Source organism: Hevea brasiliensis, chromosome 6, assembly GCF_030052815.1.
Source record: "Hevea brasiliensis isolate MT/VB/25A 57/8 chromosome 6, ASM3005281v1, whole genome shotgun sequence".
Lineage (NCBI taxonomy): Eukaryota > Viridiplantae > Streptophyta > Magnoliopsida > Malpighiales > Euphorbiaceae > Hevea > Hevea brasiliensis.
In genome coordinates this window covers 104,579,795-104,701,690 of record NC_079498.1, presented here as the reverse complement: position 1 = coordinate 104,701,690, position 121,896 = coordinate 104,579,795, and the positions used below count along the sequence as shown (strand labels likewise).

The window sequence follows — 121,896 nt, the reverse complement described above, 5'->3', positions numbered from 1 at the left end:
TTCATCAACTCAACAACTACCACAACAAACTTCAACATTATTTCTCAAACTCCAAAATTCAAATCAATAATTCACAACTCAATATTTCTATTCATTTTTCATTAAAGTAAAAACAAATTACATTTATCAACTCTTTACATTAGCAAATCTAAAATGATATTATTACAACTTTATACAACTGCTCATGATCAGTTTTTACATATACATATAGTTACATACACAAATATAAAAATTGCATTTAGGGTATAAATTTATACCCGAGAAAACTTCAGGAAAGGTGGCTCCAAGATCCTCAGTAGCTCACTCTGCTGCTCCTCTAGTCTCTATATCTATGACAGCAATAACAGTCATCGCTGAGTACTATGACTCAGTGGTGCACAACATACTAAAATAACATTTATGCATAATTCAAATCATACTTATTCAAACACATTGCTGAAAATGGAAGACATATGCAAAACATGATTTATAAACTTTTAGTCCAACAATTTCATTTAGGAATTCTCAAATCAATTTCATAAAAACACACAGTTATATCATGTCATTCGAAACATATTCATCTCAATAGCCACAAGCTTATGAAAAATCACAAGGCTAGCTAGCTCAAATATATGGATATCCATTCAAATTTCTTCTTCTACTGGCACACACCTCAACACTTCAGTCAGAGAAGGAATCAAAATTCAAAACTAATTTCCCTCACTAGTCATGCTAGTGAGGCATTCAAATATATGGTCATGACACTATGGTTTCAAAACTGTACATTTATTGCCATTTCAAATATATACAAGTAACAATAATGACACAAAAATTGAAAAGAAATCACAGCTTCGATCGAAATAAGAGCGAGAAAGTAAAATAAGGAAGATGACAAATTGAAAAGAAATCGGTATTTGGATTCAAATAGGAGCAAGAAGATAATACAGTGAAGGACTGCGTAAACGATTGAGTAGAGATAATTCAGTCAAAAAATAAAAAAATATATAGAGTAATTCTAAACAACTCCTATTTCAGAGCTAATAAAATCTACAGTTAATAGTTATCCTATCACCTTTCTTTCAGTTATCAGCTAATTTTTTGGAGTTTTACAAAACATTTTAGTTTTATAGATACCCATCAGCTATTAGCTGCATCTAACGGCTGAGCCAAACACTCCCTTATTATATTCGGGTCATTTCACGTTTAAAATGCCAAACCCTTTATTCTTTTTTTTTTAATTAATTTATAACTTAATCCTCAATTTTTGATAAAATATATAATTTAATTTTTATATTTTTACAATCAAATAATTTAGTCCTTAATTTTTTAATTAATTAATAAGATATCTTTTAATTTATCGTTAACTCACTGTTAGTAAGATATAATTAAATAAAATGAAATAATTAAATCTGTCGAATTCAATAATTTAATTTCTGCACTTTTAAAATTTAATAAGTTAATCGCTCAATTTTTAAATTTTATATTTAAATAGTTAATATATTTTAATTTAGATAATTAAATATTATATTTAAATTTTAAATATAATATACAAGTATATTTTTCGTAAATATAATAACATAATTTTTATTAAAATGTCTTTTATATATCATGTCTTAAATTATTAAGAATAATTTTATTAAAATATATGTATTCATACTAATGATTTATAAACCTATTAAATATCTGGTGTAATAAAATAAATTTATAATTTTATAAATAAATAATAAATTAATTAAATTAATAAATATCATTTTTTTTATTCACACATTGCACAACATTAACGAAATACAATAAAATTCATGATATAAATAAAATTTTATTAATTTGACTTTTAACCATTATTTTATCATACTCACATATATATCAATATGTATACACATGTTTTAACACAATTATTTATAGCATTTTAGGCATAATGCAAAGAAGACATTTTAATAAAAGTTATATTTATTGTTTTTGAAATAATATATATTAAATTTAAATATAATATATATAATTATTTAAATTAAAATATATTAATATAAAATTTAAAAAATAATAACTAATTTATTTTAAAAATATAGGGATTAAATTATATATTTCACCAAAAGTAAAGGATTAAATTATATACTACTTTATAAAAGAAAAAAAAAAAAAAAGAAGAAAGAAAGAAATGGACAATACATATCAGCGAAGCAAATTATCAATACACAAGAAACTGGCCAGATAATGAAAATATCCAATAAATTAATCAAGAAACTGCACTTACAGCATCAGTAACATCATCCAATTCATCAACTATAGTCTCATTTTTGAAAAGCAATTTAAGGTAAGGAAGTACTCTAGGAAGCACAGGCAAGTCTGCCATGTTAACACTCATCATGTCAAAAGCAATGCAAGTTTTGTGCATGTGAGTTTCATCAAAAACAGGTATTTTTGGGTATCTCTGGCTGAAGTGGGTGAGGATGATACGGTACGCAGCCGCAGAGTTTCCTACTTCTATGGCTTCCTTTGTTGTGCTGTGGTTTCTGGCTACAGCTTCCTCCACCAAGTCATCCTCAAAAGTTGCCTGCAAAACACCCAAAACCGTTCAGTCGCACCATATTATTTTCTTTCCCTCAAAACCAAACAATATTCGGAGTTCAGAATGACCATTAGTGACTAGTGAGCTCAGCACACAGCCAAGATAGATGGGCCAACTAGACCGTTGAATCAAATACAGACCTTTACATTTCTTAATGTGTATGCAAGCAGGGCTATGTCAGAGGGAAAAGGAAACCCGCGTAACGAAAGCTTTATTGTCATCATTTACCAGTTACAGATCAATGTCCAACCCATAGAATTTTAAGATATTGCATAAGCTTTCTTGGAAAGATGACCAATTAAATACAATAGAATTTTGTTACTTGCCTCGTGTATAAGGACTGTTGCTCCATTAGATGCCTCTACCAGTTCTGGACAGGGCCTAGTGTCACCTGAGTACACAATCTTCCACCCTGGTATCATTTTCCCAATAGAATTGATTCTCTCTGCTGCCTTCAGCACAATGCCAAATGCCTGTGGACAATGTACAACAGGGAAACTAATCAATGCCTCCAATCCTGCTTCACCGAGCACTTTCTTCAAACTCTTCAGAACTGGGAAAATCATCGCATTGTCAACTGGACTGCCTGGTCTCTTCCAGTAGCTCTGCATACGGCTACATCTAGCAAACAGGGTTGACTCATTATTCACTGTAGGTTTGTTTACATCCTCAAGATTATTTGGACTTCCTGTAGTTGAGCAATACTTATACTCACTATTGCCCTCATAAGCTTCCCAAGAGGCTAAATTGGTGCTCCTACAATCAAGGAACTGCATATCTAGGTCCTCCAGTCTTTGATATGCATCTAGAAATCTCTTAAGCTGACTTGGCCCAACAACAAGTAATGGCTCATGGGCCAAGCCCTTCAACAAGTCACGTCGCAGAGCAAGTATTCTTGCTAATCCTGTATGGTGATCGGCATGAATATGAGAAATCCAAATACACCTCAGATTTCTTACAACAATATCAGCACCCTCCACACCATATCTGTTGTCAAAGGCCACCAATCATAACATGTTTAAAGAAAGAAAAATAATGAGAATAGCATTTTAATCATAAGTTTGAAATATACAACCTTCTTTTCAGTTGTCCAAGGGTTCCTTCCCCACAGTCTAAGAGCAAACCTCCTTTAGAGAAGAGATTAATATAGACAGAACTAACATTTCGGTACTTAGAAGGTTGGGATGAACCAGTCCCCAGAAGCACAATCTCTAGGTCGTCTCTCCTTATGTTTTCCAAACAACTAGGCAGAGCATTCTCTCCTGGCCAAGGCTCTTCAATCATTAATTTATTGTCTTGCGCAAGGGTCACGTCTCCTTTCGTTTCTCCGGACCCAAGCCAGAACTGGCGAACATGTTGAGCAGCATCAACAATTTCTGGAATCTCTGTCACCAACTCCTCAATGACTTCTGTGGGAGACATCAAACTTGGAATATTGGATTTGTCCATTCCAAGATGAGCATGAGGACGCAAATTGAACTGTTCAAAATTAAGGTAAGAAAAACGTTTGTTATTTAAAGGAAGTGGACATGCACATTTTAACAATTATGATATTCTCAAAGTAATTGCAAATCATGCCATGATGATGAACAGCCAAATGATAGGCCAGGCAATAGCACAGTAACCAAGATTTTATGGCATTGGAAATGCTAAGGAAAAAAAAGTAACTAATTAATATCCCCTCAATAATTGATAAACCAAAAGGACTAACAATTAGGAAAGGAGGATAATATATCATTGAATTCCAACGACTTTGTAAGCTAAATAATAAGTTGCACTGGCAGTCTGCGCAATACCCCAAGATGGAACATCATTTTCATTACAAAATAACAGACAATGATATTTAAACACTCAACTAAGCTAGATAAGGAAGGAAAATAACATATATCAAATTAGTAACATCAAATAGAAAACAAAAATTGGTTGTGACATAAAATTTAACCACTTGATTAGACACTTTAATAAATATTTTATCATAAAGATTCATACTGGAAAAGTCACATGAAGCAGGCTGAGAAGAAAATATTTTATCATAGCAAGGCACTGAATATGGTAAAAAGGGAAAAAAAATTGCATACCTTAAGAAGATTTTCAGCCAATATGCTTTCAGGGAACTTTGAGACACAATCCTGGTTCAAGGAAACAAAATCAAAACTTTATTTCCCTGAACATTCAAAATTTAACCATAAAATCTAAAGAATCCAGAAATGTCCTCTGAGGATGTTCAACAAACCTCGCCTGAAAATATAGAATCTATCTTTGAGCTGTTAAGCTGCTTAAGTGACCAAAAACCAGGAGCTGGAAAGAACTGAGGACATAGGTAATTAAGCCTTGCAGCAATTCTAGCACTGGATCTAAGAATAGGAATTTCCACATTCTTCCTGCAAAGAAGATGAGTATCCAAGAAGAACCATCAAGTAAGAGAAATTCCATCATTCCTTTGGAAAAAAGAACAATTAAGAAAAGGGGCTCACATTTCATGTCCAGCCATAATGTGCTGGGCTGAACCAAATTTCTTCATCCACTTCTGGTAACTAGGGCAGCTTATTACAGAAGCAGGACTTAAATGAATGATACAAGTGACAGTTTTCACATTCTCTGGTGAGCTACCTGAGTAATCTGCATGGTAACTATTAAGGGATTGTATGGACAATAATTCTTGTACATGAGATTCTGTTGGGCAGTCAACAAGAAATACAATAGGACCAGGAATTGAAGGACCCATCACATCACTTGGATGAACCTACAAATTACAATAAAAGAATGTCAACAATCAGAGCAGGTAACATTACAAGTACAAAAACAAAGGTGCTTATTGACTTCAGAACCCACCATGATATCCTGGAGGTCTGACTTCACTGATTTCCCTGATTGCAGCTCGCCAAATTTTGGCCCACGTTTCAAACCAAGAGCTTTTGCTTTTTCGGGGTCAAATTTCCCCATAATTTCAGGCAGTTCACAAAGATATATCACAGACATATCACCAGGCTTTACTGCAGCTCCTTCTGAGCAGCTTGGACGTAGGAGAATAGCTGAAATTTTGACAACCTCATTGTTAATAATGTCAATTGGATCCGTAAAGTTACTTGCACCAAACTGAGCCTTAGAATCAGAACCAAAGCTCATTGTATGAACCATGGCAGCATGAGGAATGAAAGACTTCATTGCATCAACCAAATACTGAAGATCTGAAGGGCCCCATACGTTGACCTTCATAACAGCAAGAACAAAACTTTTTAATTGACCAGTGGCACCAAAGTTTATCAAATTTAATTAGGCAAAAACTTATTAGGTAATAGGATGCAAAATAAATTCGAGACTCACTGACATTCCTTCTTCTCCCATGCCAGCCAAAGTCAACAACAAACCTGTCAAGTAAAGTGAATATCCAGCAATTTAGGGGTTCCCAAACTTATTGCACAACAATCCAAATATCAGTAAATAGTGATGCTTAAAGACAATAGTATGGTTAATAGAAAAAAAAAAAAAAAGTATGACATCCTAGCTAATCTATAAAGATACAAACCTGGAATTCCACCTGCTGTTTCTGAGCACACACGAGAGAGAAATATGTGATCTATCTGAAAAATATTCATGAAGACCATATTTTTGCTCCATATTAGAAAGTGTCATTAGCATCTGAATGGGGATGCATGAATATGGGTGCGTGCGCGAGCGCATGCATGTGTGTGTGTGTGTCTTTTAAAAAAATATTTCATACCTTCGATAGCTTAATCTTATGTTCTGTGCAGAAGCGCTGCAATCCCTGCATGGTGATTGTAGATTAATGAAACAAAACAGATTTAGGTGTCTGATTGACCATATGGGATATATGGCAGATTTAAGCACTGAATTACTGGCAAGAACATCTTCTATCACAAATCCCCACCATATCCTCTTTAAACAGTAGAGTTAACAAGGATGCTTGTATCTTCATTTGATTGCTTAAAGCATATATCTTCATTTGATTGGTTAAAGCATACATGCATCACTATTATGCATGTTATAGAATTACCTGAAAAGGCTCATCAATGGTTTTGAAATTATGTTTACACAATTTTTAGAGGATGTTTTTCCAAAGATAATGGAAGAAAGTGAGAATTATTAAATGTGGATGGTTTGGAACATTGAGCAAGAGCAGATATACCAATCATCTATGGTTTTTGGTAAACAGTTGCATCATGCAAGCATGTGTCAAAGAAAGACTCCACAAAGCTTCTCAAATATCAGCAAGAAGTGTAAAACAAGCTGAAGCTTGGTTTATGTAATTTCTTCTTCTAGTGTAGGCTAAAATCAAACCTTCCTCATTTGGCAGAATGTGTGAATTAGTTTCATTTATCAGTTTGACCAAATATAGAGAGTCTATGGGCTACAAAGACAATAATGTTGAGAAACAAATGAGAAACAAAGGTATACCAGCTAAAACCAGAATGAAAATAACACTTTTAACCAACTCCTGTAAACTGTAAATCACATATAGAAAGACAAGAATCCTAAGCATAGGAGCTAGAGCTCCTTATTAACTATAATTTAAACATACATGATATAGATAAAATAAGTACAGTTTATAATAAACAATGCTTTAAAAATAAGAATCCTGAACGACAACAGGATTATTTACATTACAGCCACATTATGATTACCTCACCAGCATTAAAAATGAATCTTTGCTTGTCAAAGAAGAGCAAAACTGAAGGTGAAGTATCCTGAGTATCCATTCCAGTCCCCAGAATCTGAAACACATAGGAATACAGCCAATATCACTAACTAGAGAGATATAACTAGCAAAATGAAATGGAAATCCAACAAACAACTTCAAGCAATCTCAGATAAAATCCATTGCAGTTCAGTGAAGGTGAACTAATGAAATATATCCTGGAAAACTCTTTATATCAAATCCCATGAACTGCAAAAGAGATCTCCATCTGTAATACAACTTAAAAAAAAAAAAGGCTTAAAAGTAAAGTACTTTTTTAAGAAAAATGAAGACTTTTTTAACTCAATTCTTCAATTACATTTCAAATGCAATTTAAAAAACAAAAGGTTAAAATAAATAGTATAATTCAAATGCCCTATGCACCTAAAGTATGACTCTTGCTTCAATTCAATTCGTCTCTCTCACACTTCTGCCATAAAAAAAATAAGGGATGTCAGATTACCTGCACGTAAGAGATTGTATTGGTAGGATTAAGCTTGCGAGTTTTCAACTGGAGATTTCTTTTGGGCTTATCACTCTTATCTCTGCCCTCAGCCCTTCTTTTATTAAACCCAAAAGTCTCATTATTATTAGCTTCCATAGGGACACCTTTGTCCCTTTCTCTGCTCTTGCTATTAGTCTCTCTGCTAAAAGTGCTCTTACTTCTGCTTCTAAAACGGAGAGACTGGTGATTAGGCGTGGTACGGTGTCGTCTCGAAGAAGAACAGAGGACAGTGAACAGAGAATGAGGCTTGGGTTTAGAGAAAGGGAATGGCAGAGAGGGCTTTATAGGCGAGAAGAGGAAGCGCAGATTTGAGATTTGGGGCATTTGCGTTATTATTTCTCTCTAGGTAGAGAGGTTTTGCAAGGGTTTTAGAAGAGTGACGGGAAGATGCAGGCAAGGCAATTAATTTTATTTTATTTTATTTTATTTTTCTAATTAATAATAATAATAATAATAATAATAATAATAATAAAATAAGTGCCCAATTGGGCTTGGCATTTTGAATGAAAAATATGACCACAGCCCAAGTTTCCAATACTCTTGGGAGGCAACCCAAGATCATGAATACTCTATAGTTTTGGATAAGATAAGCAAATTTGATGAGAGGCGCCAAACGGACATTGCTAAAACACTTGCAAGCAAATATCCAACGAAACTTCCAATCCTGAAATATCAGAAAATGGGCACTCTCCAACTCAACTCTTATGGTTTAGCTTCCCTGAAAGTTCCCCAAAACTTGAAGCAAACTACCAACACTCTCAAAAACCTTAAGCCCCCCACCCATATTAGTTTCTCCAGGCTGAAAATCAGGGCCGTAGGAACGGTACCGGAGAGTAAATCCGATGCCAAGGAGCCTGAAGATCCACCTTCCATCAATTTTGCATTTGTTCATGTAAGTGAAAAATGATTAGTTTTACAATAAAATACAATGGCGACACCATATATGTATTTATTTTTTGGTTTTAGTCTGTGTTACTACCAGATGGAACACCTGATGTGCATTTTCGTACAGCCTGTGGTGGGCAGAAGCTTAGAGATGTAATGTTGGATTCAAATATTGAATTGTATGGACCATATGTAAGTTAATACATATTAATGTTTCTCATTAAATGCCTTTTTTTGTATTATCATAATTAAATAATATGTAGGATGTTTTAATTATGAACCTGATTTGTTGAATTATCAGGCAAGACCTTTGCTAAATTGTGCTGGAACAGGAACCTGTGGGACTTGCATGGTAGAGGTGAGTTATATATCTGCTACCACATGAGCTCCGACGAAATTAACCAATTCTGATAAAGTCTTGTTAAACCTTTTCTAACCTGTAACAAAAGTTTAATGATAATGTCAGGTTATAATGGGGAAGGAGTTGCTTAACCCTCGTGCAGACACAGAGAAGGAAATACTCAAGAAGGTATGTATATATATCCTTGTCATTGTCATTTATCATCATTCCTCAAGTTGCAATTCCTATTGCTTTTATTGCTATTTTCTCAAATGCTGAAATTTTCTTCTTTTTTTCAGAAACCCAAAAACTGGAGACTTGCTTGCCAAACCACAGTTGGTAAAACAGATTCTAGAGGACTGGTTTGTAATCCAAATTTCTTAATAACTAGTTCTATGGCCCATTGACCATCTTTTCCTTTAACTATAAACATACATATGAAGCAATTCTTTTCTTTTTTTGCTTATGCCCTCAATCTAATGCAGGTTGTCATCCAACAACTGCCTGAGTGGAAAGCTCATGAATGGAAATATGAGAAACTATTGCCTCCTGAATTATCACAATAAAGACTTTTTTTTTTTGTACTGGCCATATTGTTAGTTCCAATTATTACAAGGTCGTGGAAAAAAATCATCTTCTTTATGTCATTAAAAAAAATCACATTGCCAAAAAAAAAAAACCATGAACATGATAGAAAAGTTGCTGCACATCATCATCATCATCGTAAAGCAAAAGATAACCACAACAACAAAGACAAAATGATGAACTAAAAAGGACCACAAAAAAAAAAAAAGCAAAGAAAAGAAAGAAGGGAATAATCTCCTTTTTCTTTTATTACAGAGGCAAATGGATTTGAAGCACAAGCTTAGAACTCATTGGACAAGGGTGCATGATCACTAGGGATATACAAGTTTCCATAGACGAGACCAGCTAGCCCTCCTCCAATAAGGGGGCCAACCCAGTAGATCCAATTGTCATGAAAGTCACCGCTAGCGACCGCAGGCCCAAAAGACCGGGCTGGGTTCATGGATCCACCGGAGAATGGGCCTGCAGCCAGGATATTGGCACCAACGATGAAACCAATGGCAATGGGAGCAATGATGCCTAAGGATCCTTTCTTGGGGTCAGCTGCAGTAGCATACACTGTGTACACCAAAGCAAATGTGATTACAATCTCCATAACCACTCCTTCGATGGCTCCAACTCCGGCGGCAACGCTGTGGGTGGGGATAGGCTGAAAAGAAGGAAAAAAAAAAGTTTACAACTTTACATAGTCAATTAATGATAATTACATACAAGTGTTTGAATATCAAATAATGATCCTAGGGTAATTAATTAATCTTGTTTAACCCCTAGTTGATTGCACAAAAAAAGTAGTGATATGATTTAAAAATATATTAACTTTATTCTTTTTCTAAGTATTAGGGAAAATAGTACTATGGGGCAATTTTTATGTATTTTATTAAGCATTCATCATTCATATTTAAAAAAAAAAAATTAAAAATAAAGTATGATGTCAAAATTAATTTTTTTTATTTGTCGGATATTTTTTTTGTCTATTTTATGATCTAAACTAAATTCTTTGGGATTCATGGCTGTCTCTCCCACTTTATGGAACATGAGTTCTCCCTTTAATATTAAAAATCCGATTAAAAAATTTTGTGTCTTTTTTGTCCAACTTTAATATTAAATCTCTGATTAAAAAAATTGGGGAATGGAAAAAGACTGACTCGCCTCATTAAGCTAAGCATATTATAAAATGTTAAAAGCATTGTCAACCCATGGCAGAAATTATTGTATTATCATGTTTGCGGTCGAATTAGGAAAGAAAATGTTAAAACTTAAAACTACCCTTGGTTTTACTTGCACAAGAATCTTGATATTACGAGAATATAGAAGTCATGGATTACTTGTATAAACGATGGCGTTCATGGACATGGAACTTACCAAGTCTCCAGTGACAACTTTGAGAAGGAAGCAGGCAACAATGGAGCCAAGAAGCTGGGCAATCCAGTAGAAGATGCCAGTGAGAATGGTGATTTGTCCACCAAGAGCCAAGCCAAAGGTAACAGCAGGGTTAACATGGCCACCGGAGATGTTGGCTCCAACGGAAACTGCAACAAAGAGAGCAAATCCATGGCAAATAGCAATGGCTACTAGACCAGCGGGATCAAGAGCTGCATTGTTTGTCAATTTATCTGTAACAAAGAGAAGAAAAACCCTATATAATTACACGTTGCAAGACTAATAACATCAAGAATTAGTAACTAAAAAATGGGTAATTAATTAGATAATGCAAATAGGTAGATTAGTTAGAGATATAGAACTGACTGTAAGCAATAGCTGAACCAACACCAGCAAAAACAAAAAGCAAGGTTGAGATAAATTCAGCAAGATAGGCTTTAAAAGAGCCTAAACTAAAAGAATCATCAAAGCGACCAAAGGCAATCCTGGCCATCTTTGAAACACGATTAGCTTAGCTAGAGGGAAGTGAACTCTTCAGTGGAGGAGAAGGCCAGGCAAGGGTAGGTAAAAAAGAGTTCGGAAATAGCACAAATGTGCCTTTCTCATGTCATGTGTATATATATATACACACACAACTATGAATTGACACATAAAAATATATATGAGTATAATATAAGGTTTTATTATTAAATGAAGTCATGAGTTGTTTAAGGGTATTATTGTTTTAATTATGTATTTGATATATATGTGAGGATAGATAAAAAGATTATGGGGATGCATACATGCACATCCAATCAAATTTCTTCTGCTATCCTAGCTGTCATTAACTTTCTTTATTAGAAATGTCTGGATGCATATCAATGATTCATCCATGTTACCATCCTCCACAGAAGGATAGAGGCAAGTGTGAAGGATATAGTGATAAAAAAAAAAGGAGGTGATTGGTGCGTGACTAGCTTTGGTCCACTAATGGCACCGACCATGTTAAAAAAAAATGGAAATTTTGTGGGATTTGAAAAATGAATGGATAGGTTTGATCATTGATGGGATTTTATTTATATATGAATAAAATTTGATTATTTGAGGGTTTTGAAGGTAATATAATTAACTGTGGTTGGTTCAAGATTAGGTTAAGGAGAGGCCGGCTTAATGGACATTGATGGAAAGGAATCTCTATGACATTCCTGAAAAGTAAAATGAATTTTTTTTGTTTGCTTCCTTATTATTCTTAATGGAATAATTTATAATTAAGTTTAAAGTGTAGCAAATTAATATGTAAGGTTTACTATACTTTAGGGACTTAATTGTAAATTACCCTTGTTAATGATAACCTTTCTAGTTATGTATTGATATCAACGTGATTAATCCTCTTGTTTTGCCTTTCTCTTTTTGAAATTTTCTGTCTGCTTTTTCTTTTGCCTCTTTTCACCCCTTGGAAAAAGGGATATCCATTAGGTGATTCTACTGCTCCAAACTGGGGCTGGGATTTGTGGTTGTGAATTGGCCAATTTTATGTGATGCCATTGCCGACCCACGACCTTTTTAAAGGTTGAAATTGACAGTTCACCATACCACCACTGATTACTGTTTTGAATCATTATACGGGGCAGAGCCAAATCACCACATCTTTTATTTCGAGTCACAGGGAAATACATTCAAACATCACATGTTCTGTGTCTCAATTCAAAGAGGCCAAAGAATCCAAAGACGAGTGCACTTCTGATGCTTTTGATAATACTATGCGCACAGGAATTCAAGTATGATCAATCAGAACTCAACGGAAAGCTACAAATTTGGAAGCTGAAATTTCAAAACAACCACATGCAACACAAACATTAATAAATTCCATTTATGTAATCTTGCCAGCTTCCCATTCAAGAATAAGTTAGATTACAAATTTCATGTTGTAAATCAATCCACCTGCATGCCTTCGGGAAAAGGTATTGAAGCACAACAATGATAATATCCATTCTCATCATACACAAAACGTTGTGAAAGATGAGCTTCACGTATGAGATACTCCCCCCATTCCTCAGATCCAAACTTCTTGAAAATACCTCGAGCATCAAAGTAATCGTTTTTTCTTCTCTTCTCCCTGAAAATTTTGAGCTCCACATATTAGCCATGCAGACAGTGAAGGCAAATGAAATCATTAAGAACCAGTAGCGGAAGGTTTAGGTAAAGAAATAAAGGGAAAAGAAAACGCATTATTACCCTCTCCTATGGCTTGTCTTCATCACTGTGGCATGCAACTGCAACACAGCAGATATGCAACATTAGTACTTCTGAGACCGAGACCAAAGTAGATAAAATAAGGACACATGGCAACATGAAATGCTCCATCTACATCATTATCAAATCAATCATTGTTTAAGCTGATAAAATTCTAGTTCATGGTTTGTTCCAGGATTAAATAATCTCTCTCTGAAGGTCTAAGGATCCTTCACCCCACCCCCAATTTTCACTTCTTTTGGGGTGGGTGAGTGGGGTGTGAAGACAAATTTTATTTCATAGCCTACCTTTCAAATGATGAAAGTCAAACTACCACACAATATTTTAACACAACTGCATTTGAGAGAGGAATACAACATATACTTGATAAAAATATCCAGTGCATTAAGTTGTGTTACTTTCACAACCACATAATAGCTTAAACCAGTGCATTGACAATTTCAAATTAATATCAGACTTTCAGAGCTTAAGTTGCTCAATATGTATGCATTTACGACAACTCCAAAGTATTTACTGCATAAAAATATCCAGTGCATTAAATTCTGTTACTTTCAGAGCCACTTAATAGCTTAAACCAGTGCATTGACAATTTCAAATTAATATCGGACTTTCAGAGCTTAAGTTGCTCAATATGTATGCATTTACGATAATTCTAAAGTATTTACTGCATGTTTCTGTCCATTTTACTCATTTTTCTAGCATTATAGATTGCCAAATAAGTAAGCCAGCAGCACGACCTGGACTTGGCAACTGTGGAGTTGAAAGAATGACCCAGAAGAACCAAAACTTTCTTTTACATTACTAGGAAATGAACATTTCATAATGCAACAGTCATGGAAAACATGCACATAAATGCTATGAGTATTTTAAAATTAAAGATGGCTTGCACAATCTCCACACACAAATAATTCCCTTAATGAAACTAGGTTTGCATGATACTCTGAAACCCTGATAGGCATTAGCAATGCCATGCATTCCTATTCCAAGATCTATTCTAAATCGTACAATTAAAAGGTTTTAGGTAACTTCCACATTTGTCCAGTCCCAGAACATTATAAGATCAGGCCTTAAATATAGTACAGGTGGAGAAGGAAGGAAATGACAGTATGGATAAAGATTCAAGACAAGCAACTTATACAACTGAAAAGAAGTACAGAATATTATAAGAAGAAGAGGCTAAAACCTTCATTTTTATTGGTAACATAGAGCAAAGCAAGTATGCAATGGTTGTTGCAAAGAAAATACCTATATTTTAAATCTGTATTCAGAGAATGAGGGAGCAATTATTGCATATGGTGGCAACATTTGAATAACCCCAAATGTAATATCAGCATATCAAGTATAATCATATAATGATGAACAAGGGATAACTGAAGGGTCACATATTGCACCTTTAACTTATGTTTAGCGTCCCTTCTCTAGGACAAGTCCAGCCTCAACAAATGCATCAATAATGACCTCTAAGAAAGCTAAGGAAATCCAAAAGAGTCCAACTCAACTGACAGAAAAACCTCAAATCCATTTGTACTAGGCAGCATTGTCCTCCTTTCCGGTTGTTTCCAAATGCAGCTATAAGAAAATAGATATGTATAAGACATTAGACAATTGACACTTCGATAATTAGGATACGACAGGCACGTAAAAGGCGGTCCTCATTTCCAACTTCTTCTACAGTTGCATAGAGAACACGGGCTTTTGCCATAGAACCTCTCAAGCAATCCTACACAGGGATAACAGCATAAGAGTTCAGGTCCTCAATAAGACAAAATTTAAAAACTATACTGTCACCATGAAACGAGTACATGTAAACAGTTCCACCCTGACAACATTGTTCCTAAATGTAGTCATTTTTAGAAGTTACACCACTAAAAATTAAGAAGCATTCAAACCTAATTTACTGAGGACAAAGTTCAAGGTTGAAAAGGCCACTTTATTTTACTGCAGATAACACAAACAAGAGAATGAATTTCTGTTCTACTTACCAGCCCCTTAAGTCTGATAGAGAGTGGTCGATTATCCAACGCATCCATCACTTTTGATGATATACTCTAAAAAAAGGTATATAGCATTTCATCATCAAATAGTGCTACCAGCAGCCAAAACCTATCTTATTCAAAGACAATATACCTTCAAAACCTCAGTAGCTGCATCAATTCGCTCCTTATTCCAGAGCTTCAACATAAGCACAGTTAAGTGAAATGCTGTAGGTTTGATAAATATAGATTTGTCTATTCCCAAGTCTGTAAAGTGCAACATAAATCAGTAAGATTTTATCAAAGTAAAGAGAGAATGTAAAATAGGAAGAAAATAAATGGATTGATTCTCAAACAAAAGCACAAAACAGAAGCAAATTAGTTAGCTTCAGTAAGTTTGGCGAGTAGTAACAAAATTTTCCCCAAAATAAGCAAGAAAAAGCAAAATAGGAACCAGGATTTCACTGGTAAAAATGGATGGATTGAGACAAATATTATACTTCTGTGAAACTATATCCTGCTATCAGGCATCCATAATCTCTTCATTTAAAATTGGTAATTTTTTTAAATCCTACCAGATAAAGTAGATGGCTTTGATGCTTTAGGTGCGTAACTAACAAGAGGCACGCTAGTTAGATCCACTTTAACATTTTTGTCATCTTCAACTTTAAGTTCAACTGCAACATCAGATCCTCTACTGAACTCTTGGTCCTTATCTTCATTATCAGAAGTACCTTCATTGGGATCACTCTCCACGGTCTCATCCAGGAAAGCATCACTAATTTCCAATATCGAGTTCTGAAAATTCACTAACTTATCAACCAATTCTGGGTGAATAGCTAGTGGAAGAGATATGAAGTGGGAATAATTGAGACCTGGGCTGTTAACTGCCTGTGTTTCAAACCCCAAGAAAGACAGCAAAAAAAAAAGAAGGTTAGTACCATGTCTAGAAAAGGATAAATGATCAAGTGTATATTTGACATCCGCTATGAACAAGTAAACAACTATTCCCTAACATGTATCAAATCACTTTTATTAATTGGAGTCGTTTGTACAGAATATTTTAGATAGAACACAAGGAAAAAAAGCAACTTATGAAAGATTGCTAACTTAACAAAAAGAACACCCATGTTTGCTCACAGCTCTACCACTTGATGTTAAAAGTCAGTTCCATTGCCATCATGAAACCTTTCTGCGTATAATTTTCCTCTTGATGGTAATGAATGCATTGATAGGGTTACTTCATCTAACCTTAGATAAATTCACCATTCCACAGAGATGACACAAGTCATGAACTAATAGAATTCATAAAAAATGCCACACAACAAAACTAGCTCCCAAAAATATATAAGATGACAATGAAATAACATACACAAATGAGCAAACCTCATCTATAATAGCTTGTATCTTTTCTGAAGCACTAGTTACACTATCAATTGAACTTCCTTCAATGACTGCAATAGTTAACCACATAAGAGTCAGAAAAAAGGGCTAATCAACATTGTAGCAAATCAATTTAAACACAAAAGATAATGAAAATGTTGAAATTAGAGTTGTCTTAACTTATTAGGATTGGTCATGTTGAAATTAGAAATCAAAGTAACCATGAGCATTCAATATGATAATTTGATGACAATTACATAGTGAGATGCAAATTCACAAAAATCCTTTAAACTTACTAATAGATTCCTCCTCCTTTGATGATGGAATGAAAATCTTAACTCCCATCTCCTCTTCAATTTTTTGCTGTGTAGATCCTCTGAGGCAGGAAACTTAGAAGTGTAAGAAAACACAGATTTAACTTTTGTTCAAGAAAATTCATATGCTGAATCTCATACCCTTTTCCTTTGATAAACCGAATTAGAGAGGCACCTACCTACAAATCAAGCAGAGTAAATGAGCCCAAAGACTTAAAAGAGATTTAAAAATTGAAAAAACAAAAAGAAAAGGAACAGAAAGAATCAAGGGAACACAACAAAAAAACAGCAAGAAAGCCACAAGTGAAGAGGACTTTTAAATAACATTGCATTAGAAAGGTTGAGATATTTTTGGTGTCTTACCGTATTTATTTAGGAAATAATGCATAAAATTAGTTCTGAAGAAAGCAATGCGCAACAATAGAAATCATGAGTAATAAAATCTCATAGATAAGGTAATTCTGTAGAAGAAATCATAACAAAACATTACATAAACTGGACAGGAAATCACGATATCAGAAATGCACATGAAAAATGCGACAGTGGTGCAACATGACAAAGGCCTAACCACTAAAACACATGCAGATCCATGGCAAGGCATTTCCCTTTAGTAGTACAAGAAAAGCAGCATATATAATGCGATCTGATACCAACACAGTTACACAACTCATTTTGGTTGTCAGCTTTCATTTCCACTAAGGAAGCAACATCCCAAATAATCAGAGAGAGAGAGAGAGAGAGAGCATAATAGTGACAGAAAGAGTCAGCTGAAAATTGTATTTTCTTAGATACCATGTGACTCAGACAAAACCCATCTCATGAATAGGCCTGAATATATACATATATGTATGTTTGTGTGTGTGTGTGTGTGTGTGTGACAAGTAAAATATTAACATACCTCAATGGAAAGTGAATGCTTCTCCATAGAAAGCACAGACCCTCCTTCTAAAACTTTATTTTCGGTATTATTGTCCAGGAGCTAGAACTGACAGTTGACTGAGTTACTTCAGTTACAGTCACTTGTTTAGTATTTGAAAAGGAGCCAGATGAAAAGTGTACTTCTTGAAGTTGATCTTCATTTTCTGACTCAACAGTCACATCTTTTATCAGGGATTCTGCAGATAAGCATCCAAACAGCAAATATTTAAATGATTAGTTGAAGTAAAACACAATAGAACACTCAAAAGGTAAACACAATAGAACACTCAAAAGGGGATGATAATGATTCTCAAAATCAATAATAATCATAATAAACTCTACCAAAATACCTAGAAGACATAGGTATTTATAATAGTATTAGTAATTCAACCAGTATTAAGATCTGGAAACCCAAAGTCCCAAACAAGAAAATACTTAAACAAATACTAATTAGGAATCACAAACCAACTCAAACTTCCTATATAAAATAAAATACTACTTCCTAAAAATAATAGAATTCTTAAACTTCCTAATGCTTAAAAATTAAACTAAAGATCTTAATTTTACAATTAAACATTATATCAAATAATTACTAAATTGAATCTTCCTTGACTGCATCAATAGTATAATGATATTGTTCCAAGACTGACTACTTGTTGACAAGGTCAATTGAAAGTAGTATATAATCTTGAACCAAAAGGCAGGAAAAAATATCTTTCACGTGAGTCTGCATACTGAATATAAATTTGCTATGAGCAAAATCTTCATAGCTTTTTGAAATTCGAATTATATATAAATATAATCTGACAGGATGGCAGAAGTATAATTCGATCACTAATTGCAGTTATACATACTACTGGATTAACCAAAATGATAACCCAGAGAAAAAAATGATAGCAAAAAATTCCATGATGAGAAAGGCAAGATATATAAGAAAACTAACCATCAACAGAACTGGCTTCAGTAGATATTGGTCTCCATTGACGAGTAACTGTCTTTTGCTTTTTGTTCCTGTCCATGCTACCTAACCTAATTTTTGGCCCTGTTGTCTTCCTATTAAAGCTCAAACTATAATAAGAACATTGTTCCTGCCACATCAGTTATTGCAATAAAACTAAGCCAGCTGCAGACTCCATTAAATACCACACTACACCTTTTACACATCTAGAATCTCCAAATTATATTGAGCAGCAACAAGAAAAAAATTTTAACACTTATTTTTGACAGAAGAAACTGAAAATTAGTGTACTAAACTAAGAATCTTATGATATAATGCATCAGAAGATCATTTGTTCCACCTTTACGCTTTTACCCCTTTCAATCCAGTTAACAAAATTGCAAAGGAAAAAAAAGAATCAGAACATAATTAAATCACAAAGTGGACTGGAAAGCCAACATAACTTCAGATACAATGTTGAACACTTCAGTTCCTGGAGAAGAATTATTAGTTCTTCAAAGTGCATAAGTATCCTCCTCCCTTTTCTGTAAGCATTTTTAGTAGGCTTCCTTCTAAGTTTGGTTTTTTTTTTTTTTTTCCTCCCCTCAATCCTCCTAAGAAATTACCAGAATAAGAAAAGAAAAATAGTGAAATAATAAAGCTGCTTTTGTTGTTGATGTTTTCGTTCAAATTGTATAAATAAAAGCATGGGTAGAAAAAAAATTTTTGAGTTTATCCAAAACTGCATCTCCTTTTATACATACTTCAAACTCATCCTCAAATAAATTTGCCTTCTCATTCATGAACCTAATCACCATCTGAGAATCTAATATTAGAAAGGAATACGAAAAAGGGGTGGGAAGCTACAATTACACCAAAACTTAAAAAAAAATTAAAAAAATAAAAAAGTTGACATCGTGCAGAATTGAACATAAAAAGAAGTAACAAGATTCCTACCTGAAAGTAATTATCTGGCTTCGACTTCACATATGAATTCCCAAGTTTGAGCACACTATCCGCTCTGCAACTATAACAAAACAAAATCAAACAACTCAACTCAACCATGAATGAGAAAGAAATTTGCAGCTAATAACAGGAATAATTATTTCTACTGATTTAATTAATCAACAATCCATAAGTAAGGAGTACTCATTAAACACCAGGAATACGAGTAGCTCAGCTTCAAGATTAAATTAACTCAACAATTTAGCTTAAAGCTGAACCTAGTACAAGAATCAAATTCGTATAATAGCATTACAAGCAAGTGAAAAGCGTAATTTTTTTTATTAAGTTCATATCATTAACAGTATTTTTTTTTCTTTTTCTATTTTAATGAATAATGAGAAACATAAGGTGGAAAATGTCTGGCATGTTTTTCTCTAGACAATAATTTCTCGAGAAGCAAACAGAAACAGCGTACCTCAAGAGGAAGATTGACCTACGAGCAAACATCCGTATCTTTCTTCTTTCTATACTGCCGTGGAAGAGGAACGGTTTCTATACTTTCACACGTGCGAACCCTAACAAAGCAGAGCGCAATTATCTATTTTTTTATTCCTTTTCATTTATTTACGGTGTAATAATTTATTTTTTAATTTTTTTCATTTATTTATCTATTATATTTTAGGGATATAGTTTCAAATATTTATTATATATATTTAAATTATTTTTAAATAAATATCGATATAAATACTTAATCTAAAAATTATAATTTTTTTTTAATTTATATTATATATATATATATATATATATATATTTTTGAAGAATTCGAATTAAAATTTTATAATTTTTGAAATAATTTTAATATTGCTGAATTAAATATAAATAATGTAAAAAAAAATTAAGAAAAAAATAATGAAATTGGGTATTATCCGATAAATAGCAGGAGGTAATTAATTAAATGTTTTCAAAGAAAAGCATGCATATAAATCAATCAATGCAAAAAAGGCAGGATGGAATTCCTGCTTTGCTCAAGGAGGAGAGATTCTTCTTTCTTTTTTTTTTCTCTCTCTTTAGTTGGCTCTCTACAGATTCTTGTTTTCTTCTTATCTTTACAGTAACCGCAGTGATAATGATACCAAACTTGAAAGAGGAGAGCAAACAATTTCAACTCAAGGCAAGAATACACCAGGAAAACCATATACAGAGTTCATCATCTGCAGTTTAGAATCTAATCAAGGAAAGGAAAGAACCCAAATAATTTGGTGTTGTATTCTGATATCCTTCAAGAACATATCCAAGAGCGCTAGTAAGTAACAAATGTTTTAGCCATGGTGTGTCTAGTTCTTTTTGGGTGCAAAAACAAACGTTCCATCGCAGACTATGTCCTATCAGCTCTGGTGATCATAGCCATTCTCACTTGCTTGAGAATCTTTTGTTATACCATTTATCGGTTGTTGAAGAAGGAAAATCCGCGTGATCATGGCATGGAAATGCAGCAGGAGAGGATAAGATATGCACATTGACATTGGCATTTCCCTGCCAGAGAGAGCAAGTTTGAGATCATGCGTCTCTGGTTGTTCATCAGTCCAGCCTATTATCATTATTGGCAAGTCTCAGTCTGCTTGCTGTCAATTCTCTTGTTTATGAAATTTCTTGTTATAATTGTACTTGTTTGGCTAGAGATCCACTTAAATGAAATTTTTTATTTGTTTTTTTTTCCTGGCAAATGCAAGATTGTTTCTTTTCTCTTCATTTTCCATTCCTATGAGATGATCATATTACAGCAAACCTTGAGGGCAAAAACCAATAAAAAAGAGAAGTCAGTGTCATTCCCTAGCAGATAGGAATGGACTATAGATAAAGCAGAGATATCCAAGATAAGATTTCCTATGAATCGCAAAAGGTTCTCTATTAAGCAATTCATTTACACCAAAAAAGGTTCATCCACAGGCAGAGCAACTTAATAAGCTGTAGACCTCAAATGAAAATAGACAGCCACAAATTTGGAAGCTGAAATTTCAAAACAACCACATGCAACACAAACATTAATAAATTCCATTTATGTAATCTTGCCAGCTTCCCATTCAAGAATAAGTTAGATTACAAATTTCATGTTGTAAATCAATCCACCTGCATGCCTTCGGGAAAAGGTATTGAAGCACAACAATGATAATATCCATTCTCATCATACACAAAACGTTGTGAAAGATGAGCTTCACGTATGAGATACTCCCCCCATTCCTCAGATCCAAACTTCTTGAAAATACCTCGAGCATCAAAGTAATCGTTTTTTCTTCTCTTCTCCCTGAAAATTTTGAGCTCCACATATTAGCCATGCAGACAGTGAAGGCAAATGAAATCATTAAGAACCAGTAGCGGAAGGTTTAGGTAAAGAAATAAAGGGAAAAGAAAACGCATTATTACCCTCTCCTATGGCTTGTCTTCATCACTGTGGCATGCAACTGCAACACAGCAGATATGCAACATTAGTACTTCTGAGACCGAGACCAAAGTAGATAAAATAAGGACACATGGCAACATGAAATGCTCCATCTACATCATTATCAAATCAATCATTGTTTAAGCTGATAAAATTCTAGTTCATGGTTTGTTCCAGGATTAAATAATCTCTCTCTGAAGGTCTAAGGATCCTTCACCCCACCCCAATTTTCACTTCTTTTGGGGTGGGTGAGGTGTGAAGACAAATTTTATTTCATAGCCTACCTTTCAAATGATGAAAGTCAAACTACCACACAATATTTTAACACAACTGCATTTGAGAGAGGAATACAACATATACTTGATAAAAATATCCAGTGCATTAAGTTGTGTTACTTTCACAACCACATAATAGCTTAAACCAGTGCATTGACAATTTCAAATTAATATCAGACTTTCAGAGCTTAAGTTGCTCAATATGTATGCATTTACGACAACTCCAAAGTATTTACTGCATAAAAATATCCAGTGCATTAAATTCTGTTACTTTCAGAGCCACTTAATAGCTTAAACCAGTGCATTGACAATTTCAAATTAATATCGGACTTTCAGAGCTTAAGTTGCTCAATATGTATGCATTTACGATAATTCTAAAGTATTTACTGCATGTTTCTGTCCATTTTACTCATTTTTCTAGCATTATAGATTGCCAAATAAGTAAGCCAGCAGCACGACCTGGACTTGGCAACTGTGGAGTTGAAAGAATGACCCAGAAGAACCAAAACTTTCTTTTACATTACTAGGAAATGAACATTTCATAATGCAACAGTCATGGAAAACATGCACATAAATGCTATGAGTATTTTAAAATTAAAGATGGCTTGCACAATCTCCACACACAAATAATTCCCTTAATGAAACTAGGTTTGCATGATACTCTGAAACCCTGATAGGCATTAGCAATGCCATGCATTCCTATTCCAAGATCTATTCTAAATCGTACAATTAAAAGGTTTTAGGGTAACTTCCACATTTGTCCAGTCCCAGAACATTATAAGATCAGGCCTTAAATATAGTACAGGTGGAGAAGGAAGGAAATGACAGTATGGATAAAGATTCAAGACAAGCAACTTATACAACTGAAAAGAAGTACAGAATATTATAAGAAGAAGAGGCTAAAAACCTTCATTTTTATTGGTAACATAGAGCAAAGCAAGTATGCAATGGTTGTTGCAAAGAAAATACCTATATTTTAAATCTGTATTCAGAGAATGAGGGAGCAATTATTGCATATGGTGGCAACATTTGAATAACCCCAAATGTAATATCAGCATATCAAGTATAATCATATAATGATGAACAAGGGATAACTGAAGGGTCACATATTGCACCTTTAACTTATGTTTAGCGTCCTTCTCTAGGACAAGTCCAGCCTCAACAAATGCATCAATAATGACCTCTAAGAAAGCTAAGGAAATCCAAAAGAGTCCAACTCAACTGACAGAAAAACCTCAAATCCATTTGTACTAGGCAGCATTGTCCTCCTTTCCGGTTGTTTCCAAATGCAGCTATAAGAAAATAGATATGTATAAGACATTAGACAATTGACACTTCGATAATTAGGATACGACAGGCACGTAAAAGGCGGTCCTCATTTCCAACTTCTTCTACAGTTGCATAGAGAACACGGGCTTTTGCCATAGAACCTCTCAAGCAATCCTACACAGGGATAACAGCATAAGAGTTCAGGTCCTCAATAAGACAAAATTTAAAAACTATACTGTCACCATGAAACGAGTACATGTAAACAGTTCCACCCTGACAACATTGTTCCTAAATGTAGTCATTTTTAGAAGTTACACCACTAAAAATTAAGAAGCATTCAAACCTAATTTACTGAGGACAAAGTTCAAGGTTGAAAAGGCCACTTTATTTTACTGCAGATAACACAAACAAGAGAATGAATTTCTGTTCTACTTACCAGCCCCTTAAGTCTGATAGAGAGTGGTCGATTATCCAACGCATCCATCACTTTTGATGATATACTCTAAAAAAAGGTATATAGCATTTCATCATCAAATAGTGCTACCAGCAGCCAAAACCTATCTTATTCAAAGACAATATACCTTCAAAACCTCAGTAGCTGCATCAATTCGCTCCTTATTCCAGAGCTTCAACATAAGCACAGTTAAGTGAAATGCTGTAGGTTTGATAAATATAGATTTGTCTATTCCCAAGTCTGTAAAGTGCAACATAAATCAGTAAGATTTTATCAAAGTAAAGAGAGAATGTAAAATAGGAAGAAAATAAATGGATTGATTCTCAAACAAAAGCACAAAACAGAAGCAAATTAGTTAGCTTCAGTAAGTTTGGCGAGTAGTAACAAAATTTTCCCCAAAATAAGCAAGAAAAAGCAAAATAGGAACCAGGATTTCACTGGTAAAAATGGATGGATTGAGACAAATATTATACTTCTGTGAAACTATATCCTGCTATCAGGCATCCATAATCTCTTCATTTAAAATTGGTAATTTTTTTAAATCCTACCAGATAAAGTAGATGGCTTTGATGCTTTAGGTGCGTAACTAACAAGAGGCACGCTAGTTAGATCCACTTTAACATTTTTGTCATCTTCAACTTTAAGTTCAACTGCAACATCAGATCCTCTACTGAACTCTTGGTCCTTATCTTCATTATCAGAAGTACCTTCATTGGGATCACTCTCCACGGTCTCATCCAGGAAAGCATCACTAATTTCCAATATCGAGTTCTGAAAATTCACTAACTTATCAACCAATTCTGGGTGAATAGCTAGTGGAAGAGATATGAAGTGGGAATAATTGAGACCTGGGCTGTTAACTGCCTGTGTTTCAAACCCCAAGAAAGACAGCAAAAAAAAAAGAAGGTTAGTACCATGTCTAGAAAAGGATAAATGATCAAGTGTATATTTGACATCCGCTATGAACAAGTAAACAACTATTCCCTAACATGTATCAAATCACTTTTATTAATTGGAGTCGTTTGTACAGAATATTTTAGATAGAACACAAGGAAAAAAAGCAACTTATGAAAGATTGCTAACTTAACAAAAAGAACACCCATGTTTGCTCACAGCTCTACCACTTGATGTTAAAAGTCAGTTCCATTGCCATCATGAAACCTTTCTGCGTATAATTTTCCTCTTGATGGTAATGAATGCATTTTTTGGGTTACTTCATCTAACCTTAGATAAATTCACCATTCCACAGAGATGACACAAGTCATGAACTAATAGAATTCATAAAAAATGCCACACAACAAAACTAGCTCCCAAAAATATATAAGATGACAATGAAATAACATACACAAATGAGCAAACCTCATCTATAATAGCTTGTATCTTTTCTGAAGCACTAGTTACACTATCAATTGAACTTCCTTCAATGACTGCAATAGTTAACCACATAAGAGTCAGAAAAAAGGGCTAATCAACATTGTAGCAAATCAATTTAAACACAAAAGATAATGAAAATGTTGAAATTAGAGTTGTCTTAACTTATTAGGATTGGTCATGTTGAAATTAGAAATCAAAGTAACCATGAGCATTCAATATGATAATTTGATGACAATTACATAGTGAGATGCAAATTCACAAAAATCCTTTAAACTTACTAATAGATTCCTCCTCCTTTGATGATGGAATGAAAATCTTAACTCCCATCTCCTCTTCAATTTTTTGCTGTGTAGATCCTCTGAGGCAGGAAACTTAGAAGTGTAAGAAAACACAGATTTAACTTTTGTTCAAGAAAATTCATATGCTGAATCTCATACCCTTTTCCTTTGATAAACCGAATTAGAGAGGCACCTACCTACAAATCAAGCAGAGTAAATGAGCCCAAAGACTTAAAAGAGATTTAAAAATTGAAAAAACAAAAAGAAAAGGAACAGAAAGAATCAAGGGAACACAACAAAAAAACAGCAAGAAAGCCACAAGTGAAGAGGACTTTTAAATAACATTGCATTAGAAAGGTTGAGATATTTTTGGTGTCTTACCGTATTTATTTAGGAAATAATGCATAAAATTAGTTCTGAAGAAAGCAATGCGCAACAATAGAAATCATGAGTAATAAAATCTCATAGATAAGGTAATTCTGTAGAAGAAATCATAACAAAACATTACATAAACTGGACAGGAAATCACGATATCAGAAATGCACATGAAAAATGCGACAGTGGTGCAACATGACAAAGGCCTAACCACTAAAACACATGCAGATCCATGGCAAGGCATTTCCCTTTAGTAGTACAAGAAAAGCAGCATATATAATGCGATCTGATACCAACACAGTTACACAACTCATTTTGGTTGTCAGCTTTCATTTCCACTAAGGAAGCAACATCCCAAATAATCAGAGAGAGAGAGAGAGAGAGAGAGCATAATAGTGACAGAAAGAGTCAGCTGAAAATTGTATTTTCTTAGATACCATGTGACTCAGACAAAACCCATCTCATGAATAGGCCTGAATATATACATATATGTATGTTTGTGTGTGTGTGTGTGTGTGTGTGACAAGTAAAATATTAACATACCTCAATGGAAAGTGAATGCTTCTCCATAGAAAGCACAGACCCTCCTTCTAAAACTTTATTTTCGGTATTATTGTCCAGGGAGCTAGAACTGACAGTTGACTGAGTTACTTCAGTTACAGTCACTTGTTTAGTATTTGAAAAGGAGCCAGATGAAAAGTGTACTTCTTGAAGTTGATCTTCATTTTCTGACTCAACAGTCACATCTTTTATCAGGGATTCTGCAGATAAGCATCCAAACAGCAAATATTTAAATGATTAGTTGAAGTAAAACACAATAGAACACTCAAAAAGGTAAACACAATAGAACACTCAAAAAGGGGATGATAATGATTCTCAAAATCAATAATAATCATAATAAACTCTACCAAAATACCTAGAAGACATAGGTATTTATAATAGTATTAGTAATTCAACCAGTATTAAGATCTGGAAACCCAAAGTCCCAAACAAGAAAATACTTAAACAAATACTAATTAGGAATCACAAACCAACTCAAACTTCCTATATAAAATAAAATACTACTTCCTAAAAAATAATAGAATTCTTAAACTTCCTAATGCTTAAAAAATTAAACTAAAGATCTTAATTTTACAATTAAACATTATATCAAATAATTACTAAATTGAATCTTCCTTGACTGCATCAATAGTATAATGATATTGTTCCAAGACTGACTACTTGTTGACAAGGTCAATTGAAAGTAGTATATAATCTTGAACCAAAAGGCAGGAAAAAATATCTTTCACGTGAGTCTGCATACTGAATATAAATTTGCTATGAGCAAAATCTTCATAGCATTTTGAAATTCGAATTATATATAAATATAATCTGACAGGATGGCAGAAGTATAATTCGATCACTAATTGCAGTTATACATACTACTGGATTAACCAAAATGATAACCCAGAGAAAAAAATGATAGCAAAAAATTCCATGATGAGAAAGGCAAGATATATAAGAAAACTAACCATCAACAGAACTGGCTTCAGTAGATATTGGTCTCCATTGACGAGTAACTGTCTTTTGCTTTTTGTTCCTGTCCATGCTACCTAACCTAATTTTTGGCCCTGTTGTCTTCCTATTAAAGCTCAAACTATAATAAGAACATTGTTCCTGCCACATCAGTTATTGCAATAAAACTAAGCCAGCTGCAGACTCCATTAAATACCACACTACACCTTTTACACATCTAGAATCTCCAAATTATATTGAGCAGCAACAAGAAAAAAATTTTAACACTTATTTTTGACAGAAGAAACTGAAAATTAGTGTACTAAACTAAGAATCTTATGATATAATGCATCAGAAGATCATTTGTTCCACCTTTACGCTTTTACCCCTTTCAATCCAGTTAACAAAATTGCAAAGGAAAAAAAAGAATCAGAACATAATTAAATCACAAAGTGGACTGGAAAGCCAACATAACTTCAGATACAATGTTGAACACTTCAGTTCCTGGAGAAGAATTATTAGTTCTTCAAAGTGCATAAGTATCCTCCTCCCTTTTCTGTAAGCATTTTTAGTAGGCTTCCTTCTAAGTTTGGTTTTTTTTTTTTTTTTGCTGCCCTAAATCCTGGTAGGAAATTACAAGAAGAAGAAAAGAAAAATCTTGAAATAAAAAAGCTGCTTTTGTTGTTGATTTTTTCTTTCAAATTGTTAAATAAAAGCATGGGTAGAAAAAATTTTTGAGTTTATCCAAAACTGCATCTCCTTTTATACATACTTCAAACTCATCCTCAAATAAATTTGCCTTCTCATTCATGAACCTAATCACCATCTGAGAATCTAATATTAGAAAGGAATACGAAAAAAAGGGGTGGGAAGCTACAATTACACCAAAACTTAAAAAAAAAAATTAAAAAAAATAAAAAAAGTTGACATCGTGCAGAATTGAACATAAAAAAAGAAGTAACAAGATTAATACCTGAAAGTAATTAGCTGGCTTCGACTTCACATATGAATTCCCAAGTTTGAGCACACTATCCGCTCTGCAACTATAACAAAACAAAATCAAACAACTCAACTCAACCATGAATGAGAAAGAAATTTGCAGCTAATAACAGGAATAATTATTTCTACTGATTTAATTAATCAACAATCCATAAGTATGGAGTACTCATTAAACACCAGGAATACGAGTAGCTCAGCTTCAAGATTAAATTAACTCAACAATTTAGCTTAAAGCTGAACCTAGTACAAGAATCAAATTCGTATAATAGCATTACAAGCAAGTGAAAAGCGTAATTTTTTTTATTAAGTTCATATCATTAACAGTATTTTTTTTTTCTTTTTCTATTTTAATGAATAATGAGAAACATAAGGTGGAAAATGTCTGGCATGTTTTTCTCTAGACAATAATTTCTCGAGAAGCAAACAGAAACAGCGTACCTCAAGAGGAAGATTGACCTACGAGCAAACATCCGTATCTTTCTTCTTTCTATACTGCCGTGGAAGAGGAACGGTTTCTATACTTTCACACGTGCGAACCCTAACAAAGCAGAGCGCAATTATCTATTTTTTTATTCCTTTTCATTTATTTACGGTGTAATAATTTATTTTTTAATTTTTTTCATTTATTTATCTATTATATTTTAGGGATATAGTTTCAAATATTTATTATATATATTTAAATTATTTTTAAATAAATATCGATATAAATACTTAATCTAAAAATTATAATTTTTTTTTAATTTATATTATATATATATATATATATATATATATATTTTTGAAGAATTCGAATTAAAATTTTATAATTTTTGAAATAATTTTAATATTGCTGAATTAAATATAAATAATGTAAAAAAAAATTAAGAAAAAAATAATGAAATTGGGTATTATCCGATAAATAGCAGGAGGTAATTAATTAAATGTTTTCAAAGAAAAGCATGCATATAAATCAATCAATGCAAAAAAGGCAGGATGGAATTCCTGCTTTGCTCAAGGAGGAGAGATTCTTCTTTCTTTTTTTTTTCTCTCTCTTTAGTTGGCTCTCTACAGATTCTTGTTTTCTTCTTATCTTTACAGTAACCGCAGTGATAATGATACCAAACTTGAAAGAGGAGAGCAAACAATTTCAACTCAAGGCAAGAATACACCAGGAAAACCATATACAGAGTTCATCATCTGCAGTTTAGAATCTAATCAAGGAAAGGAAAGAACCCAAATAATTTGGTGTTGTATTCTGATATCCTTCAAGAACATATCCAAGAGCGCTAGTAAGTAACAAATGTTTTAGCCATGGTGTGTCTAGTTCTTTTTGGGTGCAAAAACAAACGTTCCATCGCAGACTATGTCCTATCAGCTCTGGTGATCATAGCCATTCTCACTTGCTTGAGAATCTTTTGTTATACCATTTATCGGTTGTTGAAGAAGGAAAATCCGCGTGATCATGGCATGGAAATGCAGCAGGAGAGGATAAGATATGCACATTGACATTGGCATTTCCCTGCCAGAGAGAGCAAGTTTGAGATCATGCGTCTCTGGTTGTTCATCAGTCCAGCCTATTATCATTATTGGCAAGTCTCAGTCTGCTTGCTGTCAATTCTCTTGTTTATGAAATTTCTTGTTATAATTGTACTTGTTTGGCTAGAGATCCACTTAAATGAAATTTTTTATTTGTTTTTTTTTCCTGGCAAATGCAAGATTGTTTCTTTTCTCTTCATTTTCCATTCCTATGAGATGATCATATTACAGCAAACCTTGAGGGCAAAAACCAATAAAAAAGAGAAGTCAGTGTCATTCCCTAGCAGATAGGAATGGACTATAGATAAAGCAGAGATATCCAAGATAAGATTTCCTATGAATCGCAAAAGGTTCTCTATTAAGCAATTCATTTACACCAAAAAAAGGTTCATCCACAGGCAGAGCAACTTAATAAGCTGTAGACCTCAAATGAAAATAGACAGCCACAAATTTGGAAGCTGAAATTTCAAAACAACCACATGCAACACAAACATTAATAAATTCCATTTATGTAATCTTGCCAGCTTCCCATTCAAGAATAAGTTAGATTACAAATTTCATGTTGTAAATCAATCCACCTGCATGCCTTCGGGAAAAGGTATTGAAGCACAACAATGATAATATCCATTCTCATCATACACAAAACGTTGTGAAAGATGAGCTTCACGTATGAGATACTCCCCCCATTCCTCAGATCCAAACTTCTTGAAAATACCTCGAGCATCAAAGTAATCGTTTTTCTTCTCTTCTCCCTGAAAATTTTGAGCTCCACATATTAGCCATGCAGACAGTGAAGGCAAATGAAATCATTAAGAACCAGTAGCGGAAGGTTTAGGTAAAGAAATAAAGGGAAAAGAAAACGCATTATTACCCTCTCCTATGGCTTGTCTTCATCACTGTGGCATGCAACTGCAACACAGCAGATATGCAACATTAGTACTTCTGAGACCGAGACCAAAGTAGATAAAATAAGGACACATGGCAACATGAAATGCTCCATCTACATCATTATCAAATCAATCATTGTTTAAGCTGATAAAATTCTAGTTCATGGTTTGTTCCAGGATTAAATAATCTCTCTCTGAAGGTCTAAGGATCCTTCACCCCACCCCCAATTTTCACTTCTTTTGGGGTGGGTGAGTGGAATGTGAAGACAAATTTTATTTCATAGCCTACCTTTCAAATGATGAAAGTCAAACTACCACACAATATTTTAACACAACTGCATTTGAGAGAGGAATACAACATATACTTGATAAAAATATCCAGTGCATTAAGTTGTGTTACTTTCACAACCACATAATAGCTTAAACCAGTGCATTGACAATTTCAAATTAATATCAGACTTTCAGAGCTTAAGTTGCTCAATATGTATGCATTTACGACAACTCCAAAGTATTTACTGCATAAAAATATCCAGTGCATTAAATTCTGTTACTTTCAGAGCCACTTAATAGCTTAAACCAGTGCATTGACAATTTCAAATTAATATCGGACTTTCAGAGCTTAAGTTGCTCAATATGTATGCATTTACGATAATTCTAAAGTATTTACTGCATGTTTCTGTCCATTTTACTCATTTTTCTAGCATTATAGATTGCCAAATAAGTAAGCCAGCAGCACGACCTGGACTTGGCAACTGTGGAGTTGAAAGAATGACCCAGAAGAACCAAAACTTTCTTTTACATTACTAGGAAATGAACATTTCATAATGCAACAGTCATGGAAAACATGCACATAAATGCTATGAGTATTTTAAAATTAAAGATGGCTTGCACAATCTCCACACACAAATAATTCCCTTAATGAAACTAGGTTTGCATGATACTCTGAAACCCTGATAGGCATTAGCAATGCCATGCATTCCTATTCCAAGATCTATTCTAAATCGTACAATTAAAAGGTTTTAGGGTAACTTCCACATTTGTCCAGTCCCAGAACATTATAAGATCAGGCCTTAAATATAGTACAGGTGGAGAAGGAAGGAAATGACAGTATGGATAAAGATTCAAGACAAGCAACTTATACAACTGAAAAGAAGTACAGAATATTATAAGAAGAAGAGGCTAAAAACCTTCATTTTTATTGGTAACATAGAGCAAAGCAAGTATGCAATGGTTGTTGCAAAGAAAATACCTATATTTTAAATCTGTATTCAGAGAATGATGGAGCAATTATTGCATATGGTGGCAACATTTGAATAACCCCAAATGTAATATCAGCATATCAAGTATAATCATATAATGATGAACAAGGGATAACTGAAGGGTCACATATTGCACCTTTAACTTATGTTTAGCGTCCTTCTCTAGGACAAGTCCAGCCTCAACAAATGCATCAATAATGACCTCTAAGAAAGCTAAGGAAATCCAAAAGAGTCCAACTCAACTGACAGAAAAACCTCAAATCCATTTGTACTAGGCAGCATTGTCCTCCTTTCCGGTTGTTTCCAAATGCAGCTATAAGAAAATAGATATGTATAAGACATTAGACAATTGACACTTCGATAATTAGGATCGACAGGCACGTAAAGGCGGTCCTCATTTCCAACTTCTTCTACAGTTGCATAGAGAACACGGGCTTTTGCCATAGAACCTCTCAAGCAATCCTACACAGGGATAACAGCATAAGAGTTCAGGTCCTCAATAAGACAAAATTTAAAAACTATACTGTCACCATGAAACGAGTACATGTAAACAGTTCCACCCTGACAACATTGTTCCTAAATGTAGTCATTTTTAGAAGTTACACCACTAAAAATTAAGAAGCATTCAAACCTAATTTACTGAGGACAAAGTTCAAGGTTGAAAAGGCCACTTTATTTTACTGCAGATAACACAAACAAGAGAATGAATTTCTGTTCTACTTACCAGCCCCTTAAGTCTGATAGAGAGTGGTCGATTATCCAACGCATCCATCACTTTTGATGATATACTCTAAAAAAAGGTATATAGCATTTCATCATCAAATAGTGCTACCAGCAGCCAAAACCTATCTTATTCAAAGACAATATACCTTCAAAACCTCAGTAGCTGCATCAATTCGCTCCTTATTCCAGAGCTTCAACATAAGCACAGTTAAGTGAAATGCTGTAGGTTTGATAAATATAGATTTGTCTATTCCCAAGTCTGTAAAGTGCAACATAAATCAGTAAGATTTTATCAAAGTAAAGAGAGAATGTAAAATAGGAAGAAAATAAATGGATTGATTCTCAAACAAAAGCACAAAACAGAAGCAAATTAGTTAGCTTCAGTAAGTTTGGCGAGTAGTAACAAAATTTTCCCCAAAATAAGCAAGAAAAAGCAAAATAGGAACCAGGATTTCACTGGTAAAAATGGATGGATTGAGACAAATATTATACTTCTGTGAAACTATATCCTGCTATCAGGCATCCATAATCTCTTCATTTAAAATTGGTAATTTTTTTAAATCCTACCAGATAAAGTAGATGGCTTTGATGCTTTAGGTGCGTAACTAACAAGAGGCACGCTAGTTAGATCCACTTTAACATTTTTGTCATCTTCAACTTTAAGTTCAACTGCAACATCAGATCCTCTACTGAACTCTTGGTCCTTATCTTCATTATCAGAAGTACCTTCATTGGGATCACTCTCCACGGTCTCATCCAGGAAAGCATCACTAATTTCCAATATCGAGTTCTGAAAATTCACTAACTTATCAACCAATTCTGGGTGAATAGCTAGTGGAAGAGATATGAAGTGGGAATAATTGAGACCTGGGCTGTTAACTGCCTGTGTTTCAAACCCCAAGAAAGACAGCAAAAAAAAAGAAGGTTAGTACCATGTCTAGAAAAGGATAAATGATCAAGTGTATATTTGACATCCGCTATGAACAAGTAAACAACTATTCCCTAACATGTATCAAATCACTTTTATTAATTGGAGTCGTTTGTACAGAATATTTTAGATAGAACACAAGGAAAAAAAGCAACTTATGAAAGATTGCTAACTTAACAAAAAGAACACCCATGTTTGCTCACAGCTCTACCACTTGATGTTAAAAGTCAGTTCCATTGCCATCATGAAACCTTTCTGCGTATAATTTTCCTCTTGATGGTAATGAATGCATTTTTTGGGTTACTTCATCTAACCTTAGATAAATTCACCATTCCACAGAGATGACACAAGTCATGAACTAATAGAATTCATAAAAAATGCCACACAACAAAACTAGCTCCCAAAAATATATAAGATGACAATGAAATAACATACACAAATGAGCAAACCTCATCTATAATAGCTTGTATCTTTTCTGAAGCACTAGTTACACTATCAATTGAACTTCCTTCAATGACTGCAATAGTTAACCACATAAGAGTCAGAAAAAAGGGCTAATCAACATTGTAGCAAATCAATTTAAACACAAAAGATAATGAAAATGTTGAAATTAGAGTTGTCTTAACTTATTAGGATTGGTCATGTTGAAATTAGAAATCAAAGTAACCATGAGCATTCAATATGATAATTTGATGACAATTACATAGTGAGATGCAAATTCACAAAAATCCTTTAAACTTACTAATAGATTCCTCCTCCTTTGATGATGGAATGAAAATCTTAACTCCCATCTCCTCTTCAATTTTTGCTGTGTAGATCCTCTGAGGCAGGAAACTTAGAAGTGTAAGAAAACACAGATTTAACTTTTGTTCAAGAAAATTCATATGCTGAATCTCATACCCTTTTCCTTTGATAAACCGAATTAGAGAGGCACCTACCTACAAATCAAGCAGAGTAAATGAGCCCAAAGACTTAAAAGAGATTTAAAAATTGAAAAAACAAAAAGAAAAGGAACAGAAAGAATCAAGGGAACACAACAAAAAAACAGCAAGAAAGCCACAAGTGAAGAGGACTTTTAAATAACATTGCATTAGAAAGGTTGAGATATTTTTGGTGTCTTACCGTATTTATTTAGGAAATAATGCATAAAATTAGTTCTGAAGAAAGCAATGCGCAACAATAGAAATCATGAGTAATAAAATCTCATAGATAAGGTAATTCTGTAGAAGAAATCATAACAAAACATTACATAAACTGGACAGGAAATCACGATATCAGAAATGCACATGAAAAATGCGACAGTGGTGCAACATGACAAAGGCCTAACCACTAAAACACATGCAGATCCATGGCAAGGCATTTCCCTTTAGTAGTACAAGAAAAGCAGCATATATAATGCGATCTGATACCAACACAGTTACACAACTCATTTTGGTTGTCAGCTTTCATTTCCACTAAGGAAGCAACATCCCAAATAATCAGAGAGAGAGAGAGAGAGAGAGAGCATAATAGTGACAGAAAGAGTCAGCTGAAAATTGTATTTTCTTAGATACCATGTGACTCAGACAAAACCCATCTCATGAATAGGCCTGAATATATACATATATGTATGTTTGTGTGTGTGTGTGTGTGTGTGACAAGTAAAATATTAACATACCTCAATGGAAAGTGAATGCTTCTCCATAGAAAGCACAGACCCTCCTTCTAAAACTTTATTTTCGGTATTATTGTCCAGGGAGCTAGAACTGACAGTTGACTGAGTTACTTCAGTTACAGTCACTTGTTTAGTATTTGAAAAGGAGCCAGATGAAAAGTGTACTTCTTGAAGTTGATCTTCATTTTCTGACTCAACAGTCACATCTTTTATCAGGGATTCTGCAGATAAGCATCCAAACAGCAAATATTTAAATGATTAGTTGAAGTAAAACACAATAGAACACTCAAAAAGGTAAACACAATAGAACACTCAAAAGGGGATGATAATGATTCTCAAAATCAATAATAATCATAATAAACTCTACCAAAATACCTAGAAGACATAGGTATTTATAATAGTATTAGTAATTCAACCAGTATTAAGATCTGGAAACCCAAAGTCCCAAACAAGAAAATACTTAAACAAATACTAATTAGGAATCACAAACCAACTCAAACTTCCTATATAAAATAAAATACTACTTCCTAAAAAATAATAGAATTCTTAAACTTCCTAATGCTTAAAAAATTAAACTAAAGATCTTAATTTTACAATTAAACATTATATCAAATAATTACTAAATTGAATCTTCCTTGACTGCATCAATAGTATAATGATATTGTTCCAAGACTGACTACTTGTTGACAAGGTCAATTGAAAGTAGTATATAATCTTGAACCAAAAGGCAGGAAAAAATATCTTTCACGTGAGTCTGCATACTGAATATAAATTTGCTATGAGCAAAATCTTCATAGCTTTTGAAATTCGAATTATATATAAATATAATCTGACAGGATGGCAGAAGTATAATTCGATCACTAATTGCAGTTATACATACTACTGGATTAACCAAAATGATAACCCAGAGAAAAAAATGATAGCAAAAAATTCCATGATGAGAAAGGCAAGATATATAAGAAAACTAACCATCAACAGAACTGGCTTCAGTAGATATTGGTCTCCATTGACGAGTAACTGTCTTTTGCTTTTGTTCCTGTCCATGCTACCTAACCTAATTTTTGGCCCTGTTGTCTTCCTATTAAAGCTCAAACTATAATAAGAACATTGTTCCTGCCACATCAGTTATTGCAATAAAACTAAGCCAGCTGCAGACTCCATTAAATACCACACTACACCTTTTACACATCTAGAATCTCCAAATTATATTGAGCAGCAACAAGAAAAAAATTTTAACACTTATTTTTGACAGAAGAAACTGAAAATTAGTGTACTAAACTAAGAATCTTATGATATAATGCATCAGAAGATCATTTGTTCCACCTTTACGCTTTTACCCCTTTCAATCCAGTTAACAAAATTGCAAAGGAAAAAAAAGAATCAGAACATAATTAAATCACAAAGTGGACTGGAAAGCCAACATAACTTCAGATACAATGTTGAACACTTCAGTTCCTGGAGAAGAATTATTAGTTCTTCAAAGTGCATAAGTATCCTCCTCCCTTTTCTGTAAGCATTTTTAGTAGGCTTCCTTCTAAGTTTGGTTTTTTTTTTTTTTTTCCTCCCCTCAATCCTCCTAAGAAATTACCAGAATAAGAAAAGAAAAATAGTGAAATAATAAAGCTGCTTTTGTTGTTGATGTTTTCGTTCAAATTGTATAAATAAAAGCATGGGTAGAAAAAAAATTTTTGAGTTTATCCAAAACTGCATCTCCTTTTATACATACTTCAAACTCATCCTCAAATAAATTTGCCTTCTCATTCATGAACCTAATCACCATCTGAGAATCTAATATTAGAAAGGAATACGAAAAAAAGGGGTGGGAAGCTACAATTACACCAAAACTTAAAAAAAAAAATTAAAAAAAATAAAAAAAGTTGACATCGTGCAGAATTGAACATAAAAAAAGAAGTAACAAGATTAATACCTGAAAGTAATTAGCTGGCTTCGACTTCACATATGAATTCCCAAGTTTGAGCACACTATCCGCTCTGCAACTATAACAAAACAAAATCAAACAACTCAACTCAACCATGAATGAGAAAGAAATTTGCAGCTAATAACAGGAATAATTATTTCTACTGATTTAATTAATCAACAATCCATAAGTATGGAGTACTCATTAAACACCAGGAATACGAGTAGCTCAGCTTCAAGATTAAATTAACTCAACAATTTAGCTTAAAGCTGAACCTAGTACAAGAATCAAATTCGTATAATAGCATTACAAGCAAGTGAAAAGCGTAATTTTTTTTATTAAGTTCATATCATTAACAGTATTTTTTTTTTCTTTTTCTATTTTAATGAATAATGAGAAACATAAGGTGGAAAATGTCTGGCATGTTTTTCTCTAGACAATAATTTCTCGAGAAGCAAACAGAAACAGCGTACCTCAAGAGGAAGATTGACCTACGAGCAAACATCCGTATCTTTCTTCTTTCTATACTGCCGTGGAAGAGGAACGGTTTCTATACTTTCACACGTGCGAACCCTAACAAAGCAGAGCGCAATTATCTATTTTTTTATTCCTTTTCATTTATTTACGGTGTAATAATTTATTTTTTAATTTTTTTCATTTATTTATCTATTATATTTTAGGGATATAGTTTCAAATATTTATTATATATATTTAAATTATTTTTAAATAAATATCGATATAAATACTTAATCTAAAAATTATAATTTTTTTTTAATTTATATTATATATATATATATATATATATATTTTTGAAGAATTCGAATTAAAATTTTATAATTTTTGAAATAATTTTAATATTGCTGAATTAAATATAAATAATGTAAAAAAAAATTAAGAAAAAAATAATGAAATTGGGTATTATCCGATAAATAGCAGGAGGTAATTAATTAAATGTTTTCAAAGAAAAGCATGCATATAAATCAATCAATGCAAAAAAGGCAGGATGGAATTCCTGCTTTGCTCAAGGAGGAGAGATTCTTCTTTCTTTTTTTTTTCTCTCTCTTTAGTTGGCTCTCTACAGATTCTTGTTTTCTTCTTATCTTTACAGTAACCGCAGTGATAATGATACCAAACTTGAAAGAGGAGAGCAAACAATTTCAACTCAAGGCAAGAATACACCAGGAAAACCATATACAGAGTTCATCATCTGCAGTTTAGAATCTAATCAAGGAAAGGAAAGAACCCAAATAATTTGGTGTTGTATTCTGATATCCTTCAAGAACATATCCAAGAGCGCTAGTAAGTAACAAATGTTTTAGCCATGGTGTGTCTAGTTCTCTTTGGGTGCAAAAACAAACGTTCCATCGCAGACTATGTCCTATCAGCTCTGGTGATCATAGCCATTCTCACTTGCTTGAGAATCTTTTGTTATACCATTTATCGGTTGTTGAAGAAGGAAAATCCGCGTGATCATGGCATGGAAATGCAGCAGGAGAGGATAAGATATGCACATTGACATTGGCATTTCCTGCCAGAGAGAGCAAGTTTGAGATCATGCGTCTCTGGTTGTTCATCAGTCCAGCCTATTATCATTATTGGCAAGTCTCAGTCTGCTTGCTGTCAATTCTCTTGTTTATGAAATTTCTTGTTATAATTGTACTTGTTTGGCTAGAGATCCACTTAAATGAAATTTTTTATTTGTTTTTTTTTCCTGGCAAATGCAAGATTGTTTCTTTTCTCTTCATTTTCCATTCCTATGAGATGATCATATTACAGCAAACCTTGAGGGCAAAACCAATAAAAAGAGAAGTCAGTGTCATTCCCTAGCAGATAGGAATGGACTATAGATAAAGCAGAGATATCCAAGATAAGATTTCCTATGAATCGCAAAAGGTTCTCTATTAAGCAATTCATTTACACCAAAAAGGTTCATCCACAGGCAGAGCAACTTAATAAGCTGTAGACCTCAAATGAAAATAGACAGCCACAAATTTGGAAGCTGAAATTTCAAAACAACCACATGCAACACAAACATTAATAAATTCCATTTATGTAATCTTGCCAGCTTCCCATTCAAGAATAAGTTAGATTACAAATTTCATGTTGTAAATCAATCCACCTGCATGCCTTCGGGAAAAGGTATTGAAGCACAACAATGATAATATCCATTCTCATCATACACAAAACGTTGTGAAAGATGAGCTTCACGTATGAGATACTCCCCCCATTCCTCAGATCCAAACTTCTTGAAAATACCTCGAGCATCAAAGTAATCGTTTTTCTTCTCTTCTCCTGAAAATTTTGAGCTCCACAAATTAGCCAAGCAGACAGTGAAGGCAAATGAAAACATTAAGAACCAGTAGCGGAAGGTTTAGGTAAAGAAATAAAGGGAAAAGAAAACGCATTATTACCCTCTCTCCTATGGCTTGTCTTCATCACTGTGGCATGCAACTGCAACACAGCAGATATGCAACATTAGTACTTCTGAGACCGAGACCAAAGTAGATAAAATAAGGACACATGGCAACATGAAATGCTCCATCTACATCATTATCAAATCAATCATTGTTTAAGCTGATAAAATTCTAGTTCATGGTTTGTTCCAGGATTAAATAATCTCTCTCTGAAGGTCTAAGGATCCTTCACCCCACCCCAATTTTCACTTCTTTTGGGGTGGGTGAGTGGGTGTGAAGACAAATTTTATTTCATAGCCTACCTTTCAAATGATGAAAGTCAAACTACCACACAATATTTTAACACAACTGCATTTGAGAGAGGAATACAACATATACTTGATAAAAATATCCAGTGCATTAAGTTGTGTTACTTTCACAACCACATAATAGCTTAAACCAGTGCATTGACAATTTCAAATTAATATCAGACTTTCAGAGCTTAAGTTGCTCAATATGTATGCATTTACGACAACTCCAAAGTATTTACTGCATAAAAATATCCAGTGCATTAAATTCTGTTACTTTCAGAGCCACTTAATAGCTTAAACCAGTGCATTGACAATTTCAAATTAATATCGGACTTTCAGAGCTTAAGTTGCTCAATATGTATGCATTTACGATAATTCTAAAGTATTTACTGCATGTTTCTGTCCATTTTACTCATTTTTCTAGCATTATAGATTGCCAAATAAGTAAGCCAGCAGCACGACCTGGACTTGGCAACTGTGGAGTTGAAAGAATGACCCAGAAGAACCAAAACTTTCTTTTACATTACTAGGAAATGAACATTTCATAATGCAACAGTCATGGAAAACATGCACATAAATGCTATGAGTATTTTAAAATTAAAGATGGCTTGCACAATCTCCACACACAAATAATTCCCTTAATGAAACTAGGTTTGCATGATACTCTGAAACCCTGATAGGCATTAGCAATGCCATGCATTCCTATTCCAAGATCTATTCTAAATCGTACAATTAAAAGGTTTTAGGGTAACTTCCACATTTGTCCAGTCCCAGAACATTATAAGATCAGGCCTTAAATATAGTACAGGTGGAGAAGGAAGGAAATGACAGTATGGATAAAGATTCAAGACAAGCAACTTATACAACTGAAAAGAAGTACAGAATATTATAAGAAGAAGAGGCTAAAAACCTTCATTTTTATTGGTAACATAGAGCAAAGCAAGTATGCAATGGTTGTTGCAAAGAAAATACCTATATTTTAAATCTGTATTCAGAGAATGAGGGAGCAATTATTGCATATGGTGGCAACATTTGAATAACCCCAAATGTAATATCAGCATATCAAGTATAATCATATAATGATGAACAAGGGATAACTGAAGGGTCACATATTGCACCTTTAACTTATGTTTAGCGTCCTTCTCTAGGACAAGTCCAGCCTCAACAAATGCATCAATAATGACCTCTAAGAAAGCTAAGGAAATCCAAAAGAGTCCAACTCAACTGACAGAAAACCTCAAATCCATTTGTACTAGGCAGCATTGTCCTCCTTTCCGGTTGTTTCCAAATGCAGCTATAAGAAAATAGATATGTATAAGACATTAGACAATTGACACTTCGATAATTAGGATACGACAGGCACGTAAAAGGCGGTCCTCATTTCCAACTTCTTCTACAGTTGCATAGAGAACACGGGCTTTTGCCATAGAACCTCTCAAGCAATCCTACACAGGGATAACAGCATAAGAGTTCAGGTCCTCAATAAGACAAAATTTAAAAACTATACTGTCACCATGAAACGAGTACATGTAAACAGTTCCACCCTGACAACATTGTTCCTAAATGTAGTCATTTTTAGAAGTTACACCACTAAAAATTAAGAAGCATTCAAACCTAATTTACTGAGGACAAAGTTCAAGGTTGAAAAGGCCACTTTATTTTACTGCAGATAACACAAACAAGAGAATGAATTTCTGTTCTACTTACCAGCCCCTTAAGTCTGATAGAGAGTGGTCGATTATCCAACGCATCCATCACTTTTGATGATATACTCTAAAAAAAGGTATATAGCATTTCATCATCAAATAGTGCTACCAGCAGCCAAAACCTATCTTATTCAAAGACAATATACCTTCAAAACCTCAGTAGCTGCATCAATTCGCTCCTTATTCCAGAGCTTCAACATAAGCACAGTTAAGTGAAATGCTGTAGGTTTGATAAATATAGATTTGTCTATTCCCAAGTCTGTAAAGTGCAACATAAATCAGTAAGATTTTATCAAAGTAAAGAGAGAATGTAAAATAGGAAGAAAATAAATGGATTGATTCTCAAACAAAAGCACAAAACAGAAGCAAATTAGTTAGCTTCAGTAAGTTTGGCGAGTAGTAACAAAATTTTCCCCAAAATAAGCAAGAAAAAGCAAAATAGGAACCAGGATTTCACTGGTAAAAATGGATGGATTGAGACAAATATTATACTTCTGTGAAACTATATCCTGCTATCAGGCATCCATAATCTCTTCATTTAAAATTGGTAATTTTTTTAAATCCTACCAGATAAAGTAGATGGCTTTGATGCTTTAGGTGCGTAACTAACAAGAGGCACGCTAGTTAGATCCACTTTAACATTTTTGTCATCTTCAACTTTAAGTTCAACTGCAACATCAGATCCTCTACTGAACTCTTGGTCCTTATCTTCATTATCAGAAGTACCTTCATTGGGATCACTCTCCACGGTCTCATCCAGGAAAGCATCACTAATTTCCAATATCGAGTTCTGAAAATTCACTAACTTATCAACCAATTCTGGGTGAATAGCTAGTGGAAGAGATATGAAGTGGGAATAATTGAGACCTGGGCTGTTAACTGCCTGTGTTTCAAACCCCAAGAAAGACAGCAAAAAAAAAAGAAGGTTAGTACCATGTCTAGAAAAGGATAAATGATCAAGTGTATATTTGACATCCGCTATGAACAAGTAAACAACTATTCCCTAACATGTATCAAATCACTTTTATTAATTGGAGTCGTTTGTACAGAATATTTTAGATAGAACACAAGGAAAAAAAGCAACTTATGAAAGATTGCTAACTTAACAAAAAGAACACCCATGTTTGCTCACAGCTCTACCACTTGATGTTAAAAGTCAGTTCCATTGCCATCATGAAACCTTTCATGATAATTTTCCTCTTGATGGTAATGAATGCATTTTGGGTTACTTCATCTAACCTTAGATAAATTCACCATTCCACAGAGATGACACAAGTCATGAACTAATAGAATTCATAAAAAATGCCACACAACAAAACTAGCTCCCAAAAATATATAAGATGACAATGAAATAACATACACAAATGAGCAAACCTCATCTATAATAGCTTGTATCTTTTCTGAAGCACTAGTTACACTATCAATTGAACTTCCTTCAATGACTGCAATAGTTAACCACATAAGAGTCAGAAAAAAGGGCTAATCAACATTGTAGCAAATCAATTTAAACACAAAAGATAATGAAAATGTTGAAATTAGAGTTGTCTTAACTTATTAGGATTGGTCATGTTGAAATTAGAAATCAAAGTAACCATGAGCATTCAATATGATAATTTGATGACAATTACATAGTGAGATGCAAATTCACAAAAATCCTTTAAACTTACTAATAGATTCCTCCTCCTTTGATGATGGAATGAAAATCTTAACTCCCATCTCCTCTTCAATTTTTTGCTGTGTAGATCCTCTGAGGCAGGAAACTTAGAAGTGTAAGAAAACACAGATTTAACTTTTGTTCAAGAAAATTCATATGCTGAATCTCATACCCTTTTCCTTTGATAAACCGAATTAGAGAGGCACCTACCTACAAATCAAGCAGAGTAAATGAGCCCAAAGACTTAAAAGAGATTTAAAAATTGAAAAACAAAAGAAAAGGAACAGAAAGAATCAAGGGAACACAACAAAAAAACAGCAAGAAAGCCACAAGTGAAGAGGACTTTTAAATAACATTGCATTAGAAAGGTTGAGATATTTTTGGTGTCTTACCGTATTTATTTAGGAAATAATGCATAAAATTAGTTCTGAAGAAAGCAATGCGCAACAATAGAAATCATGAGTAATAAAATCTCATAGATAAGGTAATTCTGTAGAAGAAATCATAACAAAACATTACATAAACTGGACAGGAAATCACGATATCAGAAATGCACATGAAAAATGCGACAGTGGTGCAACATGACAAAGGCCTAACCACTAAAACACATGCAGATCCATGGCAAGGCATTTCCCTTTAGTAGTACAAGAAAAGCAGCATATATAATGCGATCTGATACCAACACAGTTACACAACTCATTTTGGTTGTCAGCTTTCATTTCCACTAAGGAAGCAACATCCCAAATAATCAGAGAGAGAGAGAGAGAGAGAGAGAGAGCATAATAGTGACAGAAAGAGTCAGCTGAAAATTGTATTTTCTTAGATACCATGTGACTCAGACAAAACCCATCTCATGAATAGGCCTGAATATATACATATATGTATGTGTGTGTGTGTGTGTGTGTGTGTGACAAGTAAAATATTAACATACCTCAATGGAAAGTGAATGCTTCTCCATAGAAAGCACAGACCCTCCTTCTAAAACTTTATTTTCGGTATTATTGTCCAGGGAGCTAGAACTGACAGTTGACTGAGTTACTTCAGTTACAGTCACTTGTTTAGTATTTGAAAAGGAGCCAGATGAAAAGTGTACTTCTTGAAGTTGATCTTCATTTTCTGACTCAACAGTCACATCTTTTATCAGGGATTCTGCAGATAAGCATCCAAACAGCAAATATTTAAATGATTAGTTGAAGTAAAACACAATAGAACACTCAAAAAGGTAAACACAATAGAACACTCAAAAAGGGGATGATAATGATTCTCAAAATCAATAATAATCATAATAAACTCTACCAAAATACCTAGAAGACATAGGTATTTATAATAGTATTAGTAATTCAACCAGTATTAAGATCTGGAAACCCAAAGTCCCAAACAAGAAAATACTTAAACAAATACTAATTAGGAATCACAAACCAACTCAAACTTCCTATATAAAATAAAATACTACTTCCTAAAAAATAATAGAATTCTTAAACTTCCTAATGCTTAAAAAATTAAACTAAAGATCTTAATTTTACAATTAAACATTATATCAAATAATTACTAAATTGAATCTTCCTTGACTGCATCAATAGTATAATGATATTGTTCCAAGACTGACTACTTGTTGACAAGGTCAATTGAAAGTAGTATATAATCTTGAACCAAAAGGCAGGAAAAAATATCTTTCACGTGAGTCTGCATACTGAATATAAATTTGCTATGAGCAAAATCTTCATAGCTTTTTGAAATTCGAATTATATATAAATATAATCTGACAGGATGGCAGAAGTATAATTCGATCACTAATTGCAGTTATACATACTACTGGATTAACCAAAATGATAACCCAGAGAAAAAAATGATAGCAAAAAATTCCATGATGAGAAAGGCAAGATATATAAGAAAACTAACCATCAACAGAACTGGCTTCAGTAGATATTGGTCTCCATTGACGAGTAACTGTCTTTTGCTTTTTGTTCCTGTCCATGCTACCTAACCTAATTTTTGGCCCTGTTGTCTTCCTATTAAAGCTCAAACTATAATAAGAACATTGTTCCTGCCACATCAGTTATTGCAATAAAACTAAGCCAGCTGCAGACTCCATTAAATACCACACTACACCTTTTACACATCTAGAATCTCCAAATTATATTGAGCAGCAACAAGAAAAAAATTTTAACACTTATTTTTGACAGAAGAAACTGAAAATTAGTGTACTAAACTAAGAATCTTATGATATAATGCATCAGAAGATCATTTGTTCCACCTTTACGCTTTTACCCCTTTCAATCCAGTTAACAAAATTGCAAAGGAAAAAAAAGAATCAGAACATAATTAAATCACAAAGTGGACTGGAAAGCCAACATAACTTCAGATACAATGTTGAACACTTCAGTTCCTGGAGAAGAATTATTAGTTCTTCAAAGTGCATAAGTATCCTCCTCCCTTTTCTGTAAGCATTTTTAGTAGGCTTCCTTCTAAGTTTGGTTTTTTTTTTTCCTCCTCAATCCTCCTAAGAAATTACCAGAATAAGAAAAGAAAAATAGTGAAATAATAAAGCTGCTTTTGTTGTTGATGTTTTCGTTCAAATTGTATAAATAAAAGCATGGGTAGAAAAAAAATTTTTGAGTTTATCCAAAACTGCATCTCCTTTTATACATACTTCAAACTCATCCTCAAATAAATTTGCCTTCTCATTCATGAACCTAATCACCATCTGAGAATCTAATATTAGAAAGGAATACGAAAAAAAGGGGTGGGAAGCTACAATTACACCAAAACTTAAAAAAAAAAATTAAAAAAAATAAAAAAAGTTGACATCGTGCAGAATTGAACATAAAAAAAGAAGTAACAAGATTAATACCTGAAAGTAATTAGCTGGCTTCGACTTCACATATGAATTCCCAAGTTTGAGCACACTATCCGCTCTGCAACTATAACAAAACAAAATCAAACAACTCAACTCAACCATGAATGAGAAAGAAATTTGCAGCTAATAACAGGAATAATTATTTCTACTGATTTAATTAATCAACAATCCATAAGTATGGAGTACTCATTAAACACCAGGAATACGAGTAGCTCAGCTTCAAGATTAAATTAACTCAACAATTTAGCTTAAAGCTGAACCTAGTACAAGAATCAAATTCGTATAATAGCATTACAAGCAAGTGAAAAGCGTAATTTTTTTTATTAAGTTCATATCATTAACAGTATTTTTTTTTTCTTTTTCTATTTTAATGAATAATGAGAAACATAAGGTGGAAAATGTCTGGCATGTTTTTCTCTAGACAATAATTTCTCGAGAAGCAAACAGAAACAGCGTACCTCAAGAGGAAGATTGACCTACGAGCAAACATCCGTATCTTTCTTCTTTCTATACTGCCGTGGAAGAGGAACGGTTTCTATACTTTCACACGTGCGAACCCTAACAAAGCAGAGCGCAATTATCTATTTTTTTATTCCTTTTCATTTATTTACGGTGTAATAATTTATTTTTTAATTTTTTTCATTTATTTATCTATTATATTTTAGGGATATAGTTTCAAATATTTATTATATATATTTAAATTATTTTTAAATAAATATCGATATAAATACTTAATCTAAAAATTATAATTTTTTTTTAATTTATATTATATATATATATATATATATATATATATATATTTTTGAAGAATTCGAATTAAAATTTTATAATTTTTGAAATAATTTTAATATTGCTGAATTAAATATAAATAATGTAAAAAAAAATTAAGAAAAAAATAATGAAATTGGGTATTATCCGATAAATAGCAGGAGGTAATTAATTAAATGTTTTCAAAGAAAAGCATGCATATAAATCAATCAATGCAAAAAAGGCAGGATGGAATTCCTGCTTTGCTCAAGGAGGAGAGATTCTTCTTTCTTTTTTTTTTCTCTCTCTTTAGTTGGCTCTCTACAGATTCTTGTTTTCTTCTTATCTTTACAGTAACCGCAGTGATAATGATACCAAACTTGAAAGAGGAGAGCAAACAATTTCAACTCAAGGCAAGAATACACCAGGAAAACCATATACAGAGTTCATCATCTGCAGTTTAGAATATAATCAAGGAAAGGAAAGAACCCAAATAATTTGGTGTTGTATTCTGATATCCTTCAAGAACATATCCAAGAGCGCTAGTAAGTAACAAATGTTTTAGCCATGGTGTGTCTAGTTCTTTTTGGGTGCAAAACAAACGTTCCATCGCAGACTATGTCCTATCAGCTCTGGTGATCATAGCCATTCTCACTTGCTTGAGAATCTTTTGTTATACCATTTATCGGTTGTTGAAGAAGGAAAATCCGCGTGATCATGGCATGGAAATGCAGCAGGAGAGGATAAGATATGCACATTGACATTGGCATTTCCCTGCCAGAGAGAGCAAGTTTGAGATCATGCGTCTCTGGTTGTTCATCAGTCCAGCCTATTATCATTATTGGCAAGTCTCAGTCTGCTTGCTGTCAATTCTCTTGTTTATGAAATTTCTTGTTATAATTGTACTTGTTTGGCTAGAGATCCACTTAAATGAAATTTTTTATTTGTTTTTTTTTCCTGGCAAATGCAAGATTGTTTCTTTTCTCTTCATTTTCCATTCCTATGAGATGATCATATTACAGCAAACCTTGAGGGCAAAACCAATAAAAAAGAGAAGTCAGTGTCATTCCCTAGCAGATAGGAATGGACTATAGATAAAGCAGAGATATCCAAGATAAGATTTCCTATGAATCGCAAAAGGTTCTCTATTAAGCAATTCATTTACACCAAAAAAAGGTTCATCCACAGGCAGAGCAACTTAATAAGCTGTAGACCTCAAATGAAAATAGACAGCCACAAATTTGGAAGCTGAAATTTCAAAACAACCACATGCAACACAAACATTAATAAATTCCATTTATGTAATCTTGCCAGCTTCCCATTCAAGAATAAGTTAGATTACAAATTTCATGTTGTAAATCAATCCACCTGCATGCCTTCGGGAAAAGGTATTGAAGCACAACAATGATAATATCCATTCTCATCATACACAAAACGTTGTGAAAGATGAGCTTCACGTATGAGATACTCCCCCCATTCCTCAGATCCAAACTTCTTGAAAATACCTCGAGCATCAAAGTAATCGTTTTTTCTTCTCTTCTCCCTGAAAATTTTGAGCTCCACATATTAGCCATGCAGACAGTGAAGGCAAATGAAATCATTAAGAACCAGTAGCGGAAGGTTTAGGTAAAGAAATAAAGGGAAAAGAAAACGCATTATTACCCTCTCCTATGGCTTGTCTTCATCACTGTGGCATGCAACTGCAACACAGCAGATATGCAACATTAGTACTTCTGAGACCGAGACCAAAGTAGATAAAATAAGGACACATGGCAACATGAAATGCTCCATCTACATCATTATCAAATCAATCATTGTTTAAGCTGATAAAATTCTAGTTCATGGTTTGTTCCAGGATTAAATAATCTCTCTCTGAAGGTCTAAGGATCCTTCACCCCACCCCCAATTTTCACTTCTTTTGGGGTGGGTGAGTGGGGTGTGAAGACAAATTTTATTTCATAGCCTACCTTTCAAATGATGAAAGTCAAACTACCACACAATATTTTAACACAACTGCATTTGAGAGAGGAATACAACATATACTTGATAAAAATATCCAGTGCATTAAGTTGTGTTACTTTCACAACCACATAATAGCTTAAACCAGTGCATTGACAATTTCAAATTAATATCAGACTTTCAGAGCTTAAGTTGCTCAATATGTATGCATTTACGACAACTCCAAAGTATTTACTGCATAAAAATATCCAGTGCATTAAATTCTGTTACTTTCAGAGCCACTTAATAGCTTAAACCAGTGCATTGACAATTTCAAATTAATATCGGACTTTCAGAGCTTAAGTTGCTCAATATGTATGCATTTACGATAATTCTAAAGTATTTACTGCATGTTTCTGTCCATTTTACTCATTTTTCTAGCATTATAGATTGCCAAATAAGTAAGCCAGCAGCACGACCTGGACTTGGCAACTGTGGAGTTGAAAGAATGACCCAGAAGAACCAAAACTTTCTTTTACATTACTAGGAAATGAACATTTCATAATGCAACAGTCATGGAAAACATGCACATAAATGCTATGAGTATTTTAAAATTAAAGATGGCTTGCACAATCTCCACACACAAATAATTCCCTTAATGAAACTAGGTTTGCATGATACTCTGAAACCCTGATAGGCATTAGCAATGCCATGCATTCCTATTCCAAGATCTATTCTAAATCGTACAATTAAAAGGTTTTAGGGTAACTTCCACATTTGTCCAGTCCCAGAACATTATAAGATCAGGCCTTAAATATAGTACAGGTGGAGAAGGAAGGAAATGACAGTATGGATAAAGATTCAAGACAAGCAACTTATACAACTGAAAAGAAGTACAGAATATTATAAGAAGAAGAGGCTAAAAACCTTCATTTTTATTGGTAACATAGAGCAAAGCAAGTATGCAATGGTTGTTGCAAAGAAAATACCTATATTTTAAATCTGTATTCAGAGAATGAGGGAGCAATTATTGCATATGGTGGCAACATTTGAATAACCCCAAATGTAATATCAGCATATCAAGTATAATCATATAATGATGAACAAGGGATAACTGAAGGGTCACATATTGCACCTTTAACTTATGTTTAGCGTCCTTCTCTAGGACAAGTCCAGCCTCAACAAATGCATCAATAATGACCTCTAAGAAAGCTAAGGAAATCCAAAAGAGTCCAACTCAACTGACAGAAAAACCTCAAATCCATTTGTACTAGGCAGCATTGTCCTCCTTTCCGGTTGTTTCCAAATGCAGCTATAAGAAAATAGATATGTATAAGACATTAGACAATTGACACTTCGATAATTAGGATACGACAGGCACGTAAAAGGCGGTCCTCATTTCCAACTTCTTCTACAGTTGCATAGAGAACACGGGCTTTTGCCATAGAACCTCTCAAGCAATCCTACACAGGGATAACAGCATAAGAGTTCAGGTCCTCAATAAGACAAAATTTAAAAACTATACTGTCACCATGAAACGAGTACATGTAAACAGTTCCACCCTGACAACATTGTTCCTAAATGTAGTCATTTTTAGAAGTTACACCACTAAAAATTAAGAAGCATTCAAACCTAATTTACTGAGGACAAAGTTCAAGGTTGAAAAGGCCACTTTATTTTACTGCAGATAACACAAACAAGAGAATGAATTTCTGTTCTACTTACCAGCCCCTTAAGTCTGATAGAGAGTGGTCGATTATCCAACGCATCCATCACTTTTGATGATATACTCTAAAAAAAGGTATATAGCATTTCATCATCAAATAGTGCTACCAGCAGCCAAAACCTATCTTATTCAAAGACAATATACCTTCAAAACCTCAGTAGCTGCATCAATTCGCTCCTTATTCCAGAGCTTCAACATAAGCACAGTTAAGTGAAATGCTGTAGGTTTGATAAATATAGATTTGTCTATTCCCAAGTCTGTAAAGTGCAACATAAATCAGTAAGATTTTATCAAAGTAAAGAGAGAATGTAAAATAGGAAGAAAATAAATGGATTGATTCTCAAACAAAAGCACAAAACAGAAGCAAATTAGTTAGCTTCAGTAAGTTTGGCGAGTAGTAACAAAATTTTCCCCAAAATAAGCAAGAAAAAGCAAAATAGGAACCAGGATTTCACTGGTAAAAATGGATGGATTGAGACAAATATTATACTTCTGTGAAACTATATCCTGCTATCAGGCATCCATAATCTCTTCATTTAAAATTGGTAATTTTTTTAAATCCTACCAGATAAAGTAGATGGCTTTGATGCTTTAGGTGCGTAACTAACAAGAGGCACGCTAGTTAGATCCACTTTAACATTTTTGTCATCTTCAACTTTAAGTTCAACTGCAACATCAGATCCTCTACTGAACTCTTGGTCCTTATCTTCATTATCAGAAGTACCTTCATTGGGATCACTCTCCACGGTCTCATCCAGGAAAGCATCACTAATTTCCAATATCGAGTTCTGAAAATTCACTAACTTATCAACCAATTCTGGGTGAATAGCTAGTGGAAGAGATATGAAGTGGGAATAATTGAGACCTGGGCTGTTAACTGCCTGTGTTTCAAACCCCAAGAAAGACAGCAAAAAAAGAAGGTTAGTACCATGTCTAGAAAAGGATAAATGATCAAGTGTATATTTGACATCCGCTATGAACAAGTAAACAACTATTCCCTAACATGTATCAAATCACTTTTATTAATTGGAGTCGTTTGTACAGAATATTTTAGATAGAACACAAGGAAAAAAAGCAACTTATGAAAGATTGCTAACTTAACAAAAAGAACACCCATGTTTGCTCACAGCTCTACCACTTGATGTTAAAAGTCAGTTCCATTGCCATCATGAAACCTTTCTGCGTATAATTTTCCTCTTGATGGTAATGAATGCATTTTGGGTTACTTCATCTAACCTTAGATAAATTCACCATTCCACAGAGATGACACAAGTCATGAACTAATAGAATTCATAAAAAATGCCACACAACAAAACTAGCTCCCAAAAATATATAAGATGACAATGAAATAACATACACAAATGAGCAAACCTCATCTATAATAGCTTGTATCTTTTCTGAAGCACTAGTTACACTATCAATTGAACTTCCTTCAATGACTGCAATAGTTAACCACATAAGAGTCAGAAAAAAGGGCTAATCAACATTGTAGCAAATCAATTTAAACACAAAAGATAATGAAAATGTTGAAATTAGAGTTGTCTTAACTTATTAGGATTGGTCATGTTGAAATTAGAAATCAAAGTAACCATGAGCATTCAATATGATAATTTGATGACAATTACATAGTGAGATGCAAATTCACAAAAATCCTTTAAACTTACTAATAGATTCCTCCTCCTTTGATGATGGAATGAAAATCTTAACTCCCATCTCCTCTTCAATTTTTGCTGTGTAGATCCTCTGAGGCAGGAAACTTAGAAGTGTAAGAAAACACAGATTTAACTTTTGTTCAAGAAAATTCATATGCTGAATCTCATACCCTTTTCCTTTGATAAACCGAATTAGAGAGGCACCTACCTACAAATCAAGCAGAGTAAATGAGCCCAAAGACTTAAAAGAGATTTAAAAATTGAAAAACAAAAGAAAAGGAACAGAAAGAATCAAGGGAACACAACAAAAACAGCAAGAAAGCCACAAGTGAAGAGGACTTTTAAATAACATTGCATTAGAAAGGTTGAGATATTTTTGGTGTCTTACCGTATTTATTTAGGAAATAATGCATAAAATTAGTTCTGAAGAAAGCAATGCGCAACAATAGAAATCATGAGTAATAAAATCTCATAGATAAGGTAATTCTGTAGAAGAAATCATAACAAAACATTACATAAACTGGACAGGAAATCACGATATCAGAAATGCACATGAAAAATGCGACAGTGGTGCAACATGACAAAGGCCTAACCACTAAAACACATGCAGATCCATGGCAAGGCATTTCCTTTAGTAGTACAAGAAAAGCAGCATATATAATGCGATCTGATACCAACACAGTTACACAACTCATTTTGGTTGTCAGCTTTCATTTCCACTAAGGAAGCAACATCCCAAATAATCAGAGAGAGAGAGAGAGAGAGAGAGCATAATAGTGACAGAAAGAGTCAGCTGAAAATTGTATTTTCTTAGATACCATGTGACTCAGACAAAACCCATCTCATGAATAGGCCTGAATATATACATATATGTATGTTTGTGTGTGTGTGTGTGTGTGTGTGACAAGTAAAATATTAACATACCTCAATGGAAAGTGAATGCTTCTCCATAGAAAGCACAGACCCTCCTTCTAAAACTTTATTTTCGGTATTATTGTCCAGGAGCTAGAACTGACAGTTGACTGAGTTACTTCAGTTACAGTCACTTGTTTAGTATTTGAAAAGGAGCCAGATGAAAAGTGTACTTCTTGAAGTTGATCTTCATTTTCTGACTCAACAGTCACATCTTTTATCAGGGATTCTGCAGATAAGCATCCAAACAGCAAATATTTAAATGATTAGTTGAAGTAAAACACAATAGAACACTCAAAAAGGTAAACACAATAGAACACTCAAAAGGGGATGATAATGATTCTCAAAATCAATAATAATCATAATAAACTCTACCAAAATACCTAGAAGACATAGGTATTTATAATAGTATTAGTAATTCAACCAGTATTAAGATCTGGAAACCCAAAGTCCCAAACAAGAAAATACTTAAACAAATACTAATTAGGAATCACAAACCAACTCAAACTTCCTATATAAAATAAAATACTACTTCCTAAAAATAATAGAATTCTTAAACTTCCTAATGCTTAAAAAATTAAACTAAAGATCTTAATTTTACAATTAAACATTATATCAAATAATTACTAAATTGAATCTTCCTTGACTGCATCAATAGTATAATGATATTGTTCCAAGACTGACTACTTGTTGACAAGGTCAATTGAAAGTAGTATATAATCTTGAACCAAAAGGCAGGAAAAAATATCTTTCACGTGAGTCTGCATACTGAATATAAATTTGCTATGAGCAAAATCTTCATAGCTTTTGAAATTCGAATTATATATAAATATAATCTGACAGGATGGCAGAAGTATAATTCGATCACTAATTGCAGTTATACATACTACTGGATTAACCAAAATGATAACCCAGAGAAAAAAATGATAGCAAAAAATTCCATGATGAGAAAGGCAAGATATATAAGAAAACTAACCATCAACAGAACTGGCTTCAGTAGATATTGGTCTCCATTGACGAGTAACTGTCTTTTGCTTTTTGTTCCTGTCCATGCTACCTAACCTAATTTTTGGCCCTGTTGTCTTCCTATTAAAGCTCAAACTATAATAAGAACATTGTTCCTGCCACATCAGTTATTGCAATAAAACTAAGCCAGCTGCAGACTCCATTAAATACCACACTACACCTTTTACACATCTAGAATCTCCAAATTATATTGAGCAGCAACAAGAAAAAAATTTTAACACTTATTTTTGACAGAAGAAACTGAAAATTAGTGTACTAAACTAAGAATCTTATGATATAATGCATCAGAAGATCATTTGTTCCACCTTTACGCTTTTACCCCTTTCAATCCAGTTAACAAAATTGCAAAGGAAAAAAAAGAATCAGAACATAATTAAATCACAAAGTGGACTGGAAAGCCAACATAACTTCAGATACAATGTTGAACACTTCAGTTCCTGGAGAAGAATTATTAGTTCTTCAAAATGCATAAGTATCCTCCTCCCTTTTCTGTAAGCATTTTTAGTAGGCTTCCTTCTAAGTTTGGTTTTTTTTTTTTTTTTTCCTCCCCTCAATCCTCCTAAGAAATTACCAGAATAAGAAAAGAAAAATAGTGAAATAATAAAGCTGCTTTTGTTGTTGATGTTTTCGTTCAAATTGTATAAATAAAAGCATGGGTAGAAAAAAAATTTTTGAGTTTATCCAAAACTGCATCTCCTTTTATACATACTTCAAACTCATCCTCAAATAAATTTGCCTTCTCATTCATGAACCTAATCACCATCTGAGAATCTAATATTAGAAAGGAATACGAAAAAAAGGGGTGGGAAGCTACAATTACACCAAAACTTTAAAAAAAAAAATTAAAAAAAATAAAAAAAGTTGACATCGTGCAGAATTGAACATAAAAAAAGAAGTAACAAGATTAATACCTGAAAGTAATTAGCTGGCTTCGACTTCACATATGAATTCCCAAGTTTGAGCACACTATCCGCTCTGCAACTATAACAAAACAAAATCAAACAACTCAACTCAACCATGAATGAGAAAGAAATTTGCAGCTAATAACAGGAATAATTATTTCTACTGATTTAATTAATCAACAATCCATAAGTAAGGAGTACTCATTAAACACCAGGAATACGAGTAGCTCAGCTTCAAGATTAAATTAACTCAACAATTTAGCTTAAAGCTGAACCTAGTACAAGAATCAAATTCGCATAATAGCATTACAAGCAAGTGAAAAGCGTAATTTTTTTAATTAAGTTCATATCATTAACAGTATTTTTTTTTCTTTTTCTATTTTAATGAATAATGAGAAACATAAGGTGGAAAATGTCTGGCATGTTTTTCTCTAGACAATAATTTCTCGAGAAGCAAACAGAAACAGCGTACCTCAAGAGGAAGATTGACCTACGAGCAAACATCCGTATCTTTCTTCTTTCTATACTGCTGTGGAAGAGGAACGGTTTCTATACTTTCACACGTGCGAACCCTAACAAAGCAGAGCGCAATTATCTATTTTTTTATTCCTTTTCATTTATTTACGGTGTAATAATTTATTTTTTAATTTTTTCCATGTATTTATCTATTATATTTTAGGGATATAGTTTCAAATATTTATTATATATATTTAAATTAATTTTAAATAAATATCGATAAAAATATTTAATCTAAAAATTATAAAAAAAAATTTAATTTATATTAGATATATTTTTTTTAAGAATTCGAATTAAAATTTTATAATTTTTGAATAATTTTAATATTGCTGAATTAAATATAAATAATGTAAAAAAAATTAAGAAAAAAATAATGAAGTTGGGTATTATCCAATAAATAGCAGGAGGTAATTAATTAAATGTTTTCAGAGAAAAGCATGCATGTAAATCAATCAATGCAAAAAAGGCAGGATGGAATTCCTGCTTTGCTTAAGGAGGAGAGATTCTTCTTTCTTTTTCTTTTTTTTTCTCTCTTTAGTTGGCTCTCTACAGATTCCTGTTTTCTTTTTCTCTTTACAGTAACCGCAGTGATAATGATACCAAACTTGAAAGAGGAGAGCAAACAATTTCAACTCAAGGCAAGAATACACCAGGAAAACCATATACAGAGTTCATCATCTGCAGTTTAGAATCCAATCAAGGAAAGGAAAGAACCCAAATAATTTGGTGTTGTATTCTGATATCCTTCAAGAACATATCCAAGAGCGCTAGTAAGTAACAAATGTTTTAGCCATGGTGTGTCTAGTTCTTTTTGGGTGCAAAAACAAACGTTCCATCGCAGACTATTTCCTATCAGCTCTGGTGATCATAGCCATTCTCACTTGCTTGAGAATCTTTTGTTATACCATTTATCGGTTGTTGAAGAAGGAAAATCCGCGTGATCATGGCATGGAAATGCAGCAGGAGAGGATAAGATATGCACATTGACATTGGCATTTCCCTGCCAGAGAGAGCAAGTTTGAGATCATGCGTCTCTGGTTGTTCATCAGTCCAGCCTATTATCATTATTGGCAAGTCTCAGTCTGCTTGCTGTCAATTCTCTTGTTTATGAAATTTCTTGTTATAATTGTACTTGTTTGGCTAGAGATCCACTTAAATGAAATTTTTTATTTGTTTTTTTTTCCTGGCAAATGCAAGATTGTTTCTTTTCTCTTCATTTTCCATTCCTATGAGATGATCATATTACAGCAAACCTTGAGGGCAAAAACCAATAAAAAAGAGAAGTCAGTGTCATTCCCTAGCAGATAGGAATGGACTATAGATAAAGCAGAGATATCCAAGATAAGATTTCCTATGAATCGCAAAAGGTTCTCTATTAAGCAATTCATTTACACCAAAAAAGGTTCATCCACAGGCAGAGCAACTTAATAAGCTGTAGACCTCAAATGAAAATAGACAAAAATATTTACATTACAACTCAACCAAAAACGAAGGCTCCAGTGCATAATAGAAAAAACAATGCCGAGCTGAGAGCACTCTCGTTCCTATATACTATTGCTATTTACTTTATAATAATAATAGGGTGGATGTAAGAATCCACGGCCGATTGTGTTCTTCAAGTCGCACATTGCGTAGGGGAGTGAAAGAGCCCTTACTCTTTTAACAATTAGTTAATCATTATTGTGTATATTTACCATTGTGCATTAAAACTGAAACAAGACTACAATAATCAATTAATACAGAAGAGCTTGATCTCTTATATACGGTTCTCAAATGACTATACTGTATGTTTGAAACACATTAAAGTACATAACTCCCTATTGCAGCTCAAAATACTCATAACCACTGGATGATAAGGGCCCCTGTCCTTGTTGGCGCGCGTTACTCGCTACAGTTTTATGACTCCATCAAGATTACCTGTGCAAATTGTTCATTCTTCTCCATTATCCTCCCCTATTCGCCCCAAAAATGCTGAAAACACACCCAACAGGTTCTGTGTGACCCACTAAAACTGCTAGGCATGTGTGTTGCCTGTATGATTCTCACAGCCAAACCATGCTAGCTGAATCAGTTGACCCTCTGATCACATAGCTATCCACATTGCTTATGCACATAACTTCATGTGTGTGACCTGGAGTGCACCACCGTATTGTAATTGGCCTGAGACTCTAAGCCAGTAATGAATGTACCCATCAGTGCATCCACCATACAGTACCCTGTTATCTGTGGTCATGGTCAAGGTCTTTACAGCTGAGAATCTGGCAGGCAGGGTTGTGATGAGAGAATATGGCCAGTCTCCAATGCAAAAGTTGCGACGCCAGACTCTGACGGCGGCATCTGATATATGTACCACATTCTTTTACTTCATTATTATCAGTGAAGTTCTTACTGAGTTAGAAAAGCACTTTCAATTTACCATATGCAGAGACAGGGACAACCTAACAGAGTATAAAAAACAAGTTCGATATGTTCTAGATACATTTTATGATGAAGGGCAACTTTCATTAAGTACCGGGTCCAAAATGGAGGAGGATATTAGTTGCGGTGCAATATTGCAGCAACAACTTTCAGATGAAATTAATCATCCACGCACGACCTCTAGCCCAGTTCATTGCACAGAGTTATGTGCAGAGGCAACTCGAAGTCCGTGCATAATATAAATAGGAGTGGTTGTGTGCTACCATTGTAGGGCTCAATATTTCATGTGTAACAAATAACCTCTAGGCCTTTTTTTTTTCTTTTTCCTTTTGTTTTTTTTTGGTATTGCTTCCCAGTAGCATCATAAATCAGCTTTCACACTGTTGAGTCCATCAAAGAGATACCATGCTTAGCATACAAATAAGGGCTTAGCATTTCTACTTCTTCTAACATTAGAGAAATTTCACAGAAGCATACAAATCAAACAATAAGGCATTTTTATACCGGAAAGCTTCTGTTATGCAATTATATATGGTCTTAAAAGAGCTACTGGCAAATGTGTTCACATATTAGGTCGGAAAGTTGTGAAGGCTCAAGACCATGAACCATCTAATACATGTTGGAGTTGTGATATTCATTTAAGACTACTAGCGGCCTCAAGTCATATATATTGTAATGAATTGGTATTTGAGACAAAGCTAAGGATTAATTAGCCAAGGACTTTTCTCTCCATTTCTCCCAATCCAAACAAAGGGTTATTCTTCTGGTAAGGAAAGAAAATGTTCTTAAACATTTTTTTTGTAAAATTATAAGCGAAATGGCCTCCCATGAAGCATCCATTGATGTAAATTCATGAACTAATCTAGGAAAAGAAACAAACTAAGTTCCAAACAAAATAAGAAGTTAAAGACTAGCTTCAATGTAAAAGATTTACTGTGAAACCCCACATGACAAACAATAAACAAAAGCCACATTGAAGATAACCATCTTATCTTTTCCGGCAACGTAGCTACAGGCATAACCTCCGGTCTTCGGTATGGTCGCCAAATGAAAGTATTTGAAAGCTCCATCCCATGATCTTCGCCAAACTCGATCGAGTCTTGCCATCACCGTGGGCAGCATAAACTCTATCATGTGAAACCTCCAATGCCATCTCCATACATTCCTTATTCTTGAGCTGCCCACATTCGTTGAACTCTGGCAATTTCCATATTCGTATCAAATTGGTATTAGAAACCGTAAAAATGAGGCCATTTGAGATACCGTTGATAGTATCTGGCCATCCTTCTTGACGATGGAAGATAGGCAAGCATATGTTGTTCTAGAGCTAGAAACAAGGTTAAATATTTTACAAGAAATAAAATTTTGAATTTAAATATTAATTTTTTAATCATTGAATTGAATTATTCCCTCATGATTTGAAATTCTCTATTTGTATGTCTATTATTGTATTATATCAATTATTTGAATTAATTAAATATATTCTGTTATTTTATCGCACATAAATTATTATTAATTAGAAAATCAAAGTGATGTTGAAAACTTCGCTATTAATAAAGTTAAACCTGATTGCTCATTATTTTTTATTTTTAATTTTTAATTTAAAATTACTTCTGCAACACTCAAATGGAATGGAATGTTACAAAACAATTAGGGTTTGTTTGTTTGATGAAAATGTAATTTTTTTTTATATTTTTTTTATATGTTGAGATCCTTAAATTTGAGATACTCAAAAAATAGTAAATAGGAAATTTTTTTATCATTTAAAAAAAATAATTTTTTTTAGAGAAAAAATTATTTTTGTTAATGATCTTATTAAAATATAATTATTTTAATGAAAAATATAATTTTTATATAAATTATTTTTAGTGAAATAAATTATTAAATTATTTTGTTTTACTAATTTTCAATATGATTGATCAATCAAATTATAAATAGCAAAATAACAAACAGTTTCATTTTTTTTAAAACAACAAACGATTTCAATTAAACACAGTTTTTTAACTGACATAATTAATAATTTAAAAATATATTCCAAAAATTCAGAAAAAAAAAACATAATAAAAAAAATAAAAAAAGAAGCTCATGACTTGATCTTCATTTCCATGATTTCACACGCGTAATGTGGCTGTCTTCAGTACTGAAACTTGAAGAAAAGTTTAAAACTTTAACGTTCACACTCTAAATCACACACACAGTCCTAACGCCTCCACTACTGCCTCCAGTCCACCAAGATGCTGGAGCGAGTCCTCTCGTTCCGTGGTGCTTCTCCTCACCCCGACGACGCCGTTTCCGACTCCGACACTTTAGCCATCTCCGGCGACGAGTCCAAGACCAAGAAACAGAGCCTTTACTTATTGGCTGCCAATTACATGTCCCGCTTGTCGCACGTCTGTCCTTGTCCTACCCCGTGTCTAATCCTCTGCCTCCTTGTTGTTTTTGTGTCCATTGCTTCTCTGCTATTTCATTCGCGGAACTTCGTCTGCGTTTCTCCTTTCGATCCTAAGACCCGGGTCGGATTTTTCGGGTTCGATGGTCTCGAGTCGGATTTTGGAGTCCTTGGTGTTCCTTGGTGTAAGTCTCTTTTTCCTCATCAATACATAGGTGTTCGTGGGTTTGATTCAGATCTGGGTTTGGATCTTTATGTTTGATCGTGCTCTTATTGGTTTTGCCGGGGCAAATGTAGGCAAAGCAAAGGAATTTTAGTTTTGAATTGTAGTGAGATATCCTTTTAACTTGGTAATTTTATGGATGGAACCGTAACTAGCGTCCTTTGGCATTCTTAGGTGTTGCTTATTAAAATCAAGTTTCCAGTTTCGCAATACTTCCCATTTTGTGATGGCTTATTCCTGCAATTATTTTCAATGGGAACTTATGTCAATGTAAAAGTGAATTTTCCCCTAATTAGAAAAAGGAATAGTAGTTGTGTGTGTGTGTGTGTGAGAGAGAGAGAGAGAGAGAGAGAGAGCATGGGGTATTGGGGAGATGTGGGGATGGTGCTTTTGTTCCCAGATTGATGAATTAAGTGAAAACTACTCTCTAACTACCATTTGAGCAGATGGTTGAAAATTTTGTAATAATTTTGAAGAATTGCTTAATACTTCTAAACACTTTATTATAATTTATGGACTGTTTGATCCTCAAACATTTGTGTATTTGGTGGAAATCACCTTGTTCAATCTGCAAAATTTATTGGTTCCCTAAACTTATTTCATTCCTTATGTTCTTCTTAAAAATATAAGTTGGTGTAGAGTTCATGTCTATGATCTTCCTCGCAGACTTGTGATATTTTCATTCTCTTTATTTAGAAAAAAAAAAAGTGATTTATAATATCTTGGCTGATTTTTTTTTTCAATGATCAGCATCTTGATTTATTTGAAATTTGAGTTTGAGCTCTTATAATCTACTCCCTTTTAATTCTTGTTTTTGGTAAAAGGCAGATCGAAACATGGAAAAACAGTGGAGTGGACATCCAAGGATTTAATCAAGGGCTTGGAAGAGTTTGTACCAATATATGAAACTAGGCCAATCAAAAACAACGTGTATGGAATGGGTTTTGACCATAGCTTTGGGCTTTGGTTTATTGCAAGGCGGCTGAAGCCTGATCTGATGATTGAGAGCGGTGCTTTCAAGGGGCATTCCACTTGGGTACTGCGACAAGCAATGCCAGACACTCCAATTATTTCGCTTTCACCCAGACATCCTGAGAAATACCTAAAAAAGGGTCCTGCTTATGTTGATGGAAACTGCACATACTTTGCTGGAAAAGATTTCGTAGATTTTGGAAGTGTTGAGTGGAAGAGTGTGATGAAGAAACATGGGATTACTGATCTCAGTCGAGTCCTTATATTCTTTGATGACCATCAAAATGAACTAAAAAGGTGTTCACATTATCTAATTAGTAATAATTATTCTCCATACATAGTTAGCTCTATTAAATTTTTCTTGCTGATTTTTTTGTTTAATGTTTTTTGTGGCAGAGTAAAGCAGGCACTGAATGCTGGCTTTAAACATCTTGTTTTTGAAGATAACTATGATACTGGAACAGGAGATCATTATTCCTTAAGGCAGATATGTGATCAGTCCTATGTAAGAGGTGCACTCTCTTCCCCTTCTGTTAATATAAATTTCATGGTTGCTTTTCATCTACAATATGAACTGTGTTTTGAAAACTGAACAACATCAAGAAGGGAGAGGGCCTAGGGTTGAGAGAGTCTTTGAAGTTCTAGAAAGTTAACTGATGGTCAACTTAGTGATGTTGGCAAGATGTAATGAACATAAATTAGGTAATCATGGTATGATAATGATAGCTTGGTCAGAATGTAGGTAGCTTTGCATCCTTCTGATACTCCCAAAATAATTTTAGATGAAACAGATTGCCACAGAAACCTACATGCCAACATTAAGCAGCCTCAATTGCCATAACTCACATGAAATCAGCTGATGTCAGTTAAACTGATCAGGTCAACCAACTAATGATTCAGTTTGAATAATCTACATTTTTATTTGTACCTCATTAGTGAGTAGGCTACTTGCTTGTTATCCTGGTTTTTTTTTTTTGGCATTCTGGTCCAGTTTTCAAAACACAGATATGAACATTATTCTTTTCTTTCCTCTAAATGAAAAGTTTTTTTTTTTTTTTTTAATTTTTATGCATGAGAAACTTTCAATTCTATTAAAAAAGGAAATAGTGATGAATTGGATTTTGACAAGAAGAAAATATTTATATTTATGGAGTTGAGGGCAATCCATGTATTGCAACGGATATTTTAATTGGTTCATTAGCTAGATTTAGGATCTGGCAATAATAGATAGGCAATATTTGGGGCCATTTTATGGTCTTACCATTTGTTAGTTGTCTACTTTATATGACATTAACTCACTCCTTGACATTTGGATGTGAAGCATGCATCTTTTTCTTTCACTTTACTTTTTTTGGGACCCTTGTCTATTTTTACAGTGCATCGTATGTCTTAACTGTAAAGCCTATGGGCTCTGGGCCTTTCCCTTTTGTGAACTCCTTAAAAGAAATCTAGCTATTTTTTCCCTTATGATTTAATGATTTGAGTTTCTTTTGCAATCTTATTCTCAATTCATTAGCATCTTTATCTTTCATATAATAGGGTTGTAGTTCTTGTCTTGTGCCATCAACCAGTGAACTCACAAATTTGGTTTTGTCAGCTATACCCTCACTTCTCATCTCTGAACATCAGAATGATAGTGGTCATTGATTTATTACCAACACAAGAAGATAAGGGCCCCAATTTGATTCATGTTATGTTCCTTGTCTGATTCATTTTCTCCCATTCTTTAATTGCCCTGGGGACAGTTGCAAAAATTACTCGTTTCCTATAAATGTACACAAGTCTGCTCTTTATTTTTTCTTCCCAAACAAGAGAGAGTGAATAGAATAAAAATAAATAAAGGTTAGCTTTTTCAATTGTCAGAAGAGGAATAGATAATGAAAGCTTTCCCTTTTGTCCATTCTTCCCGAAGGGTGCAAGATGTATTATAACTATGAAGAAGGAATAAAGGGAAAAGGAAGATATAATCTTGACTAGTGCAACAAAAGTTATGTCATATTTTAAATATTTTGTGATGTAAGTTTTTTTTTTTCCCTTTAAATTTTTTCCAGATTCAGCTGTGACGTTTTCACTGGAGAAATTTCCTCCATTATCTCTAGTTTATTGCAGTACTATAGGCATCTGATTCTAGATCAGAAATCGATTCTGATATTTTGAATATTTACTTCATTTTATAAGGCCTTCTTTCTTTTCTTGTTTTTTTTTTACTTTAACCTAGGTGGTGGTCACAGCTGCTTTAGGGATAGCGATGAAAGCAGGATTAGATCAAAAAGAAAGAAATTCTGGGAGAAGGCAGTTGACATAGATGAACTGTGTGGTCCAAATGAAGTGTGGTGGGGTGTTAGAGGCTGGATGCGGGATAACTTTAATCACAGTAACAAGCCAATTTCCTTTGAGGAACATTTTCAGAGCAGCCGGTTTATTGAATCAATCCTCGATGTTTATTGGGAGCTTCCCCCAGTAGCTGGTCCTTCCCTCACTCATCAAACACGGTATGATCCTGCTCGAACTACACCACCTATTGTTGAAGATGGTCGCTATGGCCTGTTCCAGCGGCTTGGTCTAGGTAGACTAGAGACATCTGTATTTAATGGCTATACCCAGATGGTATACCTTCAAATCTCTGAACAAGAAAATTAAAGCTGTCCAGAGTGGATGACAGAGCTATTAGGTTTCAGTAGATTGAAACACAAAGGTTGTTAATGTTCATGCCTTTTTCACAGGCTTTCAGAATGTTACCTTTCTTCTAACATGTTTGGGCAATATCCTGTTAATATTTATTCCTTTATTTGTCGTCTTCAAATCTCAAATCTTCTTAATTGACTTTGTAATCTTGTGATGAAAATGGGCAAGCACTCAAAATCCATGAGGTGACTATACTATTTCTAACTTAATTGAGCAGAATTGGGCACAGTAGCTACTGTATCCTCTTAAAACGTGATTATTCAAGTCTTACCTGTTTTAATGGCCTATTTTCCACAATCAATGGAGGTAACTGTGGTGGTACTAGTTAATAGCAGCCGTCGAGTTTTAGAAATAGAGGTCCTGCAGATGTGCAGGAAAGTTGGAGACAACACAGTAACAGATTGCAGTGGTGCCTCCTGGCATTAATCCTGAACGAAATAACTAACGAAGCTGTGATACAGATACTTGTATGTAACCCTACAACAGTATGTTCTTGTGAGTGAATCTTCTCATAGGACCACATTGCATACCAAATGATAATCATTTAGGAACAAATTTTAGTAATTGAGCATTGTATTGATCAGAGCTAATAAAACTCTTCTTTATTTAAAGAGGGAGATAGAAGATGGTTTATAAACAATCCATTCATTTACATAACTTGAAATACACATGAAAAGAGTAGAGCTAAGAGAATAATTAAACTAAGCAAACCCTAAATATTTGTCTTCAATGACATTCTGTCTACTAGAAAGTTTTTTCTTCCCCAGTTCACTAAAAAAAGCAAACTTATGACATTTCCAAACATATACTGCTCATGAGCAAAGTACTCAACTTTTACACACTCTTCAGGCTTCTTGGAATTTCAGAAAACTTGTTTTTGAGCCTCCTTGAATAATGATGCTTGTACACTAATTACGATTCTTGCATTTCTCCATGGCCCTTGGAGCTGCAAAAGCACAAGGATCAAAACCCATTTTCTCAGAGGATATACAAATGTTAAAATTTGTCCATGGAAACAAATTAATAGGACCTACCAAGTCCAATTGCCTCTGAACCTTTCATGATCCTCAGCCTCCTGCATGAGTCGGTAAACATCCTGTATTAACATAGAACAACAAAGTTTTACCAATATCTCAGTTTTCTCAAGGCACAAATTATGCAAATTCAGCGCACTAAAAATTATTCATAAGCTTCAAAATTGAATGTTAAAAGTGAATGCACTTACTCCCAGGGTACATCACCAACAAGCATCCAATCACCATCCTTGTCTTCATATGTGAGAACATATTCAGAGCCATGGAGCAGATCCTTTAAACAAGTCTCGCTCAGGCCATCTCGCCCTGGAAATCCATGGGAACCGCATTGTCCTGAATCATAGCCAACACAAGTCAATGACCTTTCATGACATCTAAGAACACCCAAGTTAGAAAATATGCAGATAACATGAAATCCAGAATCTTGCTAGCCCCCATTGAGAAGAGCAGATTTGAAATGATATGTCCCTAGAAACAAAACATTCTTCTTCACTTTGGTCAACCATAAGATCCCAAATTTCCAGTGGTGGAGATGGTCAATATTAACAACAGAACATGTCCAAACCCACTATCTCTTGCTAGTCTTTTTTAGTAGGCAGTTTAAAAAAAAATTCTACATTGACAAAAATTCCAATGGCAGAATGTCTCATTTTAAATATTTTATTTGTACAAAAGTTCAATTCTTCCCATGATTTTGTAATAAAGTTCAATTAAATATAAAATTCAAAAGTTAGATCAATTAGACTCTAAAATTGACAAAATAAATCAATTAAAATTTTACAAAAATTACAAATTGATGATTTTTTATTTTAATTTTCAAATGAATTTTGTTTTCTACCATTGTTTTTTGGGAGGGAACATAGAGAGATGGACGAAGGTAGAAAGAGTAGAGATATAAAGAGCATAAAGAGACAGACCAATTTGTAGCTTTTTACAAGTTTTAGAGAGAAAATTGTAAAATGTTAAAATACCACTTTACTGCGTTTTTTACACAGACCTGAATTTAGAGTAAATTAATTTAATTTACCAATTTCACAATTTAATTAACCCAACTTTTATGTTTTGTTTTTAATTAAATTTTACTGTCAAGATGAGGAGCAAATTGACATTTTATCCCATTTTATTTTAAGCATCCAAGCAGAAACTTAGCTGAAAAAATTGTACAGCATAAACATTCAAGAATAAGATATTCAATTCAACAATACAGGAAATAGATGTAAGCAATCACTTCAGATATTTTGCATAACTATGTTTTAGCTGGGGTTGTTTATGCGCTTTATGATTCAACTGTGTGTGTTGGGGGTTAAATTCTTGTTTGTGTGAGAGGGAGAGAGGGCATACCAATGGTAAAGCAACTGAACATCTTCTCAAGTGCAGATGAAAGTTCCACATAGTTGGTGTAGGTTTTGAGGTCGACCTTCCTGAGGTATGGTGCACCATCCATGCTAACCTTTACGTAAAGGCAACCAAATCCAGATTTTCCTTCAGCTTCTTCATTGTTCTTTGTCAAATTAGAGGCCATAGTGTTCTTCCTGAACGAACGAATAGGTGGCCATCCTACCACTTGTGCCCTGTTGCATAAAATTTTGGATCAGCATTCACCAAAATTGCCATAATCTTGAAATGGAAATGACAAGAAAACATGCATCATTAATTTTTAAGAAATTTTCATGGAACACATAGGAACTCTGCAAGTTCTTCAAAGCAAATCATTTAACATAATCCGGAGATTGCATGAGTGAGAAGCATAAAAATTTAGATTCTATCACAAAAAGAAGTGACAACTAAACAGAGTTAAATGTCCAGCAGAAAACAATCATAAACCAAACAAGATTATGGAGGCTAACTAGAGATTAATTAAACCAAATACAAGAAAGAAAAAGCAAAAATTATAAAGAAAATAAATGAACATGATTAGAAAAGGAAGAGAAATTGAAAACTGAAGGTTCTTTTCCAATTTCTATGTTCCGGGTCCCAAACCCCCTTTAAGAACACCCTCCTGCGCTAAGTGTAACACTCGTGGCTAGACCAGAGGTTAGTTATTCCATTTATCTTCCAAACCAGAGCAGATGGTTTGATTTGTTCACTGTTTCATTTTTCTGGGAACTTAATAGTTTGCTTGTCTTCCCTTTTCCACAATTTTCACTGTAATTAAAGATTAGTCAAGGCAACAGACAGAGTAACAAACCTTAACGGCCCAAACAAAGAAACCAACTCTATATAGTAGGTTAGGTGAGCTTACTTTGAAGCAGGAGCATTATTGTTCTCATTTGCACCAGATACTTGACTGTTCTTCTCTTGAACCGGCTTTGGAGATTGAGTAATAACACCGACAACCTCTTTCTTAGCTGGTCCGCATACAGAAGATTTCTGTGTATTACCATTATCACCTCTGGGAGAAAATAACACAGCCCCCTTATTCAAACCAGCATCAGATCCATTATTCACAGAGAAAACCCATTTCCCAGAAGACCCATCAATGGCATCTGAGAAACCTCTTTTAGCCCCTGAGACTAAATTCTTTAATGGGCTAAGAGAATACCCATTAGTGTTGGTATCAATATCTTTACCAAAAAGAGACACTCCAGGCAAGGGTTTTCTCTCAGGGGACTGAGACCCAGGCAAACCAAGCCTGAGCTCAGTTTCTTTCAGGTTGAGAGAATTCTTGTTTATGTTGCTGTTCTCTTCTGTTGAGAGAGTAGAGGAGGAAGAAGAGGAAGAGGAAAGCTTGTCAGAGATTCTTTCCATGGGAGAATTCTCTGATAAGCCTATGTAATCATGTTCTTTTGGAATAGACATCAAAGTTGTTCACGATGAAAGAACTTGAAAAATACAGACCAGCAAAAGGTTGAGGAGCAAGAACGAGACCAGGAGAATGGCTAGAGAGAGAGAGATAGATATGCAGTCTGGTTAGCTCTGCAAGGGCTGGTTTTTGTTGATGCAGAAAAGAAGCTTCTTTAGCCTTTCTGTAGCTACTTTGCTTTTCATTTATATATAAATATTTGATTTTTGCTAAAAAATTTTAACTTTCTTTTTTTTTTTTTTTGGGGGGGGATTCAAAACCTTTTCAATACCATAAAGTAAAGGCATGATTTCTTTCCTATGTATTATAAAAAAAAAATAAAAAATAAATAAAAAAAGAATAAAAAAGTAAAGCATGATGACTTTAGGATGGGATCAAGAATGCTATTCGCTATACCCAGTCTAGTTCTACAGTTTCTTACTTCGAAAACGAACTCTGATAAACATATTTATCATAATCACATTCACCATTATCTTGTTGATGAGATGTGCATGCTGCTGCTAAATTAAAATAAAAAAAAATGTAATCTTTATCAATTAAAAAAAAAAAAAAAAGAAGAAGAAGAAGAAGAAATGTTCCAACAGCCTGACTCTTAGTAACCAAACACATATCACTCACTGCAGACCCACTCTCTTAATTTTCTACTCAAGAAGGGTTCCACCGACAGGCCACTGAGTATCCCCCGGCAACATTTTACACTGTGCGTTGTGTCACAAGGTTTTTACTCGAGTACGGTCATTATTATTTCACCTATAACGCAAGCTAAGGCTGTATAAGAAAAAAGAAAAAAAAGTGCAGAAACAGAGCAGAAAGTGACGGAACGAAATGAACATCTGTGTGTCGTATGCTTGGTAATATCAAATGCTGTGACAAAAATTCAGATCTGCGATCATAACTCTTCCTTTTTCACCCCATTTTATATATATATATATATATATATATATATATAATATATATATTTTCTTCTTTTCCTTTTCATGATTACGTGCATACATATATATTTATGTTTACTTCCTCTGTGTGCATGTATGTGTATTGTGGGAAATGGCTGGAAAGCTGACATCGAACAATCAGAGCAACATGGGATCAAAAATCTCGGGTTTCAAAACTCCTATATTCGAATAAGACAAACCTGCCAAATAATAATAATAATAATAATTATCAAACTAAATAAAATTTATTTTTAGTTTCTCTTAATTTTGTAAATGGTAATATACAAAAGTGAGAGACGTGATTTTTCTGATTGATTTTCGCTTTACTGTTAGGGTCAGTGAACTGTCGGGTGAATTTCTTGCTGCAAGGTTGATTGTGTCGGTGAATCTTTTCTTCCCATGGGATAGGCTTGGCCGCTGGCGGAGAGAGCAATGTGCTAGATTTTTATGAGTTTTTAATTTAATAAATTTTAATAAAATAAATTTAAATAATATATAATTAAATTAAAATATATTTAAATTTAAAAATTAATATTTATAATGTGTTTGGTTCAATTTTATATAATTATTATTTGTTATTTAAATTTATTTATATAAATATTTAATTAAATATAAAATATATATATATTATAATAATATTTATAAAATTTTATATATTTATTTTATATAAAAATAAAATTAAAATATTTTATAAATTTATTAAAATTTTAAAGTATAAATTATTAATAAAATAATTCTTTATATAAAATTTAATTAAAATATATAAAATTAAATGGGTTCAGATATTTTTTGAATAATAATAATCAAATTTGAGATGAATTAAGATAGTTGAAAATAAATTTTAATTAGGTTTGAAATGAATTCGGGTTCAGATACATTGATTTTTACATATACCTTATCAATTGTTATGTTTAACCATTGATTTAGTTTGGATCTATTTTTAGTAATAATCAACAGATTCTGAGAGAGTGAATTAAAATCAGACAAGATTAGTCTAGTTTTAATTAATTTCTATTCTTAATCAATTCTTATTTAATTTTAATTTTATTCAAAAGGGCTATAATTTTTCTTTTTTTTTGCAATTTTAGTTTCGATTTGAAAATAATTTAATTCACATAGCACTATCAAAAGTTGCTATCAAATTTGTTTTAGAAAAAATAAAAATACGATTTGAACCAACCAAAGCCAATGGTTCAAATTTTCGATTTCTATTTAAGGTTTCAAGAAGAGACTCTAACCGATCCTCTACGGTCTGACTTAGAATCAATGCAATTCATTGAATTATTAATACGGTTTGATTTCGAGTTTAATTGGACTTGATCTCAATCAAATTCAAAGATTTAATAATAAAATATAAATAAATTAAATTAAAAAAAATAAAATAATTATAGAAAATGCTCACACCTAGAAAATAAAAATATTTTTTTTAATTTTAGAAAATAGGCCCTATGTATTTTTATAAGGGGGAACATAAATAGCAGTGCAGCCAATAATTCCTCTCCACGCGTGTGCCTTATCCCACGCTCATTGTGCAACAAATCCAAAAGCAGAAATCATGCGCAACAAATCCAACGCTCAGTAACCAAGCATGAAAATGGAACGCTTCAGATTCTCCCACGTCGCCACTTGCGGTCTTAAGGGCGCCTAACGGCCTTTTGTTGCTGGAGTTGACGGAAGTAAACCCGTCATGATTGGGTCATTGACCCTTTGGCGCACCGTAGTAAACGGTCAAGTAAAGCGGCAACTTGACCATTCCGGTTAAACCTTCCGTCTGACGCCACTTTGCCCCTTTCCTGCAACACTGCACTATTTTTCAATTTTTTTTAATAATTTTTTTTAAAAATAATAATAACCTTATATTTAAAATTTGATAAAATTTATAATTTAATTTTATATTTTTAAATTAAATAATTTAATTTTAAAAATTTTACAATCCTTATAATTTAGTACTGACATTAGAATTTTGTTAATCTTAGCAAAACAGCTAAAACATTATTATCTTTATTTTTAATTTGGATATAATATAGTCTCTAAAATTATACTTTATTAATAATTTAGTATTATATTTTTAAATTCCAAATTCTATTAAATTAAAAAAATTTTAATTTAAATTATTAAAATATAAATTAATTACTTTTAAATTCCTTAAAAATTTTCATTAGTTACAAATTATCCATATATTTTATAAATTGATCTTTAAATATTATATTTATAAATAAACACTTATTGTCACGACGCAACCTATGAGCCGGACCGGCACTAGGACCTGGGCCAGCCTAAAGCCCCCGAGGCCCGTAGGAAGCCTAACTGTTCATTAACCCAACTCTAAGGCCCATTTGGGCCCAATTTCAAGAAAATAAACGGACAGAGTCCGGCCATAAAATGGACTTACCAACGGGGAGTTTTCGACTCACCCGACCTGTAAACACAATATATAGTCAATTGGGGAGCTCAGCTCACCCTCCACATACTCATCAACATAATAATAAATGGGAGCTCAGCTCCCTCATCCAATCCATTAAACATGCATAGCATATTAAGTTTACAGGTCCCAAAATAATAATTTAGTTTACAGACCCAAATCAAATAAACATTTCTAACACATGAGGAAATTCTAAGATTTAACAAGTTTATACAAACAGTAATAATTGACCTGCGAGGGAGAAAAGCAGGTTAACCAAAATAAAATCCTCCTGTAGCCTGAAAAAATATTGAACAGGAGTGAGCGTTCGACTCAGAGAGTAAAATATCAATTTTAACCATAATCTCTATAACTATCTAGAACTAATGCACCCTGTAGAGTGAAATGCAACATCAACAACATTTTCACATCATAACATCAAAAAGGTAATTTGGAGCACTCACGCACCCTGTAGCATCAATCATAACATATGGGAGCTGATCCCTATCTGACTCTCTTAAATCCAACCTGGTGCCAGCGAAGAACTCAAGCCGGACTTTCGCTTAATAAGCCAAATCGAGGGTCCCAGCGAAGAACTCAAGCCGTGACTACCCCTCGAAGGATCGGGTCCCAGCGAAGAACTCAAGCCGTGACTACCCGTCCTATCCATAGTCCACACCACATCACACGCACGCCAACGCACGCACACTGCTCCAAATTACCACAACAACATCATGGCACTTTAACATTTATCAATGCATCATAAATCGTGCCTAGAGTTTAACTACATAAATATATACATATAAGTGATGCATGGGCATGCTGAACATATAATAATACCGAAATTACAATTAAAATTAATATTTTACTCACAGACTTGACGACAATCACTGTGGCGGCTGGGCGGAGGAGGAAGGCTGTCCCGGCTCACCTGACAATTATATTACAATTATTTAATCCAATCTGACTCAATACAAACAAAGAAAAAGACCAATTACGTCCTAAGTCGTGCCGAAAATCCGGCAGAGTCTCCCCTATACCTAGGACCTACCCAACCTGCTAACCTGTTAAAAACACACTTCTATACTCACAATCCATATATCCACAGTTCAATCATATCACACAGCCCCTCCTGGGCCCATCAAATCAGTTATCCATCACAATACGCAAAATTTCAATTTAGTCCTTATTATTTATCATTTTTGCAAAAACTACCCAACAAGCTCTAAAAATTATAAAACTTTGCCCCGCGGTCCTTAGCAATATTACTAAGCTATTGCAAAAAGAATCGTAATTTTCTAAGCTACCACGAATATTTTATGGATTTTTAATCCTATTTAAGCACTAGAAAATTACGAAAAAGCAAGGTTCGGGTTTACCTTTGCCGATTCCGACTTCGGGAACGCGCTCGGGACGTCTGACAATGGGGGGCTAGCCAAAACCTCGGTCCAATTCGGAGACTTTTCCGTGCAGTGCATGTCGGCGAAATTTGCGAACTTGGTCAATCGCCGAATTTCCGCGAATCGAGGATACCTACACGAAGCCCATAACACGGGGGTTAGTACATAAATTTTTCAGAATTTTCTAAGCTCTTTAAATGCTCGGAAAAACACTACGAAGTTCCGTGGGACCCACCGAAAAACGGTGTCGGAAAAATTTGAAATTTATGTCGTTGCGAAGCTCTCGACGAATGGAGCGTGCTGGTGGCCTCGGTTTTCTCGTGGGATTCACGGTTTTCGAGAAATCTAGCCCAAAAGTCGAAATGGGCTAAAATCTTCCCGAGCAAAAATCGGACAAACCGCTCCATGGATTTCGGCGTTCTTGGTGTCTATGGAAAGCTCTCGCCGAGTAGATGATTTTAGACACAAGACCCGGTCCAATTGGTTGCCGGATCGGCCGGATTTGGCCAGAGAAGCCGAACGCGCGCTGCAAGATCGCGTCCCTTCCAAGGTCGTTTCCTGCGTTCAGCGCGCGGCCGTGGGGAAGGGCCGAGGTGGGGCGCCGGCGAGGTGGGGACGCAGGGGAGGTGGCAGCGCGGCAAGGGGAGGAGGGAGGAGAGAGAAAAGAGAGAGAGAAGGGGAGAGGGTCGTCGCGCGCGGGAGGGAGGAGAAAAAGAGAAGAAGACCGGTCCGATTCGACCGGTCCGATCCGGTCCGGTTCGATTCGGCCGGTTCGATTCGAAATACAAAATTTTGAATTTTTACTCTGCCTCGGGACCGAAAATGAGGTCCAAAAATTCCGAAAAAATTCGGAAAACTTCGAGAAAAATACGTAGACTCCAAATATATTTTTAGTTTTGCCACGTGGTCTTTAAATTAATTTTTAAAAATCATCAAAGTTTATATTTTCGGAAAATCGAACCCGATTTTTAAAATCCGAAAAATCTAAAAAAATTCCTAAAATTTAAATAAAATTAAAATACCAAAAATGCTCATAAAATTTAAAATTTTGGGGTGTTACATTCTTCCCCCCTTACAGAAAATTCATCCTCGAATTTTACACAAGGCAGAATAAAGCACATGATTATACATTGAACAGATAAGGGTACTTGCTACGCATGTCCCGTTCTGACTCCCAAGTGCACTCTTCCACTGACTGACTCCTCCACAAAACCTTAACCATAGGGATCTGTTTTGATCTCAGCTGTCTCACTTGGTAGTCCACTATGGCTACAGGCTGCTCCTCAAATGTCAAGTTCTCTTTTAGCTCTATCACATCCATTGCGATAGACATGAGAAGGATCGGGAATGTATTTCCTGAGCATGGAGATGTGAAACACGGGATGAACGTGAGAGAGGTTGGGTGGTAGCTCCAACCGGTAGGCAACTGCTCCAACTCTATGAGTAACCTCAAAAGGTCCTATATACCGAGGTGCCAACTTGCCCTTCTTTCCAAATCTCATGACTCCCTTCATTGGAGAAACCTTCAGGAATACATAGTCGCCCACTGCAAACTCCACATCCCTCCGTCTGGGGTCTGCATAACTCTTACATCTCATCGAAAGTGTCCTCGATCGTTCCACGATTAAAGGAACTACCTCAAGTGTCTTGCACTAGGTCTACATCATGCACCTTCGCTTCCCCATTTCTGTCCAACACGGAGAGACCTACACTTTCTTCCATATAATGCCTCATAGGGTGCCATCCCTATCTTTGGAGTAATGCTTGTTGTTGTAGGCAAACTCCACCAAAGCTAGTTGCTCATCCCATTGACCTCCAAAATCCAAGACACTCATGCGAAGCATGTCTTCGATGTTTGGATTGTCCTTTCAATTTGTCCGTGCATGCGAGGGTGGAAATTGCATCGAAGTTCAACTGTGTGCCAAGTGCTTCCTGCAACTTTCTCCAAAATCGAGAAGTGAACTGGGGCCCTCTGTCAGATATTATGGAAGCCGAAACTCCATGCAATCTGACTATTTCTCGAATGTAGAGCCGGCATCTTGTGCCACGAGTATGTAGTCTTCTGAGCAAGAAGTGAGCTGATTTGGTTATACGGTCTACAATTACCCATATCGAGTCATATCCTCACGAGGTACGAGGCAACCCAGTCACAAAATCCATAGTGATCATTTCCCACTTCCATTCTGGGATAGGGAGCTCTTGCAGCTTCCCTGACGGTCTCTTGTGTTCAAACTTCACCTTCTGACACGTCAAGTACTTGGACACAAAGTCTGCTATCTCTCTCGTCATGCCATTCCACCAGTAGCTATGTTTCACATCATGGTACATTTTGGTAGAACACAGGTGGGCCATGTCTGATGTCTGATGTGCCTCTCGCATGATTTCATTCTGAGGTTGTCCACATCGGGCACACATATCCTAGAACCTTGCACTAGGCGCCATCATTGGCAAATCCAAACTCACCACCTTCACCTTCTGTACTCTTTCTATAATCTTCATCGGTTGTTGGTCTCTGTCTTTGGGAAACTCTAACTCTGTCCCTCAAGTCGGCCTCACCTTTGAAAAGTGAGCCAACAATACCCCTCATCTGAAAGATCTAGGATTAAACCTTGATCCATCAACTCATGTACCTCTGAATCAATGGTCTCTTCTCTCTTGAAATATGCGTAAGCGCGGAAGATTTTACGCTCAAGGCATCTGCCACAACATTGGCCTTTCGGGGTGGTGCTGGATGGTGCAATCATAGTCTTTGAAGCTCCATCCATCTCCTCTGTCTCAAGTTTAAATCCCTCTGTTGGAAGATGTACTTCAAGCTCTTGTGGTCGGTGTATATCTCGCACACTTCACCATACTGAGATAGTGTCTCGGATCTTTAGTGCAAAGATTACACCGCCATTTCCAAATCATGGGTGGGGTAGTTCTGCTCATGCCTCTTGGTGCCTTGAAGCATAAGCCACTACCTTTCCATTACGCATCAAGACACACCCTAGGCCAACTCTGGGCGTCACAATACACGGTGTATCCTTCACCACTCACGGTGTAGTGTCAACACGAGCGGTGGTTAGACACTCCTTAAGCACGGAAACTCACCTCACGATCATCTGTCCAAATGAATGGAACATTCTTCTGGTCAACTTAGTTAGGGAGCCGCTATCTGGAGAAATCTTGTACAAAACGCCTATAGTAGCGGCTAAACCAGAAAACTTCGCACCTCGGTGGTATTTGTAGGCCTAAGCCAATCGATTCTGACTTCAATTTTCTTGGGATCCACTTGAATGCCGTCACTAGAAACCACGTGTCCCAAGAATGAGATGCTTTCTAGCCAAAATTCACATTTTGAAAATTTGGCATATAGCTGGGGCTCCCTCAACGTCTGCAACACCATCCTCAAGTGCCACATGTGTTCTTCCTCGGTCCGAGAGTATACCAGAATGTCATCTATGAATACGATGACAAAACGGTCCAAAAATGACTTAAACACCCTGTTCATCAAGTCCATGAAATTTCTTTGGTGCATTAGTGAGTCAAAAGACATCACCAATAACTCATAATGACCATATCTTGTCATGAAATCCGTTTAGGACACGTCATCAATCCTGATTCTCAAGCGATGGTAGCACGATCGCAAGTCTATCTTGGAAAGAATCTAGCTCCTTGGGTGATCAAACAAATCATCGATCCGAGGAAGTGGATACTTGTTCTTCACAGTCACCTTGTTCAGCTGTCTGTAGTCGATACACAACCTCAATGACCCATCCTTCTTTCTCACAAATAGAATAGGAGCGCCCCAAGGTGAAGTGCTCGAATGTATAAAACCCTTGTCCAAAAGCTCTGTAGTTGCTCCTTCAGCTCTTTCAATTCTGCTGGTGCCATCCTGTAAGGTGGCATCGATATGGGGTTTGTACCCAGCACAACATCAATGCAAAACTCTATTTCCCTTCTTGGTGGCAATCCTGGAAGCTCCTCTGGGAAGACATCCATAAATTCTCTGACAACAGGAACATTTTCCATGCTAACACCTTCTACAGATGTATCTCTCACCAATGCCAAATACCCTTGGCATCCACGCCTCAACATTTTTCTAGCACTAATTGCTGACACTAAGTTATATGGAGCCACGCTCCTGTCACCGTCAAAGCTAAACTCTTCCACACCAGGTATGTGGAAATACACCTTTTTGTTCCTGCAGTCTAAAGTGGCATAATGAGTTGCCAACCAATCCATCCCCAAAATTACATCAAAATCCATTACTGGTAGAGGAACCAAGTTTGCTGGGAGAATCTTTCCATCCACTACTACTGGGCTATCCGGAAAAACCATATCTACATCTATGTTGTCACTAAGTGGGGTAGCTACTGACAAAGGGCACTCTAAAGTTGTAGGGTTTCTAACCAACCTCATGGCAAACACAGGGGAGACAAATGAGTGCGTAGCACCCGGATCTATCAAAACACGAGCCTCATAAGAACAGACCAGAAGAATACCTGCCACAACTGCATTGGAAGCCTGAGCATCCTGGTGGGTCAGGGTGAAAACCCGAGCTTGACCCCTACCCTGAGTGGCGTAACCACGATCTCGACTTCTACCTCTGACCGCCTTCAAATCCACGTCCCCCTTTTCCTCGGCCATCGAATCGATCACTGCCATGTTGGAAGTACCCGGATACAACTGGCGAGGAACATTTGCAACAGAACCCTGTGACCCCATCTGTGGCTCACTGAAAACGGGGCATTCTCTAGCAAAGTGACCGGGTTGGCCACACCTGAAGCATACTCCTGATCCCATCAAACAAGGTCCTGAATGTCCTCTTCCACACTGTGCACAAGGTGCCAAGGAGGATCCTGAACTGGACCAGGCTGTTGTACCTGAGCGTGACCCTTCTTTGGATCCGTACCACAGTGCGAATCCTCGAGGTTTGTGTCTAAAACCACTCTTCTTGTTCCAACTTCTTCCTCTGTAATTATTCTGGCCACCACTATCTGGTGTACCCAAGGAAGGGACACCTGAGGAACCCTCTGCTCTGTTTTTCTTGGCTCTCCATTGTCATCATGACATAGCTGATCTCTATCTGTCTAGCTCGATCAACTACCACGTCAAAAGACTGATCAGACATCATGGCTAGGTTCGCATACCTCCTGTCAAGCCCCCTTAGGAATCTCTTCACCTTCATAGTTTCTGTAGCTACTGCTGCAGGGGCATATCTGCTCAATTCCAGAAATTCTGTAGCATATTCGTCTACAGACCTGCCATTCTGTCTTAAGGCCTCAAAGGCCCACTGCTTCTGATCTCTAAAGCTTTCTGGCACAAACCAATTGATAAAAAGTTCCACAAACTGAGCCCATGTCAAACCCTCCATCCGGGGTAACACGTAGTCATTCATCCATTGTCTAGGCATAGGCCCCATGACATGCTGCATACACTCTATCAATCTTCTATCAGTCAACTGTAATTCTGTTCCTGCCTGTCTGCAGGAATCCAAAAACCGATATGCATCGTCTGACACATCATAGGTACCAGGCACCAACTTCTTGAAATTTATGATCTGTTTGTAAGATTCCTCTCTTGGTGCGGTGGACTGCTGCTGCTGTGGAGGGTGGACCATATACTGCGCCATCATGTCGATGGTTCTCTGCAGACCAGCTAGAGTAGCTGCCATGGGGTCCATGGGACCCTGTGCCATAAAGGACTGATCCTGTACTGGGGGTGGCTGCTCCTCTACTTGAGCAGCTCTAGGCCTCCTACCCCGCCTCCTCGGGGCAGGCGCCTCATCCTGTGCCGACACCTCGTCGGGCACATCTGGTTCTGGTGCGATGGCGGCTCTCACCTTCTACGCATTTTCCTGAAATTCAGCAGCATTAGCCCACAAAATTCAAAACTGCACATTACACAGCTCTATAGACTCATATTTACACACAATATATGAAGCAGAAACTAGAAGCAAAGATGACAATGCAAGACGAATGTGGACTCTAATTTTCTGCATGTGACTCCTAGTAGACTCTTCCCAACACTTTAGACAATTGTTCCCTATGAATCTGGAGCCTAAGCTCTGATACCACATTTGTCACGACGCAACCTATGGGCCGGATCGGCACTAGGACCTGGGCCAGCCTAAAGCCCTTGAGGCCCGTAGTAAGCCTAACTGTTCATTAACCCAACTCTAAGGCCCATTTGGGCCCAATTTCAAGAAAACAAATGGACAGAGTCCGGCCATAAAATGGACTTACCAACGGGGAGTTTTCGACTCACCCCACCTGTAAACACAATATATAGTCAATTGGGGAGCTCAGCTCACCCTCCACATACTCATCAACATAATAATAAATGGGAGCTCAGCTCCCTCATCCAATCCATCAAACATGCATAGCATATTAAGTTTACAGGTCCCAAAATAATAATTTAGTTTACAGACCCAAATCAAATAAACATTTCTAACACATGCGGAAATTCTAAGATTTAACAAGTTTATACAAATAGTAATAATTGATCTGCGAGGGAGAAAAGCAGGTTAACCAAAATAAAATCCTCCTGTGCTTTGAAAAATATTGAGCAGAGTGAGCGTTCGACTCAGAGAGTAAAATATCAATTTTAACCATAATCTCTATAACTATCTAGAACTAATGCACCCTGTAGAGTGAAATGCAACATCAACAACATTTTCACATCATAACATCAAAAAGGTAATTTGGAGCACTCACGCACCCTGTAGCATCAATCATAACATATGGGGTGATCCCTATCTGACTCTCTTAAATCCAACTTTGGTGCAGTGAAGAACTCAAGCGGACTTTCGCTTAATAAGCCAAATCGAGGTCCCAGTGAAGAACTCAAGCCGTGACTACCCCTCGAAGGATCGGGTCCTGAAGAACTCAAGCCGTGACTACCCGTCCTATCCATAGTCCACACCACATCACACGCACGCCAACGCACGCACACTGCTCCAAATTACCACAACAACATCATGGCACTTTAACATTTATCAATGCATCATAAATCGTGCCTAGAGTTTAACTACATAAATATATGCATATAAGTGATGCATGGGCATGCTGAACATATAATAATACCGAAATTACAATTAAAATTAATATTTTACTCACAAACTTGACGACAATCATTGTGGCGGTGGGCGGAGGAGGAAGGTCATCGGCTCACGACAATTATATTACAATTATTTAATACAATCGACTCAATACAAACAAAGAAAAGACCAATTACGTCCTAAGTCGTGCGAAAATCCAGTGAGTCTCCCTATACCTAGGACCTACCCAACCTGCAAAAGGGTTCAAAACACACTTCTATACTCACAATCCATATATCCACAGTTCAATCATATCACACAGCCCCTCCTGGGCCCATCAAATCAGTTATCCATCACAATACGCAAAATTTCAATTTAGTCCTTATTATTTATCATTTTTGCAAAAACTGCCCAACAAGCTCTAAAAATTATAAAACTTTGCCCGCGGTCCTTAGCACTATTACTAAGCGATTGCCAAAAGAATCGTAATTTTCTAAGCTACCACGAATATTTTATGGATTTTTAATCCTATTTAAGCACTAGAAAATTCCGACAAAGCAAGGGTCGGGGTTACCTTTGCGATTCCGACTTGAGGCAGCGCTGGGGCGTCGACAATGGGGACTAGCCAAAACCTCGGTCCAATTCGGAGACTTTTCCGTGCAGTGCATGCGGCCCGAAATTTGCGAACCGGTCAATCGCCGAATTTCCGCGAATCGAGGATACGTACACGAAGCCCATAACACGGGGGTTAGTACATAAATTTTTCAGAATTTTCTAAGCTCATTAAATGCTCGGAAAAACACTACGAAGTTCCGTGGGACCCACCGAAAAACGGTGTCGGAAAAATTCGAAATTTATGTCGTTGCGAAGCTCTCGACGAATGGAGCGTGCTGGTGGCCTCGGTTTTCTTGTGGGATTCACGGTTTTCGAGAAATCTAGCCCAAAATTCGAAATGGGCTAAAATCTTCCCGAGCAAAAATCGGACAAACCGCTCGATGGATTTCGGCGTTCTTGGTGTCTATGGAAAGCTCTCGCCAAGTAAATGATTTTAGACACAAGACCCGGTCCAATTGGTGGCCGGATCGGCCGGATTTGGCCGGAGAAGCCGAAACGGCGCGCGCGCGCTGCGCGTCCCTTCCAAGGCCGTTTTCCGGCGTTCCAGGCGGCGGCCGGCCGTGGGGAAGGGCCGAGGTGGGGCGCTGGCGAGGTGGGGACGCAGGGGAGGCGGCGGCGCGGCAAGGGGAGGAGGGAGGAGAGAGAAAAGAGAGAGAGAAGGGGAGAGGGTCGTCGCGCGCGGGATGGGAGGAGAAAAAGAGACGAAGACCGATCCGATTCGATCGGTCCGATTCAAAATACAAAATTTTGAATTTTTACTCTGCCTCGGGACCGAAAACGAGGTCCAAAAATTCTGAAAAATTTCCAGAAAACTCAGAAAAATACGTAGACTCCAAATATATTTTTAGTTTTGTCACGTGGTTTTTAAATTAATTTTTAAAAATCATCAAAGTTTATATTTTCGGAAAATCGAACTCGATTTTTAAAATCCGAAAAATCTAAAAAAAATTCCTAAAATTTAAATAAAATTAAAATACCAAAAATGCTCATAAAATTTAAAATTTTGGGGTGTTACACTTATAATTTTATTAAATTCTGTTTATGCCATTTTTATTTTAATAATATATAAATAATTATATATATATTTAAAAAATAAAAAAAAAAGAATAAACTTCAATAATTAAATTATTTTTAGATTAAAAATAAAATTAAAAGTATTTTAATATTTTTACCAAATTTAATGGAGAATTAAAAGTAATTCTAATGGTAAGGATTAATTTGTAAGTTTATTAAAATATTATGAACTAAATTGTTTATTTTAAAATTGCAATGAGTAATTTATAAGTTTAACCAAATGTCAAAAATTAAATTATCAATAAAATAAAATCTCATAAATTAAATTATTTTCTAATTGAAAATATAGCTAAAAGTATTTTAGTTATTTTTACTAAAATTAATGGTAACTTAATTAAAATTCCAATAACAAGAATAAAGTTATAAGTTTTTCAAATTTCAATTACTAAATTATTTAATTTTAAAAATACATAAATTAAATTAAAAATTTTATTAAATTTGAATAACTAAATTATACTTTATCCAAAATTTTATATAACCAATCCTTTTTTCATATATCATTAAGGGATGATTATTGAAATGTATTTTGTATTATATTTAACTTTTGGTTTTGATAAAAATAATTTAAGAGTCATAATTTATATATTATATATAAAATAAATTATATATTTTGAAATTAATTTTTTTTAAAATTAATAAATTTTAGTTTAACTAATAATATTATAACTATTTTTAAAATTATAAAATTTAGAATTTAAATCTTAATAAAAATTTATTGTAAATTTATTCAGTACATTGCATCACTGGAGATTGGAGAAGCAGCCAAGAGGTGGCATTTTAGAACAGAAATTGGTAGCTACACATCATCATTATTATTATTTAATTATATAAATTAGGCTGCTCCTTTAGTAACATGATCTCATTGTTGAACACAAAAACTATAAAATTATGGAAAAAAAATCAACCTTTTAAGATTTAATGAGAATTAAATAAAGAGTGCAGAGTATGCATAATCTGCATACCCAAGATGCTGTCTCATCCACCCAAAAAAGTGTCATCTGAAACATCCAATCAACTTTAGAGAAAATGTCTAATGTGTAAGCATGCTACTTGTAAAGAACCTTGTTATATCTTTCTCCTTTTAGTCCAAATTAACCCACTTCTGCCAGGTCCTTAATCCTTCATTAGCAATTTAATTGACTTAATTATTTCAAATATTATGCCACTTTGACCATGGGTTAATTCCATTAACTAACATGGATAGTCATTAAGCCAATATTATATCTTTAATTGACTCAAAAAAGTTAATTTAATGTAATATTTGAATGAGTTTAATATGAAGCACAAATTTTGACTTATAATAAAAACTTTATATTATAAAATTTAATATTTTCAATTAAAATAATTTATAAATCATAAATTAATTTAAAATTATTTTATATAGAGCGATTCGATAAATAATTTGAATTAATGGATTTTAATTCAAATTGTTTTTGCACGTTTAAATAGAGATATTTATTTAATATTTATTCCTCCATGTTTCTTGATCTTTCAATTCGTGTGCCAAGTATATGATTCTTTTGCATGTTCATAAAAAGGAAAAAAAGATGCCTGGACTTGAACATGAGAATTAATGGAAGGTTTGATTGACGACTTGTGCTACCTTTCAAAGGTTACATTTTTTACAGGACCAAAGAATCCTTTTTGAATCTCTTTCGGTGTATTAAGTTAATAAAGTCATTGACTATTGTGCACCCTTTATTCTTCTTCCCAACACACACACACACTCCTATCCTTGCAATTCTTTAACCTTCACCTCCAAATATATATATACATTACCTAAATTCATTTGATCGCGAACTCAAAATATAAATATATAAAATTTATGTATTTAATAAGTGTTACCTAAATTCAGTTGATTATAAACTCAAAATATAAATATATAAAATTTATATATTTAATAGGTAGATCTTATCATACATCTTATATCTTAGATTCATTATAGACTAAATTTAAATAAGAAAAATTATATATATATATAATGAGATACAATATATTATTTATACAGCTTAAATTTTGAGTACGTTTTGATGAATTTAAATTATGACTCGGTCCAAAAAATTTCATGTTGCGATCCAAATGAAGTATTTTTTTAGGTATGTAATGGTAACAAATAGCGCAATAGAATTAAGCTTGTGATTCTTGTATGATTGTATCTTATCATTTTTTTTTTATAAATAGAATTTTTATCTCGTGTTTTGTCTATAAATGTAAGTTTTACAATCAAATCACGTAAATTTTGTGTATATTTTAATCTGTTTCCCATATTATTTTTGTGTAATCGATCATATACTTATGCCTCAAATTTATGTAATTATTTATTATAACAAAGTATCTCTTTTTCTAAGCTCAAGGCTAATGAAAGAATTGACTTTTAATTAAAAAAAAAAATAGGGGTAAAGTAATGCTAAATTGTTACTTTTATAATTAATGTTGCAATATGAGAAAAAATGGCATGAAATTAATTAGATGGAGAATATTTGAGAGCAAGTACGACACATTGGTAATAAATAATGAATGCAATCAACTTGAATGAGAATGGTGACCCATTTGTTCCCCACGCCAATATAAAGGTACAAGTTGGAGATGAACTTTAATTAATAAGAATGAAATTTGGTCCCTCCATGTGGATAACTACATGCTGGCTACTATATAACTATATATATAGTGCATTTCCTACGCACTACCTATATCATCTTATATTAACCTTTTTGCTAGCTAGTAGATAAACATTCAAACATTAAACCCCCATGTCATTATCCCACTATACATTGATGTATTGTCTTGTTTTTTTCCCTCCCCATGCATTTCCATACAAAAAATAAACCATAAAGACAATAACATCTATCTAATAAAAATGACTTGGCACTAAAATGAACCTACTTTTTTTAATATATAATAAAGAGATATTCCCGTCACAAATTTAAAAACAACTTACATATCACTGAAAATTTATAATAGCACTTATATATTATTTGTTCACGAAATTTTTTAATAGCGTTATGTGAAATTTGAAATCGAGATTGAGTGCATTAAGAATTGAATCATTAATCAACAAATCAATTCTTTTTGGCAAAATTTTTTCTTTCTTTTTAATCGAATAATTTTTATTAAAGTTATTCATATCACAACCACTAAAATAATATTTGAGAGCGAGTAATGAATAATCAAATAATGGATAATGATATTTAGTTTAAATCTGAATTATTACGTGTTATTTAGATGTTTACCCTATATACTCGAATAGGTTAGGAAGTTAATATGGTTGAGAGTAATTTCATCAATTATACTAGCTTGTTAGTGGATTAATATAGTTGAGAGTCTATTATGTCCAACTATTCTTTATATATTCATTAATAGTCATTAATAAAAGTTTCATATTATTGGTGGGCTCTCAAAAAATCAATTATTACTATTGAAATTAATTTAAGTGTATATTTTATGAAAAAAATAAAAAACCTAAAATTTCATTTGCATTCGATACATAAAAAAAAATAATTGCATGTAAAAAATATTGATTTTTTTTTTAAAGGCATGGTGTTCCAAATAATTTTTATATGGCACGTGTTTTTAGTATCTAATGCTTTTTTTTTTCCTTGTAAGAGACTCAATTGATCACGTTTTCATTATTGCAAAAAATGTTGATAATTATCCACAAATTTGTGGTTTATAATTAATATAATTAATTTTCACCGTAATTTAAATTCAATATCTGATCATATAAATAATAAGGAAAAAAAAAAATCAGAGATAGTGTTTGGCTGTAATGGGGAATTTAAGAGAATCGTGTAATCGCCGTTTTGTTTGACTAAGGGCAACGAGAAGGATAGGTGGGGTCCATTATATAAGAAGTAGGTCCCATGGGAAAGAATGTGCTTGCCACTAAAATGGTGGGTCCAATCCAACTATAGTATTCTTACAATACAGTACTTGATCAAATCTCTTTATTCCCAAATGAAATCTTTCACATTTAATTTATATTTTTTTTTTGAACTTTTTTGGGAAAGAATGGGACCTACTTGCCGCGCACCATAGCTACAGTGAGCACTAGTTGCCAAGCTGATAAGCTAAGGCTAACCCAAAAAGAAAAGAGATTGAACTTTGTTCCTTTCAAAAGAAAAAAAATTTCTGTTTGTTGGATTCAACATTATATTTCTCACTTCATTGAAAATGATTTCCTCTGTTTTTTGGGTTTTCATTTTTAACTTTTCACCGTCCACTAAAAGCTTCTTCCAATCCCTGCCTGCTCAAGGGAAGGTGGTGATGTGAGTGTGCATGAAAATGAACCATATGTAAATGGGTATTTTGAGTAAAAAAGAAAACCAAATAATTAACTGAACATCAATTTTAAGTAGATCTTGCCTATATTGAAAACATATATTTGCAGGCCCACAAGGTTTTGAGATGGTGAGGAAGAATGTTCACCTTCAACTCCAACTGATATAAACTCGTTGGAAACATTGTCAATTGTGGCTCTCAAAGTCTTAAAGCCATCGTAGATCACTTTCCAAACTGCGCACTATATATTGCTTTCCTCTGAATTGGCTTTATCAATGAACAATGAAACCATATTTTCCCCTATGCATATGAAACTTATTTGAAATTCGCAGCTACTGCATTTCAAGGGCTGCTTGCATATGTTTAATATGTACGTGTGATCTTTTTAATCCTCTATAGTTATTTTATGAACGGTTGAGATGGTGCAATGGGGATGAGAGTGAGTGCACCTACCATTTGCTTTTCTAGCCCACGCAATTGAAGCAATGATGCAATGACTCCATTCATGAAAGAAAAAAGAAAAAGAAGAAGAAGAAAACATGGAATTTTTCTGATATGATTGGGACTATTGAGGGTGGCCACACTTGCTATAATATTCACATCTATAGTCATCAAAAAACACCCCATTATCAATCCAAAGTTTCAGGAATTAATTCTAACTATTTCTTTGATTATATATGCAGTCCTAGACCAATATGACAAAGAAACCCTGACGCATCGTGTTTCTCTAACCGAGGTTTTCATTTTTATTTTTATTTGATTTTGATTTTAAGTTTTAGATATTAATGTGATCTTGGTGTCTATAATAGAGTTGAATAGCAAAAAATGATTCATTTAGCTGACCCTAACTTCTTGTTGATTTTGATTTCAATCATTGTTTATTGAATTTCAAATAGCAAGTGTTGCTAATAAAATACGAAATCAAGTTCAATTACATTCTACTGAGCATGCACTATATAAGAGCGTATTTTGGTAGACTGTAACAGTAGTATAACTGTTGGGAATATGCAAGTGTAAAAGAGACATATAAGTGAGAAGGACTCATGAATCGGTTTTGGATTGGATGTAGTGTCAAGTACTTGTGTTCTTTCATAAGACCTATCAGGAAGAATTCTGATACTTTGGCTTCCTTAAATCTCTAACAAGTGATATTAGAGCCGATGATTTGGTAAGGGACGAGTATAGATACAATAGTCAATGATTTTCATGATACTATGATGCATGGATGGAATAGCCGGAGGACTCCTAGTAGACCCAATGAAGTAGGAAAGTACTCTTTGGAGAAAAGTAGACTGATGGAGTAGAAACTCTCGGTTCACATAATGATACTAGCGTGGCTCTCAGATGTGCATGCTCAAGTGGGTTTGGTGGAGTAATTTGGGCTCTTGGTGACATCATAATAAATCCAATATAGAAGAAATTCACACTTGAGGGAATTGTTGAAAACATATAAGTGTGAAATTTCTACATTAAAAAAAAAACAAAAAAAGATAAAGATGAAATGAATAAAATACATATAAGTGAAAAAGACCCCAAATCTATATCGATAACTTAGCATTTCATTCCCATTTATCAATTATGCTTCTTTAACAGACACAAGGAGAAATCAAGGCCACATCCTTAACCAACTAAGATTAGAAATTCTTGGAAATTCTAGGTTAATATGGTTCCCTAAGAGTCCGCATCCTCTGAACCAACAGGATAGGTTATCTCCATGTGCATTTGGTCTATGTATATAAATTGGTAGGGCAATATTAGAGATAAAATGCATTATTGGTGAGGTCCAATTGCACATTCCATAGATATCATTCAATTAAGGTTGCATGCATTGGGGTCACTATTGATCACTATAGTGAGAAACGTCACTCTGACAGCGATAATGGTAGGTCCCTTAAGATACCTGCAAAGGTAGATTTCAGAGTATTTCTAGTATTATCCAAATATAACCTATAAATGCTAAGCTTTCATGCCTCTAACTGAAACATTTTTAGTCAAAGTTCCATCAACTTATCATAGAGGGAAGTGGTAGCTTCATCAAAGAGTTATCGCAGAGGCTTGGCTAGCTAGCTAGCCAGCTTTTATGAAACAAGTGGTTAATTTAGTCTTTTTATTCTGGTTTATAAGTGATTAACAGGAAAAAGATTTCGTCAAGCACAAGTTATAGTTTGAAAAAGTGAATTGAATTAATATGTTTGGTCATTAATGTTCAAAGAAAATGATGGGAACCTAATAATGCTGCACTAGTTACTGATCTCATAATGGCATGCATTATCTTTTTCTGTTTAGACCAAAGAATGTCTAGCGGCAGTGCCAAAAGTTAGATACTGTATTAAACTGATATAGCCCTGCACATTAATTAAAGCACAAAAGTCTGGTGCTTTGACATTGATGCTAGATATATGATATTATGTTCTAATTAACTATCATTGCTTTCCAAGATTGCTTTACAGGCACCCCAACTTAATTTTTCTGATTCAGTTGTGTATTCTAATAAGATTCTAGCAGGAGGAGGCAAGTTCTTGCAATTTGGATCAATAATATTTGCCACAGTTAATGCTCCATCTAGGCATATCTAAATATGACCAAGAAGCAATTTTGGCCTCCTATTGTGATGCCATATGTAGGTTCATAGAGTTTTTGCTTTTTCTTGGTGGGAACAATCCAGGCTTTTTGTAGATTAGGGAATCTGGGTGCATTATTTCTCTCCACTCATCAATATATTGCCCATTGAACCCATACTATACTTGACTAGCAGTAGCTAGGTTACTCAAAGAACTAACTTGAGTTATTTATCAAGAAAATGTGAGAATTCTAGTGATAGTGGGACGTCGTTATTCCTGGAATCTTTTAATCTGCTAAAAGTTCAAAAGGTGAAATGATATCAGAAGCCTATATTTTCAAGAATATCAAATTTGTCATGATATTATAGACTGAAAGTCAATCAAGCAGTGTTGGGAATTGAGCTGCAGATCACTTTGAAGATGTTGGTTTTCCAACGTTGATTTTAAGTGCTATTAATATTGGAGAGCATGGTGGGAATTGACTAGCTAGTTCGTGTGCAAAACATAGTCAATATGTAGCACTCAAGTTGTAACCTAGAGCAACTCTTGCAAAATGCAGAGATGAGCAAAATCTTGTATGCAAATTTAGCAGATTAAGAGAAAGAAAGAGCAAAGAAGTACTGGCAGGTACTGGGAATTCAAGATCCTGCTTTGAAGTAGTTTTGAGTCCTATGGCCATACCCACAGGTCAAATCAATCATCATCAGAAAGGCTCACCAAAGAATTTTAATATGTGTAGTAGTTCAAAATTTTAATGAGAAGTTTCATACTATACATTTATCCCTCAAAAAGCTTTTACTGATAATGACATAAACCTAATCATAGCAGAATAAGAATAGAAATTATGGCATGTACGTACTGGGTAAACCAAGCCACAAAAATCCTGATTACACTTTCAAATCATTGTATTATCTATATCCAATAAGTGTTTAGCATGTTAGTGATCCATAATTATAATACAAGAAAAAGAATCATATATCATTCTGAATAGTTGAATTCATTAAGTGTTTGTGTTTATTAATGGTCCAAATCCACCAGCCTCTGGGCATCTAATAAGTTGCAGACACATTTTTAATTTTCTGTGCAGATTTGATAGGAGATAAAAGGGTGATGGTACTTGAATGGCATTGCTTTGCCACAATTGTTAAATAAACAATCATTTTAGGGATGAATTTATGTTTCCACTGTTTTAATTTAATAATTACATCTTCAACTTAGCTATAGGTCTCCAGAGGTGTATGCCTCATCCTGTGACATAACATGGATGAATTAATTGATATTAACACTAATATTTCAAGTTGAATTGCAAATAAAATCCTCTAATAATATACGACATTGGTAATGACGAGAATCAAAATGTGGGTTTGATATGGTGCAAAGTAATAGTCATGAAGAGGTACAATTTTCTGGTGGAAATGGAACCATTGTATGCACAATTGTTTGGTTAGTTTTCTGCCCAAACACATTGCCAAAGTAGGCCTAAGGCCGAGACATAGTTCAGGAATGCTTTGCCAATGATGGGCGTGGCTAGTATCCCTCTCCATCAGAGAGTGAAAGCAGTTTTTGTCCCTATAAATACACTTAAAAACTGAATAGAAAGAAACAAGTAGTAAAGTCGATATGTCCGAGTGGTTAAGGAGACAGACTCGAAATCTGTTGGGCTATGCCTGCGCAGGTTCGAATCCTGCTGTCGACGGCTTGCACTGTTATTTTTGCATTGTGTTGGGTCGAAATTCCTATATTTTCCGAAGGGTAAATAGGTCTTTAAAGTAATTCAAGTTAATACTATGACATTACTTTTGATTATTTATAATATTATAAATTTTAATGCCATAAAATAAAATTAGATTAAAAATAAAAATTTAAATAAAAATAATATAAAAGAAAAATTACTTGAAAAACTACATTTTTCTAGAAAATTATAATCTCATTTAAATGATAATCGTTACCATTAAATCACAATAATGATTCGTAGTAAAATAAATTCAGAATAATTAACTTAATTTAAAAAAAAAGAAAAATTAATTTTTATCATAAAAAAATGAGAGGGTACATAAATTTTTTTTTTTATAATTTTTTCTTAATTATTACATAAAAAAAAAATTATTCTTGTAATTTTTTCTTAGTTATTCACTTCCCCCTCATTATCTCTCCAAACATTGGGTAGAGAAAAAGAGTAACAGACCCAGACCTGCACATTTTCTTCGAAAACACAAAACACTTGTCATATGACCAAAATACCCTTCTAATCTATCATCAATAACTTACATCTCCTTTTACACAGCCACAGTACTGTGTCTGTGAATAGTAATTAGCACAGCATCTCTCTCTCTGCTTCTAACCCTAGCAATCCCAGAATCATCATATCATCATGGATTAATTACAGCTTCTTCAAAATGGGTAGTAGCAGTACATTGTGTCCTCCAGAAGATGCGTGGATTCTTGCTCACCAAAAATTGCTTCCTCAATGGCAATCTCTCACCCTCTCGTCTAACCAGGTATTATTTCCTTTAATTTTTCCTTCCAACCATTAATTATGGATTTTCTTTATCTTCTGTCTCAATTTTTGTGGTTTTCTTTTACAAATTCTTTGCGAAATCAATCCCAATAAAAAGTTATGAACTTAACGCGACTAGAACTAAGTTTGTTATTGCTGAATTACTTTAGATGGCTAAATTTTTTCCTATTTCCACCAAAAAATGTTTATGGTTATGGAAGTATTATAGGGTTAAAAAAAACCTCGGAGAAAGATTATCCTGGAAACCATTTATTGCCAAAATGCTGAACAAATTATATTACACGCAAGTGTCCAATTTTCTGTAGTTCTAAACATGTTTTATTGTTTATTTTCTGCTCCAATTTGTAGAGCAAATTTAAAAAATTTCTATCTGGTCAAGTCTAGGTGACGATTTTTGAGCTGGGCCTATGTGCAAGTAAACAGCTTTCTTAACCGTATCCGTGTGGATTGTTTCTAATGTTTGGTTTCTGTGGCAGTCAACAATACCAATTTCAATATCTAGAGTTAATCAATTTGATGCTGCAAGATTAGACATTGAAATGTCAGCTATGTTAAAAGAGCAATTGGTCCAGGTCTTCTCTTTAATGAAGGTATTTCTTTGTCTCTTCTGGTTTATAACATTCATATTTTAATTATTTGGTCATATATGTTGATCTAAGGTTGCATGAGGCAATTTTTAATTGGTTTCTTCCATTTATTTGGATTAGCCAGGAATGTTATTTCAATATGAGCCAGAACTTGATGCTTTCCTTGAGTTTCTTATTTGGAGGTTCTCTATTTGGGTAGATAAGCCTACACCAGGAAATGCTCTGATGAATCTGAGGTATAGAGATGATCGTGCAGTAGAACCAAGAGAAAAAGGTTAGCACATTTACCCTTTTCCTGCGTATGCTGTTCCTTTATGAGGCTGGCTCTAATGTTATGTGTTAATTTTAGATTATTGTGTTTAGATTGAATGCCTTTGCAATTGATAAGTGATCGTCTAGCAAATTCAGTGGTTTTAGACGGCTTCCATTGCTCTCATGGACACGTTTAAATAGTTTTTCTACATGCTTATCAATATGTTCTTCGTCTCAGCTTTGATTGCCCTTTTTGGTAACATATGGGACTTTTAAATACAAGTTCTATATACTTTGATATGATTTTTTTTTTCTGTGATTTCACAAATGGGCCTTGTGTTCGCAACATGTTTAAATCAAAGATTCATGTCATTCTAACATTTGAATTCTAGTTGAGAAAATTTGTATATGAGATTATGAGTTTAAAGTGTGCAAGTTCTTTGATAATTTACAATTACAATGATGCTTAGCACTTGTCATCTGTTACCAGCTTGAACAAGTTGTCTCATAACTTTTGCTTGGCGTGTTGTGTTTCCTACAGTCAGAACAGGTTTGGAACAACCTGGACTTACTGTGGCTCAGAAAATTTGGTATTGCATTGCCACTGTTGGTGGTCAATATATCTGGGCTCACTTGCAGTCATTCTCTGCCTTTCGTAGATGGGGTGATTCTGAGCAGGTAATATGTTGTTTTTTCTTTTTTTAAACTTCATGTTCTTTTCGCCCTGGAAAAATTGGTGATGGATTGAACCAGGTTCTCATTTGCCTTTTGTGTTCTTCAGAGGCCACTAGCACGGCGAGCATGGATTTTGATACAACGAATTGAGGGACTCTATAAGGCTGCTTCATTTGGCAACCTACTCTTTTTTCTTTACATGGGAAGGTATGATTTTGAGCATGGTTTGTGAATCTAATTTTCCAAAAAAATAACTAGTACAAAATTTCAGCCTTGAAAGTTAGTTAAAATTGGTTTATATAAGGTGTAATATGCACATTGCTGGGGAAAAAATGTTAGTTAAAATTAGTTATATATCATTCTTCTGTATGGATTAATTTGGGCATATTATTGATCTTCGGAAATCTAATGAATGCCTTTGTTGTGATAATAGTGATTTCTGACAGGATTTAAGAATTGTTCTAGCTGAAGTTTACTAGTAGATATCTTTTACGGATGCATTTGCATGGATGACTCCATATATGAACATATTTCGGAAACACAAGTCTTTTTTCAGTTATTTAAATTAAAAATGTGCTCTTTTTTGTCAGATTATTTGATTGATAGATTTTATAATTATATTATATAATTTTATTGTTTGAAAAAAATACATAAATGTGAAAAGATTGTTCAGTTGATGACCTCGTTGGAGTTAATGAATCTTCATTTTCTGTCTTGTTTTGATGCAGATTTAGGAACCTCATTGAAAGAGTCTTAAGAGCAAGGCTTATCTATGGAGGCCCTAATATGAACCGAGCTGTTAGCTTTGAGTACATGAATCGCCAATTAGTGTGGAATGAATTTTCGGTAATCGATTATTAATTCCCAGTATTTATGAGCATTTGATCTTTAAGATTTACAAGTTATCTAGTCTATGTTGTCTCAAAGTTTCAACTACAAGGGAAATGCCTTTAATGACACGTTTTATCTGTATCTTTGTGCTACTATGAAGGTCTCTTTCTGTCCTTCTCAACTTTTTTCTTTTGATTCCTGAATTATCTAACGTCCTTTTCTTTTTGGTATTTAATCATACTCTTCGTTGTTCAGAATTGCCAAAGTGATTGCTTTTAATTAATAAATTGGCATAAGTTGTAGATAAGGTGAAGGGGTGAGACTAGATAATCTGCTTATGTAGAGGTCAAAAAGGAAAAAAAAGAAAAGAAAAAGAAAGACAGCACAAAAAAGTACCAACTCATAGGTGTGGAGAGAGAGGAAAATGGAATTGCAAATGAGATATGGGGTCACTTATCTCTTTTTTTTTTCTTTCCTTTTTTTTTTTTTTTGCTGCTCTTACATGATATAAAATATATTTTTTTAACCTAATATTCAAACTTATGGCTGTATTCTGGATTTCAGTTCTTCTAATCTTTTATTGTTGCCTTCAATTTTAACATATAAGTTCTATACCAAATAAACCCTGCAAAGTAAAACATTTAAAATGCTTTGTTGGGATACTCAAGCATTACCTGAAACTGAAATGCATCTTGCATACTACCTCTCAGAAGTTTTATGCATTGGTATGATGCCTGTTCAGTCATTTAGTTTGTTCACTTACCTGGGTTTCCTTGTGATAATCTTAGACAACTCATACAAACTGTTCTAGTCATTGCTATAAAGTTAAGAACAATGTATTGGAGGAAATTGAGGGCCTGGAAATGAGTATACAGTTGATGAGACAGTTTTTAATTTTATGTACAAGTTAATGTTTGAAGTAGTTTTGATGTCTAACAAAGCTGAATGCTGAAAGAGGATCCATATGGTCGACTCCAACTAGTTTGAGATTAAGGCTTAGTTGTTGTTATTGTTGTTAATGTTTTGAAGTAGGTTCTAGTAAATTGCTATTAAGTTGGATATTATTATTAAAACTCCTTAAGTTTAACTTGAAATTGACTAGAATAATTCTTCTTTTAGATGGCCTGCTGCTGAAGCCTCCAGTTAAATCTTATTACAGAGGTCATTGACTTTGAGGTTGTGTGCCTCCACCATATATTATATCACTAGCTGTGGACAATTTATATTAGTCGCTTGATTTTGGTTTCCTCTTTTGGGGTTTTATGTCTTTTGGCTGCTGCTTGAAATGCCTAAGTGTCAGCCTAAATTTGATCTGGAACTTACTTCTTTTAGTGATTTGCAGGAGATGTTGTTGTTGCTTCTTCCTCTTCTTAACTCATCATCTGTTAAAAACTTACTTAGCCCATTTCCAAAGGACAAATCCTCTAGTTCCACAGGAGACAATGGTACTTGTCCTGTTTGCCAGGCGATTCCAACTATTCCATTCCTGGCTCTCCCCTGTCAACACAGGTAAATAAATTATTTTTCCCTTGTCCTCGATTATTTGAAATTTTAGGAAGCTAATTTCAACTTAAGACATTGTCAGTAACGTTTTCTATGTGCATAGAATGGTGATAGGGCCTAATTACACATTCCTAATCCTTGAAGCGTATTGCCTTTTTTTTTTAATATATATATATATATATATATATATATATATATATATATATATATATTTTTTTTTTTTTTTTTTTTTTTTTGAGGCTCACTGGGTTGTAAATAGCAGTAGCAAAATCCTATCCCCTGTAATTGCTTTTTCTCTTCTATTTGCCTGAAGTTTGTTCCATAAACACAAACTAACACTGGTTTTAAGTTATTTCATGGTCTAACATATCCCATAACAACCTTTCCATTCTTTAAATACTTTTCAAATCTGGCTTTAGCATAATCTTTTGCTTCAAGTATGACTTTTCCTGTTGGCAGGTACTGCTACTACTGCCTTAGAACACAATGTGCTGCATCTCCATCTTTCCGTTGTCCTAAATGCAGTGAGCCAGTGATAGCTATGCAGCGGCATGGTTTTTTAGCCAGTGATACAAAATCCTAATCCTAGTCCACGAGTGATAGAGCAGTAGGAAGAAGATCAATATAAAGTGCTGTAAAAAAAAAACCAGAAAAAAAAAAAGAAAAAAGAATGCCTGCATTAGGCATATAAATTTAATCAAGTGATAAACCCTTTTTTCTTTTTAGAAGAAATTGTTAATCCAGTTGAGTTGGGAATCATTCTTTGTCATCATTCTGCAATTAAGAAATTCTTTTCTCAATTCATAAATTCGTCAAAAGCTCTGCACAGCTGCTTTCTTCTTGATTTACAGCTCCATTCTGCAACATTTTGACACCTTGTTCAATTGGTGGAGTCGTATCATCATTATTGGGTTCTAGGTCTTTTGGTTTCCGTAATTTAGTGGTTCAGGTAAGAACAAATAAAATCCCATATCAGTGGCTGCCATCGCTATGAAGTGATAACAATTGTGGGGTGTTCGTGTGGATGCTTTTGTAAGAAATGCCATGTGGTTCATGTCTCCAGCCTCACTTTTTGAGTGGAAGCGTGTGCAAAGTGATGTAATTTATGCCTTTATAGGAACAAACCACTAGATTGAAGAGAAGATCAGAAAACGTTGATGCCTTGGCCCGAAATAGGTAGCTTTTGTTGGAGCATTTCTTTGCTCATGCTGTTTCTTCCTCCTACTTGGCAGGGTGGTTTTATAATATCAACAGCTCCATGAATGGCAGAAAGTAGCTCTCTCGGAATCATGAATGAGTTTCTAGCTGCTCTGTTATGTCGGTCTGATTCAGGTGATTGAGAGAAGAAGCTAGTGTGGATGCAGCTCTGACTAGCATAGTCTTGCAAATCATAAGCATTGATGACAGGGATGTAAATTTTCGAACTTGTAACTGTTTGGGAGTGGTTCATTGATGAACTACGTGACAAAATCTTCTCATGATTTTCCTTAAATGTTTTTCTGCTACGTGGCTCAAGAAAGGGGAGCGTGCAAGGATTTTATTATTAGTTTTCCATTATTATGAGATAAACATTTAATTATTAGACTTTTAAGCAAATGATAAAATCATAAATTTTATTCCACTCTTTTATTTATATACCCTTATAAAAGAGTGAAAAATTCTTATTTAAATTTAATTTCTTATAAATTTAAGATATTTACTTAAAATTTAAAAATTTATATATATTTAATAAATAAAATTTATTACATATATTATATCTTAAATTTTTTAAAAAAATTTCAATAAAAGAGACTTCATTTCAGCTACATTAGCATATCAAAACAATTAGCATATCAAAACAATATTCTTATTATATATATATATATATATATATATATATATATATATATATATATATATATAATTTAAGATATTTACTTAAGATTTACATATTTATATATATTTAATAAATAAAATTTATTACACATATTGTATCTTAAATTTTTTAAAAAAATTTCAATAAAAGAGACTTCATTTCAGCTACATTAGCATATCAAAACAATATTCTTATTATATATATATATATATATATATATATATATATATATATATATATATATATATATATATTTCATTCAATTTGTGGGCCTACTAACGTTGGATGCATTATATCTCAGTCAAAAGATTGTCAAATATCCTACGATTTTCACTGTTTGATATATTATCTTGAACTTATTGCCTATACGTAGCTCTAAACTCTTCAAGAATTGCTTCACCCTATAAAACAACAAATCAAAATGATCCAAAATCACATCTTTGATGTTTATATGAAAGCATCTGATTGATCATATTCAGTTTGTTTTTATCATGTTGAGTATCTGTGGAGGTACCACAGAAAAAAAAAAATTAACTCAAAATTCAAAATATGTGTACATAGTAGGCTAAAATGGACAATCATTATATTTTGTCCCTCAGTATGAAGTCCAAATTAAATGAAAACCATCAAATGGCTTATCCTGCCATTTTGCTTGGAAGCATGTGCACTTAGTGCAAAATTAGCAGCCTGCAACCACATATATATATATATATATATATATATATATATATATATATATATATATATATATATATATATATATATATATATATATATATATATATATAATAAGATTGAAATAGTGCATATATAATTGGTGTGAGGGTATGGGAGTTTTCTTTTGCTAATTATAAAATCTTTTCTATTACTCAGAAATTTTAGGGCTAAAACCTACATAGATTCAGTATTTCTGTTTGCTAAGTTGAATTATTGCACTAGAAAAGAGAAAGCATGATAATGTGAAATAGACAAATTAATACTGTATATAAATTATACCTTAAATCCTACCCTAACCCTAATTCTTAATTCAAAAACAATCCCGATATACCACCTCAAATCAAGGAAACAAGTTATATAAGCTTCCATATAACCATTAGTTTATGGACTGAAAACATTGCCCACCAGCTTTTTTCTTACCCCACTTTATAATAAAGCAAAAGCAAAGTATAAAAAAGACTACTAAATAAATGAGAAGAAGGAAAGAGAAGGAAACATATGCAAAGTTCATTTAACCCCACATCTCTATAAAAATCCTTTGAGCAAATGGACTCAAAGTTTCTTCAACCTCATCTGGGAAAGCAAATAGGACTTTGATAGCTTTATCAAAGGGCTTGTAAGGGTGCATAAACAAGGACATATGTCGAAGTGAAAGAAAGTGAAGGGAAAAAAGAAACTGTATTTTTTTATATGCTTCTTTTGTGAAGGCAGGAATTGGAGTGTGTGTATGAGTGTTTTTTTTTTTTTTTTAATTTTTTATTTTTGCAGAGAGCTTGCCCATCAGTGCCAAGCTAATGATGGCAGGAAACCCTAGCCGGTGGAGCATGCATCCACCATCACAGCAGCCTTCTGCTTTGTTATCTTCATCTCCTTCTCCAGCTCTCTTCCCTTCCCAATATGTCCTCGGATCTTCTTCTTCACTTCCTTTCAATTCTTTGACTGATAACCAAGAGCTTCCTCAGTCATGGAGCCAACTACTTTTGTATATATCCCTCTCTCAAGTTCACTTCTTATTATATGTATTTAACATGCTGTACTTTTTTTTTTTTTATAAGCTAACATGCTGTACTTGATTCACAGAGTTTGTTTAGTTACTGATCTACAGATCATATTTTAATTTATTTTCTAACAGTCGCACTATCCACCACATATATATCTTCTTTTATTCAGTAAATACTTCAATTTATTTTCTCCCTTCTTTCCATCAAAATTCAAAGCTATGGCAAATTGTATGAGCTTTATTGTTTCCCTCTCTCTGAATATCCACTATGTATCTTGCGTAATACCCCATATATATATATATATATATATATATATATATATATATTAGGACTTGGGTTTTCAACTTTTGCAATTAACAAAAATGTTGGCGGGGCTTATTGTTAACTTGGAGGTTTTTTTTTTTTTTTTTTTTTCAGGGGTGGTTTGTCAGGAGAAGAAGAAGGCAGGTTTGGCCTGAGTCACTTTCAACCCAAAAAGTTAGAGAATTGGGAAGACCAAATCTTGAATCCATATTCAAGGGTTCCTGTAGTTGCTGATGTAAAACAAGAAATTCCTCAAAATAGCAATTTGTACGGTCATGGAGACGAAGAATTTCAGCCGCCCAGGCCTACTTGGTCACAAGTCATGCCAGTATCTTCTCCTAAGTCTTGTGTTACAACTCTAAGTAGTAATATACTGGACTTCTCTTATAACAAACCTGATGTGAGGAATCAACATCCAGATCAATCATCTATGGTAAGTGAGAGAGAGAGAGAGAGAGAGAGCAATTCTCCATTCTTTTCTGTGTTCAATGAGAAATTTCATGACATGAATTGTCAAGCGAGTTTGTTCATCGGGGGTTTCTCATATTCTTTCCTTTTTGCTTTCTTTGATGTATAGTGCAATAGTACAGTCACAGGTGGAATGTGCAAGAAGCCTAGGGTTCAGCAGTCTTCAACCCAACCACCTCTAAAGGTAATAGCAGCTTCTCTCTCTCTCTCTCTCTCTCCATCTTTCTTTATGAGCGTGGGTGTGCGCCCTGCCTGTGTCCGTGTTAGTATAATGTCTTTCTTGATCGTCTATTCCTATAGGCTTGTGTGATTCTTACTGCTATGTTTTATCTATTAAATTAAAATATGATAAAGTTTTAACAAATCCCGGTGCTCAATAACTTACTATCCACTGAGACAGGTGAGGAAGGAGAAATTGGGTGATAGAATCACAGCTCTTCACCAGCTAGTTTCCCCATTTGGAAAGGTAAAACCTCTACTTCTTCGTTTACAATCTCTGAACAGAAAAGAATAATAAATAAGCAGCGGTATTTTTTTTTTACCCTTAATTTCTTTCTTTCTTTCTTTCTATGATAAAGCGCATAAAGCCATTTTTTTAAAGATTTATTTTTTCACTCATCAAAGCTCTCTGTGTGCTTTTTATCTTTACTCTTTTGGCTCTCTCTTTTTGACATTAAAGAAGATCAAAAAGAAGAATTGGGGTGTGGATGATGTGTTCCTCTTTTGCAGACTGACACAGCTTCCGTCTTGTTAGAAGCTATTGGATATATCAGATTCCTTCAGGGTCAAATTGAGGTGATGTTTCTTTCACATTTTTTATGCTCTCTGCAACCAACTCTGAATCAGTGAGAAGCATGCAGTTAAAGTGCTCAATTATGCATGCTTTTTCTAATCATTAATTCTTTAGTTGTGGAAGTCATCAATCTTATTCTTTTTTCCCTCCTTTCAATTTTGCAGGCCCTTAGCTCCCCTTACTTGGGCTCTTCATCGTCAAACATGAGGAACCAACAGTCTGTAAGTACCCTCTTACATATATATATATACCCTTTCCTCCTTTCCCAATGCAAGACCAAGATTTCCCCTCTCTCTCTTTCCCCTCTGATGAGTATGCACATGTACTAGTTTAGCCCATGTGTGTGTGTGGCTTACCGTATTAAAAAAAAAGGAATTTTTTGTTAGGTTCAAGGAGAAAGAAATTCCGTGTTTCCTGAAGACCCAGGTCAGGTATGCTTTATTGGATCCATCACTATGTATCTAAAAAGAACTAGAAAGTCTTTCTTTTGAATATATGCATTAACTATGTTACTGTGCATAAAGAATATATATATATATATATATATATATATAGGCAAGAACAAGGTTCTCAGCTTTATGCACAACTTTACCTAATTGAAAATTAATTAAAAGCATAATTTTGGGACTAAAAAAAAAGGGTTTTGAGAAAAAGATTAAAAAGAAAATCACTAATACTTTTTTCTTTTCTTTCCCCTCCTTTTCATTTTTCACTTAGTTGTTGAACGACATCTGCCTGAAAAGAAAAGGAGGTTCTAACCTGCAGGTACTGATCTTGTTTTTCTTTGTGCAGTATCTTTATAGTTTTTGTACACTAACTTCGTTTTCTCCTTCATTGGACTTATTATTATTCTTTAGTGTGTGTGTGTATATATATATACATTTATACTTTTTCTTTTATACATTATTACTTTACAATCATCATTATCCTCATCCTCATCATGGCTCTACTATATTATATTATGCACTTTCAAATTAGATCATTGGTAGGAATTAATTAGGTTTATAAGAGAAGGGTATTGATACCTTTATCATAAATGTATCAGGATAGCCATGAAATGCCAAAGGACTTGAGGAGCAGAGGGCTGTGCTTGGTTCCTGTGTCTTGCACTCAGCATGTTGGAAGTGATAATGGTGCTGACTATTGGGCTCCGGCGATCGGCGGCGGGGGGTTTTGAAATTATCTGTGGCATTTTGATGAGTTTGAAGCTTTGAGATTGAATGATATAACATCATGAGCAGTCACTCTGCAACAATCTAAGGCTGATTGCTCATGATGCTATGCATTCTAAAGATTGGAAGGTGCCCAAATTATCGTTCATTGTACCCTTTAACTTAATTAAGATAATGATCTTGTATCTGTTGATTTTTCCTTAATTTCTCTATCTTATAGAGCTTCATGTGTGTGAAGCTTTTCGATTGATTAGTACGTAGTTTTGTTAATTGCAAGATGCTTATCCAGGAGTGTTAGCATTCTTTCTTCTCCTATTAGCAAAGGAAAGAATGTATCTCCATCTTTCTCTCAATTGTAACTGGCCTTTTGCTTATAAAAAAAAAAGGTAAAAAAAATCTCTACTTTTTCCTTCGATTTATGTTTAATTTTTTTTAAATATACAATAGGCTTTTATTAAGACTCGAATTAGATATTTTATAGCATGCAGGTCTTTGGAAAATCCTCTAACAACAATTAATTATTTGTCGCACCACAAGGCGATAATCAAACTAGCTAGAGGAAATAAGAAAAATTAAATATATTATTTAATTAATTTAGTACAAAGGGATTAAATATATTTATCAGAAATTTCCTTTATTTTCAACAATTTCTTGGTGATTGTAGAAAATCATCAGCTGCAAATGTTAGAAGAAAGATCATCTTGGATGTTAATTAATGCACGTTTATTGTTATCTTTTTAATGTTGATTATTTTTTCAAACTTTCTTTTTTAACTATCAAAAAGGAAAAGAAAAAGAATTAGATTTGCAAAGAAAAATAAAGAAACCACCGTGTCTGTAATTAACTTCAAAGGAAGAACAGAAATCACTTCGTGTCTTACGAGGACCTTGAGAGAGCCAGAGCCACCAATGGATTCAAAGAAGAATCCTTGGTGGGGAAAGGAAGTTTTCCATGTGTTTATAAAGGGGGTATTGAAGAATAGAACTGTAGTTGTTGTTAAGCAAAACTCGAAAGAACTCCACACTGAGCTTGATCTATTATCAAGATTAAACCATGCCCATTTGCTCAATCTGTTTGGCTATAGTGAAGAAGGTTTGAGTTCAAAGCTCATGGTTCCTTGCACCACCATCGTCATGGGAAGAACAAGGCACTAAAAGAACAGCTAGACTTAATAAATTAAAATTTTTAATGATTTTTTATTTATTTAAATCAAAAGCTTATATATATATATATATATATATATATATATATATTATTCATCCAAACAATGATAACTCTGCAACAACACAACAACAAAATAATATTGTACTGTTTTATACCTTTTAATGCATACAGTTCATAAAAGAGAAAATTTTTTTAAAAAAATAAAAATAAAAAATTGTATGAACATTCCTTTTCTTCTTAATTAAAGGCAACTTTTTACTACTACTCATTATAGCAATCCATATTTGTTCTTCAACTATACATATCTCTCTGCAAAAAAAAAAAAAAATCTCTTTTTTAAAGAAAAAAAAAGGCATGTGGGGTGCCTGACCCGAATATGCTTATACGGACCCCATTCTCGGGCCTTTTTAGATCACTTTTTAGTTGCACTCAAGTGCTAGGGAGCCACACATCCTTTCCCTCTCACTCTGACACGTGTCTTCACTCGTCACCCTTACCTATATATTACATCATACTCTTACTAACTATTACTTATTTCCCATTTTTCCTCTTTCATTAAATTATAAACTTTCTTTTTACTAATAAGTGGTTGAGAAATGGTGTTAAGCTAATTTCTATGTTTTTTAGAAATTTAATTTTCAGAATCTTTATTGTTAGAAATATTTTATCTGAATTCTGAGTCCTAAAATTGTTAACGTGATAATTGAATACTTAAAATTAATTAAAAAAAAAGAATTATAAACTTTTTTTAAACTGTCAGCCAAATAATTTTGGTATTTAATATATATTGTTTTTATATTTTGATTAAAATGTTATATTTTTTAATTTATTATTTATAATGTCATTTATTTTTAAATCTTGAGTATATCACTTGTTAATAAATAGAAAAATTACTATTTAGATTTTATATTGCAATGAAATTAATTATTTAATTCATTTATTTTGAAAAATATACTATTTAACCTCAATATTTTACTTTCGTTAAATTATTTAGGTTTTTCTGTTATTCATTTTATTCAACTTACTATTTAGTCCCTTTATTTTAAGAAAATTAATTAGTTAAACTTTATATTTTAAAAAATACTACTAGTAAGTCTCTTTATTTTATATATATATATAATTTTTAATTTTTTAGATATTATTTTTATGTTTTCTCTAGTAGAAAATAATTTTTCTGAATTATTTTATAAATTTAAGAAAATTGATTAACTTTTTTATGTAGATAACTTGTCCAGTTTTTATCAACAAATAAAAATAAAGAGAAAATGAGAGGGAAAATTGTGCGAGTGTAGATGAGAAAAAATATGAAAAGAGAGAAATAAGGAGAAAAATATTATAATAATTTCGGTATAAAAGATAATTATGGGACAAAATAGTTAACAGAGTCAAATTAACTAATGTATTTTTTCAAAATAAAAGAATTAATTAATTAATTTTACTAAAATATAGAAACTAAATAGTAATTTGAGTAGTATTGACTAATAAAAAAAATTGACCAATGGACTAACCAATTTAACAGAAGCAAAATACATGGACTAAATAATATATTTTTCAAAATATATGGACTAAATAATTAATTTTATTAAAATATAAGGACTAAATATTAATTTACCCTTATTAAATTTATTAAAACTAATCAATTCTTTTCTGTAGGAGTTAATCTTCAAATTAAAACCGACTTATTAATTTAATTCAATATTAAGCCACCTAAGAAATAATTAAAAAATTAAAAAAATTCTTCCTTATTTCTACATTATAATATAAATATATTAGATTATAAAACAGAAAGTGCTTTCTAATTATGGCTTCTATCTTTAGTCATTAAAGGAGAAAATTAACACAAGCATGCTCCTATGTTCAAAGTTACATTTATTGATGTTCCAAAAGCTTATTACCATCGTTAAGGTTGAGGTTACATAATTCATGGGAGTATTAATTGTGTTCTAAGTTATAAACTTTTACCCTTACTTCAATGATTTCAAGCCTGAAATTTTTATTACACCAAATCATAATTCTAATCATAATGTTACCCATTTTGTATCAAATCTAATTAATGTCTTTCATTCCAAACATTAATATCTTAAAAGTTTGAGATTTTGCCTTTGTGCTAATAACATAGATTATCCACTAGATTTGCCCTACTAAAGACAGACTGGTACATATGATTTTGGTCTTGAGATCCTTTAATGGAATCCTACAAATTAAATATCAACTTCACAAATTATATTATAAATAATTTATGAGTTTTCCTTAGCTCTTTGATTTGCATTATCAAACAATACATACGATCTGTTAAACAACGTTATACCAACAATATAATTAGTGGGTTTGTAATAAAAGGAGAAAAGAAAAAATAAAACTAAATAAAGAAATAAACATGTTAATTGAGGGGCAATTTCGTAAATCAATTTTGAAGCTGCAAAGGAAGCTCTCTAATTACATTTGAAGAATGATTTCTAAGCTAAGCTTTTCAAATCTATGATAACATAATGTTTATTTTGGCCCACCATTAAAAGCATCTAATAATTTAATTGGTTAAATGTATTGGAGATGATGAATTTAAATCATTTTGAATTTTTTATTTAAATTAATTTAAAATTTTCAATTTAATCTTAATTAAAGAAAAAAAAAATTTCTAAGTTAAATTTTTTAATTTATTGATTTAAATAAAAAATAAAGAAATTTAATATCCTATTTTTGGCTAAATTTTTTATTTTTTAATTTATCTCAAAAATAAAAAATTTAATTTTTAAACTAAATTAACCTTAAATTAAAATTTGTGAATTAATTTAGAGAAAAAAATTAAAAATTAACTAAATCAAACATTCATGATAAGTACATAAATTGAAATTGAGTATTAAACATAAATTTAGCAATAAAAAAATAATTAAAATAACAGTCAATCAAGCTTAACTTAATTTATTAGCTTTTCATATATTTTAAAAAGATGAAAAATAGATGGTATATATGGGTATCTTGAATTTGAATTTTTCATAGTAAATATTTTCATAATTTTATTGAGAGTTTAGAATAATTATTATTTTAATAATAAATTTTAATTTAATAATATATATTTTTTTATTTTAATAAGTTTATATCTCTGAATTAAAAATTATTACATGCATTTGAAATATTAAATTTTAGTATTGTTTGCATATAGTTTCCAATGACATAAATGTGTAAGTTATTTTATAAATTATAAAAACTGAAATCATATTTATATGAACAAAGAAGCATATAATTTAGATGTATTATGTAATTTGTCTTTAAAATTTGATAAAACTATTATTTTAAATTAATTTTCACATAATATTAATAGACTACATATGCAAAATCATCAATAGCAAGAAGCTAATTTTCAAGAGAATTTTATTTAGTGTTACAATCCTAAAATTTATTATTTTCTTAAAAAAAAAAATCCAATTCCCTTCAATTTTTATATTATAATTAATTCCTTTCCTTCCAGAACATGGGATTTTCTAACCAAATCTGTAATAATTAAGAAATTAGATCAAAGTTAAAACATGATTGGATACTCACGCAGTAATCAACAACTCCCTGGCTTTCTGCTAAAACACAGACGGAGAAAGACAAATGCCACTTGGCTGCAAACTTATAAAATTAATAAAAATAACAGAGTAGAACAGAAAAGAGACAATGAATTGAAAAATCTTTAATCTTATAACAGCTTTAGATTGGAAGGGAAACTGGTATTCACTCCTCCCTTGTAAAGTTTCAGACTTTGAGCAGGTGTTGCAAAATTTGAGAGTAAAATGGCAGATAAATGGAAGCAGACTGCTCTCTTAGTCATTGACATGCAGGTCTGTTTCTCACTCTCGGAATCTTTATATGCATGTGTGTAGTTGCATATGAAATTTTACTTGATTTGGTTCTGGATTTTGTGTATTTTAGAATGATTTTATCCGTGAGGATGGGTTGATGAGAGTCGATGGAGGGAAAGCCATTGTCCCAAATGTGATAAAGGTAGTTGAAATCGCTAGGCAGCGTGGCGTTCTTGTAGTCTGGGTAACCTTCTACTTCTGTTTTATATTGATTGTAACAAAATCAATTCAGTTTTCTATCTCTTATAAACTCTGTTTGTTTCCTGGGTAAGTTATGATTCTTGGGAATTTTAAGTTGCCATGGAAAAGTGAAGGGATTTCTAGTAAGAAATGGTATTGCCAAGCTTCACCAATTTTCATCCACTTAGGTAGTGTGCTGTTTCTTTTTGCAATAAATGTTGAGGGACTGTTGTAACAAATAGGAATCTCGGAAAATTTGGGGCCTACCTTGAGGATATAATTAGGGAGATATATGTTATGTAAGTAGGAAATTGGACACAGAAGAATTTAGGGACTGTTGAGTTAGTGATTTGGAGGACCCCCTTTTTTGGAAGGTAATATCTTACTTGCGTATTGTGTCCCGAAAAGGCAAGAAAACTGTGTGTAATTACCTAAGATTATTTCTTTAATTTTGCTTTGCTTTTTGTATACTTTTTCTGTTTAGTACTCTGCTTGATTTTGTAGAAAGATAATTCTAATCTGTTACTGATGGATATTAGTTGGAAAATTCAAGTTCACAGTCCTCTGTATTTATGGATGGTGAGTGTTATAGGACTTTGTGGGTTTAGGTTGTCCGAGAACATGATTCGCTGGGAAGAGACGTCGAACTTTTTCGCCAGCATTTGTACTCTGCCGGGAAAGTGGGTCCTACCTCTAAGGGAAGCAAAGGTGCAGAACTGGTTGATGGCCTTGTGATGAAAGAAAGGGATTACAAGGTGGTGAAGACACGCTTCAGTGCATTTTTTAACACCCATCTTCATTCATTTCTTCAGACAGAGGGAATTAAGAGTTTGGTGATTGTTGGTAAGTGCAATTTCAGGATTCATGACCCTTTTAAATAGAATGACATAATGAGGCATTGTTGATGTTCATGTGATTCAAGTCTTTGCTGCATCTTTAGGTGTTCAAACTCCAAATTGCATCAGGCAGACCGTCTTTGATGCAGTAGCACTGGATTACGCTAATGTTTCTGTTATTGTTGATGCCACAGCTGCTGCTACACCTGATGTACATGTTGGTATGTATTCTTAGATTTGAAATGAGTATGGTTTGATATACACTTGATTTGCACAGATATTGATCCTTTGTTTTAATTCAAACTTTCAAAAATTTGACTTGCATGCTGATATTGTAATTTGGCTCCCAATATTTTCAGAATGACGGGTATGAGAATAATTTTCTAATTTCTGTGAGAAAGATGAAATTGAGACTAAAAATTAAGACTAAGGTTGACGGCTTTGTTCATTTCTAGTTTAATATCTATGATTTACTGCATTACCTGTTGCTTTGCGTTGTACCGTGTAGGATTTTCGTCCAAAATCAATAATGGTCCAATGAATTTCAGTAGGCAGTAGAATATCTAGGAGATTTTATTTTCTCATTATTACAGTTTGTTTGCAGTTTTGAGGTAAAGATCAATAAAACGATACCCACAGTCAGCTTTCTGTTTAAGCATGACAGTACAGGTCATGTTATTCTGTGTTTGTGAAACATGGACTGAGAAGTTTCAGTTTATAATGTGTTTTAGCCAAAAAGTTGGAAGACAATGTGACTTTAATCACTCCAGAGGTGATCCTGAATTTATGTGAAAGGTTTTGAACTTGATTGTAGTATTAAGTTTGGTCCAGCTTCAAGTTAGACTTGCTACAAAAAAAAATACCTGACCATATATAAAGGCTCCATCAAAGTAAACAACTGATCCATAATCATGAAGTGCATCATCTATGTTGACAGATTGATAATGTAAATCTGATTTGTTGTTGACATGTGCTATTATCATGCTTTCCTAGAGCCAATTTATAAGATATGATAGAGATGGTCTTTATTAAGAGAGAAAGCTGGTGGAGAAAACTTTTGCTTAAAATGCTTTTATTAGATGTATATCTTGTCCTTATTTTAGCTGTTGGAAGGAATTGGAAGAGAGTGAATAGTTTGTGACTGAAGTATCTTCAGATGATTTGGCTGAAATCTTGAACTCAAAAGATGTTGCACATGAACTTGTGATATCTGATGACAGAGAATTTAATATGCCTTTTCAAATGCATTCACAGTATCACCTAAGGTGTTTGGGTGATTGCGTAAATAACTTGAATTTTGTATTATATATGAGAAGGGTTGGGAAGGGTTGTTGTTAGCACACAGGAACAACTTTGATCTCTTATAGTAGTATGTGGAATCAAGGCAGCTGAAGTGAAATAATTTGTGTAGAGGAGATTAAGATCTTTTAAAATTGGCTGCTTTCTTCAGATTTGGATCTGCATATGAATTTCTGATCTTCTCTTGATGGCCACTGGAATTCAATGCACAGAGAAAACATTATCAGGCAATATTAAAATGGGAAAATTGTAGAAGGATAAAGTAGATGTAACATATTTAGGAATGTGAAACAGAATGGACAATTGGGTCATGATATGATATTAGATAGTTATAGGACAAGTGTTTTGTATCTGACTTGAAATACTTGAAGATGAAGTGGAACCTAATTAAAACCCCAATCTCATAACACCATTACAGAGTAAATAAGATCTGCCCATTGATAATTTTTACAGCATTCCTTATTTCTATGCTAAGAAGATAAATAAAAGGGTAAATTACAATTTAGTCGCTAAGGTTTGACAAAACCAAGCAATTTAATCCCAGATATTTGGCAAAACCTATAATTTAGTCACTCTATCCAATTTTCCATCCAAGTTAGCAAAATGACCAAAATGCCTTTAACTCTATATATTTTCTAACTGAAGGATTTAGTCTATAGGATTTTATATTATAAACAAAATAGTAATACTATTTAGTCCTTGTGATTTTCTAAATTGTAAGTTTTGCCAAATATTAGGGATTAAATTGCTTGATTTTGAAAAGACAAGACTTAGTTGTAGGTTTTGCCAAACCTCAAGTTTAAATTGTAGTTTAACCTAAAAAAAAAATTGATTTCTCCATGTCTTATTCAACCATTTGCACTCCTCTTTGGAAACTAGATGCATTGGTTAACATTTTTCTAGTGTTTTCCCATTCTGCATACTTGGCTAAGTGGATGTTCTTTCAATTTGTCGTTGATAGTGTATAACCTTTTTATTTTGTGCATTGAAATTTTAATGGGTATAAAACATTGGCATTCATGACCACTTAACCTGGGTTTCTATTTCGATGAAACAGCCAATATCTTTGACATGAAAAATATTGGAGTTGAAATCCCAACATTACAGGAATGGAGCGAGTCTGATGCTTGATCTACTTGACGACTATACAAGGTTCAAGCTCTCTTGTGGCCCTTGTATTTCATTTTATCTGATGCATGGGCAGCATTGTGCTTGAACGGATTAATATCATAATTAGTTGGTCATTTTATTACTGCATAGTGCATGCTTTTACATTGCAGTCTAGCAGAGAAAACACATGCAATGTAATATTTGTTCTTCAACTTTTGTTTGTATTATTGAGTTGCTGCTGGACCGAGTAATCAGTTTCAACATTGTATACTTTTGAATTTGATATAATAGGCATCTTGCTAGTGAACTATTCAGGTTCATTGCATGTTCTGAATAATGTTGAAAACTCTTTCATTCTCGTTACATGCTTATCAAGATAATTATTGAATGTGAGTACCATAGGCCTCATAAGCACTGTCATGTTGTATGGTTGAGAGCCAAGTAGACTGGAACCAAACAATTGATGAATGATGGAGCCCACTAAAAAATGAGGTAGTGTTTGCTTTGGAACAATGCGATCAGAGGAGGAATTAGCATCATTGCCTGAAACTGCAGAGGCTGGCAGATCGTTTTGGTGCCTTGGTCTGCTGTCTGCCTGTGCTTTAGGAAGTAAACCGAACCCAGCAGAACAAGTAGTCTGGAAATCATGTTCTTGCACTATTCATCACTCTCATTCCTCTGAAGTTTAGAATATGATACATTGAAATTTGGAAGATTGTTTTCTTGGTTGATGTTAACAAAAAATGTTCTCCATGTGGGAAGCGGCCCAGATCCATACCTTTCACTTTCCCATTTTCTTCCATTTATTTATTTTATTTAGCTTGCTTACAGAGGTTTTCTTTTTATCATCCTTAGTATTGAAGATACAAGAAAATTCAAAGCTGAGATCTCCCATCACTAATTCCTGATTCTTAATGGAATGTGGGTTTTCATTGCAAGTGGGAACCCCCCATATGTGTACTGTACCGCTGTACATGTTTGAGGAGAGGAAGAGTTTGCCATTTGGGCTGGCTTGAATGCCCGGCCAACCAAACTTTTCCTTTCGGCCTGTGTAATAAATCCCTGTGATTATTCTTTACTTCATTGGAAATCAATCAATGTATGGGATAGTGACCTATTATGCGATAATTAAGAGGGGGATGTCTTAATTGCTGATTAATCAAGTTACTTAGTTAACCCACATGCTTTTCAGTTTATCAGTGTGAAAAGGAATTAGAGAGACAAAGTAATGAAATGGTGCACTCTATTACATTGAGCTCATAATTGATAATGGTGAGGAGTTTTCATTTCTCAATTTCTGTGGTCATTTGAGACCATTAATTACCAAATGCAAGTCCTATTAGACATTGATAAGCAAGCACCCATCATTCATGGAACAATTAATGTTGACTAATTAAAGCATAATCAATTAATAATGTTGCATGTTTGGCCCCAGATCTAGGAAACGTCTGAATTCTTCCATGTTTGTTGTGATCAAGACAAGTACACAGCCAGACTCTGACCAGATATGAAGAGCTCGATCGATCAGTGCCAACCTACCAACGTGTTCTATCACAATAAATTTTATCAACATGTTTAAATGTTTTTTTAAATTAGTATGATGTAATAATTTATAAAAATTATTTAATATTTCAATTTTAATATTTTAATGATTAAAATGTGTAAAATTTAACAGATAATATTTTTAGAATTTGAAAATTTTATTATTTTAAATTAAATTTTATATAATATTAATACGCTGTGCTTGTTTGATATTATTGTAATAAAATTTTTATTTATATCTAAATTCAAAATAAAAATATATAAAATTCACATATTTAATAAGTAAATTTCATTTTTTGAATTTATAATAAATTGAATTTAAATAAGAATAACATACTGAAATATGAAATATGATTGTAGTAATAAACAACTCTTTAGCTTTCTGCTAAAACACAGACAAAGATAAATGCCACTTTACCACGCACTAATACAAATTAACAAAAATAACAAAAGAAAACAGAAAAGAAACAATAAATAGAAAGATCTTACAACTGCTTTAGATTGGAAGGGAAACTGGAACTCACTTCTTCTTTGTAAAGTTTCTATCAAGCTAGCGAGCTAAAGAAGAGCTAAAGAGTTATTTTCAGTTAACTAGTTTCAGCTTTGTTAGTTAGATGAAAGCTGCCACTATAATATAAGCTTATAATATAACCGTAAGGCTTATGATCATTGATAATTTCTCTAGGGATTGGAGTCTAATCGTTACATGTCAATAATTTATTTTATTAATATATTAAATTGAATTATTTTTTAGACAATAAAAAGCATATAATTTTTTATTATGTTATATAATTTTAATGTATTAACATTTATTTTTTATATGAATAAATTTATTATAAAAAATTAGTTTCCAATAAATTATTTTTAAAATATATTTATATATTAAAATTTTAACTATATTTATTTTAATAATTATTTATAAAATATATAAAATTATAAATTATAATAAAGTATTATTATTAATTTTATAATTTTTATTTGATAATATATTAGCCAGACTCTAATCACGCTCAGCTAAAATTTAAACTCTTTACCTTTGGTTTTTCTTATATTAATAACCGAACCGATTTAAAAACATCGGTATTTATAATGCTTGGGACATCAAGATGGAGAAAGCCCATTGCGGCTCTAAGTCCACGAGGAATACTGGACAAAACATGGTACTATGGGCTGCAGTAAGGCTCTGATTTCCTTAAAGCACACCAGGAAATTGAGAATAACATGGCCCAGCTCAGGTTGCGTGCAATTCCAAGTGGCCTCACGTCCACTGTAGACCTAAAGTGAATTTATTTATTTGTTATTTTTTTCTTTGACGTCCAACACCTGGAGCATGGCCTGAATTTCCCTGCTTTTCCACACTACCTTTTGCACAATTCATGGCCTGCATAAGAGACAAATATTTATAATTACCTCGGTTTTTATTTAAGAAATAACTACCATATTTGCTTGTGTCTTACTCTTATTTGTTTGATATAAACCGACATGAATTACGATAATATTATATAATTTGTTTTTGGGGCGCTTTGGAAGGTAATATCTTAGTTGCCTATTGCGTCCCAAAAAAGCAACAAAACTCTGTGCTTAGCTAATATTATTTCTTTAATTTTGCTTTGCTCTTTGTATGCTTTGTCTGTTTAGTGCCCCTATTACTGATGGACTTTAGATGGAAAACTCAAGTTCATAAGTCCCTGTATTTGTGGATTGTGTGTGTTATGAGAATTTGTGGGTTTAGGTTGTCCGTGAAAATGATTCACTAGGAAGAGACGTGGAACTTTTTCGCCGGCATATGTACTCTGCCGGGAAAGTGGGTCCTGCCTCAAAGGGAAGCAAGGGTGCAGAACTGGTTGATGGCCTTACGATGAAAGAAAGGGATTACAAGGTGGTGAAGACACGCTTCAGTGCATTTTTTAACACCCATCTTCATTCATTTCTTCAGACAGAGGGAATTAAGAGTTTGGTGATTGTTGGTAAGTGCAATTTCAGGATTCATGACCCTTTTAAATAGAATGACATAATGAGGCATTGTTGATGTTCATGTGATTCGAGTCTTTGCTGCATCTTTAGGTGTTCAAACTCCAAATTGCATCAGGCAGACTGTCTTTGATGCGGTAGCACTGGATTACGCAAATGTTTCTGTTATTGTTGATGCCACAGCTGCTGCTACACCTGATGTACATGTTGGTATGTTTTCTTAGATTTGAAACGAGTATGGCTTGATTTACACAGATATTTATCCTTTGCTTTAATTCAAACTTTCAAGAATTTGACTTGCATGCTGAAAATGTGATTGTCTTGATGTAAGTTGGCCCCCAATATTTTTAGAATCATGGGTATGATGAGAATAATTTTTTAATTTCTGTGGGAGAGATGAAATTAAGACTATGGTTGATGGTTTTGTTCAAATCTAGTTTAATGTCTATGATTTACTGCATTGGGAATGGTGCATTGTATTACAGGTTGCTTTGCATTGTACTGTGTAGGATTTTCTTGTCCAAGATCAGTAATTGTTGTATAAAACCACACACACACAATAAAGAACACAAAATTTAACGTGATTCAGCGTAAGACTACTCTACTAAATAAATTACTATTAAGGAAAAATAATTTCAACCACTAATTATTTTTCTCACCCTTAAAATCACTTAAACAAAACTCACGGAATTCAACACACCTCTTTACTTTGTGGCTCTCTGCAATACATTCTATATAATGACCAAACAATTTTACATATTTATAAGCCACTAAAATCTAATCCTTTTAAGACTCTAATTATTAAATTTCATAATTTAAATTTTACTAAACGTTCTAAACTAATTATGCTTCCTAAATTAATTATACTTCCTAATTTCAATTGGACTTGGACTCTAACAATCTCCACCTCCAAGTCAAATGAAATTAGTATTCACAATTTCTGCAAAAATTAATTTTTTCTTGGGTTCTACTTCCTTGCATTTTTGATTGTTGATATTGTCTCTTGCTTCCACTTGCATTCTTCCAATCAATGTGCTTTCTTTCAATTTGTAGAGATTCTTTGTACCAATCTTCTAATCCTTCATGATCACAAGAGCACATTGGCTAACTCTCATGACTTCACCATAAATCGAATACCCATAACCCAAAGAATCTAATTTACCTAAGGAAATTAAGTTCCTTTCAAATTTAGGAACATTTCTCACTTCATCGAATACTTTTACTTGATCACCATGCAGCTTAATTTTCACTCTTCCAATACTTTCAACTTTTATCTTGTTCCCATTGGCTAACTTCAATTTTTCTCCTTTTTTTCTTCAATCACATCAAACCACTCATTCTTTAAGCAAATATGGAATGGGCAAGCAGAATCTATTAACCACTTATCTTGTAATGGATCTTTTGCTTTTTCCTTATCATCATCCACATTCAAACATTCACTATCAATATTATCATCTATTGCAATTGCAGCAGTTTCTTCTTTTTCTTTTCCGTGACTCCTTTTGAATTGTTTAAATTATACAAGATCTTCCTTCGTCTTCATACAATGGTATTGAATGTGACCCTTCTCATGACAATAGTAGCATTCTCTATCTTCATGGTTTACTCGTGGTCTGGAACTCGATCTACTATTCCTTCTCCAATTATTTCCACGTGAATTGCTTCTACCACGATTAGAACTAGCAACAAAAGATCCACATTTATTATTACTACCTGTCTTCTTGAACTTTTCATCATCCAAGATAACTGCTTCAAAGTCTCCTTCCCAACTGATAGAGCTGTTATCAAGCTTTTATAAGAGTGTAGGAGAGAGGTTAAAAGCAAGAGGGCTTTATCTTCTTCATCAACCTTCACACCAACACTAGCCAATTGGGTAATTAATTTATTAAAAATATTAAAATGATCCCTCACATCAGTACCTTCATCTATTCTGAGTTGGTACAACTCCTTCTTCAAGTACAAACGATTTATAAGTAACCCACAGTCAGCTTTCTGTATGAGCATGACAATACGAGGTCATGCAATTCTGTGTGAAAAATAGACTGAGAAGTTTCAGTTTATAATGTGTTGTAGTGAAAAAAGTTGGAAAATGATGTGACTTGAATCACACCAGAGGTGACCCTGAATTTATGTGAAAGGTTTTGAACTTGATTGTAGTATTGGGTTTGGTCTGGTTTCAAGTTGGACTTGCTACAAAAAAATGTATCTGACCATTATAAAGGCTCCCTCGAAGTAAAAAACCAATCTATAATCATGAAGGGGACCATCTATGTTGACAGAATGATAATTTTAATATGATTTGTTTGTTGACATGTGCTATTATTTCCTGAGCAAATTTATAAGATATGATAGAGATGGTCTTTATTAATAGAGAAAGATGGTGGAGAAAGCTTTTGGTTAAAAAGCTTTTTCTTGGTTGCATATCTTCACCTTATTTTAGCTGTTGGAAGGAATTGGAAGAGAGTGAATAGTTTGTGGCTGAAGTATCTTCAGATGATTAGGCTAAAATCTTGAACTCAAAAGATGTTGCACATGAACATGTGATGTGTGACGGAGAATTTAAATATGCCTTTTCAAATGCATTCACAGTATTACCTAAGGTGCTCTGGTGATTGGGTAATTATCTTGATTTTTGTAGAGAGTAGATATCTTGAATTTTGTATTATATACGTGAAGGGTTGAGAAGGGTTGATGTCGCTAGTGCACAGGAAAAACTTTGATCTCTTCTAGTAGCATGTGGAATCAAGGCAGCTGAGGTGAAATAATTTTTGTAGTCATTAAGATCTTTAAATTGGCTACTTTCTTCAGATTTCTGAATCCGCATATGAATTTCTGATCTTCTCTTGATGGCCATCAGAATTTAATGCACAGGGAAAATATTATAAGCAACATTAAAATGGGAAAATTGTAGAAGGATAAAGCAGATGCAACATATTTAGCAATGTGAAACTGAAAGGAAAATTGGGTTATGATATAATATTAGATAGTTACAGGACCATTTCATAGACAACATTAACGTTTTTACAGAGGAAATAAGATCTGCCCATTGATAATCTTCACAGCATTGCTTATTTCTATGCTCAGAAGATAAATAAAAATATGATTTCTTCACATCTTATTCAACCATTTGCACTCCCTCTTTGAACTAGATGCATCAGTAAACATTTTCCTTGTGTTTTCCCATTCTGCATACTTGGTTAAGTGGATGTTCTTTCAATTTGTCCTCGATAGTTTATAACCTTTCTATTTTATCCATTGAAATTTTGATCATTCGTGACCAATTAACCTGGATTTCTATTTCAATGCAACAGCCAATATCTTTGACATGAAAAATATTGGAGTCGGAATCCCTACATTGCAGAAATGGTGCGAGTCTGATGCTTGATGTACCTGATGATTATACAAGGTTTAAGCTGATGCATGTGGCATCATTGTGCTTGAACGGATTAATATCATAATAAGTTGGTCATTTTATGACTGGACGGTACATGCTTTTACATTACAATCTAGTGGAGAAAATGGAATATTTGTTCTTCAGCTTTTGTGTGTATTATTGATGCATGCATTTTAGATCATCATTTAGGTGTAATTTTTGCACACAATTTACCTTTGTTCATAGTTATTATTATAGATATTAGCATATATTTAGTCAATTTTATAATTTTCACAATTCTTAGTTTAATTTTTGGAATTTATTTGTTTTGTAGGTTAAATTTGGAGAAATTTGATGTATTTTGATCAGAGTAGTCATTTGGAGGAGATTAGAGTTGAATTGTAAAATTTTTTGAAGTTGAGTAAAAAATGGCCAAGAGTTACACAACCTGCAGCACAACCAATTTAGCTTATGTCGCAGGTTGTGTCGAGCGTCAGATATTCAGGCAGATTGTTACACAACCAGCGACATAACCGATTCAGCTTATGTCATTTTTACTGGAAATGGCTGACGTGGCATTTGCGTTACTCTGATTTTTTACCTCACTTTCTCTGGAACCTTCCACCTTTTTACCCATTCTAGGGCAGTCCCCTCACCTATATAAAGTCCCCTTTATCATTTTCTTTCCATAAGGAGGAAGGGAGGCATTTTTGGCAAGAAAAGAAAGAGGGAAAGAGGGAGCACGTGAAGGGAGCAGCAGCAGCAGGGAGCTCGTTCTGCACTCATCCAGCAGCAGATTCTTCTGTAATTTTCTGGGTTTTTCTATTCCTTAACTTAGATTTCCATTATTTCTTCATCTATACACTTGGGTTTGTCTTGAAACAATGATTTGTGAGTAGTTGTTTGAGATTCTAGAGATGGGTTTGTAAATATTACTTTGGATTGTGGTTTTGAACTGATTTAGCCATTTAAATGAAGATTGTGATATTTTGATTTATTGCTTGTGAGCTTGTTGTCTTGCTTGATGAATGGGCCCTCATTAAGTTAAGTTTTAATCCTTAATAGATAGACTGAAAAGTGAATATTAGGGATAGATAATCTTGCAATAAACTTAGTTTTCTTGGTGTTAGAGATAAGCTAAGAGAATTAAGGGGACTTTCCAAAATCAATTAGAGCATTAATTGGGTTTTTGTTAGGTTTGAAATACCGTGAAAACATGGTTTGATTTAATGAAAATCAACTTTGAGATGCTTGAAAAAGGTTTCAAAAATTTAAGAATTGATTTCCCTCAAAATTGCAATTCTCATGTGTTTGGCTAAATTAGGGATAAATCACATGCAAACAATATGGAAAATCCAATCTCTAGAATCACTTTAATTTTCATTGAATTTAGATTTAATTCCTCCAAATTTCATAAATAGAAATTTCAAATTAAATTTTGGTAATCTAGTTTAATTAATTTTAGTTAATTGTTTGATTTAACTTTAATTCCTCAAATACCAATTTTAATTTTTAAATTTCATTTTTAATATCTTTAATTTTTGCCATTCTAATTAGCTTATCCTTTTATTTCCAATTTAAAGCACAATTCCCTGTAGGATCGATATCATTTTTTTAAAACTATACTACTGTGACCCATGCACTTGCGGACAACACCGTAGCAAGTTTTTGGCGCCGTTGCCGGAGAATTGTTTGTTTTTAAGTTGGATTTTAATTGTTTTAAGCTAATTAGAATTTTTATTTTCTTTTATTTTCACTGCTGTTCCTTGTGTTTTTCAGGTACTTTTCTTGTTTATGAGACGATCGAAAAGCACAAGTGACACTGAATTGTTGTTCAACCCAGAAATTGAAAAATTCTGTCGAGCCAACAAAAAGGAACACAAAAGAAGAAAGGAAGCAGAAAAAGAAGAACAACAAATATTTGAGCAAGAGGAGACAATTGAAAATATGGAGAATCAAAATAGAGCTATTGGTGGAAACAATGGAGGAAATGATCACAACGGGCAAAATGAAGTTGTTAATCAAAATGATCCTCAAAGAAGATCCATGTTAGATTATGCTTTTCCTAGATGTGCAGATGTGAGAGATAACAGACCTATTATTGGAGCTAATCAATTTGAGTTGAAGACTGGTCTTATTCAAATGGTTCAGAATTCACAATTTGGAAGTAGTCCACTTGAAAATCCTCATTCTCATTTGAAGAAAATTTTGATGATATGAGGTACACAAAGACAACCTGGAGTTTCAGATGAAGTGATTCGACTCACTTTATTTCCATTCTCTCTTCGGGATTCAGCATTGGAGTGGTATGACTCATTTCCACAAGCTATTATAGCTACTTGAGAGCAGCTATCTCAAGCTTTTCTATCTCAATTTTTCCCACCTGGGAAGACCACTCATTTGAGGAATTTGATGGTAGCTTTTAAGCCAAGAGATGATGAAACTTTGTATCAGTCTTGGATGAGATTTAAGGAGCTTGAAAGGCAATGTCCTCATCATGAAATACCCAAATGGATGATTGTTCAGAATTTCTACACCAGAGTTACTCCAGCCATAAGAAACACAATTGATTCACAAGCAGGAGGAGATTTCATGAGAATGACAAGTGAAGAATGCTATGATCTATTAGAGAAGATTGCTCATAATACCCATTTGTGGGGAAATCCTAGAGCACTTGAGCCAAAGAAGGCTGGGATTTATGAACTTGACTCAGTTAGCTACATGAATGCAAGATTTGATCAGTTGACTCAGCTTCTTAGTGATTTTTGCACAAAGGCAACAACCTCAACTCCTACAACTATGCAACAAGTTGCCTTCACAGATGGAACCCAAAGTTGTGGAGTTGATTACTCTTCTTATGGTGATGATTATTTGCAAGAACAAGCTGCTTATACAGGAGGTTATCAACAGAAACCTATGGGAAATGCTTACTCTAATGTGAACAACTCAACATGTAGACCACAAGCAACTTTTGCTCAACAAGGTCAAAGCTCAAATTATGCTCATAACCAGCAGTATGTGCAGCAAAATAGGCCTCAATTTCAGCCTCAATTTTAGCCCACAAGGCAGCCACAACCTAGATATCAAGCAAGAGCACAACAATCCCTTCTACCTCATGAGCCGAAGCCAAACTTGGAAAGCATGATGGAGGAATTTTTTGCTGAACAAAGTAAGATGAATAGCAAATTGGAGGAAGAAATGCAACACATGAGACAAACCATGGATCAATTACAAGTCCACAACCGCATGTTGGAGACTCAATTGGCTCAACAAGCAAGCTCATCAGGAAGCAACTCCTATGAGAAATTACCTAGCCAACCACAAAACCCTCATGAACAATGTAAGGTTGTAACCTTGAGAAGTGGTAAGAAAGTTGGTCAAGAAAGTGAAAACAAGAGAGAAGAAAATTCAGTTGAGAGCAAGAAAAATGAAAAAGAAGAAGAAAGCAAAAGTGAGCAAGATGAGGGAGAGAAACCATACATCCCACCTGAACCTTACAAGCCCACCCTTCCCTACCCTCAAAGATTCATCAAGCATAAGCTAGACAAACAATTTGGCAAATTCCTTGAAGTGCTAAAGAAGTTGTATATCAATGTGCCATTCACTGAAGCACTATCCCAAATGCCAAGTTATGCCAAGTTTTTGAAGGAGATTCTTTCCAACAAGAGAAGGCTAGAAGATTATGACACCATCAACTTGGGAGAGCAATGCAGTGCTATAATTCAGAAGAAGTTACCTCCCAAACTCAAAGATCCGGGTGTGTTTTCCATTCCTTGTCATATTGGTGATAATTGTGTGGCAAATGCCTTATGTGACCTTGGAGCTAGTGTCAGCCTAATGCCACTTTCAATATATGAGAAGTTGAATATGGGAGAGTTGAAGCCCACAAACATGTATCTTTCATTGGCTAACCGTTCAATTAAGTATCCAGAAGGCATTCTAGAAAATGTGCCTATCAAGGTTGGGAAATTCTACATTCCGGTGGACTTTGTCATTTTAGATATGGAAGAAGACACAAAAGTTCCTATCTTATTGGGAAGACCCTTTTTGGCAACAGCTGGTGCATTAATTGATGTAAAGGGTGAGAAATTGACACTTAGAGTGGGAGATGATCAAATGATATTCAACATCAATCCAGCCATGAAAAGGAAACATGAAGAAGTTGAGTCTTGTTTGCGGGTAGACATTATTGATAAGATTGTTCAAGAGCATTTCAGAAAAAGCTATCCACAAGACCCACTTGAAAATTGCTTAGTCCATGGTGGGAGCATTGATGATGACAATCACAATATAGCTACTTTTGCACAACACTTGGAGAGTTCTCCACTACATCCTGAAGCCACAATTTTTCAACTTGAAGAAGTGCAAACTTTGGAGATCAAACCACCATCATTAAAGGTAGAGGATGCCCCAAAGGTAGATCTTAAACCTCTTCCTTTCAACCTCAGGTATGCTTTTCTTAGACCCAATGGAACATATCCAGTTATAATTAATGCATCTTTGACTAATATTGAGAATGAAAAATTGTTGAGAGTTTTGAGAAAATATAGAAGAGTTTTGGGTTATGCAATTGATGACAAAAAGGGAATTAGTCCAACAGTCTGTATGCATAGGATTTTCCTAGAGCCAAATAGTAGACCTTCTATTGAACACCAAAGAAGATTAAATCCTACAATAAAGGATGTTGTGAAAAAGGAAATCCTGAAATTACAAGCTGCTAGACACAAAAGATTTTTGCAACTTGATGAATTAGAAGAATTGAGACTTGATGCTTATGAAAATGCTAGGATCTATAAAGAAAGAACTAAAAAATGGCATGATAAGCATATCAAGAAAAAGGACTTTAAAGAAGGAGATTTGGTTCTCTTATTCAATTCAAGGTTAAAATTTTTTCCAGGAAAATTAAAATCAAGGTGGTCCGGTCCATTTAAAATTGTGAAAGTTTTACCTCATGGTGCTGTGGAAATTTTTGGTGAAAAATCTGGTAATTTCAAGGTAAATGGACAAAGGTTGAGGCATTATTCAGTTGGTGAGCCAATTGAGAAGATAGCAACTTACTATCTCTCTCATTCTCCATAAAATCTTGAGTGAGTATGGTCAAGCTAAAGACCTAAACTTAGCATTTTTAGATAACCCACAATTTTTCATTGATTCTTTATTTCTTTCATATATATATTTATTTTAAGTTTTTCTATACTCCTTATTCAGAGTTTGACATTGTTCTAATTTTCTTGTGCAGATGGAATGCAATGCATTGCAAGCAAATGAGCATAAAAAATTTTTA

The 121,896-nt window shown here is 33.8% G+C and overlaps 13 protein-coding genes, 1 long non-coding RNA gene, 1 other non-coding gene and 2 pseudogenes across 22 annotated transcripts; 7 read left to right on the top strand and 10 right to left on the bottom strand.

Moving 5' to 3' along the window:
• Nucleotides 1-2,185: 2,185 nt before the first annotated feature.
• Nucleotides 2,186-8,141, bottom strand: LOC110670716 (tRNase Z TRZ3, mitochondrial). The gene is made up of 12 exons (XM_021832867.2): nucleotides 7,702-8,141; nucleotides 7,186-7,275; nucleotides 6,264-6,308; nucleotides 6,069-6,123; nucleotides 5,867-5,910; nucleotides 5,375-5,752; nucleotides 5,017-5,285; nucleotides 4,776-4,923; nucleotides 4,621-4,671; nucleotides 3,618-4,021; nucleotides 2,869-3,529; nucleotides 2,186-2,527 (listed from the first exon to the last, which is right to left on the bottom strand). Exons 1-12 carry the CDS (start codon nucleotides 8,065-8,067, stop codon nucleotides 2,210-2,212), a joined length of 2,829 nt encoding a protein of 942 aa, XP_021688559.2. The 5' UTR covers nucleotides 8,068-8,141; the 3' UTR covers nucleotides 2,186-2,209.
• Nucleotides 8,142-8,342: 201 nt separating this feature from the next.
• LOC110670719 (photosynthetic NDH subunit of subcomplex B 3, chloroplastic) lies at nucleotides 8,343-9,574 on the top strand. The gene is made up of 6 exons (XM_021832877.2): nucleotides 8,343-8,635; nucleotides 8,710-8,820; nucleotides 8,930-8,986; nucleotides 9,095-9,157; nucleotides 9,268-9,330; nucleotides 9,454-9,574. The coding sequence occupies exons 1-6, from the start codon at nucleotides 8,423-8,425 to the stop codon at nucleotides 9,532-9,534; spliced, it is 588 nt and encodes a 195-aa protein (XP_021688569.2). The 5' UTR covers nucleotides 8,343-8,422; the 3' UTR covers nucleotides 9,535-9,574.
• A 201-nt stretch (nucleotides 9,575-9,775) lies between these two features.
• Nucleotides 9,776-11,643, bottom strand: LOC110670718 (aquaporin TIP2-1). Its single transcript, XM_021832876.2, has 3 exons — nucleotides 11,300-11,643; nucleotides 10,916-11,166; nucleotides 9,776-10,202 (listed from the first exon to the last, which is right to left on the bottom strand). Exons 1-3 carry the CDS (start codon nucleotides 11,424-11,426, stop codon nucleotides 9,834-9,836), a joined length of 747 nt encoding a protein of 248 aa, XP_021688568.2. The 5' UTR covers nucleotides 11,427-11,643; the 3' UTR covers nucleotides 9,776-9,833.
• Nucleotides 11,644-12,755: 1,112 nt separating this feature from the next.
• On the bottom strand, nucleotides 12,756-19,494 carry LOC110670717 (uncharacterized). Its single transcript, XM_058149010.1, is given in 14 exon segments — nucleotides 12,756-13,028; nucleotides 13,148-13,185; nucleotides 14,557-14,577; nucleotides 14,579-14,625; nucleotides 14,795-14,885; nucleotides 15,148-15,213; nucleotides 15,293-15,405; nucleotides 15,714-16,029; nucleotides 16,525-16,592; nucleotides 16,818-16,897; nucleotides 16,977-17,014; nucleotides 17,734-17,813; nucleotides 17,816-17,950; nucleotides 18,697-19,494. Coding segments are annotated over 14 exon segments (1,431 nt in total). The 5' UTR covers nucleotides 18,851-19,494; the 3' UTR covers nucleotides 12,756-12,844.
• Nucleotides 19,495-21,664: 2,170 nt separating this feature from the next.
• On the bottom strand, nucleotides 21,665-29,178 carry LOC110656139 (uncharacterized). 4 transcript variants are annotated; one of them, XM_058149006.1, is made up of 14 exons: nucleotides 29,029-29,178; nucleotides 28,565-28,634; nucleotides 27,609-27,753; nucleotides 26,641-26,858; nucleotides 25,882-25,919; nucleotides 25,723-25,802; nucleotides 25,430-25,497; nucleotides 24,619-24,934; nucleotides 24,198-24,310; nucleotides 24,053-24,118; nucleotides 23,700-23,790; nucleotides 23,463-23,530; nucleotides 22,057-22,094; nucleotides 21,665-21,937 (listed from the first exon to the last, which is right to left on the bottom strand). In XM_058149006.1, exons 1-14 carry the CDS (start codon nucleotides 29,058-29,060, stop codon nucleotides 21,754-21,756), a joined length of 1,527 nt encoding a protein of 508 aa, XP_058004989.1. In that variant the 5' UTR covers nucleotides 29,061-29,178; the 3' UTR covers nucleotides 21,665-21,753. The 4 variants fall into 4 exon arrangements, with proteins under 4 accessions (XP_058004989.1, XP_058004990.1, XP_058004992.1 ...); XM_058149007.1 differs by having other exon boundaries at nucleotides 28,565-28,628; nucleotides 29,029-29,155; XM_058149009.1 differs by having other exon boundaries at nucleotides 27,609-27,718; nucleotides 29,029-29,107.
• A 1,797-nt stretch (nucleotides 29,179-30,975) lies between these two features.
• LOC131180895 (uncharacterized) lies at nucleotides 30,976-32,616 on the bottom strand. The gene is made up of 2 exons (XR_009149564.1): nucleotides 32,388-32,616; nucleotides 30,976-31,014 (listed from the first exon to the last, which is right to left on the bottom strand). It is a non-coding gene; the product is annotated as an uncharacterized LOC131180895 (long non-coding RNA).
• A 1-nt stretch (nucleotide 32,617) lies between these two features.
• On the bottom strand, nucleotides 32,618-39,048 carry LOC131180707 (uncharacterized; the record flags this gene model as incomplete). The annotated part of the gene is made up of 12 exons (XM_058148073.1): nucleotides 38,909-39,048; nucleotides 37,484-37,553; nucleotides 37,283-37,336; nucleotides 36,526-36,592; nucleotides 35,560-35,777; nucleotides 34,803-34,840; nucleotides 34,645-34,721; nucleotides 34,352-34,419; nucleotides 33,542-33,857; nucleotides 33,121-33,233; nucleotides 32,976-33,041; nucleotides 32,618-32,713 (listed from the first exon to the last, which is right to left on the bottom strand). Coding segments are annotated over exons 1-12 (1,323 nt in total), but the record flags the coding sequence as incomplete, so codon positions are not given.
• Nucleotides 39,049-39,495: 447 nt separating this feature from the next.
• Nucleotides 39,496-47,005, bottom strand: LOC131169174 (uncharacterized). Its single transcript, XM_058149005.1, has 14 exons — nucleotides 46,854-47,005; nucleotides 46,390-46,459; nucleotides 45,438-45,582; nucleotides 44,470-44,687; nucleotides 43,711-43,748; nucleotides 43,552-43,631; nucleotides 43,259-43,326; nucleotides 42,452-42,767; nucleotides 42,031-42,143; nucleotides 41,886-41,951; nucleotides 41,533-41,623; nucleotides 41,297-41,364; nucleotides 39,886-39,925; nucleotides 39,496-39,763 (listed from the first exon to the last, which is right to left on the bottom strand). The coding sequence occupies exons 1-14, from the start codon at nucleotides 46,883-46,885 to the stop codon at nucleotides 39,585-39,587; spliced, it is 1,524 nt and encodes a 507-aa protein (XP_058004988.1). The 5' UTR covers nucleotides 46,886-47,005; the 3' UTR covers nucleotides 39,496-39,584.
• A 1,407-nt stretch (nucleotides 47,006-48,412) lies between these two features.
• Nucleotides 48,413-55,920, bottom strand: LOC131180894 (uncharacterized; annotated as a pseudogene).
• Nucleotides 55,921-57,380: 1,460 nt separating this feature from the next.
• Nucleotides 57,381-59,339, bottom strand: LOC110670705 (protein JINGUBANG-like; annotated as a pseudogene).
• A 998-nt stretch (nucleotides 59,340-60,337) lies between these two features.
• Nucleotides 60,338-64,604, top strand: LOC110656141 (uncharacterized). Its single transcript, XM_021812748.2, has 4 exons — nucleotides 60,338-60,806; nucleotides 61,669-62,113; nucleotides 62,213-62,328; nucleotides 64,035-64,604. The coding sequence occupies exons 1-4, from the start codon at nucleotides 60,467-60,469 to the stop codon at nucleotides 64,454-64,456; spliced, it is 1,323 nt and encodes a 440-aa protein (XP_021668440.2). The 5' UTR covers nucleotides 60,338-60,466; the 3' UTR covers nucleotides 64,457-64,604.
• A 452-nt stretch (nucleotides 64,605-65,056) lies between these two features.
• LOC110670723 (auxin-responsive protein IAA27) lies at nucleotides 65,057-68,496 on the bottom strand. Its single transcript, XM_021832881.2, has 5 exons — nucleotides 67,778-68,496; nucleotides 66,877-67,106; nucleotides 65,727-65,868; nucleotides 65,536-65,597; nucleotides 65,057-65,447 (listed from the first exon to the last, which is right to left on the bottom strand). Exons 1-5 carry the CDS (start codon nucleotides 68,332-68,334, stop codon nucleotides 65,410-65,412), a joined length of 1,029 nt encoding a protein of 342 aa, XP_021688573.2. The 5' UTR covers nucleotides 68,335-68,496; the 3' UTR covers nucleotides 65,057-65,409.
• A 21,738-nt stretch (nucleotides 68,497-90,234) lies between these two features.
• Nucleotides 90,235-90,316, top strand: TRNAS-CGA (transfer RNA serine (anticodon CGA)). Its single transcript has one exon. It is a non-coding gene; the product is annotated as a tRNA-Ser (tRNA).
• Nucleotides 90,317-90,812: 496 nt separating this feature from the next.
• Nucleotides 90,813-95,786, top strand: LOC110670724 (peroxisome biogenesis protein 2). Its single transcript, XM_021832882.2, has 8 exons — nucleotides 90,813-91,118; nucleotides 91,615-91,728; nucleotides 91,846-91,999; nucleotides 92,519-92,655; nucleotides 92,759-92,859; nucleotides 93,381-93,498; nucleotides 94,826-94,992; nucleotides 95,446-95,786. Exons 1-8 carry the CDS (start codon nucleotides 91,017-91,019, stop codon nucleotides 95,567-95,569), a joined length of 1,017 nt encoding a protein of 338 aa, XP_021688574.2. The 5' UTR covers nucleotides 90,813-91,016; the 3' UTR covers nucleotides 95,570-95,786.
• A 2,152-nt stretch (nucleotides 95,787-97,938) lies between these two features.
• LOC110670710 (transcription factor bHLH68) lies at nucleotides 97,939-101,714 on the top strand. Of its 2 annotated transcripts, XM_021832857.2 has the most exons (9): nucleotides 97,943-98,540; nucleotides 98,977-99,295; nucleotides 99,440-99,514; nucleotides 99,731-99,796; nucleotides 100,060-100,125; nucleotides 100,288-100,344; nucleotides 100,510-100,554; nucleotides 100,841-100,888; nucleotides 101,169-101,714. In XM_021832857.2, exons 1-9 carry the CDS (start codon nucleotides 98,353-98,355, stop codon nucleotides 101,298-101,300), a joined length of 996 nt encoding a protein of 331 aa, XP_021688549.1. In that variant the 5' UTR covers nucleotides 97,943-98,352; the 3' UTR covers nucleotides 101,301-101,714. The 2 variants fall into 2 exon arrangements, with proteins under 2 accessions (XP_021688550.1, XP_021688549.1); XM_021832858.2 differs by lacking the exon at nucleotides 100,841-100,888 and having other exon boundaries at nucleotides 97,939-98,540.
• A 4,328-nt stretch (nucleotides 101,715-106,042) lies between these two features.
• Nucleotides 106,043-110,063, top strand: LOC110670711 (probable inactive nicotinamidase At3g16190). 4 transcript variants are annotated; one of them, XM_021832860.2, is made up of 5 exons: nucleotides 106,043-106,280; nucleotides 106,372-106,485; nucleotides 107,090-107,324; nucleotides 107,422-107,538; nucleotides 109,674-110,063. In XM_021832860.2, the coding sequence occupies exons 1-5, from the start codon at nucleotides 106,233-106,235 to the stop codon at nucleotides 109,745-109,747; spliced, it is 588 nt and encodes a 195-aa protein (XP_021688552.2). In that variant the 5' UTR covers nucleotides 106,043-106,232; the 3' UTR covers nucleotides 109,748-110,063. The 4 variants fall into 4 exon arrangements, with proteins under 4 accessions (XP_021688552.2, XP_021688554.2, XP_021688553.2 ...); XM_021832861.2 differs by having other exon boundaries at nucleotides 106,056-106,280; nucleotides 106,372-106,443; nucleotides 107,404-107,538; XM_021832859.2 differs by having other exon boundaries at nucleotides 106,066-106,280; nucleotides 107,404-107,538.
• Nucleotides 110,064-112,960: 2,897 nt separating this feature from the next.
• Nucleotides 112,961-116,778, top strand: LOC110670712 (probable inactive nicotinamidase At3g16190). Its single transcript, XM_058149004.1, has 3 exons — nucleotides 112,961-113,235; nucleotides 113,333-113,449; nucleotides 116,551-116,778. The coding sequence occupies exons 1-3, from the start codon at nucleotides 113,055-113,057 to the stop codon at nucleotides 116,622-116,624; spliced, it is 372 nt and encodes a 123-aa protein (XP_058004987.1). The 5' UTR covers nucleotides 112,961-113,054; the 3' UTR covers nucleotides 116,625-116,778.
• The last annotated feature ends 5,118 nt before the right edge of the window (nucleotides 116,779-121,896 follow it).

What these genes read in the sequence shown, in the direction of transcription:
- LOC110670723 (XM_021832881.2), bottom strand. Translation starts at nt 68,334, where the DNA reads ATGTCTATTCCAAAAGAACATGATTACATAGGCTTATCAGAGAATTCT. An exon ending in AATAATGCTCCTGCTTCAAA is followed by an intron (nt 67,107 to 67,777) that starts GTAAGCTCACCT and finishes TTTATGCAACAG; the next exon opens with GGCACAAGTGGTAGGATGGC. An exon ending in TTCAGAGGCAATTGGACTTG is followed by an intron (nt 65,448 to 65,535) that starts GTAGGTCCTATT and finishes GTGCTTTTGCAG; the next exon opens with CTCCAAGGGCCATGGAGAAA.
- LOC110670712 (XM_058149004.1), top strand. Translation starts at nt 113,055, where the DNA reads ATGTACTCTGCCGGGAAAGTGGGTCCTGCCTCAAAGGGAAGCAAGGGT. An exon ending in TAAGAGTTTGGTGATTGTTG is followed by an intron (nt 113,236 to 113,332) that starts GTAAGTGCAATT and finishes CTGCATCTTTAG; the next exon opens with GTGTTCAAACTCCAAATTGC. An exon ending in TACACCTGATGTACATGTTG is followed by an intron (nt 113,450 to 116,550) that starts GTATGTTTTCTT and finishes TCAATGCAACAG; the next exon opens with CCAATATCTTTGACATGAAA.
- LOC110670718 (XM_021832876.2), bottom strand. Translation starts at nt 11,426, where the DNA reads ATGGCCAGGATTGCCTTTGGTCGCTTTGATGATTCTTTTAGTTTAGGC. An exon ending in TGGTTCAGCTATTGCTTACA is followed by an intron (nt 11,167 to 11,299) that starts GTCAGTTCTATA and finishes TCTTTGTTACAG; the next exon opens with ATAAATTGACAAACAATGCA. An exon ending in AAGTTGTCACTGGAGACTTG is followed by an intron (nt 10,203 to 10,915) that starts GTAAGTTCCATG and finishes CCTTCTTTTCAG; the next exon opens with CCTATCCCCACCCACAGCGT.
- LOC110656139 (XM_058149006.1), bottom strand. Translation starts at nt 29,060, where the DNA reads ATGTTTGCTCGTAGGTCAATCTTCCTCTTGAG. An exon ending in TGAAGCCAGTTCTGTTGATG is followed by an intron (nt 26,859 to 27,608) that starts GTTAGTTTTCTT and finishes GCTTATCTGCAG; the next exon opens with AATCCCTGATAAAAGATGTG. An exon ending in ACGCTAAACATAAGTTAAAG is followed by an intron (nt 22,095 to 23,462) that starts GTGCAATATGTG and finishes GCTGTGTTGCAG; the next exon opens with TTGCATGCCACAGTGATGAA.
- LOC110670711 (XM_021832859.2), top strand. Translation starts at nt 106,233, where the DNA reads ATGGCAGATAAATGGAAGCAGACTGCTCTCTTAGTCATTGACATGCAG. An exon ending in GTGGCGTTCTTGTAGTCTGG is followed by an intron (nt 106,486 to 107,089) that starts GTAACCTTCTAC and finishes TTGTGGGTTTAG; the next exon opens with GTTGTCCGAGAACATGATTC. An exon ending in TACACCTGATGTACATGTTG is followed by an intron (nt 107,539 to 109,673) that starts GTATGTATTCTT and finishes TCGATGAAACAG; the next exon opens with CCAATATCTTTGACATGAAA.
- LOC110670719 (XM_021832877.2), top strand. Translation starts at nt 8,423, where the DNA reads ATGGGCACTCTCCAACTCAACTCTTATGGTTTAGCTTCCCTGAAAGTT. An exon ending in TCAATTTTGCATTTGTTCAT is followed by an intron (nt 8,636 to 8,709) that starts GTAAGTGAAAAA and finishes TTTTGGTTTTAG; the next exon opens with TCTGTGTTACTACCAGATGG. An exon ending in AAACAGATTCTAGAGGACTG is followed by an intron (nt 9,331 to 9,453) that starts GTTTGTAATCCA and finishes AATCTAATGCAG; the next exon opens with GTTGTCATCCAACAACTGCC.
- LOC110670710 (XM_021832857.2), top strand. Translation starts at nt 98,353, where the DNA reads ATGATGGCAGGAAACCCTAGCCGGTGGAGCATGCATCCACCATCACAG. An exon ending in ATCCAGATCAATCATCTATG is followed by an intron (nt 99,296 to 99,439) that starts GTAAGTGAGAGA and finishes TTTGATGTATAG; the next exon opens with TGCAATAGTACAGTCACAGG. An exon ending in TCCTTCAGGGTCAAATTGAG is followed by an intron (nt 100,126 to 100,287) that starts GTGATGTTTCTT and finishes TCAATTTTGCAG; the next exon opens with GCCCTTAGCTCCCCTTACTT.
- LOC110670716 (XM_021832867.2), bottom strand. Translation starts at nt 8,067, where the DNA reads ATGCCCCAAATCTCAAATCTGCGCTTCCTCTTCTCGCCTATAAAGCCC. An exon ending in AACAGCAGGTGGAATTCCAG is followed by an intron (nt 5,911 to 6,068) that starts GTTTGTATCTTT and finishes TTTACTTGACAG; the next exon opens with GTTTGTTGTTGACTTTGGCT. An exon ending in TGGCTGAAAATCTTCTTAAG is followed by an intron (nt 4,022 to 4,620) that starts GTATGCAATTTT and finishes AATTTTGAACAG; the next exon opens with TTCAATTTGCGTCCTCATGC.
- LOC110670724 (XM_021832882.2), top strand. Translation starts at nt 91,017, where the DNA reads ATGGGTAGTAGCAGTACATTGTGTCCTCCAGAAGATGCGTGGATTCTT. An exon ending in AGGTCTTCTCTTTAATGAAG is followed by an intron (nt 91,729 to 91,845) that starts GTATTTCTTTGT and finishes TATTTGGATTAG; the next exon opens with CCAGGAATGTTATTTCAATA. An exon ending in GATGGGGTGATTCTGAGCAG is followed by an intron (nt 92,656 to 92,758) that starts GTAATATGTTGT and finishes TGTGTTCTTCAG; the next exon opens with AGGCCACTAGCACGGCGAGC.
- LOC110656141 (XM_021812748.2), top strand. Translation starts at nt 60,467, where the DNA reads ATGCTGGAGCGAGTCCTCTCGTTCCGTGGTGCTTCTCCTCACCCCGAC. An exon ending in CATCAAAATGAACTAAAAAG is followed by an intron (nt 62,114 to 62,212) that starts GTGTTCACATTA and finishes TTTTTGTGGCAG; the next exon opens with AGTAAAGCAGGCACTGAATG. An exon ending in TGATCAGTCCTATGTAAGAG is followed by an intron (nt 62,329 to 64,034) that starts GTGCACTCTCTT and finishes ACTTTAACCTAG; the next exon opens with GTGGTGGTCACAGCTGCTTT.
- LOC131169174 (XM_058149005.1), bottom strand. Translation starts at nt 46,885, where the DNA reads ATGTTTGCTCGTAGGTCAATCTTCCTCTTGAG. An exon ending in AGCATTCACTTTCCATTGAG is followed by an intron (nt 43,749 to 44,469) that starts GTATGTTAATAT and finishes CTTGATTTGTAG; the next exon opens with GTAGGTGCCTCTCTAATTCG. An exon ending in CTATCAGACTTAAGGGGCTG is followed by an intron (nt 41,624 to 41,885) that starts GTAAGTAGAACA and finishes ATCCCTGTGTAG; the next exon opens with GATTGCTTGAGAGGTTCTAT.